We start from the raw sequence: 124,146 nt of genomic DNA, 5'->3' as shown, positions 1-124,146 counted from the left end.
TTGCTAAAAATTAAGAAAGAGCGGGGGCGCCTGGCCGACTCCTTCGGCAGAGCGCGCAACTCTTGGTCTTGGGCTCGTGAGTTCGAGCCCCCCGTTGGGGGTAGGGATGGCTTAAGGAAGTAGGTAAACTTTGGAAACGTTAAGAAAGATGGAAAACCAGTGAAACGAGCTCTCAGCGGGGAGGCTAAAAGAGCAGTAAAAGGGGGAAGGGAGAGACGTGTGTCAGAAGTGGACACCGCCGAAAGGGAAGACGACGCAGGAGAGCCGGCCGGTGACAGCACGGCAGCGTGCCGGAACGCGAGGAGAAGCCCGAGAACAGGGAGCTGCGGTCGGCTTGTCCCTGCTCAGTGCACGTGCCGCAGGCCAGCTGAAGCCGAGAAGCGAGGCCGGCGGCGGCGCGGGACGGTAAGCACCGTGCCCGGTGGGGTCAGGAGTGCACACGCGCCCCCGTCCTGGGGCGACTCACGCTACGCGTAAGAGACGCTACGGGCAAGCACTTGGCGGCCATCGGCACATGTTCACGACACGTTTTGCAGTTGGAACTCGTGCCATTTGGCAACACCTGCCGAGACCTCCGGCAAACCCCACGCTTAGCAGTTGGGACGCGGGAAGGATCCCCGTCTGGGTCGGGTCGGGGGGAGGCCAGGTGGCCTTGGGCCCCAGGGACCAGCCAAGGGCTCACCGCACACCCGAGCCGTGGCAACAGTGGAAGGACCGAGGAGGTGTGACGCGTGGGGACCGGAAGCGCGTCACCAGCGGCATCCAGAAGGAGGAGCCCATGCACCAGCAGTCGCCTTCAGCCCGGAAGGAGGGAGGGAGCCCGCGGGAGGGAGGAGAAACAGCCCCTGGCGGCCGCCTCTCCCCTGCTCTGCACTCTGGACCTCCGGGGCTTGCCGTAGGTTGCTTGTTCTGAGTTGCACGCGTCCTCCGTTCCCAAATAAAGTCATCTTGCGGGTGAATTTTAAGAGGTCAGTAAAAGGTAAAAACCCAAATGACCGTCATCTGCAGAAATGAGAAAGTCCTCCCAGAAGCGCAGGGAGGAGCGGATGGCAGGTCCTGGAGCCCGGAGAGGGGGCTGGAGGACAAGCCGGATCGGGAAGTGTTTTGAGCGGAAGGGCTGGGGGTGGGGGGGTAGAGGGAGGCACGCGGCCGCGGGGCGTGGCCAGGACGTAGCCGCGGAGACCCCAGGTCACCCCGGTGGGTTCCGGGCCAGCCGAGTCCACGGGCGGAGCACAGCCCCGGGCGCAAGTCTCTGGAGACGGTGTGCGGCTCCTTCAGCCGACTCCTGGGTTTGGGTTTGGGGCCAAGGACAAAGGTGCCTGTGCTGTCGTGCTGTCTTTCAGGCTTGGAGAGGGGCTTTGAGACGCCCGGTGCCTCCCGTGCATCTCAGCACCAGCTCTCGAGGAGGCACCAGGGGAAGGGGTTCCCCTCGGAAGGCCCCCCCCTCCCCGCCCCAGGCCACCTCAGAGCCCCAGGTGGGTGACGAGCGTCCCAGGACCCCCTCTGTCCTGAAGGTCCGGGACCCTGAGATAGGACAGAAGGGGGCTGCGGCAGATGCCCAGTTGCGGGCTCTGGACGTGGGACGGGGCCACAGGGAGGTGGCCTGGGCGAGCAGTCCTCCCGGCACAGCCCCGGACGGACCCCAGAAGCACGGGGCCAGTGGCTGCGAGGACCCGGGAGCCAGGCACTCTGCGGACCTCCCGGGAAGCCCCTCTGAGGAGCCCCTCCGAGAAGGGGTCCACTTGTGGAGCCGGGGGACCCCAGGAGCCTGCCCGTGTGGCCGAGAGGCCGTGCCCACCGCCCCCTGGAGGCAGGGGCCCCTGTAGAGCGCCCTGGGCGGGGGTGGCCCCTCCCCCGAAGACCCCGGGCCCTGGGCCAGGCTGGACGGTCAGGCCACACCTGATGGTGGCATCCACCGCCAGCTCAGTGCTCCGCAGCCAGGGCAAGGCAGAGGGTCCAGAGACACCGTGGGTGCCCGTGGGAGACGCCCGCAGGGCCCGGCCTGGCCCGGCTCCGTCGGTGGACGGTCCTGGGCTAGCGGCCCCGCTCTGGGTATCCCCGGGCTCCTGCTGACCTCACTGGGGGGTGAAGGTGGTCCTGGCCGGCCGGCTGCCCCTGGGGGCCGGGAATGCGGGGGCTGCCCAGTCCCAGCCCCAGGCCGGCGGGCTGCCATCCCGGACTTGGAGCGCCCCCCGCGGGCAGTTGTGTTGGCTCAGGAAGAAGACCGGAGGCGCGCCCGCTGGTGTCTGAGGACCCCTACTGGGAAGCCTGCCCCCAGTGTCTTGGTGCCGTCCCCGCCACCTGGGCCGGTGACCCCAGACTTGCAGGCCCCGAGCCCCTCCCGGTCCTGGTGGCGGGGAGCGTCCTTTCCCCCTCCGCTCCCTCAGGGAGCCGGGCAGTGGGTTCCGGGAGGGGGGGCTGGGTCCCCTGCGGCCGGATGCTGGTATGGGAGGGGATGCCAGCCGGCAGGGCCCCGTGAGCCGCCGACACCCGCTGGCACGGATCCGGGGCCCACGGTGTGCCGGCCCGGACTGTCCAGGGCCCCGGGCGACCCCCACCCAGTCCACAGCGCCCGCCCTCCCGGCCCTGCCGCACACCGAGGGCTTGGGGGCCACCGGGCCGGCGCGTCCCAGGCAAGCGGGGCGCCGGGGGAGGAACTGGTGCGGGGTCACAGCCCTCCCTCGGGCAGGCCCCTCTGCCCACTGCCGCCATCCGGAGGCCGTGCTGACCCCTCCCCTTCACCCAGCTTCGTGGGGTGCTCTCCGTGAACAGGAAGGACGCAAACCTGGACGCCCCTGGGCTGGCGCACACCCCCTGGGGCGGCCGTGCCCTCTGAAGGGGGACCCCAACACCCGCCGGGCCGCTTGCCAGGGAGCCCTCGCCCCAGCCGTGCTTTCCCAGCGGCCAGTACCCACGGGCCGGCCCGACGCCTCCTGCTCTTGGCTCAGGCCAGCGGCCCTTCCTCGGGGTGGGGGCTTCCCCGTGGGGTCCGGGTGGGGTGGGGTGGGGTGCGACCGGGTGGGTGGCACCACGGAGGAAATGGCTTATACACGACCCCTCACGTTTGCAGAAAGCATCCATTTAATAGAAGGTTCCAGCACTGACCGTGCAACACCTGTCACAGTCACAAAGGAACCTGGGCGGCTTGTCCCCAACGGCCACCACCCAGGCTCCTTCCCTTGCTGAGGAGAAAACCGGGGCCAGCATCCCGCGGTGAATTGTGCTTCCATCGGGCGCTAAGGGGCGTGGAACCCTGTGCCAACGCACCGCCCCTGCCCAACGCCCAGCGCCCAGGGGCCGGGGTGCGACGGGTCACGTAAAACCAAGAGGGGAAGGACGTCTTCTTCTTCTTCGTCACCAAGGCCTTGGTTGCAGGAACTCTCAGGTGTCCCCGGGCCCCTGCGGGGGTCTCGCCCGGCCCCTCCACGTCCCCCGAGCACGCCCGGCCTCCGGAGGGGCTCCCGGCCAAGCTGGACGCTTGCAACTTTCTTGTGTTTACGGCTTCCCTCTCGCGCCCAGCGCACGGGGCTGGAGAGCTCACCGGCCGGGAGCCCCCCGGGGCCAGACCCTCATCTCCGTGTGGCCGAGGCCAGCTGGGACCCACAGAACACGCGAGCCGCGGGCAAGCCCGTGAGCGGGCCTTCGGTACGTGGCCGTGAAAACACGGCTCCCGCGTGAGCCGTGTGCGCGAGTGAGTGTGCGCGAGTGTCGGGCTCAGCTTCTTCCCCTCCCCACGCACCCCGGGCCTCAGCCCGCGGCGCGGCCAGGGCGGCGGGACCCCTCCCCACGCAGCCGGGCCCCGTCACGAGTTGCGGTACAGGTGGGGACACGGATCGGATGGGTCTGTAAAAACAGGTTAAAAAAAGGCCTCGCCGCCAAGCTCCTCCCGGCACGCGGAGGCACGGTCCGTCCTCACGGCCGTGGGAGGACTCCTCGAGGGCCGGGCCGGCGTGGCAGGGGCCCCGCGCTCCATGCAGCGGGAGGCATGCCGACGTGGGGACGGGGCGCGGGCCGGCTCAGAGCTGCGTCTCGTCCCGCGTCTCCGGGTGCCACGAGGCCAGCTTGTTGCCGACGCTGCTCTCCCGGCTCTGGGGGCTGCTGGCCACGTGGGCCAGGGGGTCGGAGCGGATGAGATACCTGCCGGGGAGGGGGAGAGCCCTGGGTGCCGGCCTCTGCCCCCGCCCCCCGCCGGGCGCCCGTGGGGGGACGCGGGACCTACACGATGTCGTTGGGCTCCAGCCGGGTGTCGGGCGGGGGGTTGATGAGCACGTAGGACAGCGTGTTCTGCTGGTCGTTCATCTGGTCTGCAAAGACACAGGCCCCGTGCGGGTCACCGCCGGCCACCGCCCCGGTCCGCTCCGCCGGGCCCGGCCACGGAGTCTTCCCGGCCCGTCCAGGCTTGCTGCCGGGGTCAGCCGCGAGGGGCCGGCGGCGACCCGCGCGGGGCCGGTCACGGAGGTGGCGGCCCTGAGCAGAGGCACGGAGCACACCTGCGGGCCCCCTGCACGAACGCGCACGCGCCTTGACGCCTGACCCCGCCCCCCCCCCCCCCCCCCCCCCCGCGCCAGGCAGGCCGCCCACACGCCCGGCTCAGTTCTGCGCTTTGGACGCGCGTCCTTTTCCCCACAACCTGCTCCTGCCGCGTCAGCCCGCGGGGCCCCGGGGGCGCAGGGACGGCCCGGTCTCCGGCTCACGCGTGGCCGTGGGGACGCAGCCCGCGGTGGGGAGAGTGGGCTCTGGAGAAACAGCGGTCCCGCCACAGATGGCGCCTGGCCGCATGCAGGGCTGGGGGCGGGCACGTCCTGGCAGAGGCCCCGTGTCCCCGGACGGGGAAACGAATGGTTCTTGGCCTCCGTTTAGCCCTGTGGTGAGGTCTAAAGGCACCTCCCAACCCAGAGCAGGCGTTAAGGGGGGCCCCTTAGCTGGGGCGGGGGGGCCGCGTCTCCGCCCTGGACCCAGAAGTTCTGAGCGGAGCGGAGTCTGACCCCTGCAGCCAGAGGTCGAGCGCGGCAGCTTTGTGGGGGGGCGGGCGGGGCCCCAGGCTGGGACTGGGGGGGCCAATGGACATGCACAGCCAGCCGTGTCCACCCCGGAACGGGACAGCCTGCCCAGCCTGTCCCTCCCACCGCTGGAGAGCGAGTTGCTCTGCCTGGTGACCACGCCCGTGTCGGGGGCCCTCTGGTGGGAGCTGCCAGCCGCGAGCAGCGAGGCTCGGTCGGTGCACCTCGCGGCCCCGGCCCGGCAGGCGCCTCCCTCCCCAGTGGGCCTCACGGGGCGTGCAGGGGAGGCGAGGCGGTGCGGGGGAGACCCTCCGAACCCCGGGCGCCAGCAGGCTGGCCGTGCCGAGGCACACCGGGTCGGGACACGGTAAGGGGAGAGGTCGGCATGGGGGCCGGGCAGCCGGCTGGTTCCACCCCTCGGTGGCCGAGCAGCCAGAGCCGGGCGCCCGTCTTCTCTTGATGGGGGGCCCGTGGGGCCCTCCCCACCCGGCCTGGGCCCCTGCTGCCCCCCCTGGGTGGATGCAATTAGCAGAGCCTGGGACTGGCCCGAGCCAGGCCTGGTGTTGTGCTTCGGCGGGGGGGGGGGGGGGGGGGTGCAGGCTGAGCGGGGGTGGGGGGGTGGGCAGGGGTGCGGCTCCAGCTTCAGTGCCAGGGGCTGGGGGGTGGTCAGTCGCTGACCCTGGTTTCCCCAGGACAGGACAGGTCAGTTCCACCGTGACCACCGTGCTGGGGAGGTGGGGGGGGTGGTGGCTGACGGTGGCTCTTCTGGCAAATGAGCAAAGGCAGAGTCACCTTCTCTACCCCATCCTCGCACCCCATTCCCCCCAGCCCTGCAGGCCAGGTCCTTCCACTCCCGTCCCCAACCTGGGCCTGTGACTCCTGGCCCTGTCCCCTGAGGTCCGCACCTCACCGAGCCTGCACCCACCCTCCAGGGCAGGCGGTGAGCAGGGGTGAGGCATACACTTATACCGGCAGTTAGTGATGGTGCCCTCCCTGGGGGCGGGGACCACCCTGCAGCCCCGGCTAACGTGGTTCCCTCTCCTCCGGTGTTACGTACGTCCTGCCGCGGGCACCTCTCAGCGACCACACGCAGGGGCCTCTGTAAACACCACCAAGTTCTGGGGACCCTGCAGGTGAGCCCACCCCTGCCTGGGAGCCTCGGGGGGAAGCAAGACTGCAGCCGGGCACCGTTCGTGGAAGCTGCTGGACTGGGATCCCTGCCGACCCCATGGGCCCTCCGTGACCACCATCACAGGTGTCAGGTTCGGGAAAAGGGCGGGAAACCAGGAGATGCCAGTGACTCGCCAGCACGGGCCCAGCTGGGCCAGCCCCCGACGGGGCTGTGAACCACGAGGTTTTCTCTCCTGGGCCTGGGTGTGTCCCCTCCGGGGTGAGCCCTGTATGGAGGGGCCACCCCAAGGCGCCTGGGCACACGGGCTCTGAGGCTTCCCTAGGGCTGCGCGGAGCCCCCGGGGAGGGAAGGGGTTCTGGCAGCGGGGCCAGTGGCCCAGACTCTGCTCTGACTTCTGTTGGGGTCCCAGGGCTGATCTGGGGGCTGCGGGGTGACCTCTTGGAGGAAACCAGAGCCCCTGGATGAGAAATGGAGCATGCACAGGCTTTGTCCCAACTGGAAAGGGAGCTCCCTCCTGAAGCCCCTGCTGGGGTGTGGGCGTCACCTGTCCACCTGGCCCGGGGCGGCCCAGCCGCTGGCCCGGGGCTCAGCAGGCCCCGCCACGTTTGGAGGTGGGACCCAGGCTTGGAACTGTCTGTCCAGATGCTTCCCTCGAGCAGGGTGGGCTCAGGGCCGCGGGGCATCTGGGGCCAGCTGAGGGCCGGCAGCCACCAGTGTGCGAGGACAGACGTGGACAGCAGACCTCACTGAACTGGCGGTCAGTAGGGGGGAGCTCAAGGGCTGCTCAGTGACTGCCAGGGGCCACGCAAACCACGAGCCTTCCTGGGGTCAGTCCGTCCTCCGCAGACAGAGGAGGAGGGGGCTGTCAAGGTCCCCGCCACGGGCTGCTCTGGGAGCACGTGAGCCCCCGCCTGCAGGGACCCTGTCCTATCTCCTGTCCTGTCCACCTGCCTGGCTGGGGCGGACACTAGGCTGCCCCCTGGTGCGGCAGCCGGAGCAGAATTACCTTGCAAATATCCCAGGTTTACCCGATTCATGACATCACTGGCTGTTAAATTTGCTACATCCTCTACGGAACACACAGGAAGAGGGACAGACAGAAACAGAGAGAGAGAAAGGTCAGCAAGCAGCGGGCAGCGGCCGCACAGCGGGGGAGGGCAGGCAGCAGCACCTGGTGGAGGGGGGGGGGGTCCACACGGGCACCGGCCAGCCCGCCGCCCGGGAAGCGAGGTGGGTCCCTTCTCTGCCAGGCTCTGGGAGTCAGCGGGCTGGAATCTGCGAGTGTGGGTACTGGCCTTGGGGCCCGACGCACACGGAGTGCCCTGCCCGGAGCCTTGGCATCAGGGCCCCGGAAAAGGGGTGGCAGCACCCGACCAGGCAGGGACCCCGGGAGAGACGAGGGTGACTGGTGCAGGTTCGGTGTAGCGGGGACGGGGCTGGTGGGGCTGGCGGGGGTTGCCAGACTCTGGCCTCTGATCCCTCTTGGAGGGGGCTCTAGGGTCCCGTCCCAGGCAACATGGCACGAAGCAGGGTGGGGAGAGCGGGCGCCCGCTGGGGCGCAGAGTCCCCAGGGCAGAACGGGCGCAGGCCGTGGGCGCAGACAGGCAGCGGCGGGAGTGGCGCCCCCTCAGCCCCACCGCCAGGCAGCCGCTCCAGAGAGAGGGTGAGCAAGGTCTGCTCTCCTCCGGGCCCGCCCGTGGTCAAGGTCGTGAGCTTTTCCCCAAGAGAAGCTCCAGAGAGAAGAGGGCTGCCGGCAAAGACTTAACGCCTGGGGCGGCGTTGCCAGCGGGGCGGGCAGGCGGTTGTGGCGTCCGCTGTGGTCGACGGAGGGCGTCCCGGCACCGGGCCATCCGTCCAGCTGCCCCCTGACGCACCCCCTACGTTCTGGCTGCTGGGAAGGCGCCGGAGGGGCGGCCCGGGGTCCCCCCGTTCTCCACGAGAGCACAGCGCACCCCCGTGTGTCTGATCCCGGAGGCGCTGGTCCGCCGGCCAGCGAGGACCCTGCCCTTGGCGTTGGGGAGCCCCGCCCCGCCCCACCGCTTCCGGTCCTGCGTGCCGGGGCCGTCCGCTCCGGTCCCTTGTTTACCCCTGGGGGGTGCCCCTCCCCCCCCCCCCCCCCCCCCCCCCCGCCCCGAGGCCCCAGAGCCGCAAGGGGGCGCCCTCCTCGCGCCAGAGGGGCTCCTCCGACGGGCCCCGCGGTCCACCCCGTGCTGCCCCGGGCCCGGTGGCGGGTGGGTGGCCGGGCCCTTACCGTAGCCGGTGGTGGGCAGTCCCAGGTGCTTCATGCGGTTCTTGACCAGCTCGGAGAGCTCCTGCCGCTCGGAGCGCCGGTACAGGCTGAGCCGCTGCTGGCTGGCCCACTCGGCGGCCGCCGCCTTCCCCGCGGGCTTGGGGCCCTTGCGGCTCAGCCTCCGGGCCCAGGGCAGGCTCTTGCGCCGCAGCAGGGGGTGCTCCGCGGGGTCCCCGCCGACCGAGTGCCGGCCGTGGGTGCCGCCGCCGCCGCCTCCCGCCCGCGCGCCCCAGGGCCCCCGCGCGTCCTGCGTGTCCGGGCCGTCCTCCACACTCACCGAGATCTGGGACTGGCCGAGGCAGGAGGGTGAGGGCCGGGACGGGGACGGGGAGGTGCGCCCCCCCTTCCCCGCCCCGCGCCGGGGGACCCCAGGGCCCAGGCCCTCCTCCTGAACCCCCAGACCGCCAGCCTCCGGGTCTGCCCGAGTTTGCCAGGTGGAAGAGGGCAACGCCCTCGAGCTCTCCGGGCCCTTGTGTCCGTGGCTCCCCACCGGGCCCTGCGCTATCCCTCTTGTACCTCCGTCTCCCCCATCTTGGAGGGCGGGGGAGAGCAGGGACGCCGGAGGGGTGCGGGGCGCGGGCGGCACCCGGGAAGGGGCTGGGGGTGTGGAGGTTGGGCCAGACCGTCAGGGAAGGGGCCACAGCAGGACACGGAGATGGCACACGGGGCTGGAGGAGCCTGGGCTTCCCACCCCGGGCCTCAGTTTCCCCTCGTGTAAGGGAGGGGTGATCCCATGCGCCCTGAGCTGTGCCATGGCCCACGCATCCCGGGGACTCACTCCCTGACCGTGCCCTTGCCCAGAGCCCAGGGCCCTGTGCCCCTCCGGACTCGGGGCGGTGGAGGGGGGGGGGTTCAGGCGGGACGGTGCACACGTCAGCACGCCTTGACGTGAAGTCTGAGGGGCCACTCACCTGGGCTCTGAGGTCATGTGGCTGCAAAGGAAACGGGGGGCAGCCTGGGTGCCCGTGGGCGCTTCTGCCCCTGCCCCCTGCCCCAGCACTGCCTGAGCCCCCTGTGGGCTGGGACCAGCACGCCAGGCCGCCCTCCTTCTACGGCCTCCCCTGCCCCACTCGGGGGCCACCGCCACCCGACCACGCGCAGGGCCGCGTGCCCTGGACCCCGGAAGGGCCTGACAGCAGAGGCCCGGATCCCCAGAATTGAACGTGGGAGGGGCACGCATCCACAGCCCGGGGGCTGCTGTGTGGGAGCCCCCCGCATCGGGAGCACCCCCGGCCCCGAACCTCCGAGCTGGAGAAGACGTGGCACTCGGTCCTGTAGATGCCGATGGGGATCTCGGCGCTGGAGGAGCACAGCTTCTGGAAGAGGCGGCCGTACGTGCGGATCCACAGGTCCTCCTCCGTGATTTTCATCTAGAGCGAGCGGTGGTCTGAGCGGGGAGCCCGCCGGGGGCCCCCAAGAATGGCGCGCCCGCCCGCCCAGCCCGTGACGCACGGCGCAGAGGTAGCCGGAGCCTGGCGTGGTGTCGAGGCCCAGCAGCAGCCTGGTGATGGAGATCATGTAGTCCTTCACGAAGGACTGGCCGGACAGGGAGGCCGCAGTGAGGCCGGGCACCCCGGGGGCCGCCGGGCGCCCTCAGCCTCCCGCGGGGAAGCCCCTCCTGGCCGCCGTGGTCCAGCTGGTCAAAAGGGATTAGAAGCCCAGAGGCTGCCCGGAGCGGAGCCCAGGGCGGCGCCCTTCCGGGAGGAGAGGACTCGGACGGGACCCAGGGAGGGACGCCCGGGACGGGGACGCTGGCGGGAGGTGGAGAGAAGGCTCCCGGCCGGGCGTCCCGGGGCCTCCCTGCCTCCCGGCCCCGCTGACCTGATACAGCAGCGTGTCCAACATGCTGATGCTGAAGACACGGCCCGCGGCGAAGGGCAGGCGGAACATGAAGGCCAGGTTGGAGCCGTTTTCCCGTTCCCTCTGCAGGAAAGGGGCACTCAGGGGCGCAGGGCAGGTGGCCGGGCGCACGCGAGCGCAGCCGCGCGTGCCGCAGCGGACGGCCGACCTCAGGCCTCCGCGCCAGCTACGCGTCCCCCCTCCCCGCCGGCGCACTCGAGGCCAGAGCCCGGGAGCAGGGATGCGGGTGTCGCTTGGGTCTCGCTGCCCAGAGTTCCAACTAATGTGAGTCACTTTGTCACCGAGCTGGTGGTTTTAAGTGAAGTCGGACGGGCCGGTGGAGCGTGGGCTCCACACGCGGAAACCACGGAGACGCCTGCCTCCCGTTCTCTGTGGCGTCCGCGGGGACTTTCCTGTGGCTGCGAGGCCCGTCTCGTCTCTAGAAGCTGACCGCCTCCCTCAGCTTGCGCTCCTCCCTTCGCCCCCACAGCCAGCAGCGCGTCCGCCAACCCCTGACCCGCCCCTCCCTCCCGTAAGGTCCCCGGTGAGGACCCTAGGCCCACTCGGCCCACACGGGACCATCTCCCGTCTAGAAGGCCCCTCGGTCTCCCCTGCACCCTGGCCAGGCCCTGGCAGGTAGGATGTGGGCGCGTTCGGGGCCATTATCCCCGGCGGCCGAGCTCCGTCCGCGACCGACGGCCGGAGAGGACCCCCTCCTTCCCACGGGGACAGACTTGCTTCGAAGGCAGAAGGCAGGCAAGGGACCCAGAGGGCGAGGGCGTCGGGTGCGGGCCGCCAGGAAGCCGGTTCTGGCAGTGGCGCCCTGTCCGGTGGAGTGAGCCGCGTCTGCGTTCGGGCTCTCGGGGCGCGTCACAAGGGTGAGCGGCCGTTACAGACGTCATGTCCCTTCACCCCGAGTTGCACCGGTGAGCCTCGGAGAGCGCGGAGGGCGCAGGGGAGGCACGGCGCTACGGCGCCTTTAACGGGACTCGGAGAGGCAGCCGCCCGTCAGGTGCCCGCCTGGGTCCCCTTTATAAACACCTTCAACCGTCCTTGAAGCGGAAGACACGCCCACTTTCGTAAAAGTAAGTCGCCGTCAGCACTTCAAGGGAATGCTCGGCTGCTCCTGTGGGGGGACGTCGCCGCCGGACCGTCTGTCTGAGCCGTCAGGAGCCTGCGTGCCTGGAGTCCAGACGAGGCCTCCGTGGCCTCCAGGCCCGGCGCTCGTGGGGGCGGGCGGGGGGCGTGGGCTCCGCCGTCTCTGAGGGCGGGTGGGGGGTGGGTGGGGTCCCAGAGCTCTGCCAGTGCCGCGGGACCTCAGGCCACATTGGCCAGGAACAGCGGATCCGCTTTTCAAGGCACCTCCCAGGGTCACACGCCCGGGCGTGCTCACTCCAGGCCCGGACCGCGGAGCCACGCGACGGGCTCGCCATCCTGGGCTGGGCAGGCCGGCCCTGCCCCCGGAGGCCACGCCGCACAGCAAGGAGGGTCGGCTGCTGGGGTCACCACGGGAGGAGAGGGGGGGCAGGGGCGCCGGGTGCACGTCTGCCGGAGCCCGATCCCGTGCCGGTCAGTCACCCCGGCCGTGCTCGGTCAGACTGCCATTCCCGGAGCTGGGAAGGCCGCCCCAGCCTTTGGACACGGATTCCCGGCACGCTGGGCCTGCTGAGACCAGCGTCCGCCTTCCGGTCGTTCCGGGGGATGGAGACTCGGCCCACAGGCCGCTGCGAGGGCTCCGAGCGGCCCCGGGCGCCGGGCAGGGCGCGGTCCAGGGAGGGCCCGGGCAGGACCTCCGCTGCCGCCTCCTCCTGCCCGCCTCGCGCTCGCCCCTCTGACACGTGGGTTGGCCTCGCGGTCCACGATCCGCGTGGGTTCGGGGGGAAGCTCCTCCCTTGTCTGGTGTGGACGGCGGCTCCGGGCCCGCAGGGAGGGCCCACTGCTCCTGGCCTCGTCCACGGCGGTGCCGTCCCCGGGCTCCCTGGTCTTGCCTGTGTGGTGCCCTCAGCCTACAGTGGTGCCTCCAGCGGCCGGGGCGGGGGCCACAGCACCCGGGCCGAGCCGCCTGTGCCCTAGCCAGGGCCCGCGTCCCCGGTGGCTGGTCCCTGGGCCCAGAGCGTCACGCCGACGCCGGCTGACGCCCTTCCTGGAGCCCCGAGGAGCGAAAGGCGGAGTGCGCTGGCCACCGCCGTGCTGTGTGACCCGAGACGGGGTCCTCCCCTCTCCGAGACCGGCCACGTTTCCGGTTTGAGCACAGCGTCGGGGGCGCAGGAAACGGGCAGTCTGCGCCCCCCGTGTCGGTATTTACGGACACGACGGGCAGCCTCGGCCCCAGCCCCGGACCCTGCCTGCAGAGGTACGACTGTCCGCTTCTGGCCGATGACCCTGAAGGCTCCCGACGACACGGTCAGGAGGCTCGAGGCCCCTCACCCCCTCTCTCTGGGCTCCGGACCCTGACAGCAGGTCGAGCGGGGGGCGGGGGGGGGGGGCGGCGGGTCAGGTCGGGGCCCGTTACCTTCTCCAACTTGGAAAGAGCCAGAGAGTAGCTGTCCTTCGCGCGGAACTGCATGAACCGCATGTTGGAAGGGTGGGTGAGCTCCGTGGTGATGCTTAGGCTGGGGAAGAGCCTGGGGGGAGGAGGGGGCTCAGGGAGGGGTCCCCCGGTCACAGAGGCAGCCACGGGACGGGCTCCCCGACGGCTGGGGGGCTGGCTCGGGACCCGGCTCGGCGCCGCCGCACCCGCCCGGGGTGTGAGCCCCTGCCCCTCACCGGAACATGGTCTGCACGTTGACGATGGTCTTGGCGTCGGCCATGTAGTCCTCCTCCGCGCTCATGGTGCTCTCCTTGTCCACCACCACCAGGTTGTCCGCGTAGATGATGCCGCACTGCAGCAGGCTGTCCAGGCTGCAGGGGGAGGTGGGGAGAGGCCACGTGGGGGGGGGGGGTCCCTCAGGGCCAGGTCGGGGATCCCGGGAGCTCCCTTCGGGTGCCCTCCTTCCCCCTCCACGGGCGGTGGTCTTCAACCGCCTGGGCCCCCCACCACCGGGTAGGAGGAGACTCTGGAGGAGGGAGGGGGAGGGGCTTCTGCTAAGAAATGGGCGCCCCCCACCCCCACCCCTCGGGCTCTGGGCTCCGCAGGGAGGCGGCGCCTTACTTGTCCACGGAGCCCTCCATGTAGTAGACCATGGGGAAGCAGCATATGGCCTCCAGGAAGTGGTGGTCGGGCCTGTTGGTGGGGGGGGGGGGGGCAGGTCCTGGGGCTGCCGTCCTGCTGGGCCGTGTGCCCCCCGTGCCCTGCCTGGGGGTCCCCCAGGGCCGCAGCACATCAGACAACGGGGCTGCTCTTTATTTCACCCAAGGGGAAACCGCGGGCCGAGGGCGGGACCCGCCCAGGTCAGACCCCGAGCTCTGCGGGCACAGGGGCCGGGGCCGGGGCGAGGCCTCCCGGGGACTCCACGAGGGAGGGAGGTCAGGTGCCACCAAGGACTGGAGGGCCTGGGGACGGGGCAGGGGAGGAGCGGGGCATCTGCGGGTGGGGGGGGGGCGGGAGCGGGCCGGGCCCCACTTGTTGTCCAGCAGCAGCACGATGGGGTTGAGCTCCTTGCGCGACCGGTAGTAGGCGCGCAGCGGCACGATGAAGTTGTACAGCCCGTTGCCCGCCGTCTCCGCAGAGACGATGATCAGCTTGTTCTTGAAGCCGTAGGCCTTGGCGTCCTCATAGCTGTTGTGCTTGCAGCCCTGCGGGGCGGGGGGGGAGGGGGGGGGCGGGGGCGGGCCCAGCGTTAGCCCCGCAGATAGAGCCGCCGGCCCCCCCGGTCACCGTGCCCGTGAGCACCGGTTCACCCGGAACCAGAGGGCCAGCTGCGGGGACACGGGGAGGGTCCTCAGGATGGAGGACCGTGGCCTGGGGGCTTCTCTTCGGCTGCCCCCCCCATGGGTGAGCAGACCACGGGGCCTGCGGTTGGCGGCAAGTGTGGGAGCCCCCTAGCCCCGCCACCCCTTGACCCCGCATCTGCACACAGGGGCCGTTGCGGTGACGCCGGGCTCCCCCGGGGACCCCCTCACCGGATGGCCCACAGCCACCGGCCCCATCCTGTCACGGCCCGTCAAGCCCGTCTGCCCCACGCGGCTGCCGTGAGACTGTCCCCTCGGCAGAGTGCGAGCTGGAGCCAGGGAGGGCGGCGGTCACGTCAGGGAAGGGAGGGAGGTGTTGTGGGGACCCGCCCCTTAGCAGAAACGAGATCTGTGCTGTGTGCGCGTACGTGTGTGAGTGTGCACATACGTGTAGTGTGCGTGCACGGGGGTATGTGTGTGCAGGAGTGTGTGTAGTGTAGGGAGAGGGAGCTGAGATTACCTGAGGGATCCCCCTGCCCTCAGGGAACACGCAGGGGTGTGGTGAGGGGGCCCCACCTGCCCTTGGTGGGGAGGGGTCTCCACCTGCCCTCGGGGACACACAGGGGTGAGGGGAGGGGGCTCCACCCGCCCTCGGGGACACACAGGGGTGAGGGGAGGGGGCTCCACCCCCCTTGGGGACACAGGGGTGTGGCGAGGGGGCTCCACCCGCCCTCGGGGACACACAGGTGTGGGGAGGGGGTTCCACCTGCCCTTGGTGGGGAGGGGTCTCCACCTGCCCTCGGGGACACACAGGGGTGAGGGGAGGGGGCTCCACCCCCCTTGGGGACACAGGGGTGTGGCGAGGGGGCTCCACCCGCCCTCGGGGACACACAGGTGTGGTGAGGGGGCCCCACCTGCCCTTGGTGGGGAGGGGTCTCCACCTGCCCTCGGGGACACACAGGGGTGAGGGGAGGGGGCTCCACCCCCCTTGGGGACACAGGGGTGTGGCGAGGGGGCTCCACCCGCCCTCGGGGACACACAGGTGTGGGGAGGGGGTTCCACCCGCCCTCGGGGACACGCAGGGGTGAGGGGATGGGGCTCCACCCGCCCTCGGGGACACACAGGGGTGAGGGGAGGGGGCTCCACCCCCTTGGGGACACACAGGGGTGAGGGGAGGAGGCTCCACCCCCTTGGAGACACAGGGGTGTGGCAGTGGGGCTCCACCCACCCTTGGGGACACACAGGTGTGGGGAGGGGGTTCCACCCGCCCTCGGGGACACGCAGGGGTGTGGAAAGGGGGCTCCACCTGCCCTCAGGTGGCGGGGAAAATCACTCCTCCAAAGCGGAAGCACGTTTACCGAGGGCAAGACACGGGGAGTCTGGGCAAAGGGCCAGGAGTCCCCTCTTGCATTGGCAGTTTTTCCGTAGGTTTGTGATTACGTCACACAGTGTGGCGGGAGGTGACCCACCTTGTCCAGCCGCAGGCAGCAGAAAGGGGCCTTCACAGGCAGAAGGTGGCACAGGGTGGGCGAGCTGCCGATGTAGGGCGAGTTGGGGGGGTAGCCCTTCACGTACCTGGGGGAGGACAGGAGCCCTCAGCATGCCCCCCCCCGGCCACCGGCCACCCGCAAGAGGTGGTCCTGAGCCCGCCCCCCACGGGACCTCCCAGCCCTCTGCCGGGGGCCCGGAGCACAGCAGGGCCTCGTCCCAGGCGGCCACATGGAGGCGCCAAACCCCGCGGACCCGTCCGTGCCCCTGGCCTGCGTGTGGGAGGATAGCTGTGACAGGGCACGGTCCTTTCCCTGGGGTCCGAGGCCAGGAGCCGCTCAACACGCACACGGACACACGTACGAGTTACACCAGGCCCCGAAACCACGGGTAAAGCCCTGAGGGGCTCTGATGGCCGGTCCTCCCTCCCCGAAGCCCCCAGCACCCTAGCGAGCGAGCGGGCAGACGCCGGCCCCCGGCCCCTCTCCGCTGGCTGCGCAGCGCTGGACCAGTCTCCCCAGCAGCGCCCGGCTCACACCAACCCGGGGGCGGCCACCCGGCCACGGCCGGCCCGGGCCGGCCCCCAGCAGTGCCGGGGAGGGAGGGCCTCAGAGGCCAGCCCCACCCCTGCCCCCCAGTGTCCAGCAGCCCTGGGCACTCCCCTGGATCTCAGAGCCGGTCCCTCCCCAGGGCGCGTCTGCTCCCTCTGTGGTCACAGGCTCGCTGCAGGAGCGCAGGCACCCGGCCATGGCAACAGTCAGCGCGCCGCCCCGAGGCCAAATGGCTGAGGAGCCCCGAGGACACGCTGGGGCAGCGGGAAGACCTGGGCCCCAACCCAGGGCAGGCGGAGGGCTCAGGAAGGGCCAGGGGCGTCCAGGCCTGGCCGGTGCCGCACCCGGGGGGGGGGGGGGGGGGGGGGTCCCTACCCGCGACTTCCACAGGCCACGCCCATTCCCCCTCCCCCTCCCGTCGAGAGCGGCTGTGCGGGTGCACGGCACTCACTCCGCGACGGACAGCCCCTCGTCCTCCGATGGCGTCATCTCGTCCTCCGATGGGTCACTCAGCAGCTCGCAGGGCAGCAGGGCCGAGCTGTCGGCCAGCTCCAGGACGGGCGCGATGCTGGGCCGCCGGCTGCCCGAGCCGTTCTCCGCGGGCAGCGTCAGCTTGCCGCCCCCGCCGCCCTGCGCCGGCCGGCACTCCGTGTTCTGGAGGTCCATGGCCACGGTCCCTGGAACAGAGCGGCTGAGCTTGGCCGGCGGGCCCCTCCCCAGGCCCTCCTGGGGGCGGCTGGTTCCCGGCTCAGAGGCGGACAGAGGCTCCCGGGGGCCCCGGGCCCGGAGTCGGTCGGGCCCCGCGCGCGAGCGAGCCCGCCCGCCCACGCCCGGCCTCACCCATGGAGGCGACGATGCTGTGCACGGGCAGGCGGCCGGACCCTTCGTACAGGCCCTGCCCCGAGAAGCCCTTCTTCTTCTGCTTCTCCTCCTGCTTGAAGATGAAGGCCGAGTTCTCCTCCTTGGTGATGTTGATGTAGAAGCAGGTGTCGGAGGCGGCCAGCGTGTGCCGGGGCCCCGGGTTGAGCAGGATGCTCTTGTCCTCGCGCTTCAGCCCGATGAGGCACACGCCGTACCTGGGTGGGGGCGCGGGCGGCTGGAGGGGGCAGCGCCCGCGCCCCCAGCGGCCTCAGAGAGGAGAGCCCAGGGGGACGGTCCCCGGCCCAGGGCCCCCCGCCCGCCCGCCTGCCCGGCCGTACTTCTTGTGCGCGTGGAAGGCGGCGTAGGTGAAGCTCTTGCCCTCGTACTCCCGGAAGAACTTGCTCTCCGCCATGCACACGTGGTATACCTCGTTGCCCGAGCACCGTCCGTACATTCGCTGCCACTGCTCTGGGGACTCCTGGCCTTCCCTGGGGCGGGCAGCCGGAGTCACCGCTTTGACCCCTGACCCCCTCCCCCCCGCCCCCCGCATGGCCGAGCCTCCAGGGAGGACCCGCCCTGGGGGCCCCCAGCCTGGCTTCTGTCCCCGGGCGGCCCCCGGCCCCCGATGCTGCCCGCCCCCCACCCCCCCGGCCCAGCGGTGGGGAACCAAATGTACTTTCTCCCCCAAACCAAGCCCCACCTGCCCTTGTCACTGTGCCCTCGACCCAGGGCTCTCTGGGCACCCCCACCCTGGTCCCTGCCTGCAACTCCCAGCAGACCCCTGGTGGCTCCCCACTCCGGCCCCCCCCTCTTGGCTGCTCTGACCCTCCCTGGGCGCCCCTCCCGCGTCTCCCCTTCCCCAGCACTCACTGGCCGCGGGACGTGTGCACCAGCAGGGTGATGAGTGTGGACGTGGCCGGACAGATGCAGTTGAGGGCCAGCATGGCGTACTTACACTCTTCCTCACACACCACGTGGTCTGCGGCAGGAGGGGCCGGGTCACCGCCCAGGCCCCACTGGGCCCACAGCAGGCGGCCCACCGCCCAGCGCCCCCCCTGGAGCTCCCGCCTCCCCGACCTCGTCTGCCCCAGCACCTCCGTGCTCGACTCCCAGCGTGGTGAGAACTCCGGGGCTGGTGGCACCCGCTCACCTGTGCTCCGGAGCCCAGCTCGGGGGCCCGCCCACCTGCCCCCTGGCACCCCTGGCTGGAGCACGCCCCAGAGATGCTTATCAGATGCACCAGCCCTGGGCTCCTGCCCACGCTGATCCCGGGCCCCGGGTGCAGGACTGTCCCCTCAAACGGCTAGACTTACATGGGCTCCACTGCCCCCCACGCCGGGGCGAGGACACTCAGCTGTGCCTCCTGCCACGCCTCCGCACGCTCCAGCCCCCGCTTACGGCCCCGGCCCTCAAGGTGCACACTCAGCTGGGTGCACACCCGCGGCCCCCAACGTACCTGCAAATTTGACGTGAAACTTGTTCTCGGGCTTGAGGATCTGGACGTAGAGGGGGCAGTTGGGTGCGAAGTCCTTCACGGCCCAGGCGCGCAGGATGGTCTGGTGGTCCTGGGGCGGGGAGGGGGGGGGGGGTGCGGGGTCAGTGCTGACGGGCGGGAGGAGAGGAGGGTCTCTGGCGGCGGGGGGGGGGGGGGGGGTCAGTGCTGACGGGCGGGAGGAGGGGAGGGTCTCTGGCGGGGGGGGCGGGGTCAGTGCTGACGGGCGGGAGGAGGGAAGGGTCTCTGGCGGGGGGGGGGGGTGTGCGGGGTCAGTGCTGACGGGCAGGAGGAGGGGAGGGTCTCTGGCGGGGGGGGTCAGTGCTGACGGGCGGGGGGAGGGGAGGGTCTCTGGCGGGGGGGGGGTCAGTGCTGATGGGCGGGGGGAGGGGAGGGTCTCTGGCGGGGGGGAGGGGGGTCTCTGGCGGGGGGGAGGGGGGTCTCTGGCGGGGGGGAGGGGTCTCTGGCGGGGGGGGAGGGGAGGGTCTCTGGCGGGGGGGAGGGGAGGGTCTCTGGCAGGGGGGGAGGGGGGTCTCGCGGGGGGAGGGGGGTCTCTGGCGGGCGGGGGAGGGGAGGGTCTCTGGCGGCGGGGGGGAGGGGGGTCTCTGGCGGGGGGGAGGGGAGGGTCTCTGGCGGGGGGGGAGGGGGGTCTCTGGCGGGGGGGAGGGGGGTCTCTGGCGGGGGGGAGGGGAGGGTCTCTGGCGGGGGGAGGGGAGGGTCTCTGGCGGGGGGGAGGGGAGGGTCTCTGGCGGGGGGGGAGGGGGGTCTCTGGCGGGGGGGGAGGGGGGTCTCTGGCCGGGGGGGAGGGGGTGTCTCTGGCGGGGGGGGGGGGGAAGGGGGACCCCCTGCAGCGCTCACCGCTGCTGTGCGATCCACCTCGTTGCGGCTACTGAGGATGAAACAGGCCTCCCCGTTGTCCATCCTGCAAAGCACCGGGTCTGAGCGCTGCCCGGACCCGTCCACGCTCCCATCTCGGCCGTCGGGGGCTCAGGGCGCAAGCTGGAAGGGGGGGGGCCCCGTCGAGACCCCACCTCACTCTGTGCTTCCGAGCCGGTGTCGGGGCACTGACCAGCCGCGGTGACCCCGTCACGCCAGGGCGGGGCTGGGGCGGTCGCTGGTGACGACGTGCCCACCTGCTGGCCTGTCCCTCCCACGGTCTGGGCACCCGGCTGACCTGTTCTGGTCCCCCTCTCACCTGGAGAGCCTCTGGCTGCAGCTCGGTCCCCCCAGGGTGGGGAGGCCTGCACCCTCACCCCCCCTCCACCCTGCACCCCACCCGCCCCGGCTTGTCCTCTGCCTCTCCCAGCCCCTCGGCCTGCAGCTGGGTCCCGGGCCACAGGCCGGGCCCCTGGCCACTGCCGCCTCCATGCTGGATTCCCTTCTGAAATTTTATAGGTGAGATAGTGGGGCCCAGGGCTCGGGAGGTGGGCACTCCTGCTTCCCCTCGGGCTACCACCCACATTCCATCACAAAGGAGGAGGAGAGGCTTCTGGAATGACAATGTGGTGGCGGTGGGGGGGGGGGGTTTCCCGGGGTGCGCGCCGGCACATTCTAGAAAGTTCCACGTAAGGACATCGGCTCCTTAACTCAGTCAGCTTGTCTTTCAAAGAAAACTGGCCCCCAGCCCGTCTTCCCACCCCAGCTCCACGTGGAGCCACGCTGGAACCTGAGAGCATCCCCGGGGCGGGGGTGGGGTGGGGGTGGGGGGGGGGGAGACTGACAGGTGAGGTGGGTGTGGCCAGGTGCCCGAGGTGAGGTCAGCAAGGGGCCCGTCTGGCCGGGTGAGTGGCGGGCAGGGGGCCGGGGCCGCTGCCCGCCCTGACGCCCCACGGCGGCATCCGTGCCCTCCCACCCTCAGCGCCACACCCTCACCCCCCGTCGGCGCTCACTTGGCTCGCATGAGGTCCTGGTCCTTGAGGGCGGAGCCCTGGAGGTAGATGACCCGCTGGGACCACAGGGGGATCTGCAGGACCCTGCGGACCTGGATGTCCATCTCGGTCGGGCACAGGATGACCACGTAATAGTCCTGCAGGCCGGGCCGCGTCAGTCCCCGTGCGGACTCACCTCTGCCGCCGCTCGGCACCCCCCGACCTGCCCGTGCCGGCCTGTGTGACGCGGGGGCCGACGGGGGGAGCCGAGGCGCACGGCACCCGGGGGGGCTCACCTGGAGCCGGGGGTGCGCGTAGAACTCGTTCAGGAAGTCCATGAGCAGGTCGATCTTGAGGGAGCTGACGCACAGAATCACGTGCTTCTCCGTCCGGGCCCGGTGGCGGCTGTAGTTGCCCCCCGACTTCTGCCGCTCCATCCACAGGTACACCAGCTCCTCGAACTGCGGGGGACAGCGGGGGACAGCGGGGCGCCTGGGGCTCAGGGGGCCCGGGGGCACACACGTGGACCTCCCCCGGCCGCCAGCGCCCCGGGCCACGTGGGGGGGGCCACGCGGGGGCGAAACGGACACCCCGGCGCCCGGCCCAGGAGGCCGAGCGACTGTTATCCGGTGCCGAAGTCCGCACCCCGGACACGGAGCTGACGACGAGCTCCCTCTCAGAGAAACGCGAGGGCGCCCTGGGGAAGTGGCAGCCGGAGCCGGAAGCGGGCACATGGAAAGGGTACCTTCAGGACGAGTGGTTACGAGCCCGTGTCAGGGCTGAGCGCAGGTCTGGGGATGCCACCCGCCCAGCCCACGCTTCCCGGATGTTTGCCTGGAGCGTCGGGAGTCCTTTTAAATTAGGAAAAGGACAGATAAAAGCGTCACGGCGACGGGACGGGATCCCCGCGGAGCCCCCGGGGTGCTGGCCTGCCCGGGGCGCCCCCTGCAGCCTGACTCAGGTGCAGGTGACGGCCAGACCCTGAGGGTCCCCGGCCGTTTCCACCCCAGCATCGAGGCCATTCGTGTATTTAACAGAGCAGAGGACCCCGTCTGGTGCTCGCCTGTGCCGGGCCACGTGCCAGCAGCTCACCGCATTTAGGGAGCACCTGCTAGGTTGCGGCGACCAGGCCCCGTGACCCTGAAGCACAGGCCTGGCTCCGCAGCTGGAGGCGCCGGGCCCGGGGTGGGGGGGCCCCCTGCGCAGGACGGGGACTCTGACACAGGCGCTCGGCTCCAACCTCACCAACCACAGCTGTGCTACGGGCTCTGGGCCTGGGCATCTGTAAGGAGGCCCGGCGACGTGCCCCCCAGCTGAGGTGGGGGCTCCGTGGCCTCACCGTAGCCGATCCCATTGCGTCCCTGAGACTCTGTCCCCTCGGAACCTCCCACTGGGACCTCATCTGGAAACGGTCTTTGCAGATGTGCTTAGTTGAGACAAGGTCAGACAGGATCAGGGTGGGCCCTTGTCCACTGTCCGGTGTCCTCAAAAGAGGACACGGAGGGACCCACGGGGAGAAGGCACGTGAAGACGGGGCACAGACGGGAGGGACGCAGCCAAAAGCCAGGGGGGCCCAGGGCCAGCAGCCCCGGAAGCTGGGAGGGTGCAGGGGGCCGCCCCCGGGGCCTCCAGGATGGGCTGGCCCCGCGGACGCCTCGGACTCAGGCTCCGGACCGGGAGAGAGCACATTTCTGTCGTTCCAAGGCCCAGTCTGTGGCACCGTCAGGGACCCCGCTGCTGCCTCCTGGGAGGGAGGCTTAGCGGGCGTGTGGCCATCTCCACGCTTCTCCCACGGTGCTAACTAGCGAGCGGGCTTAAAGGGAAGCACGCGGGGAGGGAACGGGCGCTCCGTCTCTTCCCGAATAACCAGGGGGCATCCGGGGTCCTGAGCATCTGTCCCCGGCCCCGGAGGAGCGGCCGAGGGGGCAGGCGTGGCACCAGCGGCCTGTGGTTCCCTGGCGAGAACGCCACCCCTGGCTCCTCGCCCTGCCGTGAGGCCTCGGGTCTCGGGCCTCCGGCTCTGCCCGCTTCCGGGCTGGGCGGAGGCGGCCTGTGTGGGGGCTGGGGGCTCACCTGCAGCGGGAGCACCACGAGGGCCACACAGATCATGATGACCACCAGCAGCTGGGACGGCCAGATCTTGGGCGTCACGTCACCGTAGCCCACGGTGGAGAAGGTGACGATGCAGAAGTAGAAAGCCGTGAGGAGGGACAGGTTGTCCCCTGCGCGCTCCAGGTGCTGGATGCCGCAGGTCCTGGAAGTCCGGGCATCGCTGGGCTGTGGGAGGGGCCTGGGACACCTGGGGCGGGCGACGGCTCCGGGGACTTCCCATCCCGGTCTGCCAGAGTGGGCACAGCCCAGCCCCTCGGATCTCCCCCTGGATATTCCCTTTCCAACCCGTGGCTGTTTCGAGGCCCCTGGGCAACATGCCCTGAGCGGATGTGGACCCACACTGGTGGAGCGTGGGCCTGGGGGTCGGCGGGGTGGGCCTGCGCCCCGCCTGGAGCCTCATCCTCACCCAGGGGGTCGGGCAGGAGGCCGGACAGCCCCCTACGGGGCACAGAGCCCGACGGCCCCGCTTCCCGCACCTGCGACCCCAAGTCCTCGCCCCACGCCCGGAGCTGCTGACGGCAGGGCCTAGGGGGCCCATGGCACACAGCGTGGGGAGACCCTCCCCCAGGGGGATGGGAGGACACACTGGCTGCCGGGAGGAAAGCAGGCTGAGCTTTGGACCCCGTGGCTGCCTGTCCCCCTCTGCTGAGGTCTGCGTGGTGCGGGCAGGCGTGCGGGAGGGGAGGCAGGAAGCACGTGGCTCCTCCTCGCTCCTTCCCCGGCCTTGGTGCCCGCCCCACATCCCTGCCGGGGCAACGGGACGTGGTGGCCGCCTTCACCAGCAGCGGGCAGGGCCGGTACCCCAGGACCCCCGGCGGGAGCCGGGCACGAAAGGGGACACCCCCTCCCCCCCACTCTTCACCCTGGCCGTTCCCAGACCTCGTTCTCAGCTGGACCTTGTGCCAAAGGGTCCCCACGGGGCTCGGGCCGGTGCCCAGCCTTCCGAGGTGCAGACCCGGAAGCCAGACCTAGGTCTCCCTGGGTCCCAGAGGAGCGGGACCCGAGCCCACCCGGGGCTGTGGGCTCCGGGCCGTCCCCCCACCCCCCCCACCCCCCCACCCCCGTCCTTGGGCCCCTTGCCACCGCGGGGCCCTCCTGAGCTGCGGCCCGATGGGGGAGAGGGCGGCGGGGCTCCTGGGGGCACACTCACCCCGTGAAGACCAAACACAGCAGGGTGCAGAACAGGATGAGGACCTGGTTGAACATGGCCGACTGGGTCCGCAGGATGGCGCGGTGGAAGTCGTTCTGCGGGACAAGGGCTGTCAGGGGCGGCGCCCGGCCCTTCCGGCGGCACGGGTGCAGGCGGGTGAGCGGGTCCCATCCCCCGGCCCCGCGCCCCCTCCCGCCTCCGCGTCAGGCTCCCCACGGACAGCCCCGGAAAGGGACGTGGGCCTGACGCTCAGCGGAGGGTCCGTCCAGGGGCCCGGGTCACGCGGGCCTGGTCTCTCGCCCCGCGCGCACGTTCACCCCTCCTCCCTCCGGCCGGGGACTTCCCGGGGGGGACGCGGCACCGGGGGACGGGAGCTCACGATCATGTTCTCCAGAGCGTGCTTGGCCAGCCAACAGTTCAGAAACACGGGGATGAACAGGTTCCGCAGGGGTGCCCAGAATATCTGTGAAGGAGCCGGGTCAGGGGGCCGGGGCCGGGGCGTCCCCCTCCTCGGCCGGCCGCTCACCCACCGTGACGATGAAGGGCAGCGTGTTGATCATCTCCAGGACGAACGAGACTCGGAAGATCTGCTCCCAGATGTTGCCCTGGGGGCCGTGGGGGGGCGGGGAGGGGGGGAGAAAGGCAAGCCAGGAGGTCAGGGGACGGGCTGGGGGGTCAGAGGGGAGGGTCAGGCCAGGCGGGGGTGGGGGGGACTCACTTTGTAGCTGAGGTAAATGAGGAGCATCGTCTCCAGGAAGCTTATTATGGCCACGATGACCTAGGAGGGGCGCAGTCTGAGTGGGACGGGGGGAGAGCAGGGCCCACCCGGAGCCATGCCCCCCACTCACCTGAATCGCCCACAGAGTCATCTTTCTTTCCACCCAGAGGATGGGCGCCCTGGGGAGGGAGGGAGGTGAGCCTCGGGCTGGTGTCCCCCAGCCCCACCCCCAGGCCTCCCCTGACCCGAGCCGTTCCTCAGGCGGGTGGAGGGCACCTGCCTTCCCCCTCGTGGGGACAAGGACATGAAGGGAGGGAGAGGTCCCCCAGGAAAGGAGGCCTCTTGGGAGGTCAGGGTGAGGCCAGGCCCAAAGCTGCGGGACGTGGGGCAGGGCTGCAGGCTCGGGAGGCCCCTCCCCGCCCTGGACAGGCTCCCTGGGCAAGTGCGATGAGCCGCGGGGCCTCCCTTCCTCCCCGGTCCAGCCGGGGGTGGGGGGCTCCCGGGAGGTGAAGCAAATGGGGGCGGGGGCAGGGTCTGTTCAAACGCCGGTGCTCCTTCGGGTAACGGAAGGACCGGGGCCGTCTGTACAGACAAGCCGAGTGAGGCAGGAGGTGGCTGGGCCCCTGGGGACGCGTCCTAAATGCGGGGCCAGACATCACGGTCATCCTGGGGTCACTTGCGCTGCTTGATGGGGGCACCGCTCTCCTTGGTGCAAGTGCGGACAGGAGCGGTGACCCACTGGAGGGCCCTCCCTGCGGGCCCCTCCCCACCCGCCGTCAGTCCGCGGGCCCCCTCCCCACCCTCGGTCTGAGGGCTGAGCCAGGAGTTGGAGGGATGCCGAGTCAAGCCACTTGGGGCGACACCCGTAATTCTGAAAGGGTCCGCTGCTTCAGGTGCTCTTCGGGGACTGCCTAGCGATGCCCACGGCACGGGCCAAAGCCGGGCATCCGGCCGGAGGGGCCGGGCCGGGAACTCACCAATTGATCTCGGAGGACGAGGCATTGAAGGTGTAGTTCTGCTTCGGGCAGCCCCAGCTGTGGAGAGACAGAGCTGGCCCCGCCCGGCCCCGGAAGAGACCCCGCCCATGGCTGCCGAGGGCTCAGGAGCCCGGTGGGCGGGCACCCACTCCCCCACCCAGGGCCAACTCCCGGCATCTCAGACAGGCGTCTGCGCTCCTACGGCCTGCCCCCACCCTGCACACCGCCGGGCAGGGTCCCAGGTGGGGAGGGGCAGACAGGCTGGGCGGGAGACCACAGCACTCTGGGATGGGAAAGGCAGAGGGGGGGGGGGAGAGCTGGGGATCCCGCCCCGTCTGACGGCAGGTTGCCGGGGAGGGCCGTGCGAGGTCAGAGCGGACCCCGGGGCAATCGGTGCCTCCCGGAGGCCGGAGCCGCCGCAGACGAGGTTGGACGATGCTCTCGAGCCAGGGAGAGAGAGAGCTGGGCTCCCACCCCGAGGTGCCGACTCCCAGGTGCACCCCAAGTCACCCCAAGAACGAGCCTCTCTCAGCCCGCCGGATGCCCAGCCTCCGGGAAGGTGGTAGGGGCAGACCTGTTCGTTCGGCCCCAGCTGTAATGCCAGGGTCACGGACCGAGAGGATCCCACTGTCACGGAGCCCCAACGTGACAGGCAGCTCCTTCCCACTCTTCTTCCAACTGACCCGCTTCCCCGAGCCTTACTGGGGCTATTATTGCAAACCCGCTGCCCACAGAAGTGGCCGGCTGTCCTCCCATCCACCTACCACCGTCCTCCAACCATCAACCCGTTACCCACCCAGCCACCGGCCCCCCATTCGTAGCTCATCCAGCCACCGACCTGCCCATCCGTTCTACCCAGCCACTCCCTAGTCTCATCCGGCCACTCGCCCTCCCACCCGCCCATCCACGTGCTAGGGACCGGCAACGACTCTTAGCCCTGGTCCCTGTAGGGATGTGCAACCAGATGTCCCAGGAGCCTCTGGAGAGAGAAGGTGGGACGAAAGCGGTTTGAGAGTCAGTTAGGACCCCCAGTCTTCCTTCTCAAACCACCGCGGCTGGGTCTGCACAGCCCACCTGGGATGAAGACACGAGGGGCCCCAAGGGAGGGTCAAAGGGTGTCTGGCTTGGGGACGACCCCCCCCCCCCCCCCCCCCCCCCGCTGCTCTGCAGATTGCACTGTCCTTCGGCCCCAGGAGTCAAGCGGCCACACTTCGCCCTCAGGGAAGAGGCGGGACGGATCCGCTCTGAGGACTGAGCCTGTCCCAGGTGACAGTGGTGACCAGGCTTTGCCTGTCCTGACTGATGGGACTTCAGCCTCTGAGTGCCCCACTCTTAGTGTGAGCAGAGCCCAAGCTGCTGGACGTTTGAAGAAACCCACCCAGCATGAGCTCGGGAGAAGCAGAGACTGAGCCCAAGAGAAACACGTAAGAAAGGCAGGGTTAGAGACATCACCTCCGGAGAGGCGGAAAGCCAGAAGGAAGTCTCCGAAATTAAAGCGTGATGCAGAAGGACTGAGCCAGGGCCGGATGCAGCGCTAAGGAAGTCACCCAGAGGGGGCACGAGAGGAGAGACGGGGCAGACGGGACTGTCCAGAACCACACAGCCGGGCACCGGAAGCCCAGAGACAGCGGAGGGGAGAAGTCTGGTCTCCAGCATGGGAGGGAAGGGGTCGTGCCGAGGCGTCGCGGAGGCTGCCGGACATGGGCACGGACAAGAGACTGCAACGGCCTCCAGGGGAAGAGTGTGCTTCCCGCACGGGCGACCGGCAGGACCGGTGGCAGGAAGGCCAGGCAGCAAGAGGGACCGACTCCACCGCGGTCAAGTCAGACCCGGAGGAGGCGGGCGGCGCGAGCTCTGTGCCAGCGAGGGGACCCAGGAGGTGCGGGTGGCCCTGCCCGGCTTGCACCCCGCCCCTCCCCTGCTGAAGGCAGCGGAATGCCGCTCCCGCCCCGCTGGACACGCACAGCCGCAGCGCGCGGCCTGGGCACCTTTCTCCCCGAGCCAAGCCTGTCCGTCAGCAGGACCCTGAGTGGCATCCAGGGCCCGCTCTGCGGGGGCGGACACTGGGAAGGAAAGAGTCCCCGGGGGCTGGGCACACACCCCCCCCCCCACTGACCCCACCGGCCTCTGTCCCGGCAAGCTGCCCCCAGACCCGCAGTCGCCCACCATCCGATCCCCAGGGCCGGGTCATCCAGCAGGACGCGGACGATGTACAGCAGGCAGGTAAGCAGCTTCAGGGAGAAGTTGAAAAGCCGAATCCTCAGGCCTGCGGGCGGGGGATGCAGGTCAGGGCTCCTGGGCACCCGGGACACCCTGCGCTGCCCCCAAGGACTGAGGGGTGCTCCGCACCGCGGGGGGAGACCCTCCACCCCGTCCTGCCTTCCAGATGGGGTGCCGACCGCTCCCCACGCCTCGCACTCCTTGGGACGGAAGGGTGGGGGCCTGGGGAGCACGCTGATGGACTAGGGCCCGTGCCCCATCCTGCACCCCAGATGGGGTCCCAGGGAGCCAAGCTCCTGCTGGGAAGGCGGGGGAGCGGCGAAGGGTGGCAGGTGGCCAGAGGACCCTCCAGGGTGCAGGTAGGAGGGCTGGGCCCGCCTGGGAGGAGGCTGTGCCGGTGCCCTGGACGGCCACGGCCCAGCCCGGGGTCCAGCAGGGGAGCAGGGTCCCCGCACGTCCCGGGTCCCCCCTCCCACTGGGGGTAGGTGGCCTGAAGCCGAGGGGCCTCCCCCCGCCCCCCGTACCCACCAGCCTGTGCCCCCGCTCCCCCCGCAGGCCCCCACTCACTGGATCTCTGGTTTTTGATGAAAAACAGCTTGAGCCGCTCCTTGAAGGTGTTCTCGTTGACGTAGAACTCCACCTGGACCCTGGGGGCAGGGGGGAGGGGCATGGGAGCTCCGGCCAGTGGGGGCTCGAGCAGGGAGACAAGCCCGAAGCCCAGGGCGGGACCGGCTTCCCCCACGCCGCAGGAGCCGAGAGAGACCCGCGGGGACAGCAGGACCGGGAGGGTGCCCCGGTGTCCGGCCTGCCCGCGTGGTCCCGGCAGACCCGCCCGCCAGCCCTTCCAAAGCCACGGGGCACAGCTGGGGCCAGTCGGCTGCTATCTTCTGGGCACCAGAGGTGGACAGCCATGGGTCCTCAGTCGTGACTGTCACCGGCAGCCCGCTACCAGCGTTAAACAAACCCTGATGGCCCTCAGCACAGGGCTCAAACACCAGTGTCCCCTAAGTAGGAGCGGAAGCCGATGGTCGGCTGCTCTGCCTGCTGGCCCCGGGGCTGTCCCCTGAGGCCCGCTGCAGCCTGCAAGAGGGTCGGGCACGTAGGCACCGGCCGTCAGGCCCGCCGTGGCCCCTCCAGCCCAGGCCGCTCTCCTTCCCTCAGGCTCGCCTGTGCCCCTGGCCAATCTCCAGGCACCCTGAGTCCTGCCCGGGCTCCCAGCCTCCCGGGGACCGGCCACGGCACACCCAGCGTGTCAGGGAAGGAGGCGGAGTCGGGAAGGGCCGTCGGGTCCCTGGGGGTAACACGGGGTCTGGGGCAATGGGCCACCGCCCAGCACCGCCCCAGCCTTGGACACAGGCCCGCGGTGGCCGCTGTGCCCTGCGCGCTGGCCCGGCGGGGGCCCGGTGTCCCCCTAGGACGGAAACCCTGGCGTTGACGGTAGTAGGACAGGCGGAGCGCGGTCCTGGGGGTCCCACCTCCCGGCCATCGTCCCCCGGGGCAGGGGGCTCCGGCCCGCGGGCGGGCGGACTGTGAATGGTCTCCGCCTGGCCGGGCTCCCCTGGGGGCAGAAACGAGCACCGCTCTGCCCCCGACAGCTGAATGGGGCGCTCTGCCTGGGGCTGGCTGCGCCGTCTCCAAGCTGCGCGAGACGGCCCTCCTCCCCGCAGCCTGCCGTGGGCACAGGACGGTGTGAGAGGGCGATGCCTCGGCGGGCCCTCGGCCGGGGCGCCGGCACCTTCCTGACCTGCTCCGGGGGGGACCTCCACCTGGGCCCCAATGGGCTCTGCTGGCCACGGCTCCCAGAGGAGGCCTGGCGCCGTGGGCTCTTCCCCTCCCTCGGGTTCTGGTGCAGGGAGGGGTCACACGGCCACAGCCTGGACCCCCGGAGCCAGAGAGGCAGGACGGGCCTCCCACAGACCACAGCCAGTGTGCCCACGGCACCCCAGCACATCCCAGCACACCCCCAGTGCCCCACGGCACCCCACTGTACCCCTAGCAGACCCCCACACTCCCTGTACCTCATGGCACCCCCCCACTCCCCCAGCACACCCCTGTACCCCACTGCACCCCAGCGCAGACCCCTTTCCTCTCTCTCCTCGGAGCCCTCTCCCTGCCTTCCCGGCTTACTCCTCAAGCCCCGAATCCCACCCTTCTCTGTAGGCGCCGCCTGGAGCTGTGTCGGGGGCTCCTGAGGGCCTCTTTGGGGAGTTGGTCCAACAAGCCTGGCTGAGCCCGGGCCCGGGGCCCGGTGAGGTCAGCTCAGGGGGGCAGATGGACGCAAGTCAGTGAGCCTGAGGGAAGAGCACCCAGCCCGGGAACAGCCCTCCCCGACACCCTCCGGCCCCATCGAAGCAAAGCCTCCACAGAGGGGTCTCCCCACCCCACGCGGGCCACCCGCTCAGGCCGCTTCCCTGACGGGGCCCTTATCTGGCCAGCGAGGCCCCGCCCTGCTCCTTCCTCCTGAGCCTCCCAGGGCACCGACCATGCGGCCTCCCTGCCCCCACCCCCCTCTGGTCGACCCCCACCCCCCAGACTCCTCAGCTGCCCCCATCTCAACTCTGAATGCGGGACGCCCTAGGGCTGATCACGGGCCCCCCTCAACACCCGCCTGGCCCGCTTGCGCGAGGTGACCTCTAAACCCCAGCCCTGCTCTGAGCCCCCGGCTGCCCTCCGACGTTGCCCTTTGGGGTACCCTCCCCAGACCAAGCAGGAGCCGGAGGCGCTCCCTCTCCCCACGTTGGACCTCACGCTCTATGCGGCTGAGAACCCCGCTCCACTCCCCCCGGGTCCCCTGCCTATCCTTGCTGGACAGCTAGATGCCAGCAGGTGAGACGAAGCAGGAAGCCGGAGTCCCTGGCTCCTTCCTGTGCTCTCTGTTGGCAAAAGAGAGCGACCCCCAGCTCCTTCCCCCGACCTGACCCAACCTCGCCCCCGCTTGCCAACGGCCCCTTGCCGCACGTAGAGCAGCCTGACGCCCCTGCCCAGGCCCAAGGGGTCAGGCCTGCTGACCTGGGACTGGTCGGGCCTGGACACTTTTGCTTCCGGGTCACCCGGCCCCTTCCCAGCTCCCCAGAAACGGAACCCCGGTCACTTCTCGGCCAGCCCTTGTCCCCCGGGGTCAGCTGCAGACACCCATCGGGACAGCCCCCCAAGGCAGTCAGCAGCGGGGGGCCCGCGGAGGGAGAGGGCTGGTGAAGGAGAAGCCGTGGGCTGGCGGACGTGGCCGCGTGAATCGAGCCTCGTGAAGCCTCTCTCACTCTTAATTTTTCACGAGCTGCGGCTGCCCACTTCTGACACCACCACAGACAGCAGGTTACGAGCTGTCCATTTAGCCTGAAGTACAGTCGAGGCGACAAGCGTAATTAGACCCCCACGGGGCGCTGGGCCGACGCGGGAGGAAACCTTGGAGGGCTTCCGGACCCCCGCGGCCCCGAGGTTCACAGCACAGCCTGGGCCCGGTTGAAGGACACTCTTGGCTCAGCAAGCTCACGGGAAGACGAGGTGGCCCCGGGGTCACGGACGGGTCTGGCCAGACAGACAGAAGCCCTGTGCCTCCCCTGCCCGGCTGCTCCGTGGCCCCTGCACCCGTCCGAGCCCCGGCCTCCTCACCTGGGGGGGCGGGCAGTGACAGGAAAGGTCCACCACAGGTGTCTGGAGGGTGGCAGATGGGGGGGCTTTGGCTCTGGGGAGAGTTAGCCTGTCCCTCTGCATCTGACCCTCAACCTCTCAAGTCTCCTAAGTGCCTGCGCCCGAAGGAGGATTAAGTGAGAGGCCGCCGCAATGCGTGGCCCGGGGCCTGGCACCCATCAGCTCAGCTGGTGCCCGTGGTCTCCTTCTAGGTCCCGACGGTGGCCGGCTCCGTCGCTCCCATCACCCAGAAAGGACGGGCCCCTGGGCCACAAATCCACCGCTGATGCCCTCCACGGGCAGGGGGCAGGGTGGGATCCCGGTCCAGCCGTGGCTTGAGGCCCTGCCTGGGGTGCATGACCAAGCTCACGGAAGCCACTCTGGGGAGTGAAGGAAGGGCTGAGCGGGAAGCCCCGCGAGCCGGGGGAGGGGTCCTGAGAACACACGGTGCCGTGGCCCCGGAGCTCGGCCTCAACATCGAGCTGCCCCAGACCCCACGGTGGAGCCCAAGGGTCTACTCCCCTCCCCCCGTCGGTGTCTGTGCTCCTTCGTGCACTCGGTCCGAGGCCCCCTGCCACCAGGGGCCCAGGAAGAAGGTCTAAAGCCAGGGTGCCCCAAGGGCGTGGTCTCGGGGCCCAGAGCCTGAGGGGAGCCTGGGACTCAGAAAGCCCTGGGTGTAACGCCTGGGGTCAGGCCGTGGGCCCCGGGGACTGGACAGGCCCCACCTGGGCCCCACCCCAGGCTCCTCTGTCCTCGGAGGTTGCCAGCTCTCAGGCTGGTGAGGACAGGGGTCCAGACGGAACAGACAAAAGGGCCGTCTTGCCGAGCCCTGCCCTGGAGCCCCTCGGAGGGCTCCAGCCAGACTCATCCCGACACGCATGGAAAATAAGGCCCGCCAAGGCCCAAGGCTGGCCCAGGGGGCCAGAGGCATCGGGGGCTTGGGGCTCTGCATGGGACCAGGGCCTCTCGAATGTCTGGGGTGGAAGGGTCAGCCCCCGGCTGCCTCTGCCCCATCCCCACGAGGCTTGTGTTTGAGTGGGCCCAGGCCGACCGCCTGCCTGTGCCAGGGCCTTGTCCACGCTGGAGGGGACCCACAGAGTCCCCCTTGTGCCGGCAAAGCAGCTCCAACCTCCCCAACCTGAAACCGGGACAGGACGTGCCAGGCGAGGGTGGCCGCCCTGGGGCGAGCCGGGCAGGCGGACTCTGGGCTGCACGTCTGCCTTCTGACCGGCAGGCTGACCCGGAGGCCAACGGGCGGGCAGGCCCGGGGAGCAGGCCTTCCAGGGAATCCTGGCAGGTGGTCCCGGCACAGATGGCCTGTGCCAATAAGCTCCGTAGGCAGAGTCAGGAGAGCGGCGGCGGGGAGGGTGGCCGGACGCTAAGCACACAGCACGGCAGGCCGGCCCGCCGGGCCACGACAGCCGTGCACTCACATGGGGCCGGGGTCCTACTGTCTGCTTCCCTCCGTGTGTCGCCGTGTGGCTCACTCCCTCCACACAGGAACCCGCAGACTGACGCGCGAGAGAAAGGGCAGGGCCCTGGCCTAACTGCCAACCCCGAGGCCGGCTATTCTGAGCAAGGGCAGAGCTATGACCAGCCCAGGGACCCAGCCCAGGACAGACATGTGGCCTGCTCCACCCCCCACACACTGGCACTTCCTGTAGGTGTGCGGGCAAAGGGCCGGGCTTGGGGGCAGAGGACGGGCAGGGGTGTCTGCTGAGTAGTGAGGCACCGGGGGTGGGGGGTGGGGTAGGGCTGAAGGCTGCGCTGTCCCCACCACTCCCAGCCCCAGGCTCGCAGACTCGCCCATGGGGGGCTGGTGGCCGTGTGGGCAAAGATCGCTGTGGGGGACACCCCTCCAGGCACCACGACCCTCCTGCGGGGTGGCGGGGCTCTGGATCCACCAGGGCTGAAAGGCTTTCCTCTAGCTCCTGCCCAGTGCCACAGGCCAGCTCCTGCAGGCCACCTGCTGCCCCAGGGTGGCCCGCTGCCAGGGACATCCCGTGTCGGGAACCCGGAGGGGCAGAGCAGCCTGGGGGACCGAGGAAAGGCACGGTGGCCAGTGGCTTCTCCAACGGACAGGTGACCCCAGCCCGCATGTCCCCCGTGAGGCGGCCCCACCTGGGACCTCCTGCACACGTGTTGGAGAGAACCCCTGTCCTGGCACCCTCGGCTGGGCCGGGGGCCTGGGAGAGCCTCTTGGGGCCTTGGTGGGCACGGAGAGTCTGCTCTACCAGTGACAACGCTGGGGTGGCCGCAAATCGTCCGTTTCCCCCTGGGAAGCCCGAGGTGCCCCCGAGAGCCCTGCGGGTGCTGGAGGGGCCCTCCGCCCCACCACCACCGCAGCGCAGGGGGCTGGGCTGGGGAGCCGGAGGCCCGGGACCGTGGCCCAGCCCCCCCCGGCTCCCACACACCTGCCGGGGTAATCACAGGCCCGGGTCACAGGCTGCGGCGGGGCGAGTGTCAGCAGCAGCTGGAAGCTGAGAGAGCGGCGGCTGTCGCCGCTGACGATGGTAATTAATGACATCGGGTCCCACTTAGTGGCCACGCTGAACGCCCAGGGCTTGGACAGGATGTGGCCGCTCCGAGGAGGATGTTGGTCTCCCCGGCCTCAAAGCCACCGTCCACTTGACCTGGATCTTAACGGAAGCCAGGATGCGCCTGGGGGCTAGGCTGAGGGGGGAGGGTCCCAGCAGTCATCTGCACGCCTGTCCCCACACACGCAAATGGTGGGGGTCCCCGTTCCCGCTGGGCTCTCCTGAGGGCTGTGGGTGTCCGCCTCTGGATGGCCCTGTTTGCTACTCCAGGGCTCCTCCCCAGAGGACCGCCCACTGTCCCATCCCCGGCCTCAGCTCCACCCCCAGCAGCAGCACCTGATGGCACGGGGCGGCGGTGGCCAGGGCTGGCTCGTGCCCGGTCCCGCCTGGCTGCAGGGCAGACTGGACTCCGAGCCCCCTCCTCCCAGGGTCTGCTGGGGGTGGGAGGCCACTCGTCTTTCCCTGCTGCGGCCCCCTCCCTGCAAGCACTTACTGAGACAGAGAGGAGTCCAGGCTGAAATCTTCCACATGAGGCCTGGGGACAGACACAGGTGGTCACATCAACATGGAAGACGGATGGACGGAGGGCTTGGGCTCCTGGACCAGGTGGGGGCACAGACACTCAAGGAAGCTCCGGGCAGGGTCCGAGGGAAGCGGCGGGGTCGGGGGCGGGGGGGCACCCCTGGGCACACCCCCAGACCCGCGGAGCCCCCAGGCAGGCGGAGGTGCCCAGGTGCCCACGGGAGGCAGCCTGTGGTGAGGCGCTTACTGGGCCTGGCCCCCTCGGCGCCCAAGAAAGCAGCACAGCGGCCGTAGCACATGCACCCCCTGCCCAGGCCAGACGGCACACGAGGCCAAGGCCACAGACACCCGCCTTCAGCACGAGGACTAAGCAAGAATCAGTCTATCCGGCGCGCGGTCACTGTCCCTGCTCCTGCCAAGCCCGCCTCAGGCACCGCGACCCCAGCTCCAGGGGAGGGCCACATCAGCCCCGCTTTATACCCAGGAAGCTGATGTGGCGAGAGGCGGTTCCCACACAAGGCCACGGGGCGGACGCAACAGCCACGGCTCCCTCGTCATCAAGTCTGTCTGCCTCCTCTCTGCTCCCCTGCCTTCTACGGGCCCGGCCACAGAGCCCACCAGCCCCGTACCCTGGCTTCCCAGGGAGAGGACAGGCCGAGGCAGGGAGCTGAGGCTTCCCGGGGGGCGCCCGGTGCACCCCTCCACTGGGTCAGCAATCGCACACCTGCTACCCTTTGGGCAGCCTGCCCTGGGATTCTCCCAGATTGGCCACAAGAGCTGACACCATGATGGCCGGGCCTGGGCTGGTGGCAGCTTTGGGCCTGGGCTGGAGGGGAGGCCGGCAGGGCCTGGTGCTGGTGGCAGCTGGGGCTCTGAGGACTGGCCCCTGGGGGCTCTGGAGGGGTGTGCGTATGCGTGTATATGCAGAAAGTCTATTTGCTGATGACGTACCCATCTGGTGCACAGAGGACTTCAGGGACCCTCTCTTAACCCTCGATGCTGCCATGTTCCAGAAGAGGATGCGAACGTTCAGGGAAGACCACTGCCTTCCGGAGGCCATGGCAGGGAGGAAGGAGCTGGCCTGCAGGGCTGGGCCAGCCCCTCACACGGGCCGGGTCATCCGCGCACGGCCGCCCGCCGCCTGTGCAGGGCCCTCCGGGCGGGCAGGCCCCCCTCCGAGTGCCCCGGTCTACAGCTCCTCGTGCCTGGGACGGCACAGTGGGGCTGCGGGGAGGTCCGGGACGATGAGGGACTGGAGGGGGCGTGCTCAGGGGCCGGGCTCCGCAAGGAGCAAAGGAGGCCAGGGCTCTGCCGGGAGCTTCTGGCAGATTCTACATGTTTGTCCACCTCAGGTTTCCTGTCCTGGCCCCGGCGCCGCCCCAAGCTCTGAGTTGGGGCGACAGCTGCACGGAGAGGGGTGGGGAGGAGGGGGCTGGGCAGGAGCCTGGCAAGGCCCAGGCTGTTGCAGTGGGGCTGTGGCGGTGGAGCTCAAGGAGGGTGGGTGAGGAGAGTGGCCGGGTTCCTGGAGGACCACGGGGGCCACCTAAAGGGGAGGGGGGTGAGCGGGCCTGTGGGGAAGGGGTTCCGCCTACTGCCTTTGGCTGTGGCAAGCCTGGGGTCACGGCAGACGCGCGGGACTCTGGGAAGGACAGCAGGAGAGCAGGACCACACTGGAGCCCCAAGAACCCCGAGGTGTGGAGCTGCACGCTGGGCTCGGAGCACCTGGCGGGGGGGGGGGGGGGGGCGGGCGTGGGTGCGCAGGGGGGCCAGCGGAGCAAAGTGGCCGCCGCTGAAAGGTGTTTCCTGCCGTCCTGGCTCCCTTTCCTGCCTCGGCTCCGAGTTCACAGAAGCTCCCGGGACCCTGCACGCAGAGGTGCGCCCTGCCCCTCCACACCCGTCGTCAGGGGACAGGGCCACTGGCAGGAGGGACACGCTGCCCCCAGGGGCCCCTCGACGCAGCCCCAAACTGGGGCTCACCGGGGTTCCAATCCCCCCGCCAGGCACTGCCTCCAGCTGTTCCGGCCCCGCCTCCCCAGGCCCCGCCCCAGGCCCCGCCCCTCCCGGGGCTTCCCGCGGAGCCCCTCAGCGGGAGTTTCCCCTTCTACTCCCCAAACCCCGCCTGTCAGCCCACCTCTGAGTGAGGCCCCTCCGCGGATGTCCCCTGCCCTGAAGCTACCAATGGCGGGGCACCGGCCTCATCTGGTTGCAGCGACTCCTCCCCCGCCCAGGCCCTCCTCCTGGCCCCCCTCTTCCCCAGGACTCTCTGTCTGTCCCGGGGACACAGTGGCCTCTGCCCACAGCCTCAAGCAGGACCTCAGAGTTCCATCCTGGCCTCTGGCCTGCTGCCCCTCTCCTCCCCTCCGGGCATCCACACCGACGGGAGCGTCCCACTGGCCAGCCTGGCTGTGCCTCCAGGTACCCCAAGCGGCCGTCCACAGTGCTCCCCACACCCCACCACCACTCCCCACCACTCCCGGACCCCTGGGTTCTGCCTCCTAGATCTTTCTGCGGTCTTCCCGTGCCCTCCAGGCCACCCACTCAGACGTCCCTTCCGAGGATACACCGGTGAGCCCCTCACCTGGTGCAGAACCCAAGCCTGGTGGGGGGCGGAGAAGGGGCGGGAGGGAGGTGCCCAGCAACCAGCCCCTTCCTCTCCAGCCCTGTCCGTCCGTCCAGGGTGGCACACCAAACATGCGGCAGCACCTGGGAAGGCCAAAGGCCCCCCAGCCCCGGGCTTCTTGGGGTCAGGAAGGGGCCCCAGCGCAGCCCCGACCCACGGGGAGAGTCCACTGGACCCCTTGCTCAAAGGCTCTTGAACGACGGTCTTCAACACTCCCGCTCCAGGTCGTGATTTCTAGGCCTTGCCCCTCCCCTTCCTGGCCCCACGAGGCATGGGGGAGGGGAAGGAGGAGACCCATGAGCTCAGAGCCCAGGGCGCTCGCTCGGGCTGGCTGGCGTGGGGGAGGGACCCGTGCTGGCCCACCCAGCATCCACGCCACTGGAGTGCACTGTGTTGGGTGGGGGGGCTTGAGCCCTGGCACTGGGAGCAGGCACCTCCCGGTGCCTTGCTGCCTCCCCGGCTGTAGTGGGCCACCCTGGGGAAGGCCAGTGCCTCGTGGTCCAGGAGCACTGATCCTGGCTGGCCCCAGAAGGGGGCCCGGCATGCAGATGGGGCCAGCTTCAGGAGCTCTGGCCACTGGCTCCCTCTGACAGAAGGTCCCCATCACCCCGCCCTGGTTGTGCAGGACCCTCCGTCAGATCTGAGTTTCCGAGGAGCAAAAACCCTGTATGCCTTCCTCTGCTCAGGAACCTGCTGTGGCTCTCGACTGCTCCTGTCCAGAATAAACTCCATGGTGTGCATCTAGCATTTGAGGATACGGGGCTGCAGGGCTCCAGGCCCTAACACCACGGGCCAGCTACGCAGCTATAGACAGTTCCCCCCTTCTCTGCTCTGCACAAGGAGGCTGATACCTGTACCTCAGGGGCTGCTGGGGATAGAGCGAGGCCACCCGTATAAGGGTCAGCACAGAACTGGGGGCAGAAGAGTGCGGGGAGGGGAGAGGACTTCCTGGAGGAGGTGGCCTTGCCATCTCAGCTCCCATTCTGCACTGCAGACTCAGATGCAGGCTGGGCAGGACCTGCCTCTGCACCCCTGCAGGAACAGGGACAGCAAGGGGAACCGATCTCTTGCAGGGGCTGGACTGGCTGTAACCAGAGCTTCCGGAGCCACTGCCCCCCGCGGCGCAGGAGGAGTTTGGAAAGGAGAGGACTCTGTCCTCAGGGCCTTGGCCGGCACTTGCTGCCTTCCCGCCCGGGCTGCCCATTAGCTGCTCCGGCGCCTCTCAGAGGCACTTAATCTCCAGCCTTAGCAGTCCGCTCTGGCAAATGGGAATAACCACCGGGCATCAGCTTCCCACCAGGGGTGCTCGGAGGAGCCAGAAACAGGGTGTGAGGGCAGGAGGGGCCTGGGTAGCCTGTGGCCAGAGGGGAGGGGCAGGGGAGAGGCTCCCGAGGCACCCCTCATCCTACCATCTGCCGGGCCGAGAGTCCCTGCCAACCTCGGGCCCAACTCTGACGAGGCATCGCACCCTCCCCGGGCTTTGGCCCTGGCTGTCGCCTCTGCCTGGAGGGCCCCTGCCCATCTTCCTGTGCCCCTCCCCGTAGGGCCAGCGGCCCTGGAAGCTCCCACTCGCCTCACCCCGGCCCAGCCTGCACCTCTCTGCCAGGCACAGGTTTCTGTGCCCACGACGTGTGCCCACACCCAGGGCGGATCTGATTCATCTCCGTTTCCCCCGCAGCATCTAGAAGGGTTCCCTGCACAGAGAAGGTGCTGGCTAAATACTGCTGCTGGCTGAGGACTAGTGCCGCAGACGGAGCCTCAGTGTCCTCATCCGTGAAATGGGGGTGCTGCGTCCAGCCCTGCGCTCAGCGGAGCTGGAGAAGGGCCGGTGAGGCCCCCTTCCCCAGGCGGGCCCCTCCCCAGGAAATTGGACTGCTGCACCCTGGTTGCCACCAGCTTCAGGCACTAGCTCCCCAGGGAGCCTCAGACCTGCGTCCCAGCTCCAATCTGCTATGCAGCCTTCAGCCAGCACCCCACCCCCCAGCCTCATGCTGCCCACTTCTGAAGTGGGGACTCGGATATTGGCCTCACCTCCCCACAAGCCGCGGCTGGAACCCCCTGGAGTGTGGGCTCAGTGGGAGAGGGCCGGGCAGGGGTCCCCGAGCCACCTGGCCGGGTGCCTCGGTCGGCTTCCCTGCTTCCCTCCGGTCTTACCTGCAGGCCCACCGTGCCAGCCTCTAAGAGCAGGAGGGAGGGGGAGAGCACAGGCTCCCCGAGGCCGGCTGATAGCACAGCGGGTGGTCCTTGCGCCCGGGTGAGGGTCCGGAGGGGGAGAACCCGGCCCTCCCCGCCCCCTTCCCGGGGCTGCGGGCGACGCGGCAGGTGCAGCCGAGCGGAGCCGGTGCCGGAGGCGAGCGGCAGAGAAGCAGAGCCCCTCCCGGCGGTACGCGGGGTCCCCCGGGCGCGCGCCCCTACCTCTGGCCCACATCGCTGCCCACGGAGCCCCCGCCGCGGGCCGGCAGCAGCGGGCTGAGCCCGTGCGGCTCCTCGGGCGCCGAGGCGCCGGCCGGGGCGCCCCCCGGGCCCGCCTTGCCCTCGGACGGCGAGCGCGGCAGCTTGGCCCGCGCCATCCTGCGGGAGCGCACGGGCGGGAGGCGGCGGGGGCGGCGCTCCCATCTCCGCGCCCCGCCCCGCGCTCCCCGCGCCGCCGCCGCAGTGGATCGGGCCCGGGCGGGCGGGGGGCGCCGGGAGGCGGGGTGGGGGGGGGTGGGGGGGGGCGGCGGGGGGCGGGCGGACGCGCACGGAGCCCCGGCAGGAGGGGTCTCGGTGCCGGCTGCCGGGCCGCCTTATAACGGAAGTAGTAGTAAGAATCACGACAGTCACGGCGGCGCTGGGGGAGGGGAGCAGTAGTGGCGCGGTGACAGCTGGTGGTTCTCGGCCACTCACCTCCGCAGGCAGGCGCTGCCGGAGCCCAAGGAGCCTCGGTGCGCAGCCTCGCGCCCAAGTCACAGCCGGCCTCCGGGTCCAGGGGACCCAGGTGGGGCTCCGATGGCCTGCGCAGAGCGGCGCCCGCCTTCCAGGCCCCGTTCTTGGTGCCTGCTCAGGCTGGGTGGGTCCACCCCCCGCACCCCCATTCCCTACCTCCCAGGGCTATCCGGAAGTCCGTGGGGGGACTCACCCAGCAAGCAGTGCTCATCTGCCAAGCTCGGCTCCATGTTGGACAAAGCGGCCGCTTTGTGGAGCCCTGTCTGCACCCCATGCCCGGCTGGGGACGGCTCTGATCACCTCACTGAACACGAGCAACTCAAGGAGACAGTGAAGATTTCGTTTTCGCAGAGTGGGGAGACTGAGGCACCGAAGTAGGAGGTGGCTTCCCCCGGAGACCGAGGCAGGGAGAAATGGATCGAGGACCCGGGAGGTGAGGTGGCTCACCCAGGTAACAGCCAGCGGGTGCTGGTGCTGGGGGTACCGAGGCTCTGGCTCTGGGTGCCCTGGGCGCAGGGGTGCGGAGATGCGTGGCTATAACCCGCAGCGGCCAGCGGCTCCAGGCCCTCCTGACCTGCCCGAACCCTGACATCTAGACCAGAGGCTCCAGCTTGCCTGGCCTGCCCGTTTCTTCACCCCACCTGCGTGACCCAGTAAACCACCAGGGCCTGAGCTTACGGAAGGTCTGTGGGAGGCAGGTGGGCCCAGGGCACCCAGCCCCTGCCTGGCCCTTCCCCAGATCGCGAGGCAGGGACAGCTGGCGCGGAGCCGTTCGGTGGCCTCAGCGAACCCCCACAGCAGCATCCCCTCGACCGCGTTTCCATTAGGAATCTGCCCTGGAGACATGAGGGCTCTGTGTGGGCAAAGCCCCCTGCCTGCCTGCATGAGGAGGGGACGAGGAGATGGCGGCCGCTTGTCCCCCTTCCTGTGGAGGGACGCGGAGCGGCTGGAAGAGCTCCGGGGCCCGCAGGCGAGCGAGCCACACGTGGTGGGGCCCGCGGCACGCGGCGAGCGGGGCCGCGGGCACAGGTGGCGTCCCCACAGCTGTGGCTCTGGGGTCCGGGCACCGTCCCCGGGCAGGGCCAGGCTCCCCGGGGCCGGTCAGTAGCGGAGAAGGGCCGGACGTCCGGGCTGCTCGCTGGGCTCCCCAGGAGGTGCCGGGAGCCGCAGGGCCCTCGGGATGCACTTCTGCCCAGACAGACACGAGCTCATGCTCCTCGAAGGCTGCTGCGGCCCACCCGAGGCTCCAGGTGGCGGCGCCCGCCTCTCGGGCCAGCCCGTCTGCCGAGTCCGCCGTGGCTGCTGCAGTCCTGGACTCTGAGAGTAGTGATGGCTTCTGGGGTCCAGGATAAGTGTCAGGTGACAAGGCAAGGCTTCTCCAACATTTTGTATGACGCGCCCTAACGACAGAAACCGGCTGACGTGCGTGGAAGGACCACCAGACAGCCGTCAGTGCTGCGTGGCGGAGGCCTTTCCAGCTGGCCGCCGTGTCACTTACATAAGGACTGGTTCGTTTGGAAAACGGTCGTCCACTTTAGCCTCCGGCCGGTGCCGCATCCGCTGGCCGTGGAGGAGAGCCGGCCCTGGGCACGGGCAGCGGCCCGAGGCGCCTCGTTCCCCGGCTGTGGTGCGCCGTGAGGAGAGTCGCAGACTGCCCACTCCCACTGGGGTCGGGCGACCTCCGGCCCACGGCCGTGGTGGGAGGGCGGACAAGAGCGAGCGCCCTGGCCTGGAGCGCTATAAGCGCCGCTCGGCTTCTGCTGCAGGACGGCTGTCCTGGGGGGTTGGGGTGGGGGGCGTCACCTCACATCCCTGTGACGATAGGGACGAGGCCAGGCCGAGTCCAGGGTGTCTGAGGTGGAGGCAGCCAGGCTTTCTGGAGGACTGGATGGGGGGCGTCAATCAAGGCTGAGGGGATGGGTGGGCGGTGACACCCGAGACGGGGAGGAGCAGACGGGGTGGTCACCGATCCGTCCTTCACGCACCGACCAGACGCCGTCTCGTGGCGGGGGGGTGGGGTGGGGGTGGGGGTGGGGGGCAGACGCCCATGCCTGGCACTCCGCGGGCGGCTGGGCCGGAGGGGCGCCCCGGGGCAGGTACGGCCCACGGGGTCCGGGTATGATGTCTGGAGGTGTGAGGGCAGGTGGGCAGGCTGGCCCAGGAGCCTCCGGAACCCAGGAAGATGTGGAAACGGCAGAAGGCAGCAAGGGGCGACCCTGAAGCAGCAGGCCTAGGGCGCAGGCCCGGCATCGCGGACTTTCTGAAGCGGTGCCCGGGGGAACCAGGGGAGGCCCCTGCCTCCACCCTCCCGAGCCACACCGCTGTGTGCCCACGGGGTCCTGGGAGTCCTCACCCGCAGCCCCACTCCGCGAGAGGCGAACCAGAGGGTGTACTGATCGCCCGGCTGGGGTGGCGCCCGGGCTGTCCCCGGGACCACAGCTAGACCTCCCAGGCTCCGGCCTGGGGCCTATGAGCCCGTGAAGAGATGCTCAACGCCACCGATCACTGGGGAAACTCCTCAAGACGACCACGAGATACCAGCACACACTCACCAGGACGGCTGCTCTGGAACCAACGGAAAATAAATGTGCCAGCACGGGTGTGGGGGATGGGAGCCTCGTGTGCTGTTTTCGGGAGCGTGCGACGCGGCAGGCATCGTGGGAGGGTCTGGGGCTTCCCGAGAAGCGGGGTTACCGTGTGACCCAGCAGCTCTGCTTTGGGGTGTATGCCCGCAGAACTGAAAATAGGGTCTCGAACGGATATTTGCACACCCGTGTTCATGGCAGCGTCACTCACGACAGCTAAACACGGAAGCAACCCAAGGGTCCATCAGATGGAGCACAGAAGGATGGGTACGTAAGACGTGGTCCGCCCACACCAGGGAACGTCAGCCTCAAAAAGGAGGGGAATCGCGGCACCTGCTGCCACGTGGGCGAACCTGGAGGGCACCGCGCTGAGTCACGTCAGCCCGTCACAGGGGGACACGTCCTGTAGGAGCGGACGCTCACCGGAGGCCCTGGAGGAGTCGGAGCCACGGACACCGAGAGCAGGAGGGTGGGGCTGGGGGAGGGGAGGGTCCGTGTGTAACGGGACAGAGTCCAGTCTGGGAAGATGAACACGTTCTGGGGACGGAGCGGGGACGGCTGCTCAACAGTGTGAATGCACTTGACGCCCCTGGACTGCGCCCTTGAGACGATTAATTTTAGGGGTGCCTGGGTGGCTCAGTCGGTTAAGTGTCAGACTTCGGCTCAGGCCACGAACTCGCGGTTTGTGAGTTCGAGCCCCGTGCCGGGCTCTGTGCTGACAGCTGGGAGCCTGGAGCCTGCTTCGGATTCTGTGTCTCCCTCTCTCTCTGCCCCTCCCCTGCTCACGCTCTGTTTTTCTCTCCTTCAAAAATAAAATAAACCTTAAAAAAATTTTTTTAAAAAGGTGGTAAATTTCGTTATGTGTTTTTTTCACAAAAAAAAAGTTGGGGAGGAAAGGTACAGAACCCAGCTGGCAGGGCTCTCCGCGGACACAGCAGGGGCAGCTGAGCATCAGGATGGGCAATGATTACGACAGGGTGGATGGGTTTCCTGCTGCTGCTGTAACAAATCACCCCAAATTTAGTGGCTTAAAACAACACACATTTACCGTCTCGTAGTCCAGAGCTCAGAGGGCTAAAATCTAAGTGTGGGCAGGGCTGGTTCCTTCTGGAGGCTCTGGGGGAGGACACCCCCCCACCTCTGCCAGCTTCTCGGGGTCCCTTCCTCACGCCGCTGTGACTTCTGCTTCAGCCCCTCCCCCTCCCTCTTCCGAGAACCCTGTGACAGCACTGGGCCAAAGCGACCATCCAGGAGCGTCCCCTGCCCCCCATGAAGAGCCTTACCTGCATCGCATCTGCAAAGTCCCTCTTGCCAGCAGGGGTGATGTGCAGGGCTGTGCTGCTGTCCCTAACCCAGCTATCATCGCAGTGGAGGGAAAACCAGGAGACGTGTGACCACATGTCACCTAAAATGTCCCTTCACCTAAATCGTTTGCCCAGCCCTTGGACCCGACAGCCAGCCCGTGAGGAGCACCGGAGGCAGAGGGGCAGACTGAGCTGCTCTGGAAGAGGCACCCAGACCACACACAGACGGCGACTGTTCTGCGGGAAAGAGGCGTCTCGGCTGCCGTTGCCGTGTAACAAGTCATCGCCAACGTCGCCACTTAAAGCAACTCCTTTATCATCTCACGGTGCTGTTGGCGCCACGTCGAAGCAGGGTTTAGCTTGGCTCTTCTCAGCTCGGCTTTTCCGTGGGGCCTCGCGAGGCTGGCGAGGCCGACGCGTGTCAGGCAGGGCCGGACTCTCTGGGCAAGACTCCGCCCGCCAGCTCATCCAGCCACCGGCAGGACTCAGTTCCTGGAGGCTGCAGGACGCGCCCCTGCTCCCGCCGGCTGTCACCGGCTCGCTTGTGAAGGGCCGTCGCACGCCTTGGCGCGTGGCTCACCCGTCCTCAGAGCCAGGAACGGTGCGCCAAATTCCCCCGGGCCCCAAAGCTCTGCCTCTTGGGCTCCAGCCAGAGAAAACGTTCTCCTTCCACGGGGCTCGTGTGGTTGGACGGGGCCCGCTCAGATGACCGGTAACCTGAATTACCACGCACAGTCCCTTGCTACGCCACACAGGCGCACGGCTCAAACAACAGAAACGCGTTCCCTCGCGGTCCTGGAGCCCGGACGCCCAAGACCACGACGCCGGCAGGGCTGTGCTCCCGAGGCCGCCTCCTCGTCCCGCACACGGCTGTCTTCTCTCTGCGCCTGTCTCCAGATCCCCCTTGGCGAAAGGGCTCCAGTCGTACAGGATCAGGGCCCACGCTGACGACCTCGTGCTCACTTGATTACCTGCGATGACCCTGTTTCCAGACGAGGTCACTTCTGAGGCACTGGTGGGCGGGGAGGCTCAGGCGGTCAAAAGTCCACCACATGACTTTAGGAGAGATGAAGCTCAGCCCCCGACACTGCGCGACGCATCCTGATCCTGGCCGTGGCCGGGACGTCTCATCGTATTCACGGTCCTGGGCAGCCTGGAGATCCCGAGGGGCCGCACCTGGCGGGAGCCGTTCTGGATCAAGAGCAGTTTGAGCCCTAATAACCAGAAGGACACAACACTCCTGGGCTGAGCAGACCAGCTGCGAGGGGCTGGGGGCCACCGGGTGGGGTCTCCCCGGGCCAGGTTGCTGCTACTCTCCCCCCACCCCGCCGGCCCCTCACTCACCTCCACGCCCCTTAACCGATTCCTGGGCACCACCAGAATCTCCTCCGTTCTCCCCCTGCCCCCTCCCCAGCACAGGGCGTGAGTCACAGATGCCCCACAAACGCCACTCGGAATCTGCTTCCGTGACACGCTCACTTCCCAATGGGGGCCTGGCCTGGGCGCCTGGGCGGCTGGACAGCTGGCACTTTCCTGCCGCCCGGCGGGAGTGAGAGGGTCTCTCCGGACGTTTCCGCTCCCCCAACAGCTGGGAGAGCTTGGGCGAGGGTCCCGCTGCTGCCCTGATGGGGACCACACGCCGGGTGGTTCAGCGGCAGAAACGGTCCCGCCAGTTCTGAGCCCAGAAGTCCCCGGTCGGTACGGCTGGGCTGCCGTCCCCTGGACGCTCCAGGGGACCCCTCCCACCTCTGGTGGCTCCAGTGTCCCCTGGCTTGTGGCCTCGTCCCTCGGATCTCTGCCCCTGTCCTGAAGCAGGCTCCTCGGTCTGTGTTAAATCTCCCTTCGCCTCTCTGTCTCTTTTTCAACTTGGGGTAAAATATACATAACACAGCTTAGCATTTTAACCATTTTTTGCCTCCTTCTTTTGAGGGCACTTCGATGGCACCTGGGGTTACCAGGGTACTCTCCCCATCTTAAAATCCTTTGGGCCCCCGCAAAGAGTCACAGTCTGGCTGTCTTTCTGGGGCAGCTCCAGACAGCCCATCTGTGTCCACTCCTGCCCAGAGGATGCAGAGGGATGTGAGAGGGCCGGCCTGGGGGGGCCGACCCTGCCCTGGTGCCACATCTCCCCACACACGGGCATTACAGCCACGGCCAGACTCAGCTGGAGTCCCTGCCCACCCTCCCCTCCAGAAGGGGACACAGGGTCAGGGCCATTCTCCCTGCTCCTGGGCCCTGGTTAAGTGCTCTGAAAGGGGGCCCAAAACACAGGAAAACCTGCCAGAGAGGCAGAGAAAGACAAAGACACAGAGAGAATGAGCTGCTGATTAGCGAGATGTGGGCAAGGGCAGGGCCTGGGCTCCAGGGGCTGGACGGGAGGGGCTTTCCCAAGATGACCTCGCTTCTTTAGCCCCTCTGGACCCCGGACCCCCGAAGCGGGCACGTGGTGAGGAGCCCACAAAGGCTCAGAATGCGGGCAGGGAGGAGGGAAGGAGCCAGGACCCGGCCCCCCTACCCCGTGGGCCTGGGGAGGAGGGTGCTGCCAGCTCAGCCCCCAGAGGGGCCTCCTGTCCCCGGACCCAGGGACAGAGATGCGGTGGGGTTGGCCAGGGCCTTGCCATGCTTGGGGAGCTGCCCTTGCCCACCACACAGCTGTGAAGAGAGGCTGGGGGCACCCACGTCTGCTCCCTCAGACTCCCCCCCCCCCACACACACACACACACCTGCACCAGAACCCGAGCCCCCGCCCAGTCCAGGCACCTTCCTGGCTCCGCCCGTCCCCTCCCCACGACCCGACCCCCAGGCCTTTTCCCTGCTCCTGCTGCCCCATAGGAGCAGCCTCCTCCCTGGGCTATCGTGGGGGTCAAGGTCACGAAGGATGCAGTGCCCCCACAGCCCCTCCTCTGGAGTCCTCAGGGCCAGGAGCCATTGTTCCTGCTGTCCCGGGGGGGGGGGGGGGGAGGTGTCTGTCTGCTCCTGGCTCCCGCGGCCCAGTGGGAGGGGGCCTCTTTTCCGGCATTTCCGCTTGTGAGTGTATTTTCAATATCACTTCAGGCCCTGCCCCGGAAAACACCCCAGCAGAAGGAGAGGCCAAGTTATTCACAGACTCCGTCCAACCTCAGCAGACCAGGGGTTCCACCCCACACGGGCAGTGACCACCCTGCGGGCCCAGCACGCGCTCCACAACCCCACACTGGAAACTTCCTTAGAGACCGGAGAAGGGGGCAGGTGCCGGGCCCCTGGGTCCCTAGCTTCTCGGGGCCGCCTGCCCCCACTACACTCGTACCCTGTGATGGGGACGTCAGGGTCCTGGGGTGCCGTAACAAAGTGCCACAAACCGGGAGGCCCGAAACAACAGGAATTTATTTTCTGCCAGTTCTGAGGCCAGAAGTCTGAAATCAAGTGTGGGCAGAACCTCATTCCCTCCGGAAGCTCCAGGGAGGGTCCTTCTTGCCTCTCCCAGCTCCTGGGGGCCCCAGTGCTCCCGGCCTGTGGCCGCGTCCCTGCAGCCTCTGCCCTTGCCTTCACGCGGGTTTGCCTGTGTGTCTTTTCTTGTAGGACACCTTCTTCACAGAGGGTAGCACCTGCCCTCACCCGGAACGAGCTCCCCTTGAGACCTTCACCTTAACCACAGCTACAAAGACTCCATTTCCAAGTAAGATCACACGCACGGGCTCCAGGTAGACCCGCTCCCCGGGTGGAGGCTCAGTCAAAACACCACAGGGGTCTGGGGCACTTCCTGAAGCCCCCCTTAAGCAGCGCTGTGACCCTGGACAGGTCCCTCTGCTGCAGGAACTGCCTCCATTCAGCCGGCGCACACGCCCAGCCCGGAGGGGAGAGGAGGCTCCAAGCGGGCTCTCTCTCCAGGCTCTCCTGGGTCGCCCTCAAAGCTTAAGGAGTTTAAGTCAAAGCACAGCTCAGTCCCAGGAAGGATGAACTGCCGTTCCTTCTGTGGCGTCAACTCAACCTTCCAAGCCTGCCGTGGACTCATGTGTTGAGGCCCTGACCCCCGGTGTGATGCTGTGAGTGGGGGGTCTTGGGGGTGATTAGGGTTAGCTGAGGTCATGAGGGTGGCTCCGGGGATGGGGCTGGTGCCCTTATGAGAAGACACTGGGGAGCTCCCTCCAGCCCGACACCACCCCTGCACCCGGGAAGAGGGCCGTCACTGGGACCGGCTGTGCGGACACCCTGCTCCCGGACCCACGGTCTCCAGAGCCGCGGGAAATAAATGTGTTGTTTAAGCTGTGGTGTTTTGTTACACAGCTCAGCTGACTGAAGCACAACCTGAACACTGCCGCCCCCTAGCTTCGCTTCAGATGGAGGCGGCGGGATGGTCCCTGCACGACACCGTCACGGCAGTAAGTGGCACATCAAGGGACCAACGGGAATTAGAACTTGAAACCAAAACTGATTGTGGTCTTTGTGACCCCGGAGGATGCCGGCTGCCCCCTCACTGGGCATCTGTGCCGTGCTCTGCACCAGCTGAGGAGGAACTGAATTCTGAGTCACGCGTACAAGTCTCCGGAGACGTATGCTGACCTGCACAGTCCCGGGGCAGGATGGGGAACGGGGCTCCCGGGGGGCACCTGATTCCCCACCATGCAGACTCCCAGATGCCCCCGGGGCACGGGCAGGGGGAGCCAGGAATGCTGATGCACCCTTGGCCCCCAGAAGACTGAGCAGCTCGCCCGTTTCACAAGTGCAGACACAGGTCCCCGAGCCCGGCTGACCCATCTCAGCACACGCGTGCCTGTGCCCCTCCACCCCCAGCCCCTCTCCTGTCCGTCTGCGGTGTCCCTTTATTGTCCATCCACTCGCAGCTCCCCCTGTCCCCTCTTGGCCTCCCAGGCTTGGGGGAGAGGTGACTCAAGTCCCCAGAACCCCCACTTGGAGGGAGGGACTCCAGCAGGAGGAAGGCCTGACCTGTCCCCAGGATCCCAGCCTCCACAGGGAGTCGTCCGCCCTTGTCTCTGCCCTGTGCCAGCCACCCCCCAGGCCCTTGTTCCCTGTGGGGGGCCCCAGGTGACCGGGGAACAGGATCAGGGAACGGACGGCCCAAGCCGGCCCACAGTGGAGCGAGGGAGACGCAGGCAGAGGAACCCCGGGCCCAGAAAGTGACTGGAAAAATCAAGACACAAATCTTACTCCCTAAGGACACCTTAAAGCTCATGGAATTGCCCAGAACCTGGCACCACCAGAGGCTTTTCCTTGACTCAGTCACGTAGCCCCAAGCAGAATCCTGGAGAAGCAGCCTTCTCCAGGCGTCCAGCATCGGCTCCTGGAGCCCACGCGCCCGCGCCCTGGCCCTGCTCCGCGGGAAGCCAGAAAGCACCCAGCCGCCGTGCAGGGGCTTGACAGGCAGGACAACGCTGCGGTCAGCACACACAGGGATGCCATGCCTGAGCGAGGAGGGTGGGGGCTCATCCAACAGGCTGGTGTGACAGCAGGCGGGACACCTGGGTGGCTGTTCCGGGCCCAGCGGGGTCTTGGGGAGCGGGGAGAGGAGGGGCTTGGCTTTCGTTCCACGTCCCATCCAATGCTATTCGTGGAGCTGAAGGTGGTGGGATACCCCCCAACCTGATCGGGGCCACGCCAGCTTGGCCCTCCACCATCTCCCTGACCGGCTGTGTCCTCTGAGGCCTGTGGGTTGGCGGTGGACACAGGCGCCCAGCCAGGGCTGGGCAAGGAGCAGGTGCCGGGGCAGAGCTGGGGCCTCACCCTGTCCCACCCTGTGGGTCGGCCCCGTCCAGGAGTCGGGCCGCAGGGAGAAGGCAGGCCCCCAGGAGGCCTGGGCCCAGCAGCCCCACGCAGGAGGGACCCAGCGGACGGGGCCGAGCAGTGGGGCTCCTCTGGCGTCACGCCGCCCCTGCTTCAGCCGGACTGCCACGGGTTGGGGCGCGTCCATGGCCACCCTCCACCGTGAAGCACCCTCCGTATTCATCGGTACGCACGGAACCCACGTGCGCGAGGCTTGGGCCAGCCTGCGGCCCCCATGGCCCTGGCTTCCCTCACAGCCCCCGAGCTGTCCCGGACGCCCCTCCAGACGAGAGATCCCTGCCAACGCTTGCCCTCTGCGGCTCTCAGGCGGGTCCTGGGTCCTGTACCAGTGAGCAAGAACAGTGTCCCGCCCTCTGCACCGTGCTGCCCTCCCAGGCTACCCCTGCCTCATCTGCAGGAGCCCTGGGTGGCGGGAGGGAGGAGGCAAGAGGGAGGCCGAGGGCTGGGGGAGGGGCAGGAGCACAGCGGAGGGAGCACCCTGAGGGGTTAGAACCCACTCGGAGCCGTGCACGGGCTTGGTGGCATCTCCAGTGTGGCTCAGTGACGTCCATTTATTAACAGTTACAGCTGAATGGCCCTGAGGGCAGAGCCGTTCCATGTGACCCCCACTCCTGGGGGGGGCTTCACTGCGCACGCTCCAGGGGCCTGATCCCCTTCTGCTCGGCTGAGGGGAGGGGCAGGGAAGGGGCACGCCTCCCGCAGAGACCCCAGCCCTGCCTGCACCCAGTCCAGGTTGGAGGGGCCCCATGGACCGAGGTCGAGGAGGAGCCCCTGCCCCGGGGGCCGTGGCTGTCCCCTGTCCCCGCCGCAGGCCGGCAGGGGTCTGAGGCCCCCCTGCCCCTGCAACGCAGGACTGGCCTTGTCCCCACTTCCCAGCTTGTTGTGTGAAATACTATCCGGTGCTGCTCAACTGCAGAGACACATCAGCTCCACACTCTGTTGTCAGAGGGGCCAAGGCAAACAGCCGCGGGGGTGGCGTTCTGACCCCTGGAGGCCTGGCCTCCTCATCCTTCCTGCAGCAGGCCAATGTCCCCCCCACCCCCAGCCCCCGGAGCCCCCGAGAGCCTCGGCCCTAGATGCTTCTCCGTGTGCACGTGTCCTGCACTCAGAGGCCTGGGAGAGGGGAGGGCACAGACCCTGACACTGCCTCCAGCTGTGGCTTCGGCCACCCCGCCGGGCCAGTCCTGGCTGGCGGACAGCTGCGGAGAGCAGGCGGTCCGGGTCCTGCAGTCTGGGAGATGGCCACATGCCAGGCCCTTTGTCCTCACCGGTGGCTTCCCCACCCCAGCCTTTTGACAGCTGTGCCCCGTGTGGGGGACAAGGCTGCAGTGTGACAGCCCCCGTGTCCCCTTGTACCTCAGTGCACAGAGCCCACCTGCATCATCCTGAGCCCGGGGGTGGGGAGTGGGGCTGAGAGCCTCCTGTCCGGGATGCAGGCGAGGAGGGGGAGAAACACTCTTAACGGCAAAGCGCCCAGTGGCAGAGCCCCTTCCCCCTCGTGTCACTCGAGGCGAGGTCCCATCACAGTGCTCTTCAAGGTGACTGGGGCTGTCATCACCTTTTCAGGAGAAGGGCTCACAGTGGGGGGGGCCTGCAGCCTCCAGCTGTGACTCAGACCCCGGGAGCACAGGAGGGTCAGCCCTGGACAGGGCTGGGAGGGGACAGGAGGGGCCTCCTCAGCGGCTCCTTGGGCCCTGGGCACACGGGCAGTGGGCTGTCCCAGGGTGGGGCAGGGAGTCCTGAGCTCCAGGCTTTGGAGGGTCCAGGTGCGCTTCTGCCGAGAGCCCTGCCCCCTGGGACCCCAAGACCTGGTCCCGCAGGCAGCGGTGAACGTCGTCCTAAGACCTCAGCTGCTCCCTGGAAGGTCTGTGAGCTCTGGCTCCGCCCTCCTCCCCCGCCTGCCCCCCTCCCCCCTCTCCCCAGAGGGCGCTGCAGCCTGGCCCACGGCCCACGTGGGCTGAGTCTCTCCCTCCCTCCAAGGCCACAGTGTGAGGCTGCAGTGACTCACTGCTCGTGGCTTTATTTCTCTGGAGAGCAGGAAGCCCACAGCCCCGGCCGCCCACTCACAGCCTGCCGAACGCCAGGGCATCAGTACCCACCCTCCCCCCCCCCCCCCCCCCCCCGCCAGAGCCTGCCCTGGGGCCCGTGAGCTGGAGGTGGAAAACAGGGGGACGGAAAGGGTTCCGGGAGAATGTTGCTGATGGGGGGGGGGGCAGGGGGCCAACCCTGTGCTGGTGGCAGGGTCTTCCTGAGCTCCCAACCTCATGGCACAGAGGGACAGCCCGCAGGCCCAGGCCCCCTGCCGGCCCCGTGTCCCCGGAAACATCCTTACAGGCTCCCCATACGTGCAGAAGGGGTCCTGACGGGCCGGGGAGAAGCCTGCTTCCACCCTCCACTTTGGGAATCAGTGATGAGGGAGGGGCACAGACATCAAGGATGAGACAGGCACAGAGGGAGAGGCTCGAGGGGCCACAAATATCAAGGAGGGGGCCTCCCATAGCCAGGCTTTCACTGTCTCCTCCCTGAGCTTGGATGCCAGCTCAAAGCCCAGCACGTGCCTCCTTGTGTATGTGTCCTTATGGAAGGGGGTGTCCGGTGATCTCAGTACCCTACCCCACCCTTCGTACACCATGCTGGTTTCCTGCACTGCCTGCCCCGATGTCCATGGGCACGAGAGGGTTCATGAGAGGGACCGACCAAACTTGAGCCAGAGAAGCTTGAAAACAGAGAGACTTCTCCAACTGGGCTCCTGATACAGTGGCTGGCAGGGGATACGGGACAGGTCCCCAACCCCGCCCCAGGTGGCTGCTCCTGGAACCCTGGGCAGCCAGCACTGTGCCTCACAGGCTCCCCTCCAGCCCCGAAGCCAGCGGGGGTAACATCACCAGGAACCTGTCTTGACGCACAAACCAGCAGCCCCCTCCCCACCTGTGAGGCCCCTGGACGCTCCAAGGGCCAGGCATGTCCACCCAGGCCCGGTGCCTCCTCTCTGGGGTGAGCAGGGGAATACCTATGCCATCCACTCCCGAAAACTGAGGGGAGGGGTGCGTCACTCTAATCGTATCAACCACAGACACTGGCATTTATCGATGCGTCCGGAGGGCCTGGGCCTGCCCAGGGAGACAGACGCCATTCCTTCCCACATTGGAAAAATCTCCAGAGCTGCTGTTTTCAAGAATTAAGCAGGTCCTAGGGGACTAGGCGCTGAGGGGCTGGTGCTGCCGTAGGAGGACGCTCAGCACACAGGTTTGACTCGGGAAAGCCCCTGGCCTCCTGCGTTCCAGGAGGGCAGGCGAGCCCCCAGCCGCATACACCACACCAGGACCCTCCTGACCCCGCTGCCTCTCCAGAGAGTGAAGCTCAGCTCTTTCCCGGGTGTGAGCCCTTGGGTGAGCTTACTTATGACCACAGCACTCAGTCTGACACGAGAGAACACAGAATGCAGAAGGTCCCTCTGCTGAACCCACAAACTTGGCCATGAGCGGGTGAACACGGTGGTTTATGTCTCCTGTCCCCTGCTCGGAGGACGCAACCAGACGTGGCGTGGGCAGGTAGGAAGCTCTGTGTTCAGGGGTCGGCACAGCGAGCTTCGGCAGCTCCTCACGGGCACTGTCCTTACACACCGACCTCAGTCACTAATGTCATTTTCCCAGCTGCGGCTCCAGCAACTGATCCTCTGGAGGCTCAGTCTGCGTCCTGACCATTTCAACCTGGACACCTCACGTGCCACCTGGAATAATTGCACTGCTGGGGGGAGGGGGCATGCACATTCGCTCTGCCGGGTCTGGGGCTGGGAGGGGGCGGGGAGGGGGGAGGCACCAGCAGGTACCAAAGGCCCCTCAACACACAAGGCAAGGAAAACGGGCTCATTCCCAAGCCCCGCAGGCTCCAGCCCCGCGTGAGTCCCTGCACTTGCCTTCACTGGCAGGCCCGAAAGCGTCTCTCCTGAGGCTGACAGCGCTAAAGGGCCGCTGTTTACCCAAGACAGCTATTTGGGGAAAAGGCAGAGAAAAGCAACATTGCTTGCAGCTTCCTGCCAGCTCCCTCGGCGCATGAATTATTCCCAAGGTTCTGCTGGTCTCTTACCGAAAGACTCCAGTTCATTCTGCTTTTGTCCACCCAGGAGAATTTGAGGTGAGGGAATGCTGTCCCCCTCCATAAGAACCCACGACATAAGCTCGAAAGGCACTCGCTCAGTTAGTGACAAATGGCCACAGCCAGAGTCTGGAGGACACCAGCCTTCAGCCAGGCTGTGGGGCTCCACCACCGGCTTGCTTCCGGCGCTGGCTTGTCCCCCAAATCGGCAGGGCTGCGAGTGGGGCGGGGGGCTGGGCGCAGACGCGGGGACGCCTGGCCCCGGGACCGGTGTTTGGGAAGACTCCCCAGCACGCAGCTCTCCGTCACCCCCTCCGGGAGCCCCTCCCGGAAGGTGCTTCCCACGTCGCCCAGCCCCCACCCGAAACTTCTCCCGTCCGGAAGCCCGGGAAAGTTGAAGGGCAGCGGAGCGGACCGGCCTTCAGCACCGCGGACAGCTCCGAGCGCGCCGCGGCGCGACCCCCTCCCTACCATACCTGTCGTCGTTCTGGAAGGACGGGTCTCCCAGCAGCAGGTCCCGGAAGCGGTACCGCGGCGGCAAGGGCAGCACCTCCGTGTCCAGGTCGCTCATCTTGAGGCTGGCGGTGTCCAGGCACGCGCCGTCCCCGCGGACGCCGTCCCCGGCGCCGGGCTGCCTGCGGGCACACGCCAGGGCCCCTTCAGCCCGCGCCCGCGCCCGCGCTGTGCCCGCGCCCCCCCTCCCGGCCCCCCTCGCGGCCCCGCCTCCTGCAGCCATCGCCGCCCCCCCCCCCCCCGCGTCAGCCCCGCGCTGTACCCACCCCCCTGGCAGCACCACCCCCTCCCGCCTGCACCCCCCACTCCACCCCAGCCGGACTCTTCCGCCCCCCACCCACCTGCCACCTGCCTGGTCAGCCCCACACAGCCCCTGGCCAGCACCACCCCCCCTCCCGCCTGCACCCCCAAACCACTCTGCCCGGCCCAGCTTCCTGCAGTGCCCCCCCCACCCAGGGCCTGCCTGCACGAACCCCCCCCCCCCCCCACGCACACACTGTAAGCCCCACAGCCCTTGGCCTGCCCCCAGCAGCCCCACCCAGACCGCCAGGCCTGTGGCCACTGAGATGCACTCACTGCCCCTGCCTGGGGCTCACTCCGACGCACCTCCAGGGCATGGCGGGAGGCTTGTCAAGGCCAATTCAGGGCCCTGTAAGCCTTCCTGCTTTCTCCTCCACAGTTCTTGCTAAGGCTGGCTGCTTGGGGTTCCTCAGGGTCCAGGACACCCATCTTTGACCCAAAGGCCTCCTCCCAGACCCTCAGGCTCTTGGGGGACGGGTGGGGGTGAATGACCAGGAGCCTTCAGAAGAGGCCCTTGTCCTTGGCCTGCCTGGGGCCAAGCGGCTTGGGTCAGATCAGAACCTGGGAGGGGGCAGGTGTCAGGATCTCTTTGAACTCTGGCTGAGTGCCCTTACCTGTTGTCACCAGGATTCTGAGACCACAGAGACCCCTGCCCCTATCACATGAGTTAAAGACACCGGCAGTGGTGGAACCAGGGGTGGGGGCCGGCCCCAGGAGAGACCCTGGTGGTCTACCGCTTTTTGAGGGGCAAGGATTTGTCTTCCAGGGCTCCTGCACCTTCCCCGCCCCCATCTCCACATGGAAGTGAACTTTGGCTAGTTACCCATGCACAAGTGTGGGGCAGGGGCCAGCAGCCCTCAAAGCCCTCAGCACATCAGCACCTCTCTGCTCCCCATATCATAGGGCCACTAGCCACCCCGTGAGCCCCACAGCAGCGTGGCAGCACCTGACCCAGCAAGGCAACCGCACATCTGTTAATGGAATGCCTTGGGAACACACACCCCCATGTCACAGATGCGTAGAGACCACCCATGTCACAGGTGTGCAGAGACTGCCAATGTCACCGGTGTGCAGACAGAGACCCAGGCTCCTGACTTCAACCAGCACCCTGGACTCCTGGTCCTCTGGTATCACTTAACCTTCTAGGTGCGTCCAGCCCCAGGCCATCCCTCAGTGTTGCTTCCCAGACAGCCCTCGGGGCATGCTTGTGAGAAGGCAGGAATTCTCCACCTGTTGGGCTCACGCTCACCAGGCTCCTCTGAGAGCCAAGACCCCGAGGAGAACAGCACATCCGCATTGATACTTGAGAGTGGGGGGGCCCTGCGCGGGGCCCCCCTGGCCCCTCCGAAGCTGCTGCAGGGAGAGCAGTGTGCACTGAGGGAGGGTGTTCTCCACCTTAGCAGGTCCGTTCCCCAGGCTGAGCCTGACTGACAGGAGAGCAGCAGGGGGACAGAGGAGCTGGGCTTGGCCTTCGGGCAGGTCCAGGAGTCTGCTGACCACACTCAGCTCCTGGAGCTGGAAAATTGAGGGCAGGCTGTGCCTGGAGGCTGGGAGCACGAGGCGGGGGCGGGGGTCAGGCACTCACCTGGAGCTCGAGGTTCACGCAGGTGGGGGGGGTAGGTGCTATGAAACCCTCCTCTCCTTTCTCACACTGGGAAGGGCAGGAGCCCTCCCTGAGCCCCCATGCTCCCCGGCCCCTGCAACAGACAGGTCCCGCACCGCGAGCCTACAGCCTCCGGAGCTGAGCTGCGTAAGGACCGTCCCTGCAGACGCAGGCCTGACACGCCCGTGCAGTCTCTTCCCAGGTTACAGGGTCAACCCTGAGGATCTGGCAGCATTTGAAAAATAACATTTTCCTAATTGCATCAGCGTGCCCTCATGTTTTTCCTTAGTCACAAGCTGGCGGGACTGCGGGGAGGCGCACGCAGGGGAAACCACGTGGCCAGAGATTGGGGCCATGTCGCCCCTCTCTTGCTAAAAGCCTCCTTCCACGGCAGAACCCCAAGACCATGGCTGCCTCTGTTCCCTCCCAGTTTGAGCTGCTTTGGGTTTTCTCTGGCGGTCTGAAGGCTCAGACCTGGCAGCGTCCGCGGATGACCTCCAGCTTCAGGGGACGCCGGGGGCGGGAAGAGCACCAGGGGGTGGGAGGCCGACGCCCCAGCCCCCGGGGTGAATGGTAAGGCTGTGCTGCCCCCCGTCCCTCGTGGTGCTGCTGTGACACTGGACACTCGAGCGAGCACAGGGTGGTAAACAGAAACCCCGCAGGCCTCCTGGCGTCCTGCCACGCTCCCCCAGCACCGTGGAAGGCCCAGGGACGCTGTTTGTTGTGCTAGCTGAGGGCAGGGGCCCCAGGGTCTCTGGGTCCACCGTAGGAGACACATGGCTCAGCAACGCCCCCTGAGGCGTCGGGATCTGGCCGAGACCTCTCCCTAACCCAAGGCGTGTCTCACTGAGAGCTTCAGGGCATGAGTCCCTGCCCAAGGGGGGGGCAAGAACGTGACCGTGGCTCAACCGCCCAGACACAGTCTACATGCCCCTTCCCACGCCTTCTCCCTGCCTACCTGAGGGGCTGGGGAGGAAATCTGGGGCCCCTGAGACCATACCCATTGTCTTTCACATCTCCTGTGACGGGCGCACCAGAGAACTGATTTCTACGCGAACTAAGTGCTTCGGCAGCTTAAAGAAGGCGTCCCTCCCCCCCAGCCCTCACACCCTCGGGACGAGACGTGGAGCCTCATCTGTGGGACCCGCCAACCTCCGGGGCCAGGGTAGGGCGGCCCCCTGCCTCCGGGCAGGGTGGGGGAGGCCCTGCTCCTCTTGGGTACTTGTAGGCCCTGTCGGCACAAACACACGAGGCTCAGGCAGCACCCGAGGGTCCCGGTGACTCGAGTGTGGCCTGCTCCCGTCCCATCAGTCCACACCGGAGGCCCAGGGAAGTCACTTCCCATCTCTGAGCCACAGTTTCCTCCTCTGCAAGCAAGGACGCCTTCCGTCCTCATGAGCAGGCCGGATGCAGGTGAAGGAAGGGAAAATGCAAGACGTTCGGCATAATACCTGGCCCAAGAGGGCTCAGTCAGCATCGGCTTTTAACGCTGGGCCGTTGAACAACATTTGGCCACGTTCCACTGGATGAAGGCTCTGACCCTAAGTGTCAAGTTCCTGGGATGGCCAAGTCCCCATCCAGCCCTCTCCAGGTCAGCCGGAGGCCCCTCTGGGGAGTTCCAACTTGTGCCGCTGACCTACGGGATCCAGCGGGAGAGGCCAAGGATGACAGGAAGCGCACAGCCTGGCGCGCATGAAGGGAAGTCCCCTGGGCAGTCTGGTGCACACGCAGTCACGTGCCCCAACCCCGTGGGAGGGAGAGCCACGGCTGAGTGCCAGCGGCACGCCTGGCACTGTGGCCACAGGACAGTGGCACGGGATCCCGGGAACGAGCTGGGTGAAGCCAGGACGCACGATTCCTGTACTTGAGTTGAGCACTTGTGGGCTCACGGAGCCTAAGCAGCCACACGAGGTCCTGAAGCTTAGGAGAGGCCCAGGGCGCTGGGAAGCCAGGCCGGGCTGATGCTGCAGCCGTCCCGAGTACGAGATGTGCCGGTGCCGGCTGCCTTCGGGTGGTGAGAGCCAGGACTTTGTGCCTCTCTGTCCCTCTCACTACCACCCCCTTGGTGCTCAAGGGGTCAGTCAGCAAGACCTCAGGAAGGCAAACAGGCAAGGACACGCTCCTCCCACCAAAGGCACTGGGAGCTTTCACACTCACGTTCTGCCCCCTCGGTCAACCCGATGCCCAAGCACAGAAGGGTCGCTCTCCCTGGTCCCCAAGGCCGGCCCGAACGCGTCACTGAAATCACATGCGCACAGAACCAACACTGACGTCGGGCGACGTCCCTTGTGGCTCTAAGTACAAACAGCCCAAAGAAACTGTCGGCGGGTGGGACCCACTGGTGTATTAACACTGCGGTGCCGAAATACAACGTGGAATAAAACTTATCTTAAAGAAGGGCGATATGCTTCATCATACTAAGAAATTTGAGGGGGAAATCCAGCGGGATCATACCGGTAGACGCAAATAAAGCACTTGCTACTGTTCAAGATCCGTTGATAAATTAAATGCAAGAAAACACCTTCTTAATAACCAACAACATAAGGAATCTTCCAGAAACCTAGGCCAACATCTTATCTGCGAAATAGGGTTGCCATTCCCTGGGACGTGAGTCTGCCCACCACGATGGGCATCACGGCCGCCACATGAGACAGAGAGAGGAAGGAGAGCCATGAACAACGACAACTCAGTTCTGATTGCGGCCGGCGTGACCGCTCACCTAGAAGACCCGAGGGAACCGACTGAAAGCTGTTAGAAGGGATGAGAGAGCTTCAGTGAGCGAGCCCCACCTGAGCGCACCCTAGGAGCCAGGGCAGAAGCAGGAGCACAGCACAAGCACCTCGGGAAGACCTGCAGCCATGCAAACCCCACGCCCCGAGCCGCCCTTGCCACGAAGCTCACAGGGCCACCGGGGAGACCGCATGGTGCCCAGACACTGGCTGGAAGCTGTCACTACCGGCACGAGGAGGTCATGGCGCCCACAGCTCAGCAGTCCATTCTCCAGACAAAAGGGCAGAGGCGATCGGCTCCCGTCAGCACACACCGTCGTTTTCTCAGAACGCGACACATTGTTTTCAAAACTCAAACTGAAAAACACACACGCGACGATAGCCAAGACGTGCCTGCTGCCGTCACCACCAAGCGCCACGGCCACGGGACGCGTAGGCTTTGGCACAAGGACGGACACACGGCAGGGACCTGAGGGCGCGGGGGGGTGGTGGGCACCACGTGCCCCCCACCGCGCTGACGGGACGGGAGGCGCGTGCCTGGCCTGGGCGGGGCTGACACCCACCTACTCAGAGGCTACGCTGCGGCTAGCGCCGGCCCCCACCTCGCGGCCCCCACCGAGGAAAAGGCTGGGAGAGAAACAGGGGGAAGCCATCTGGCATCAGGAAGGCATCTGATGTGCAGAGACCCGAGCATGGAAAGGAACAGAGCCAAGGACAAGGACAGAACAGCGCTCAACAGGGAGAAGGCGCCTGCGGGGATGACCACGGTCAGGCCCCCCCCAAGAATGTCTGCAGGTCTCGTAGAAAAGACACAGCGGCAAAGGATGGGCGAGTGGCAGGTCCAAGAACACGCACGCCAGCCGGCGCGGACGAGGAAAAGCTTCCCGCCTCGCCGGTCACCGGGGAGCAGCGGGGGAGCGCGCTGGTGGCCACGTGTGGTCTGGGAAGGCCCAGAGCAGGGAGGGCGTGGATCCGGCCTCAGGGTCCGTGTCTGTCGGACAGACACGAGAGGAGCTGTGGGGAGCCTCGCGTGGTCTGAGAAGTAACAGCAGGGCTGGCCCACCCACAGCCAACACCCGCACACCCTCACCTGCGCCAAAGCCCGCCCGGGCCCAGGTTTCCACCCCCCCAGCCTCAGGACGCTGCCACCAACAGTCCAAACACCAGTGACTCAGGACAGTTCTGTGCTATGAACGGGCCAATCTGTGTGACCCAGCACGGAACCACACTTTGTGGGGTCCCGTGTCAAAATCCAAGCACGGCACCACTCCAAAGGACCCTTCTGGAGAGGAAGTTTCCTCTGGGCACCCAGCCTGCATGCCACTCATGGACTGTCCCCACTGCACAGTGACCTCAGTTTGGGGGTGACGGCAGGGGAGAAAGGCCATGTGTCGCCCATGGTGCCACGTGAGAAGACCATCGGCCTCGTCATTGGGGGCCAGGAGGCCAGGGGACCACGCCCACCACCGGCATCCCCAGGCCAGAACCACAGTCTCCCAGTCCTCTCGTCCTGGGCCCACCTCTGGGCAGGCCACTGGGGAGGGGCCCCCGTCTCCTCAGGCCGGGCGTGTGGCATCCTGGGAAAACAGTGCGTCTCCCCACCTGCTGGCAGTGCTGAAACTGGCCGTCCCGTGGCCTGAGGTCACTGAGGGGACCCGGTCCCTCTCCTAAGAGGTGTCCCTCAAGGTTCACACTCAGTCCTAAATTCCCAAGGAGCCTGGAGAGCCACGTTTGCAGAGGAATTGGGGACGGGGGGCGCGTGTGTGCACGCGTGCGCACGGATGTACATACGCACGCGTGTGCGAGCATGTCTGTGCATGTGGGCACGTAGGCGAGCACATGCGTGCGCACGCCCTCGCGCGTCCCCGCTCGGCATGCAGGCGAGTCCGGAAGACAGTGCAGCGTCACCGGGGTGGGGGGCCGCGGAGAGCGGGCCTGGCGCCCAGTGGAAGCGGAAAGCAGCCTGTCTGCTGACCACGACAGAAACGCTAAGTGCTTCCTTTGCACAATAATTAAAAAGCCAGAGCCATTCGAGCTGCTCAGCAGCCCTCGCTCAGGCGTCTCCGGGGAGCGTCCTCCCGCCCCTCAGAGGAAGGGGCTCTGAGTCCACACTGTGGAAGCCACTGGCCACCGTCTCCCAGATGCATCAGGTTCCAAGGCGACAGCTGAGAACCTGTCGTTGAGCTGGATTCAAACTGGAGAGTCATCAGAACCGACGCTTTGGAGTGGGGTTCTCGTGCACCCATCAAACCCGTGTTCCAGGAAGGGGATGCTAGCGGTGTGGACGCAGGGCTGGCCCCCCCCCCCCACCTTCCCGGAGCCCCACCGCGACGACGTAGGGGAGGCAGAAGCCACAGGGATCTGCAGTTCTCGCCCCGCCCACCTGGGCTGGGACCTAGGGCTCAGGAAAACCCCCCCATTGCACACCCCAAGGACGCGGCATGTCTGGGTCACCCACCGCCGGGCGGTGGGTCTGTGTCCCCACTGCAAGGCCCAGGGCTCAGTCCCCGGGTGCCCACGACCCTTGGCTGGTCCTGCTGACGAGCTGCACCCCATCCTATGGCTGAAGACGCCCAAGTCCCTCCCCTTCCGGCTGGACACACGGTGGCTGCTTAGAGGTGCAGCTGGGGGCAGCCGGAGCCAGCACGGAGGTGGGGGGCCCTCGGAAGCCTGCCAGGACAGACGGCGACCCCTCCGTCACGGCAGGGCACGGGGGCTCCACCGGGAGGAGACTGCCCTGTCCGGCCTGCCACGCCCCTACTCAGCCCTCCGAGAACCGCACCAGCTCCCCATGCTGGCCGCACCAAATGGCTCTGAAGGCTGGCGTGGCCTGCGGAGGTGCTGCGGGCCTTATGTGGAAACGGAAGCCCAGGTGGGATGTCATCTGCCCACACGTGACACCTTCTACCTGGCAGATCTTGGCCTTAGAGCCTCGTGCTCCCGGTGTCCAAACAGCTCAACTTGGTGGCTTCCCCGTCCTCTGACTCCCGGCACCTGGCAACACGTCCGGGGTCACATCCCTACCAGCACCCTGAGGCCTCCCACGAGGGCTCCACACCAGGCTATCGGCCTCTCCAGGACGCTAGGCCCCTGCACGCCCAGAGCCGGTGCAAACCCCCAGCTGTGACCAAGGTCTCCACAGGGGCGGTCAGGAGAGCGGTAGAGAAGTTGTTCAACTTCCCCGAGCCTTGCTGCCCCCACAATCCACAGGGTCAGGGAGGACCTCTTCGGGCCACTGGGTCCCCCTGGGTCCCCAGCCGCTGGCCCCGAGACCACGGGTGCCCGCGGCCACAGCGCAGTGGCCGGCCTCCCTGCCTCGCCCAGCACAGTGATTACAGATGCCCCACGAGGGGGCTGAGCTCGACCTGCCCTCCGACCCCAGCTTCCTGTGGTGGCCACGACGGCAGAAACGTGGTTCCATGTTCTGTCTCGGCATGGTGGCTCCAGCTGCTTGGCAGGGGTGACGCTGACAAGAGGAACATACCAGAGCCACTGGGACTTGTTTCTGCCACGGGGCGGGCAGCTGGCCCACTGTCGCACACTGGTTGGGTCCCGGCCACAGCCCCTTCCCTCGCTGCCCAGCAGCCCAGAGCTGGGTCCCCAGGGGCTCCCGGACCCCCTCCGCTAGCCAGGAGACGGTGGCTGCCCTTCCTGACGAGCGCCAGCCGAGGTCCCCGGCAGGGAGTCTCTGATTAAGTCACCATAAATACGTGGGGCAACGTCACAGGCCGACAAGAACTGGCACCGGGGGTGGCTGGCGTGTCCAAAGCTCCAGACCTCACTGCCCCGCACAGAACAGGCCAGAGCGACCGCACAGTGGATCCCTGAGCACGCCTGTGGAAGGTCCAACCAAACCGCACGGCGGACTTCTCTGGAAGGCCTCTCCAGAGGTCCTGGCCCAGGGACCAGGCCGGGTCCTGCCTCCACCCCTTGCAAACATTTTAAGCTCTCCAGTAGCTAGTACGGGCCTCACGCCCCAAGGCAAGGCCCCTGGCTCATCTCCATGCTCCAGAGGAGAAAAAGATTTTGGGTCAGTGTGGGTGGCCTCATCTACACACACACACACACACACACACACACACACACACACACACGTGCGCGCACACTAAAGAATTCCCAAGACGACTTTAAAAATACCTGTGTGATCAGAGGCTGCTCCTGGGCCAACACCCATCTTGGGGCTCCACCCAGAGACTCGCACACACACCATCGCCCCCCTCTCCAGCCCCAGGCAGGGGCAGGGCCTTCCTGCACACTCCGGGTGCCCCCACTCCGTCCAGCACAGCGCTCCTACGTGGAATGCAGGGGTGTGCACAGGGGCATGTCACAGTCAGGTACACACCCTTCCCACCTGTGGTCTGGACACGCTCAGGCAGGACCCCCCCCCCCCCCATTTCAGAAAACCGGGGGCTTGTCTGGGAGGAGAACACAGGCACCGCCGCCCCCTGGAGGCAGGAGTCACTTGGGAACAGCCCACAAAACCCTGCGTCCTCGGGGAGCCCAAAGAGAAGCCTCAGGAAAGAATCTGCACTCGGTCACTGACCCTCCGTAGGGAGGGGAAGTCAAGTGACAGAGTCTGGCGTCGGCCACACCGTGACTATCCCGAGTAACTTCACGGGCTGCTGAGACCCGGGCAGGTGGACAAGCTGGCTGGGGGACTCAGAGGCTGTGGTCCAGCTGGACGTGTGGACACACGGCCACACCCATGGACCTGCACTCTGACACAGAGCCCCAGGTGGGTCCCCCCACCTCTGCTCCCCTTTCCACTCACCCCTGTCTTTCCGAGCTGCTGCTATAGACTCTCCCGGCCAAAAACAGAGCTCTGAGTTCCTCCCAGTCCCCGGACCGGGAAGCCACCCCTGTGCCGGCCAGGCCTGGGCTGTGCCTCGGGCCCTGAGAACCTTTCCCACAGGGCCTGGGTCACTTCCTGCTGCCCTGCATGCACTGCTCCCTAATATGGGCCTAGAGGGCGGGCCGAGACCTCCGGCCAGGCATGCACCCTGGCAGGGCGTCATCCCCAGCTCTCTGTGCCCTCTGCTGTCGGGGCTTGCAGGGTGCCAAACCAGTCCCGGGGGTCAGTGGGGGGGGGGGGGAGGGGCAGGGCTGTGGGGAACCGGCAGTTTGGGGAAAGGCCAGAGGGCTCTGACCAGAAGGCCAGCACCGGCCTGCTCTGGGGCAAGCCCGGCCCTCCCTAGGCCCCTGCCCCTTCCATAACAACTGTCACCTGCATGGCAGCAACATCTGCACCCAGGGAAGGAACAGGGTAAGAAAGGCAGTGCCCAGGGATCTTCGGGGGCGGCTAGGACCTGGGGCCCCACCCCCCGGGGACAGGCACAGGGCCCAGGCACCAAGGTAGAGGTTCCTGCAGCCCAGAGAGCCAGGAACCCTTCCCAGGTCCCCAAGTGCTTGACCCGCCGGCCTGGGGGCTGCCCCCGCCAGCAGCAGGCAGAGGTGTCCCGCCACCCTCACCTCTGCAGGAAACCCCAGCATCATTATTAGGATCACCCAGCACCTTTCAGGACAGAGCCCGCCCAAGCTCCAGGGAAGGAGGAAACCCGGGCCACCAGACTCCAGAGCTGCCCCTGCGGTCAAACCTAGTGTAGGAACCGGCGCCGCAGAAGTCCCCCCCACCCCCACCAGACCCTCATTTGCCCGGAGAAAGGTCTCCCCTCTCCCAGCCGAGGGCAGCCTCCCTAACCTAACGGTCTTGGCCTTAGACGCTCCTGCTCCAGCCCAGGCGAATTACACTCCCTCGCCCAGCCTGACCTTCCTTGGGTGGCGTGGGGGGGGGGGGGGGTGTCCTCACATGGCCTCCTTTTCCCTGGTGGGGGTGAGTCTTCACCCTTCCCTGTGGGGGCTTCCCATCCAGCCTGACCTTCCCCCCACCCCCCCGGCATGCCTGCCCCTGGTTTGGGACACAAGCGGGTCAGGTCTGTTTTCCTTCCTGGGCTCTGCCAGAGCTCCAGTCACCTGGATGGACAGGACATGTGGCATCCCGGGACACTGCTCAGGGAAAGGTGGCCCAGCACGACTGACTCCCAGGTCACCTAGAAGCCAGGTCAGCTGGCCCTCTTCTCACAGGGGTGAGCAAATGGAAATGCCCAAAAGGGAAACGACAAGCCAAAAATACCAAGCCATTAAAAGCCAAAATCCCTGCCCTTTGTGCGACACAGCCCACCTGCCTCCCACATGCAGTCAGGGCCCTGGAACACCCGCTTCCACGTGGAGTGCCCTTGCCCCTGTGCCCGCCGCCACCCCCTCGCGGGAGCACCCCAGTGGGCCCTTCCTGCAGGCTGGGTGGAGGGGGGCTGGGAGGCTGGCGCAGCCCGGCTCCCGGCACCCCGGAGCTGCTCGGAGCCCCACACCCAAAAATGGCCGCACTGGGGGCACCTGCGCGCCAAGGGGGCAGACAGACAGACGCCGGCCCCAGGCACCTGCCGCGGAGGCTGGTCCTGTGGGGCGCTCCTGTTCCCTGTGGTGCGGGGGAGGGCGCTCATGGGCACCTGGGGTGTGGGGCTCTGGGAGATGAGGGGCCCCGGGGCACGCGGTTGTGGGGTGCGAGGGGCCTGGGAGGGGGCGCTAGCGGGGACTGGGTTCCCTCCGCCTGGGGAGAGGCGCATCGGCCCTACCTGGGGGCGCATCGGCCGTCGTCGAACACGAAGGTCCGGTTGGTGTGGCCCCCGCCGCGCGCCGCTGGCCGCGCCCCCCTGTACGAGCCCCCCGGGCTGCGCGCTCCGTCGGGGAACGGCATGCGGGGCGGCGGCGGCTCGGATGCGGAGCCCAGGGAGAAGCTTCTTTGCTTTATCCCGAAACACAACACTTTTCTCTCTCCGAGCAGAGAAAAAAAAGCCTGTTCCAGGGTCGGGGTTCGGGCGCCAGGCCGGGTGCGCCCCCTGCCGGCTGCGCCGGGAACCGCGGCGGCTGAGGGCCAGGCGGGGACGCAGCTGGCTGGGCGCCTCCCCACCCCGGGACCCGCCCCCATCGCGGCGCTCGGAGCCGTCCTAACCGCGGGAGACAGGAGGGGGCACTTCGGTGGCCAGAGAACCCCAAGCGCGCCGCAGCGTCGCTCGGTCCTGGGAGGAGGGCTCCGTCCTACCAACAGACCCGCGTTCAGCGACTTCCGCCACCTCACCCCTGGAGGTCCAGCAAGAGGAGCAGGCGGACCGAGCCCTCCAGAGACCCGCAGGCCCCTGGGGAATGAGCTGAGGCGTGGGGAGAATCCAGGGCCCAGGGCAGGCAGAAGGCACAGGCGTGGCAAGGGGCTGGGATGGGGCAGGCGCTGGGGTGCCGGGGAAGGCGCAGCGGGGGAAGGTGACGTCGGGGTGGGCTCGGAGCTGTCAGGATGCCCCCTGGCTCCTGGGTGGGTGATGACACTTCATTTAGGTGGAGCGCCCTGCAAGAGGGGGCAGGCACACGTGGACTGTAGACCGGCTGGCCCCCAGCAGCAGGTGGGGGCCCTCCAACCTGTCCCTAACCGACCCCTGAGCCCCGCACATCTTGGTGAGCAGTTCTCAGACCAGCCTCCCCCCCCCCCCCCCCCCCCGTCCTCTGGGAACCCCCCTACCTGGGCCTCACGGTCTCCCCTGGGTCCCCGGGCCGCACAACGTTCCAGAAACTCTCATCTCCTCCTCCCCCCACACCTGTGCCTGTCCCTGCCTCAGGTAACACCCACTGCTCTGTAGGGGAGTCCAACCTGCCACCTCTGGCCTCCTGACACCGGGCCCACGTCCAGCCTGGGCTCCTGCCGGTTCCTGCTTGGGGCGCCAGCCGCCCAGCCCTGTCCCGAAAATCACCGCTTCTGCCCTCCTGCCCCTCCCTTCCCACAGTGGCCATTTACCCGCGCCTTCCTCCACGGTCAGGCTCCTCCAGGGCATCACGCCTCCCTGTAGACAGAGCCCAGCTGGAGGCTGGCACCCAGGGAGGCCACACCCGAGTGGGAGGTGGGCCGACCCCCCGGAAGAGGAGGGAGGACCACTCAGCCCGGGCCACACGTCGGCCCTGGAGCGGGCAGATCCAGGCCACCACTTTCTGGCAGCTTCCGGCGGGAGAAACTTGAGGGTCCGGGGCGAGTGGGGGGTGGGGCAGAGCACGCGTCTGGGCGGGGCCGGCGGGCACACGTGAGTGGGCGGGGCTGGCGGGACGCACACGTGGGGCGGCGCGTGGGGGGGTCCCGGGGCGGCGGCGCGAGGCAGCTTCGGTGCAGCCGCGGTCATGGCGTCCCGGGGAGCTGAGCCAGGCGCTGGGGGGTGCGGGTGAGGAACTGGGGGGCTGGAGGGGGTCAAGGGTGCTGGGCGGGGGGGACCCAATGCGAGTGGACTGCGCTGCAGGTCCCCCCACCCGGCGAGGCCCGTGGGGCAGGCCCTACGGGGGGGAAGGCGGGGCTCCCGGAGGACGTCCACCACGGCGTTCTGGGGTTCACGGAGCTCGGCGCCCCGGCCTCTCCCGGGCAGCGGCTCTTCCCCATCCAGTGCCCAGGGCTGCCGCGAAGACAAGGCGCCCGAGCGTGCGGGCTCCGGCCTCCCGCGGAACGTGCTCAGCGAGCGGGAGCGCAGGTGAGCCGCGCTGGGGGAGGAGGGGCCGGGCTGCTGGGGGGGGGTGGGGGTGGATGGGGGAGGGGAGTGGGCGTCGGGCGTCTGACCAGCGGCCCGGTGGGGGTTATAGGCCGCTGGGACAGGGTTTGCGGGGTCTGTGCAGTAAGGGGACCGTGACTGGTGCTCGCGGTGAACAAGAAGCCCCAAGGGAGGGGGGGTTCCCGGGGCCACCAATGCAGCCCCCCCCCCCCCCCCCCCCCCCCCCCCGCTTTGACCTGAGCTGTGGGCGTCTGGAGGTTGTGCACTTGGGATCTCTGGCGCTGGTGGTCTAGGGCACAAGCACAGCCTGTTTTTTGGAGAGCTAACGAGGGGGGGGGGTCTTGTTCTTCAACCTGACGAGACCCCGAGGTGCCCGGAGGTGCCCCGGGTGACCTGGCCGCCGAGGCCGGGTGGGCTGACGGTCGTTGTTGCTTGTCTGCAAGCAGGAAGCGGATCTCTGTGAGCTGCGAGCGCCTGCGGGCCCTGCTGCCCCGCTTTGATGGCCGGCGGGAGGACATGGCCTCGGTCCTGGAGATGTCGGTGCAGTTCCTGCGGCTGGCCGGCGACCTGGTGCCCAGCCAGGAGCCGCCCGCCGCCGTGAGTGTGGGTCCCCCGTCCGCGCCCACGGCTGCCGGTCGCCTCGGCCCGGGAGGCGGCTCTGACCTGCTGGCCTCCCCCGTGCCCTGCGCCGCGCACCCTGGGCGGCCGTGATCTCGGCAGGCGTCGCCCTGTCTGCCGGTTCCACCTCCACGAGTGAGGCGGGCGTCCCAGGGCACGAGCTCCGTCGTCACTTAAGTCCCTTATGCGCGCCTCCACCTGCTCTGTTTTTCCGGTCCGGCGTCTGCTCTCGGGCTGACCCCCTTGACCCCAGCGGGGCAGCGGGTGACAGGGAACGGCGGGCTGTTCCCTCCCGTTTGTTGCCTGACCGTTGTCGGGTGTCACGTCTGTGCCAATTCTAGGCTCTCGCTCCGTCCAAGGAGACGTGGCACAAGTGGCAGAGGGACGTTTTGCAGCTGGCCCTGTCAAGTCCGACCTCAGCCGGGGCACCAGACTCCGGGATGGCGGCGCCTGGCGTGACCGTGTGAGTGTCCCCCGTGTGGCTGGGTAGCCCGTCGGGGCAGCAGACACAGCCCGTTCAGGGCTCTCTCTTTGTGTTTTTGTCCTTTAGGCCCCAGGCTGCGACCGCAGGCGTGGCCGAGGGCGAGGCCCCGCCGGGGGCGGCCGAGGTGCTGGACGGGCCGCCAGCCCTCCCCGGTGAGCGGGAGTGCAGGGCAGGGTCTGTTCCTGAGCGGGATGCGGGCGCTTAATGTTGCTTCTCTCGGGACCCTCTTGTCGGGGGGAAGCCTCGGAGACCCCACGCTGCCTTCGGCCGCGGTACAGACCTCAGGACAAGGGTTGCCGGGAGGGGCGTGTGTGAGGGCTCAGGTGCCCCAGACGGGTCAGCCATGAGCGGTGGTGGTTCTCTGTCAGCTTGTCTGCTGGGGAGCAGGGCCCAAGCTAGCGGGTCTCTGAACTTGTTTCTGCTCCCAAGGATGGTCCCCCCGCCCCTCCTCCGCCCTGGGCCTCTAGCGGTCCCTGGGTCCCCCAGGAAACTTGTTGGCCTCTGTCATGGCCAGCTCTCTGGAGCGGCCCCCACACTGCCCTGCTCTCCTCGGTGCCTTTTCTTTTTTTTTCTTTTTTTTTTTTTAATTGTTTTTTTTTCAACGTTTTTTATTTTTATTTTTGGGACAGAGAGAGACAGAGCATGAACGGGGGAGGGGCAGAGAGAGAGGGAGACACAGAATCGGAAGCAGGCTCCAGGCTCCGAGCCATCGGCCCAGAGCCCGACGCGGGGCTCGAACTCACGGACCGCGAGATCGTGACCCGGCTGAAGTCGGACGCTTAACCGACTGCGCCACCCAGGCGCCCCTCTTTTTTTTTTATTTTTTAAAAACCTTTATTCATTTTGAGAGAGAGACAGAGTACAAGCAGGGGAGGAGCAGAGAGGGGGGACACCGGATCTGAGGCAGGCTCCAGGTCCTGAGCCGTCAGCACATAGCCCGACGTGGGGCTTGAACTCACAAACTGAGATCGTGACCTGAGCCGAAGTCAGACGCTTAACTGACTGAGCCACCTAGGGGCGACCCCCAATTCCATCCTGCCCCGCTCTTTGCCCCCCTCAGTGCCTTTTCGATGGTTTTTTTCTGTATGGAGTGAGAGTCATCGGCCTTGCACGGGGCCTTTGTTCTCTGGTGCTGTGCCGGCCAAGCCTGCAGGCCCCTCTGATGATGTCTCTCTCGTGCTGGACCCCGCACCCCAGCTATTTGTCGCTTCTCGGACACGGGTGCTGGTGATTGCCCCGTGCCAGAGTCCCCGAGTGCCGCAGGAGGCGAGGCTATGTCTTCCGGTTCCCGGAATGTGCCTGTCGAGGAGGGGAGGGGGCTTGCCGTGAACAGGGCTGGCGGCAGAGCCGGGGCCACAGGCAGGGCGTGAGGGTGCAGAGGTGACGCGGCAAGGGGGCTAGAGGTCTGAGGGTGGAGGCCGGGGTCAAGGTTTGCGGGCAGGTGGGGGTAGGGTCCCAGATCTGAGCTCCAAGGGCCTGGCCTGAGGTCAGCGGTGTCTCCTCCTAGAAGCTCCCCTGGCCCCAGGTGCATAGCCCTGCGGCCCCGGGTGTGTGTCCTTGGGGGTCTGTCTGCCTCTTGCTCCCGAGCTCCTTGTGTCCCCGTGCAGGGTGCAGTGGGTGGGGGCTGGGGCCTTTAGGGGAGGGCTGCGCCCACGTGGGGAAGGCCGACATACACCTGCCTTCTCTTGTAGAGCCTTGCAGCCTGGTGACCCGGCCCCCAGACCCAAGTCCCTCCAAGGCCCTGAGGTCGCCTCCACCCTGGCCTCCCCGCTCCTGGCAGCCACCCTCCCCTCTGGTGAGCAAAGAGGTTCAGAGCTGCCGGGGCCAGGCTGGGCCCCTGATGGAGGGGGCCGACTCGGCCATGACACTGGACACCAGGTGGGTGCCCTGGTGGGCGTGCGCACCAGCCCCACACGCCGCCTCCTAGCCCTGCCCGCGCTCTGCCCGCCCCTGCCCCTGCGAAGTTCGCACCCCTCCCCCTCTGTCTGCCGGGGCCACGGCTGCCAGCCCAGGCCTGTTTGAGCCAGACGCTGCCGTGCGGCTCTCTGACGCATTTCCGAAAACGTTGTCGTGTTCCCAGTCCGTCTGTGTCTCGGCTGATAGTAAACGAGTTTGTGTTTTGTGAGCGTGTACCAGCTGGGGCGTGGGAAGGGAGTGTGGCAGAGGCTGGAGAGAAACCAGCAGAGGCAGCGGGGTGGGCCAGTCTGTCCCCAGCGTGCAGGCTCGGGGTCTGGCGGGGAAGGGGGGGCACCTGGTTCATCTTAAACCTGAAGCCACCTTTGAGGGCACACACCTCTGTCTCGAGGCTGGAGGACCGGGTCCACCTGGGACCGTTCGGTCAGGGTGCGTTCTCCCGGCCTCGTTCAGGTCTGCGTCCGGATGTGATGTGGAAGATGGGGCGTCCTTCCTGCTGAGCGCCAGTCCCGACTGGTGGCTGGGTGAGTGGGGGCGCGCCACCTGGGCCACCACTTGCCCTGATCAGGGACAGGCCCCGAGGTCTCAGGTGGTCTGGACGACGAGGGGCTGGGCAGGTGGCTGGGGTTAAGAGGAGACGTGCTCGAGCTCGGTGTGCGGGGCAGTCTCGGGGTCCCGGTGTTTGTCTCTTGCTCCTTGCTGGTGGTTGTCGGGGTCGCTGGGGGGGGGGGGGCGTGAGGGGGCGAGCACGCATGTGGACCGTGTGCGTGAGCGTGGCACGTGGGGCTGGTTGTGTGCTACCCGCGATTCGGGATCTGTGCCTTTTGTGCACGTGACGTCCCCACAGAGGTGTCTGGACGTGGAATGAGTCTGTAAGATTAAGCGTCGTGGGAGACGCCTTCCTTGTTCTGGGCTGGTGGGTTCTCCCGGGTCTCGGGGGGACCCGCATGTGTGGGCCCACTCACCCCGCACGGCCCTCGGGCGCCAAGGGCTTCCAAGTCGGGCAGGACAGACGGGCAGAGCTGGGCCTCTCCGCATCTTGACCTTGCCACGTGCACCCCAGGTACCCAGGCTGACGTGTCCCGTCTCTGACGTTTCCAGGGTCTCTGGAGGGCAGAGGCGCCAGTGTCCCTTCTCGGAGCATGGCCAGGAGCGGCCTGCTGGACAGGGCAGAGCCCAGCTTCCTGACAGACGTCGGGCCCGGCTCCCAGGAGCTCCCAGACGGCCCCCTGGAACCCTGGGGCTCGGACGCCGGCTGCCCCAGCCTGGCCCTGCGGGATGAGGTGGACAGCATCTTCCCCGACTTCTTTCCCTGCTAGGCAGTGGGGAGGGGGTCAGTGCCACACGTGCCCGTGTCGCGTGGCTCATCCCGGGTTCGGGGGGCGGCAGGGGCCGGCTGCGTATTAAAGGCGGTGCTTCTCCGGAAACCAGACCTCCTGGAGCTTCGCCTCTCTGTAATCGGTGCGGTTCGCTGGGCAGATGGCACCACTTCCACTCAGAGCGCGGGCACCTGCCTGGGGCTTTGCTCCTGCGACGGTCTTGGCCTTGAGAAGTCCCTGAATAGCCCTGCAGTCTGAGGAGGGCTCCCGAGGACTGGGACTTCTGTGCTCCGGGCCTGCTCCCCGGAGAGGTGGGCGGGGACCCCACTTGTCACGCCTGTGAGTGCCCTCTGCCCTGGCCAGGGCGCCCTGAGGAAAGGGCCGGCTTCCGTCTTCGAGGTGGGGACCTCTGCACTCCTCACACGGGGCGGGGCGTTGGGGGGCCCGGTGCAGAGGTCACCTGGCAGGTCCCAGCGCCGTCCCAGCTGCCCCTGACCTCTGGGGCCCGGGGAACGGCTGGGTTACTGGGAGGGGCGCTGGGTGCGGCGGACCCTACCCGGCGTGACCGCGAGCCACGGCAAAGGCAGGTGCCGGTCTGTGAGCCAAGCTGGCTGGGGTCTCACCGCACTGCTCCTGCTCACGTCCTTCCGGAGACGCTGGGCTCCAGGCCCCCCATGGAGAGTGCTCAGGGGCCTCAGGGCCATCTACCGCCGGGAGGGTGGGTTCTCCCGTGGTCTCGAGCCCTCTGTCCAGCCCGTTTGCCTCACCCCTGCGTGTGTCTTTGTCTCTGCGGCTGGAAAGTTCCATTCGTTCTGTCCTTGAGTGGCCGCAGACAACGGTGATGAGCGCTGGCGTGGGATGGAGGCGAGCTGGAGGGGACCACGGCCGGGAGCCGTTGCCCCAGGGCATGGTCCTCAGGACCTCCCTGGTTGTCGCGTGCGTGCTTACGTGCGTGTTTGTATGCGTGCAGCACGGGGTGGGGCACCGCGGGTGCCCTGTCCTCACCCCCTGCACCCCGAGCACAGCCCCGGTGACTCTGCCGGCTGCCTGCGGAGTCAGGGCCGAAGCAAGCACCCGGGCCCTGCCCCTGTGTCTCCCGTTCCCTGAGCCCAGAGGGGGACCCCGGGGTAGAATTGTTGAGCCCCGCCCCTCCCACCTGGGAGCAGGTCGGTCTCCGCGGGGGCCAGGTGCAGGCTCCGTGGAAAACCCCAGGTGATGCTGGGCAGGCTGATCTAGAACAGTCCTGCCCGGAGCCCTGGGCGGCCCACCCGTGCCCTGTGCTGACCTCAGGTCGGCACCAACAAGGGAAATCGGGAGTTTGAGGTGCCGGGAACAGAGATGATACCCTGCCCCACCGCCAGGCGTTGCCTGGGAGGACGGGGCCCTGTCTCGGGTGCGAGCCTCCCCATCTTGGGCCTGGGGGGGTGGGGGGGGGCCCTGGAGCCACTGTCGAGAATGATCCTGAGGCCCAGTCGGGCTCGTGGACTTGCTCCCAGCGCCCCCAGTGGGACCAGAGGGGTCTGGAACCAGCAGTCAACTCTGCCCTGGCCGTGTGATCCCACGGCCTCTGCCCTGCAGGCCCCGGCAGTGTGGGCATAGAGCCCCATCCCTGAGCTGGTTGGGGCCCGGCCTCCCTCCGATGGACGGTGACACCCGGGGGAGTGGCAGGTGGGGCCCCGCTGGCACGGACCCCCGGTGAGCTGGAGGAGAGCAGGGCTGCCGCACGGCCTGGTGGGGGCTTGGTTGGGGCTGGAAGGAGCCTCAGGTTTCAGGGAACAGCTTTTGTCCCCACCCTCCTCCTCTCCAGCCCTTGGTGGTGGTGATTGCCGTTGCACGTGTTCAAGAGGAGGATCGGAAAACTGTTAGGCTGGTGATTCCGGGCTTTTTTTCTGGATTTGGGGGGGGGGCAGTGCTCGGCACAACCTCCCCTCTAGCTCTCAAGGTGACCTGCTTCCCTCCTCACCACCCCTGCTGGGAGGACCTGTGTGCCTGCAAGTAGGGCACACAGAAGGGACACGGCTCAGCAGGACCCCAGCCACCCTCAGGCCGAGCACTTTGGATGGGGACGGGGACGTTTTGGAGGGACTGTGCCCACAGCTGGGGTTTGGTGCCCATCAGCCTTTGGGCTGAGAGCTGACTGTTCGTTACTGTCGTCCCACCCTCCCTGAGCCCTGCCCCTCTGGCAGCCCTCTCTCCTCTCTGTCCTCCTGCCCTCCCCACCGCCCCTCCCCTGCTTGAATCTTCTGGTCACCGGGGGTCACTGTGAACGGGGGGGGGGGGGGGGGAGGCGGTCACTGTGAGCTGGCGTCTTGGTCAGGGTGCTCGGTGCTGCTTGGTGGTTGTGTGTAACCCACAGCAGTGTAACCCTGAGGATACGCAGATCCTGCCCCAGAGCCCCGGGGCGGGGGGGGGGGGGGGCTGGGCCAGGGGCTCTGCTGCTGGGGAGGGGTCACAGTCCCGGGGCTCCCCGTTGCCCCCAGGCTCCCATCCAATCTTGGCAGGAGGGCCATGTTCTCTGTCCCCCACCCCAGGTGCTCAGTGGAGGCAGAGGAGGTCCTCCCGAGGCCCCTGCTTGACTGGCCCGGCCTCACTGTCCCCCATGTCACACACCTCAGGGAGCTGGAAACCAGCTCAGTGCCGTTCCGTGCCTGCCATCGGTCCCTTGATAGCCAGGACACCTTGTCATCCCCCAGCAGGCCCGGCTGTCCCCCAGCCCATCCCCTGAGCACAGCGGGGTGCTCACGGCAGGAAAGGGGCCCCCAGGCCTGCTCACAGCCAGGGCAGCGGTCCTGAGGTCCACGCCTCCTGCTCAGAGGGTAATGGGACAGGTCCCTTTGCCCACACCTCCCCCCCCCCCCCCCCCCCCCAGTGTGCTGGCAGGGCTTTTGAGCTGGCGATGGGGGCGAGACGCCCTGGGCCTGTCCTAGAGAAAAGCAGGAGGCAGGGCTGGGGGCTTCAGGGTGAGAGACTTTGCTAGAGCAAGGAGGAACAGGGAGACGGGGCACTCCCACCCAGACTGTGATCTGCACAGGCGTCGCAGGGTGGGCCTGGCCTCGGCCCCAGGCTGAGGGCTAGCGGCAGAAAGGACGCAGAGGCGGGACACGGGAACAGCCGGGGGCCCGGGGGGCCGCTGAGAGGGCAGCCGCCTGATGGCAGGGGTGGGGTGGGAGTGAGGGGGTGACTCCACTGTTGGCTCTTGCTGGAAGAATGAGCTGGAAGGAAGCGGCCCTGGGCGGATGCAGGTGGGAGCGTGGCCTTCTGATGGAGGAGGCTAGGGTGGGCCCCCGAGGGGTGGGGAGGCCCCCTGGGTGCTGGGGTGTGGCCTGGAGGCCTCATTCCAGCAGCAGGGGTGGGGGCCCCCTCTTCTGATGGGACGAAGGTCCCCTCCGTCCAGGCTGGTGCAGGTGCGGCACAGCAAGCCTGTCCCTGAGACCCCTCCTCCGGGGACCCCTGGCCTGGGACACGGTGGGCTTGATGTGTGGCTCTGGCGGTGGCCCTGGGGAGGACGGGGGCTTGGCCACTGTGGGGCAGGGCGCTCCCCACAGCTGGGATCCAGGGCAGGGGAACCTGGGACACCTAGGTGAGCATCCCAGGGGCTGCGGGTGGGCACCTGCCAGGCTTTGACGACTCCGGGAGGAGTGAGGTGCGGTTAGTGACTGTCCATGCTGCGCCCGGGGTCTCGGCTACCGTCATTTAACAGAGACACAAGCATGTGGCCAGAAGGAGTCTCTAAGCTGTGTCCCGCTTGGAAGCAAGGGACCGACCTAGGTTGTGTCTACTGGCTGCCTCTGCCCCCGTGAGACTTGCTCCTGACCCTACGACGTGGCCGTGGAGTCTGGCCCCGTCGCCTCCCGGCATCCTGTGCCGTCATCCTGGCACCCTGGGGAACCCCTAGCGGCCTCCCCCCACTGTGTGGACGTGAGGGTCCCCACCTCTCTGCCCCCAGCAGCCCTGGCCCCCTGTGGCCACCAGCCAGAGCACCCCCACAGAGCACACTCAGTCAGGGGGCAGGTGTTTATTGGGCACGCCAGGAAAGGTCTCCAGGAACGGGGGCCTGGGGGAGGGGAGTGGTTGAAGGGCTCCTCCGGTGGACTGTGAACTTCTAGTCCTTCGACGGGACGGTACCGGTGTGGGAGACGCTCCTGTGAGCGAGAGGAGCAGCGTGGGTTTGGGGAGTGGGGGACCGATGGGGCAGATCCCGTCCCCCAGTCTCCTTCTGCAGACTGGCCCCCAGCCTCGCAGCAGGCCCCCCAGCGCCCCAGGCCCCCACAGCCTTTGGGGGAGTCTGTGGGCATCCCCAGGCCGGCACTGCCCCCACAGTCTTCAGGGGACCCTGTGGGCGTCCCCGCTCCAGGTCCTGGCCGTGGCACTGGCGGTCGGAGTCTCCCCGAGCTGCCAGCCCTCAGCCACACCCCACCGCGGGCATGGTAGGAGGTCAGTGCACGTGGAACAGCACTTGCCCTGTCGCCTGGCCTCGAGGGGCCCCCACGCCGCAGCCCCTGCAGGGTCAGAGCTCACTCACCCGGGCCCAGCAGCCTCTCTACGGTCGGGCGTGCAGGCAGCGGTCTGCGGCAGGAGGGGCACGGGGTGCTGAGTGGTGGTCCACGCTGTGCCCCTCCGGCCTCCCGAGGCTGGGCTGGGGGTGGGGGCTTACCAGTCTGGGTCGGGCCGATGGTGTCGGTCGGCCGATCCCGTGGCTCTCGCAGTAACCCTTGAACGTGTGCAGGATGTCCCAGCCCGCGGTGGGGGTCCTGCCTGCAGACAGAGCGTCGGGCTGTTCCTCCCCAAGGTCGTTCGGGATAACGGGCCTCGGGTTCTGGGAGCTTGGAGGCGGCCTGGGATTTTCAGGGTGCGGGTGGGGCCGTGGGGACAGGAGCTGCCGTGACCGGGGTGGCCGGGCTGCCCGGCGGCTCCGTGTCAGGCCGGAGCGGAGGTGAGGGCCCCACAGAGCCACCCCCGACCCTCGGGTGGGGTCCGGCCCGTCATCTGTGCCCCAGCCCTTGCCGTCCCCACGCAGTGATTCCTTTGTGTTCGTCACGTTGGGACGGAGGCCGGTGTCTGACGAACATCTGCGGGTGTCGGGGTCCCTAGGCTTGTTTAAAGGCGAGTGAGTCAACGTAGCCGTGTTTGGAAGGTACCGTGGAACACCCGCGGACGTGCACCCAAGCCACGTGCTCCGCGACCACAGCCCCAAAACTGACCCCCACGAAGCTGAAGCAAACAGCCCTGGGCCCCGGGCTGCTGGCTGCTGGCTGCTGGGGGCAGCTGCGGTGCTGAGGCCGCGGGGGCTGGCCACTGCCGCTCGCCCTCCCTGAACGGTCTCTGCCCCGGGGAGAACCGGTCTGTGCCCCCATGGCAGCTCCCACGTGCTGAGTGCTGAGCCAGAAGTCGGCCTGGGTGCGGCCCGGGGCTCCTGGACGCTTGTACCTCGTGGGCCAGCACAAGAGGCCTGGGGGCCCAAGGCAGGACCGTCAGCCTGCACGTTTACTAAATACGGTCATCTCAGCGCTCCCTGCAACGGGCTGGACTGGGTCCCCTGAAAGGTGCGGTCGGGTCTTTGGCCCCGGGACTTGGGAACGGGATCTGGTTTAGAAGCAGGTGTGGTTAAGGGTTGGGATGAGGAGACGCTGGGCGCAGGATGTGCCCGAAAGCCAACGACCAGTGTCCTTAAGGGAAAGGGAAGGGAGGTCTGAGAACGGAGAAGCCTCGTGGAGGCTCAGGGTGACGAGACCACAGGTCAGGACGTTCTGATGTTCGCCTCCGGAACCCCCGTGACCAGTGAAGTCCAACGCACGGCCCTTAACCGTGGGCCCGTGGGAGGTCACCTGTCTCCTAAACACGCTTTCCCGAGCCACGTGTCCCAACCCTCCCGCGTCGCAGAGAAGACGCGCTCCACACCCAGACCCCGAGGCCTCTGATGACAGCAGGGAGGCGTCACAGCACACGGGCCGCCGTCTGTTAACCTGCTCTCGTGGGACACCGTGTCCCCGGTGGTACAGGCAGTGGCCCTGGTGGCCTCAGGTACAGCGTGGGGGCCGCCGGCCACTGCAGGGTCTCTCTGCTTGTGGGCAGGAGTGGATGCAAGGATGGGGTCGCTCAAGACTTTCCTTTCCGTTCTTGATGCTAAAAGTCAAGGGGACTTGCGTGAACCGCTGACGTGTGTGTGGGTCTCCCCCGTTTGTCTAACACCCGATCGCCGTCCTGTTCCCCCGTGGCCTCACGGCAGCCGACCCCCACCCCCCGGCTCCTGCCGGCTGGGGCAGGAGTTCGCCCCGCCCTGGCGGGGGGCGGTTTCTGGGTGGCGGCCACTCACTGAGGAGGTCCACCATCACCGTCTTCTTCCTGTGCCTCCTGTTGTGGATGCAGAAGACAACAGAGCGGTGGGGATCCGCCTTCTCCACGAAGATCGTGTTGTGGCCGGCATCTGTGAATCGGGGGCGGGTGGGAGGCAGGGGGTGCAGAGTTCTCCACCAGGCGGGAACCGGACCCTGGGAGCCCTCCTGTCCCTTTACGGCCGTTGACAACTTGGTGCCGCTGACCAGTCAGGCCCCGGGAAGGGGCAGGGCCGGGTGCAGGCTTCCCGCCCTTCCCGGACACCCCTGCCGGCTCACCCCACCCGCCCGCTGCCGAGAGGGCCCACGGGGTGCCGCAGCCCGTGGGTCCCTCCTGTGAGGCGGCGTCCTGGCCAGAGAGCTCCTGGCCGTTCTCTGCCCGGGAGTCCCCGGGGCCCCCCACTCCCGGGCTGGACGAGGCCGCCGGTCCGTACTTACGTTTCAGCACGTACTGAAACTTCCTTCTCGTCTCACTTGCCGTCAGTACAATTGGGATACACCTACCCTTTACCCTGGGAGAGGATGACAAGGCCCCCTGGAACCCGGCATCTGGAAGGCGTGGTGTCCGTGGAGCCCCTCGGTGGCGCTGGGTGGGGCTTGGCCACTCTGGCCACTGGACACGTGTGTCCCGTCCCAGGGCAGTGAGCCCCAGCCCTGCCTTGTGCGACCGCTGACCTTGGTGTCCCTGCACCCCACGGGGCCCGGCACGGGACCCTGGACCTCGGCCCCGTCTGGCACCCTCTTCCCAGACTTCTTACCTTCTGTGGACGTGGAACTGCATGGTCTTGAAGGTCACGTGGATCTTATGGATGAAGAGCATTGTGTCTGAGTCTGTCCTTAGGAGTTTCGGTTCATTGGATGCTCGTGCTGTCGAGAACCAATTGCCATCGACCTGCCGAGGAGAGCAGAGGGGGCCGTGCTGGTGCGGGGTGGCGGGGCGGGGGGCGACCCTCCCTCCGGAGGGAGCCCTGAACGGGCCCCTTTCCCGCTGCCCCCAGCCGCACCCCCCGACTCCTGATGCCTGCACTGGCTACCAGATTCTCAGTGAAGTTGGGGTCCTGGGGGCCCATGTGCAGGGCCTGGGGGCCACCGAGCAGGGTGAGCACGAGTGCCAGCCTCAGGACGTTCATGGTGAGGCGGGAGTAGCCGACGGACGAAAGGTGTCCGGAGCCTGTGGCCGTGGCCCTTTTGTCCCCTCCTGGGAGAGGGTTCCGGGCCACGTGGTGGGCCGTCACGGGCTCCCTCCCGCTCCCCACAATGACCCTCTATTTGTCACGGCCACCGCCAACAATGCCACTTGGCCGTCAGGCTCTGCCCCCTCGGTGCTGGCAGTCCTACCGTTTCCAGAACAACGGGGCCCGCCTGGGCCGCTTCCAGGATCCGTGCGTTCCCGCTGAGCACCGGACCTCTGGCCATCGAGGCTGACGCACGGCCCCGGGTGGCCGGGAGGTCTCCTCCGACAGCCTCCCATGCATCGGAGCGGCTTGCTCAAGGTGTCCGGGCACTTGGCAGGGGGTCTGAGGAAGCTCGCGCCTGGGGCCGGACCTCGCCGCGCTGTGAGACGGCCTGGGCTGCCGGTACCTCTCCTGGATCTGCCCATTTGGGCAGAGCAAGGGGAGGCCTAAGTCCCGGGGTAATGGGAGTGGGGTAGGGGCAGCGGGCGGGAGTCAGAGGAGCCCCGTCTCCACCGCAGTCCTGTCCCGAGCCTCCCCCTGCGGGGTGACCTGAGCTCGGCTGAATTCTGAATTCGTCCTCAGGGACCCCCAGGGCCCGCGGGAGCAGAGCAGGCCCAGTGCACGAGCGGGTGGCCGTGTCCCCGTGGGCTGGGGACACTCAGGTTCTCTGAGCCCCGGTGTCCGCCCACTTCTTGGCCGCAGGACTCCTTGCGCGTGCTCCCATGAACGCCCTCGCCCCCCCTCCCTCCTGCCAGGCGCCCACACCCCCAGCAAGGCCCGGACCCTGTGCTCTCTCCCCACACCCATCCTCACATCCCCGTGGCCTACTCCCCTCACAGTGTGACACCTCGATGTCAAAGCCTGATGAGGACAATGACGAGAAAGGAAAAATCACAGGTCACACGCATAAGAGTTCAGGGGCCCCAAATACATGTAAAATGAACCCAGCAGTATAGGAAAGGTGTGGTGTATTGAGGCCTAGTGGCTTTAACCCCGCTAGCTTGGTTCAGCCATCGGGAATCCACGCATTTCACATTGAGAGCGGAGGGAAAAATCGAACGATCATCGTATTTGCTGCAGAAAACACATCTGGTGAAATTCAACAACTATTCGTGTTAGTAACTCCTACTGCCCTAGACACAAAAGGGAACTAATCTGTTTAAAGGGAGATCGTTAAACCCTCTTAAGAGACTCTCAAATACAGAGAACACGCTGGGGGCTGCTGGCAGGGTGGGGGGATGGGCTAGACGGGTGAGGGGCATTGAGGAGGGCGCCTGTGGGATGAGCACCGGGTGTTGTATGTAGGGGTGAATCACCGGGTTCTCCTGAAACCACTGTTATGCCGTATGTTAACTAACGTGGACTTAGGTAAAATTGAAAAATTAAAACCCAAACAGGCAGACTGCCCCCGTCCTGCCTCAGGGAAGGTGGAAAGCTTCCTTCTGGGACTGAGGACGGTAGGCGCCAGCCGTCCCCACCGCCACCGAGCAGGTGCCGGCCCTTCCAGTAAAGGTGGGGACGAAGCCGTGCGGAGAGACTGGTGTCAGGTGTGAGCGAGGCCGTGGGCGGGTGTGCAGTTATGCGAAGAGCGTCACCCGTAGGTGAGTCTGTCGTGCTGCTGAATTTGGAAAGGCGTGTGTGAGCGACCGCGGGACCGGCACAGAAGGAGCTGTTTCTGTGCCCGAGAGGGCACGGTTCTTCTAACGCTTGTTACTTGTTTTGGAGGGGGGGAGGGGCAGAGAGAGGGAGACAGAGTCCCAAGCCGGCTCCACACGGTCAGCACAGAGCCCTGAGGTCACGACCTGAGCCAAAGTCAAGAGTCGGCAGCTCACCCGACTGACCCCCCCGCCCCCAGACACCCCTGTGAACGAGGCGAGATGAGGAGGGTGAAGAGAGTTTGCGACCCAGTAAAAAACAAGTCGAGTAACCGGAAATGAATCCAACAGGAAAAGCGTGCAGACGTTCTGCTCAGAAAACTATAAACTGGTATCGAGATGCTCAGACCGAATAAACGCTGTCCCTCGCACGCGGGTCCGAGGTCCCGATGCGTAGACGTGCGCGCTCCCTCCCGACCGGCAGACGGATCCTGGTCAGAATTCCAGCCAGATGTGTGTCACGTGCAGCTTTAGCAGCCGGCCCCAAGTTTCCCGGACGCTCCCTAGGTTCAGTTGGGGGGATCTGTCCCAGGAGACTTGTGTTCTCACTGCGAAGTCTGCCATTAGGCCCGCTGTGCTGATGGGAGTGTCTGCGCACAGACCGTCCGGTGCGGGCCTTTCTGTAGCGGGTGGCCCTGCAGAGAAGCGCGGTTAAGAGACGGTCTCTCCAGCACGCGGCGCCGGGGCAGCTGGCCGGCCGTAAGGACCAGAAGGACCGCGAGCCCGCCCTCCGCCCACGCAGACAAAATCCCGCAGTGCGCCGAGCGGCACCCCGCCCCAGAGCTGGGTTCGGGTTCTGTGTCCAGGACCTCAGAGTCACCTCGTGTAGGTTGGGGCTTTTCGAGTTTAATCAAGTTAGGAGGACGGCACCGGGGGCTGCACCCAGCGTGGACGAGGCCTTTATAAAGCGGGGAGGTTTGGACACACTCGGAGGAAGGTGTGAGGACCGCCGGGGACTGAGGACGGAACAGAGGTCGGGGCTGTGGCCAGCATCCAGGCCGCGTAGGCAGCCCCAGAGCCGGGAGGGGCCGGAAGGTCCAGTCTTCCCTTGGAGCCTCCAGAGTGAGTGTGGCCCTGTGACCGCTGATGGGATCTTGCGGCTATGGGACACCCGTGCAGCAGGATGGGGTCAAGTGACAGCGGGAATAGGTGGAACCCCCAAAGGGGCAACGGCGGAGAGCTCAGGGAAGGGACCGTCGCCCGGCTGTGGAGGGTGAGGCCAGGCCACCCCGGGGAGCTGGTCCCACCCTGGGCCCGGGGGAGCCTCGGGGAGGACGCAGCACCCCAGAGGACGGAGCAGGGCGGGGGGCCGATGGCCCAAACCTTGAAGAAGTGTTCAACCCCACCGGCACCCCAAGAAATGAAAATTATACTGAGACTCCAGACACCCCTCCCCCCCCCCCCCGCCCCCTAACGCCCCAGAGTGGCTAGAAATAAAATGACTGCACTGGTCATGACGAGGAAGGATTTTCTAGGGGAGATGTCAATTGGTCCCAAGACCTTGGAGAGCCAGGTGCACCGCGCGCAAAGCCCCTGGACGTGGCGGGAGGTCTGCCAGCTACGTCCCCACGGAGCTTGCTGCATCCACACGACTCCTGAAACAGAATGCGACGGGCACCAGCGACAGTCACAGCAAAGTTTGTGACGATGAGAGGCAAGGCCGACCGATCGGGACCAACGCTCTTGACAAGAGTGTGGCTCCGAACAGCCGGGGTACAGAGTTTGTAAAGCCGATCGCATCGTTTTATCATTATCTGGGAACAGAACAGAGAAACAGTTTCTAGATGAGTTAGAAACAGTTGTCGGATGAGGTGATTATTTTCGACTTTCTGCCGCTAAGTTGCAACCCGTGGATCTCCTTGACCTTGCCTCTGATGCTGTTTTTTTGAGCTTTTGTTTCCTTCATTGGTAAAGCCTGATTCACAAGAGTATGAAGTATGATTTACAAGAGTAAAAGCAAGGCTGTATCTGACCTTCAGTGTCAGAACAAAGTTGTTATTTTTCAAGCTAAGCGTTAGCCCTACACTACAATTTAACCCTTATAAGCTGTGTCCCCGCAGGCCCCCAGTGTCACAGCCGCCACTGCCAGAGGCCCGCAGCCGGGCACGTCTCCATCCGTGCTGCCATGAGAGGGGCCCCGCGCCATGCCTGTGAGAACACGGGGCGTCCTGGAGTCCCTCACACCGTGGGCCCGGTCTTACCTTTATTCTGAGTGAAGAAGTGGGGTGGGGGTGGGGGGGCGGAAGATCCTGCAAGTTTGGATGCTCAGATGGCCCAGGCCCCTGGATGGGGTGAGGGACGTGGTCCCCTTCTGGCCCAGGGCGAGGCCCCTGCCTCCTGGGTGGGGTAGGAGCAGGGCTGTGGGCTGAGGTGGGGCTTTGGAGACACCCCCCAGAATGAGAGTCTGGAAGGCTGGAGTCTGGTTCTGTATTTCAACATGGAAAGCATTTTGGGGAGCTGTTCTTGCAAGATACTGGCTGCTGTTGTCAGGACCCCTCGCTTCTTGGGGTCTTGACACACCAGCTTTGGAGCGGCCGCCCAGGTGTCTGTCTGCAGTCTGTGGTTGCCCACCTCCTTCCCCTGAGATCCTGGAGGAGGTGGGTGCCCCCCACCCCGGCACCTTCCCCACCTGGCCCAGGTTGGGTCTCAAGACGCCTGCAACTCCAAGAGCGAAGAGTGGGGTCCATGTCGCGAGACGAGGTGCTGCTTGTGGCCACGGGCAAAGGCCTTCACCGGACGATCCCCTGGGCTGGGGTCCTTCCTGCTCGCCAGTGGCCGTGTTCTGACAGCTGGGCACCGAGGACCCTCAGCCGTGCCCCACATTCAGGTGAGCCTTGGCCTTCCTGGCATGCTCAGCATTTCCCGAGTGGAAATTCAGGGGCTGAATAGGGTCTCCCCGAAATTCATGTCCATCCAGAACCTCAGAATGTGACTTTATTTGGGATAAGAGTCTTTGCAGATGTGATGAAGGTAAGAATTGCCATGAGGTCATCCTGGACTAGGGTGGGCCCTGAATCCAATGCCTGGTGTCCTCGTGGGGGACAGAGGGAGAGACACGTGAGGACAGAGGCGGAGATAGGAGGGACGCTGCTGCCACCAAGGCTGGGACAGGCAAGGGACAGGTTCTCCCCCGAGCCTCCGAAGGGATCAGTGCTGCTGACCCCTCGGGTTTAGCTCTCTGGCCTCCCGCCTGGGAGAGAGGACATTTCTCTGTTTTAAGCCCGGTGTGTGGTGCTGTGTGACGGTGGCCCGGGGAGGCTAACCCGCCTGGCAGCTGTTACCTTGTCCCAGGTCGTGCTAACGTGCCCCACACGTGGGCTCGCTGAGTCCTTTCTTGTTTTTATAGACGTGGAAATGAGGTGGGTCGGCCACTCAAAGTCACGCCATGAATGACGGTGACAAGTCAGGCCCCCACCGCTGTCCCTGCCTTGCTCCGGGGCTCAGCTGGCGGCCTCTGTCCTCGTTCTCAATCCCAGGCAGGCCTCCTGACCAGGCTGAGGTGCTTCTGAGACGCCCCAGGCCACCCTCGGCTCAGAGGCCCCTTGGGGAGGTCCCGGGCATCTCGCCCCTTCTCAGAAGAGGGCACAGGTGCATTCCAGACGTGGAGCCTTTATATGCAATTGCCCCGGTCTCTGGGCGCCTCGCTGGGGCCCCCACAGTGAGTGCCCCCCCCCCCCCCCCCCGGAAGCGTCCTTCCCGTCCAGGCTCTGGGCGGGGGGGCCCCCCCGAGGCGGCCAACAAAGAGGCTCCCGAGATGCTAATCTTCTAAAACAAAAGCTGGTGTGGTGGTGGCTTCTAACTGGAAGACCGGTTCTGGCGCCTCTGCCTCTGGCCTGGGACCAGAGGGTCACACGCTTGTGTTCTTTGCCCTCGAGGCAGGCGTGGGGTGGGTGTCTTCATCCTTGTCCCAGGGCCCAGGTGACCGCAGCCGACCGTGGCCGCTGGCCGTGCCCTTCCTGTGTGCGGTTTCCGTCATGTGCCTCCCGGCCTCCGCGGAGGTCACGGGTGCAGAAAGGCCGGCGCCTGGGGCAGGTGGTCAGCCGGGGGCTGGCAGGGCTCTCCCGCAGGTGGTCCCGGGGGTTCTCCCGGCCCCCCGTGTCCGGGGTGAGCAGAATCCAGAGACCTCAGACGCCCCTCTCTCACCCCGCCCTGCAGTGCTGGAGACCAGCTGCCGAGGGTCACCTGCCGTCTGTCTGCGGGTGCGTTTTCCCCGCCCAGAGACGCATATCGGGATGGGGGTTCCCACCCTCCACCTGCTGGCCATCCTCCCAGAAGTGTTTGGCCTCGGGCATCGCTCTGGCCTTGCTGGGGGCGGAGGGGGGGGGGAAGGGTGTAGAGGCGCGTCAGGCGAAGAAAATGACCCTTCGTTTCTCGCCGAGATGTGAAATGGTTCGCCCAGCGGCTGAAACGGCTATCTGATGTGACGCTGGTGCCACCCCCACCCCCCACACCGGGCACCCGACAGGGGCGGCCCCGACCCTGAACCCTGGAAGTGTATGTTTTCCACCCACTCTGCGTCCCTTAGCACTGTAATTTCATTTTGTCTCTTTTTGAAATTTATAAGAGTGGTACCATACAGGGTGCACTTTTTGGGTCTAGCTTTTTTTGTTTGTTTGTTTTTGTGTGTGTGAAAAAGCACATTTTTAAGATTTGTCCACATTACTTTTTAAATGAATTTATTTTTTATTGTGATACGGTCTACATAATGTAACATTTACCACCATGATGATTACAATTTTTTTTAATGTTTATTTTCTATTTTTGAGAGAGAGACAGAGTGTGAGCAGGGGAGGAACAGAGAGAGACGGAGACACAGAATCCGAAGCAGGCTCTAGGCTCAGCTGTCAGCACAGAGCCGGACGTGGGGCTTGAACTCATGAACTGTGAGATCATGACCTGAGCTGAAGTCAGACACTCAACCGACTGAGCCACCCAGGTGCCCCAGTCTGGGTTTTGTTTTTTTTTTAATTTATTTATTTATTTTGAGAGAGAAAAGCTCACACTTGAGTGGGGAAGGAGCAGAGAGAGAGAATCCCGGGCACAGAGCCCCACGTGGGGCTCGATCCCGCGAACCGCGAGATCATGACCTGAGCCAAAGTCAGACACTTAACCAACTGAGCCCCCACCACCCTAACCATTTAAAATGCGCGGTTCGGTGGTGTTAAATGTACTCACAGGGTTGTGCGTACCACCGTCCGTCCCCAGAACTTCTTCCTCTTCCCAAACCAGAACTGTCCCCAGTAAACACGGACCCTCCCCTCCCCGGCCCCTGGAGCCCACCCGCCCTCACTGTGTCCCCGTGAAGATAACCTCTCTGGGCCCCTGTATGCACGGAGTCCACAGGACTGGGCCTGTCGTGCAAGGCTTACTTCACCGAGCACGATGGACGTAAAGCTCACGTATGTCGTGGCATGTGCCAGGCTTTCCTTCCCTGTCGTGGCTGAGTAACACTCCATGCCCTGTGACGCTTATGCGGTCATCGGCCCGTGGGTGTTTGTGCTGTCTCTACCTTCTGGCCGCGCTGACTAGTGCTGCCGTGGGGACACCGCTGTGCAAGGACCTGCGTCCCGGCTTCCAGTCCGTCCCGGGTTGGCCTGAGGGGGGGTTGCTGGACCACGTCGGAATTCTGCTTCATTTGGTGGGAGACTGCCACATTGTCTGCCACAGCAGCCCCGCCCTTAGACATTCCTCCAGCAACAGGCGTCTGTGTGTCTGTCTGTATGTGTCTGTGTGTCTCAGTGTGTGTGTCTGTGTGTGGTGTGTGTGATGTAACAGCCACCTGCAGGCGTGTGAGGTCCTGGCTCGCGGCTGTGGTTTGCATCCACCTCGTGGTCAGTGGTGGTGGCCGTCCGTGTGTCTTCAGAGACATGTCTATTCAGGTTCCTCGTTTTGCGTGAATAGTGTTTTTGTCCTTGAGTTGTAAAAGCCCTTTGTAATTTCTGAATATTAATCCCTGAGCAGATACAGGATTGAAAATACCTGCCCCCATTCTGCAGTTTGCCTTTGCACGTTTCACAGTGTCCTTTGATGTACCAAAGTTTTTAATGTCGATGTTGCCCAATTTATCTGTTTTCCCTTCCTTGCCCATGCTTTCGGTGTCTGGTCCAAGAAGTCATGGCCAGACCCGAAGTTTGGAAGCTCTTCTGTGTCTTTTCTAAGGGATCCCTGGTTCTAGCTGTTAGGTTTGATCCACGCCAAGCTAGCTTCTGTATATGGTGTGAGGTAAGGGTCCACCTGTTCTGTTGCCGGCAGAGGTCATTGCCCCAGCACCGTCTGTGGAGAAGACTGTCCCTTCCCGCTGAGTGGTCCTGGCACCCTTGTCAAAGCTGTGCGGCCACATGTGAGAGGGCTCGCCTCGTTTCCAGGCCATTCTCTCCCCTGGTCTGTACGTCTGTAGCTTTGTAGTAAGGTTTGAAATGAGGAAATGCAAGCCGTCGGCTTTGTTCTTCTTTTCCAAGATTGCTTTGGCATTGAGGTGCCCTTGAGAGCCCATATGCGTTTTACAACGGGCTTTCTTGTTTCTGTAAACAAACAAACAAGCAAAAAAAGGGCACTGGGATTTTGAAAGAGGTTGCATTGAATCTGTAGATTGCTTTGGATAGTACTGATATTTGAGCGATATCGAGCCTCCCAATCCATGAACATGGGATGTGTTCCCATCTGTTTGTGTCTCTTTTCATCTTTTTCATGTTTGGTGGTTTTCAGTGGATCAGTCTTTTGCCTCCGTGGTTTAGTGTGTTCCTAAATATTTTGCTCTTTGTGATGCTGTTGTAGTGAAATTGTTGTCATGACTTCTTTTCAAGTTGTTCGCTGTTCGTGTACGGAAACACAACTGAGGCTTGCATGTTGATTTTCTATCCTGTAACTGCCAGACGCGTTTTTTATTCTGTTTTATGTACAGTCTTTAAGGCTTTCTGTATATAAATTCATGTCATCTGCAGACAGATACTTTTCCTCTCTGCATAGAGTTGTGCTGGCTCAGTCCCTGCCGTAGAGCGTCCTCTGTGGGGCCGTCCGTCCGTCCTATCAGCGGACATTCGGGTTCCCTCTGGCTTTTCGTGACTACCTGTGCAAGTCCTTTGGTACCTCATAATTCCACTTATTTAGGGGCTAAATACGGAATCGTACTAAATGGTGAACAAACATTTAGTTTGTTCAGTACTAAACACTGAATGAAAAGCTGAATATGTGATGAAATATTTAGGAGCAGAATCGCTGGGTCACGAGCAGATGTCCTTCCAGTGTTACTAAAAACCCCGCAAAGCCCCCGAAGGAGCTGTGCCGCTTTGCACGCCCCCCGACCACACTGGTTTCACGTTGTCGCCGGCGTTGCACGAGTCAGCCCTTAATTTAGCTGTTCCAGTGGGTGTGAAGCCACGGGCCACGTCGGCGGCCTGACGCATCTCTGGCGACTGACAATGTGCGCGCCTTTCCGTGGACCTGTCGGCCACTCACACGCGTGTGTCTTTTCTTGTGAAGTGTCTGTTCCCATTTGCTGCCGGTTTTTAATTGGGTTGTTGGCTTCTTGCCGTTGGTTCGTTGTCCTTCATGATCCTGCACGCGAGCCCCTTGGCGGGTATACGTAATGTGAAGGTTTTTTTCCTTAAAGTGCAGTCTAACTGATCATCTGGTGGAAAAACGGTAACACAGAATTTATTAGCAACGAAAGAGAAAAGGAGCTCCTACCCCATGGTTCAGATGCTCTGCAACGTCCTGAGGCTGCTGCGTTACGGCCCAAACGTGGGGCGTCCGCGTGGATGCTCCAGGCCCCTGAGGGGCAGGGGTTGTGCGTGGAGTGTGGAGGGCAGCACGTCGTGGACACACGCTGGCTCATTTCTCTTCAAACCTGCATCTGCACTGGCTCAGGGTCCCATCGGCTGCCGTGCGAGGCCCGCGGAGAGGCTAGGCCCCCGTGTGCCCGTGACCTTGTGCACAGCAGTTGTATATCGAACATCCCTGGGGGGCGGGGTGTTCCTGGATCACCCGGCAGGCTCCAAACATAACTACAAGGGTCTTTGTGGTGGGGAGGCAGCAGGATATCTGCCACAAAAGGAAGACTGTGTGTGGAGAGATCAGAACATGCTTCGAAGCCAGGAAGGCGGCCCTAGAGGCAGGTTAGGGAGCAGGTCCTCCCGAGGGGGACTGTGGTCCTGCTGGTGCCTTGCTTGTGGCCCAGGGAGACTGATCTCAGACTTCTGAGTCCCAGAGCCGGAAGAGGCCCATTTGTGCTGGGCAGAGATGCCCTGAGTCAGAGAGGCCGGGGGTCACCAGGTGAACTCAGAGCCCGTGGCCTCCACTGCCCAGAACCCTCCAGCCAGAGGTGGAAACGTCTGCCCAGGCCCGGCCCGTGCCCGCCCCAGCCCCTCTGAGGCTCCTGGTCCCCACCCCTGCCTCCTTGCCTGCTGGTCCCGGTCCCCACCCCCACCCCTCACTTGCCCGGGGCCCAAGCCATCCCCTGGGTGTCTGCAGCCGGCAGACGGCACTCAGCCTGCACACCCTTATTTCAGGGAGAAATCTTCCTCTTCTGGGTCACGGAGCCCTTTGTGGGCAGAGAGGAGGCAGATGGCCCCTCACCGAGAGGCGCGCCGGGTTGTGAAATGCAGCTCTTGCTGGCGGTCTCAGGGGCTCCCCGAAGCCTGCCGGGGACCGCGGGTGCCCGGCTTCAGGCCAGCCGGTGCGGCAGACCCGTCCGAGGGCACTTCCTCCGCCCGGAGCTCCCCCGAGGGAGTTCGGCGTCCGTTCTGAGCTTGTCCGCACCAGTGGGGAGGGCAGCGATGTTTTCATGTCGAGGAGCAGCGGCCGCGCCCTGTCCCCTGCGCGGCACCACTGGGCAGAGCTCTGCTGGGGACCTGGGTGTCTTTGCTTGTGTTCCAAGCAGGTGGTGTTCCCCGCTCCGGGCGGCTGGCGGCCACGCAGGGAAACAGAGGCAGGGAGCTCTCAGACCTGTGGTGTGGGCGGGGCTGTGGGGGTGGGGCAGGGGCTGGGGACACAGGCACGGGGAGGGGGGCTGACACTGCCGGGCTGGCATTGGGGTGGGGCGGGCCGGGCGTGTGCCCGGCCGCAGATCACGGACCAGCCCCCCTTTCACTCTCCTCTGACCACGTCCACAGAAGCGGGCTGGTGTTTGCCGGGGAGCAGGTGAGTCTCACACCCACCCACCCTGGATAACTGCCACGGTTTGGGGGCTGGGTCCCGCCTGCTTTTCCACTGTGGTCCACGCGGCACCTGGCCTGGCGTCCTTGCGAGACAGCAAAGTGATTGCGTCGAGGGAGGGGAGTTGGCAGACGGCCCCGGGGGGTCCAGCGTCCCCCACGCCTGGTGATGTTCCTGGGCGTGCGAGCCCACCTGACCTCCTCTGTCCTCGGCCTCTGCCTGCCATCGGAAGGAGACCCGGAGGACAGCCCCCGGCGTGTCCTGTTTCTCAAGCTCTGCTCACAGCTCGTGGTGCCGAGGAGTCGTGACAAAGGATAAAGACGATCATCAATACAAAGTGACCGGCTGCGTCTCAGTTTCGCTTTGGTTTCACGTTTGTCCAGTGACCCCTTCCTCCCACGGGTGTCCTTGTGCCCTTGTGTGTTGGTGCGGCCGCTGGCCCTCCTCCCGCCCCGTCCTTCCTTGCCCTGGGCGTCGCGTCTCCCTGACCGCCGGCGTGGGCCGCCTGGGGCTCTGGCGCACCTCAGAGGGTTCTGGGCATGGCCTTTCGCGCCTCGCTGCGGACTGTCCTGTCTTCCCTGGCTTCCGCTCGCCCGTGCCTTCTCAGGCGATGGTGCGCGTGTTGGGATCGCCTCGGCTTCTCTGAGAGGAGGCGATTCTGGAGGAGCGGCTCCCCTCTCGGGTGGGGCTTCTGGTTCTGAGAACGTGTGCGTCTGACGCAACGGCTGTTGTCACGTGGTCCTGAGTTCCGAATGTTGTAAATAGCTGTTGCGTTTTCCTTAATTTTCGCCCCTCTGGTGGCTGGCTGAAAAGTGGCCTGCCTTATTGTTCCAATTCCCGCGTCTCTGCTGCCCAGCTTGAGCATAGCTGCGTATCTTTATTGGCCATTTGAAGTTTTTCTTTGGCGGATCGCTTCTTCGTAGTCTTTGTGCCTCGCTAGCTCTGGGAGCTGGCCCGGGGGGTGGACCCAGAGCAGCGCCCTTAGGGAGGACTTCGTCTTGCCCGGGAAGCCCCTCTTCAGAGCTGTGGGGCAGAGGGACCGCCCGGATCACTCAACCTGCCAGCGCGTCCCCCGGCGCCCCCTCAGGAGGGGGGGCCGGGCGGCCTGTGCCATGGGCTCCCGGAGGTTGCCCCAGGGTCCCAGCACAGGAGAAAGTCCTAGCCTTCTACCGGGCACCGCTCCCTCCTTGTGCAGCTTCGGGCAGGACCCCCAGGTGGCCTGTTGGCCCCACTCCTACCCGCGGGTTGGACTTGGGAGCTTGCCCTCGTCCTCGCTCATGCGGGGGGTCCTGGGAGTGCTGGGCCGTTAACTTTCTGACCTGCTCCAGATTTCTCCTCTCCCCTGAGGAGAAGAGCCCCCAGCCCCCACCCCTGGCACCTGCACTGTGACGGGGGCCCCAGTTGCACCCTGGGGTATCTCAGGGTGTTTGGGGGGTTGGGGTGCAGTCACATCACTGGGAGGAGGCACAGGACAGAGGTTGCGGCCGGTGGTGTGGACCCAGGTGGGGCCTGTGTCCCTACCCCCCACCCACTAAACCACTTTCTCATAAAGACCACCCTCTCTTTTTAGACACCGGGCTTTGGGTGAAGCTGCCTCCATCCCTGACTCTCGAGGACGCACAGCTCCGGCCTGGCCACTGGCAAGAAGCAAGAGCGTCACCTGTCTCCACTTGGAGGTGAACACAGGAGGGGCTGGGACCCGGGCAGGCCCTCAGGCCGCAGTGCAGAGGCCTCTGCAGGGCTTTCCAGAGGCGTGAGGTCACTTCACTGCATCTCGAGGAAGGAGGAGGTGGTCTGCCGGCAGCCATGGTGGAGCCCAAGGATGGAGAAAACAAGGAGAGAAAGGAGAGGCAAGAGGCGGCGGAAGATGGCCTTTCTGCCCCTGGATACAGCCATGCCTGCAAGCAGCCCATCCAAGCGCCTTTCACGTGTAAGAGCCGACACATCCCATTTACTGCTAGAGCTATACGTGCGTGCCTAAGATTTTCTGTCATTTCAAGCCGAGAGAGTCCTCATGGACGTGCGTCTGCGCATTTGAAAGAGTGAAAACGTCATGACCGTGTGCCTCGTCCCTTGGCGATATGGCTGAGTTCTGTGGTCACTCAGCTTTGGGGAGGGCTCTGACCCCTTCTGCTCAAGTGCTCCGATTGGGGGTGGCGTTTTCATCTTTTCCTTTGCTCGTTTCTGCAGCCCCAGAAGAAATTTTGACCCACCAGACACTCATCTCTAGAAGGAATATCCTTTATTGTGCAAGGAAGGAGGGGCCACAGTGCGGGGGTGGGGCGAAGCGTGTAGCAGGGGGGCCTGCGCGGTGGGGACAGGCTGCGCAGGGCCGCACACGGACGCGCAGGTGGGTGTTCTCGGCAGAATCCCTGGAGGGTTTGCAGACGGGGAGGGGGGCTGAGCACCCTGAACCTCCAAGTCTAAGTCCCTGTGTACCCGAGACCCCACTTCTTGGCTCTCTGCCCATGGGGGCAGAGATCAGGGAAGGGACAGCACAGGAGGTGGGGGCAGGTCTGGGCTCTGAGAGGCGGCCCAGGGGTCAGGGGAGGGGCTCCGTCCACCTCTCAGGCCCCTCTGTGTAACTCAGGCCCTGGAGAAGCCCGGCGGGGCCCAGCTGCAGGGAGGCGCCACCCACCTGTTTGGGGCCGATGGCCCTAGTCTCTGAAATTCTCGCGGCGATCTGAGGGAACACAGTGACCTGGAATGAGCCCCTGCCCGCCCCCGGCCCACCTGTGGCCACTGGGCGGCCACTGAACCAAGGGGTCCTGAGGGCGTGGGAGAGGAACAGGCCTTACTGTGAGGGCCCAGAACCACCCTCTGCTTCTCGGGCGGGCCGAGGCCTTCACAGACGGACTCGAATTCCCGCAGGAACTTGGGGTGTGTGATGGGGTCCCAGACTGTGGGGGAACGGGCATAGGGTCTGCCTGGTGCCTCATTTACTTACTTACTTGATGTTTATTTATTTATTTTGAGAGAGAGAGAGAGAGAGAGAGAGAGAGAGAGAGAGAGAGAGGGCATGCAGAGGAGGGGCAGAGAGAGGGGGCGGGGGAGAGAGAGAATCCCAAGCAGTCTCCGCGCTGTCAGCACAGAGCCAGATGTGGGGCTTGAACTCAGGAACCGTGAGATCACGACCTGAGCCAAAATCAAGAGTCGGGCACCTAACTGACTGAGCCCCATCATGTTTTAAATGGAAGTATGATTTTCCCACAGTGGCAGTCACTGTTTTCCGTGTGGGGTTCTAGGAATTTGACAAACGCATCAATCGATCCCCTTGAGGGTGGCCTCGGTCCTCCTTGCTCCTGGACTGCATTTCCAGGACTGGCTCCCTCCGATGCCTGGACGCTGAGTCAACGGCGGCAGCTAAGGGGGCGCCCCAGTGACAGCAGCCCTGTTGGGGACCCCGTGCCGAGAGGGGGCAGGATGGTGGCCGAGGCCACGCAGCAGTGATGGGGTCTGCAGTCAGACCCCTGAGGCTTGTCCCGAGGAGCAAAACATGGGAGAGGGAGAGGGGGAGGAAGAGAGGGGGAGGGGGAGAGGGGAGGAAGAGGGGGAGAGGGGGAAGGAAAGGAGGAGGTAGGGAGGGAAGGGGAGGGGGAGGGGGAGGGGAGGGAGAGGGGGGAGGGAAAGGGAGAGAGGGAGGAGGAGGGAGGAGGGGGAGGGGGGAGGGAAAGGGAGAGAGGGAGAGGGAGAAGGAGGGAGGGAGAGTGAGGGAGGGAGAGGGGGGAAGAGAGGGGGAGAGGGAGAGGGGGAGGAGGAGAGGGGGAGGGAAAGGAGGAGGGAGAGAGGGAAGGGGAGGGAGGGAGAGGGGGAGGGGGAGAGGGGGAGGGAAAGGAGGAGGGAGAGTGGGAAGGGGAGGGGGAGGGAGGGGGAGGAGGGACAATGGCAGCTCACCCGGGGCTGCTTCTTCCGGTGTCAGCTGTGTCCCGTTCTGCCGTCTCGTGGTCCCTCTCCTGTCCCCTGTCCTGTCCCTTCAGATGGCCGTTCGTCTCTTCCCTGGCTCGTCGGCTCGTTTCCCTCTCCACGTGCCCCGTTGCCGCCGCTCCGCGTCGCTGGAAGCAGAACGCAGACCCACGATTTAGGGGGACGTGGTAGCGGGCGGGTGCGGAGGACACACGGGGTGGCCCGCTGGGGGGTCGGCTGGGGGCTCTGGGCGCGGGACCCGGGGGTGATTCGGAGCCATCGGCCCGAGCACCTGGACGGTAGGAGGTCGGCCGCAGCCAGGAGTCCGTCCCGGACGCCCCGCGCGGAAGGGGCGCTGCGCATGGAGAAGGCTCCAGCAGCCTGGGCCTGGGTCCCAGCACCAGGCCGCGCAGGAGGCCCCGGAGAAGCCAGCGCGGGGCTCTGGGTCTCAGGGCGCCCCCGGGAGGAGAGTGGAGCGCCACAGCCCCCTCGTGGGGCTGTCGGAGAGAGAGGGGGGGAGCCAGGCCCCTCCGCCTCCCCGCGGCTCAGGTGGCCCCCTCCCCCCCCCCCCCACAGTGACCAGGGTTGGGAGGAGTCACGGGCAGGCCCCGCCCAGCCTGGCCCTGCTCTGGAGCCCCGGGAACCTGCTGCTGGCCCGCCCCCCTCCTCCCTCCTCCTGCCGGAAGGCGGAAGGCGGGCGCCCCTGAGTTCGGGCCCTCTGGGGGCAGTCGCGAGAGACAGACCTGCGGTGGCCTGTGTCAGGGAAGGCTGTGCCGCGAGAAGCGTCCTGGGTTCACGCCCTGGCGCACCCAGCAGCCCCTGGCCTCATTTCGGGCCGGGGGCGGGGGGAGGGGGGATTCTGAGCGGTGCAGCCAGGAGCCGTTGTTCCGGGGCCCCCCCAGGGTCTCTCTAGATGGTAGTGCTGATTGGACCTGCCACCGCGCTGCCTTGGATCGATGACCAAGTGCCACGAGCCTGGCTGCGGGGGGCGGGGGCCACCCAGAAGGACCTGGAGCCTCTTGTCTGAGGACAGAAGGGAGCGGGGAGCGTCCCCAGGCCCGTGCCGCCGGCCGTGGGTCTGCTCGCCGGACGCCGAGCTCGGTTTCCTCCCCGAGGCTGGAGCCAAGTGTGCCCAGGGCAGCTCCAGTCGCGCGCGTGTCCCCGGCCGGGTGCAGAGGGGCCCCTCGCCGGGGCCTCCCTGCCCGAGGCCTCGCAGCGCCCGGGTTAAACCCCAGCGTCAGGCAGAGCAGGACTTGGAGCACGCACGGCCCGCTGCCAGGGCGTCCGTGCTGTCCCCTGCGAATCTGCCGTCCGTCCCAGGGGCCTGAGCCCTGAACTCCTTCCCGTCCGTCATCCCCATGTGCCCCGAGGGGCCCTCCCACACAAGGGTCCCGAGTCTGTCGTCTTTCTCTTCTGGGCCCAGCTTGGCTGCACCTGTCAGCCGGCCCTCAGTGCCTCTGGGGACTTGGGTCCGTGGGTGAGGTGGACGGACCAGGGTTAACGCCTCTGCCCACCCTTCTCCCTGTGTCACGGCCTTGACCGCTGACCCTGCCATGCAGGATCTCTGCGGCAGGGCTCCTCTCTGGCCCCCTCACACCTGGCCCCTGCTTGCCACGTTCACTCTGGAAGGCTGAGCTAGACCCTGCTTACAAAACTCAATTCAGTGGTTGGAGGTCGACCTCGGGGAGCAAGTTATCGGGAGGCTGTGGCCGGGCCTGTGGCTTGGGGGCTGTGGGTCCTGCGTTCGGCTGACAGGGATCCTGACAACGTGGCCTCTGCTGGTGGGCGTTGCCGGGGGACTGTGAATACTGGGGGCCAGGGGACAAAGGTGTCGTCCTTGACCAGACTCTAGGCGGCTGCTCTGAGCCGTTTCCCAGCTGGGCCTCAACCTTGGCCTCTATAGACGTGAACAAGCACCGAGAGGCCCCACCCCTGGGGGACCCTGGCCCCCAAGCGCCTGTCTGGCCGTGTGTCCCGGCCAGCACCCCAGATGTCCCCCAAGGGCCGGGTGAGAGGGAGGGAGAGGTCCCAGCGCCACCCCCCCCCCCCCACTCCGGGGAGGTACGTGTCCGTGTGTCGGAGCTACGGGGACCTGCCTGGGACTCTGCCTCCAACGTGGCCGTGAGAGGTTTGCCACGGGGGAAGGCGGTGCTCACAGACATCTGGGCTCTAACCCGAGGCGGCCCTGCCCATCCCAATGCTCTTTATAGGATGTCCATCTGGAAACTTCCCTATGGCCTCTGGGCGCAGTAGACCGCTTTGCCGACTCCACCCGTGGGTTTGCCGCATGTTTGCACAGCCCAGGGGGGCTCGGCCGTCCGCACTGCAGCCCCCCGGGTCCATCTTCCGTGTCTGCCGTCCGCCCGGCCTGGCCCTGGTCCCCACAGCCCGGCGTTTGCCGGGAGCGCTGAGCGGGGGCCAGTGCCATCCGCCACCGCCTCCAGCTCCCGCCCCACGTGCTCAGCGGCGCCCTGACCTCTCTGGACGGCCCCACGTGGCAGCCGTGGCTCACTGAGGGAGGGGGTGATTCCAGGCACCTTCCTTGGGAACACCTGAAAAACTCCAGGCTTGGGAGGGCTTCAAAAGCAGGATATCAGGCCGCTGGAGGTGCATGAGGTCACGGGCCAGTGTCCCCCCCCCCCCCCCCCCCCCCCCGTGGCAGGGGCTCAGGGAGGCGTGGCCTGAGCTGCAGGTCCCAGCAGGGACTCCTACTCGAGGCATCCCAGCCCTGCAGCCAGCGGAGGGTCTGGCTGCTGCATGAGGGAGCGGTGCCAGGCCTGGGGGTGGCACTGATTGGTACAGGATGGGGACCTTTGCTCCGGTGAGCTGTCCCCCGTCCGCCCTCTCCCATCCCCCAGACAAGCACCTGATTTAGTTGGACAGAACCGGCCGTCTCTTCGCCTAGCGTGGGAGGTTACCTGTTTGCCGGATGTTACTTGTTCCAAAACCCCCTTTGTCCTGGACGTGCACGTGTTGACCTGTCAAGTCCGTGGCTGGCTCTCCTCCTTGGCCCTCTTTCCAGCAGAAGTGTCCCCAGTCCAGACCCAGCAGCCCACACGAGGCTCTGTTCCTGGAAAGGAAAGAGTGAGCGTTCGATGGGCTGCCCGCCTGGCTCGGGGTCTCCTCTGCTCTCAGCCTCACCCGAGCAGGGACCGGGGTCCCCGTGCCCAGCGTCCCCTCTGCCGGGGCCTCCACCCCTCCCGGGTCTCTGGGGAAGCAGGAATGAGGCGTTGGGTCCTCATTATGCACATCAGTGCTCTGGATAAAACCCACCAGGAGACCGACCTCCTGCCTTCTCTCCTCCGAAGCCGAGAGAGGAGGATGCAGCCTTCCGGAAAACCGTGGGGGCAATCAAAGTTGAAAGAAGACCGCTCCGTGCCTGCAAGCTCTGCCCACCCCGTGCACCACTGTGGGGCGGGGGGGGGGGGGGGGCAGCCCTTCCTTCCTGTCCTCCCCCGGCAGGGCCGTGCGGTCTGACCCCTCTGTCCTTAGGGCGCAGGACCGTGGAGCTGTCCTGGGGCTTCCCATGCACACGCTGGGCTGGCACAGGCTGCTCCAGTGGGGATCCGTGCCGCCGTGGGGAGCGGTGTCCCGGGGCACCCCGCTGGGGTCCTGACCGATGCCACTGGGTGCCCCGCCCCGCCTTGGTTCTGCAGCCAGCCACTAGAAGCGCGACGGGACCGGTGCGGTCGGCGGGCAGGTGTCGTCAGGGTTATGGACGGCCTTTCCCCTGGAAGTAAAGTCGTTTTGGGTCAAGCACGTTCCCCTTAGCATCACACTGGCATTCTGGGGGTGACGGGGCGACTTTTCTACTTACTCTCCTGGAACAAGCCTGCTTAATTTTGATCATGCCAGACTCACCCCTCAGGTCCCACTCACTCACTGCAGGTGGACCTCAGCTGCCCCAAAGCCTGTGGCAATGACGGTCTCTTGGTGGTTCCTTCAGGTCCCGCCGAGTCCTGCTTTCCTCCGACCCCGAGACCATGGGCCCGGCTTCCCTGCCCACTGCGCCTGGGCTCTGTGCTCCTCTGGACCTTCTTCTGGGGTGGGTGGTGGCCCTGGGGTCTCTTCAAGCCCTATTATCTGTCACGTCCTAGCATCCATCCCGGGAAGCCCCCGTTCTGATCCCCAAATGCGACTTCCCACGTGAGCGGGCAGCTTCCTCCTCCTCCAGGCCCCGCAGGCCGGACTGAGTTTCTGGGCAAAGAGCCAGAAGGCCGGGTGGGCCGTGGGAGTGCTGGGTGCGTCTGGCGCCTTTGGAAGGGGCACAAAGCTCTCCATCAGCCGCCCGGAGCGCCTGAGCCCTGGTCCTAAAGCAGCCGACTCGGCTGTTATGAACAGACACTGCTCCCCCGGGGACCCCGGAGGACGGGCCCCCTGAGGGTGGCCGCTGGCTTTCGACCTGTCCTGCTGACCCCAGCCAGGGCCATCCAGCCCGTGTCTCCATCCTGGAGATTTCTGGATCAGTGGGCTGTGGGGAGATGTCAGGCTGTGCTCACCTGTGGACACTTGGGGTGCTGAGGGGCCAGGAGAGCCCCCTCCTTGCCCTGTCCGGCTGCCCTCCCTGGGGCTGTGTGGCAGCCGGCTAAGCGTCTGCAGAGCACGCGTGGGGAGCTTGGTCTCTGCTCTGAGGGGCAGCAGGGGAGGTGGGGGAAGCCCGGTGGGCAGCGAGGGGGCAAGCGAGGGTGGTGGGGCCTGGGGCTGGGCCCCAGGGTGGGGACAGTGCAGAAGGAGCCCGTTAGCATTTTCTAGGCTGACTTGGAAAGAAAGGCAGACACTTTCTCTTTTTCACCTTCTATTTGGAGTTAACTGTAGCTCACAGGCACCTGTGAGAACAGATTCGAGAGACCCCTGGCACCCCGTCACCTGTCCTCCCGATGCTACTGTCCTGCACTCCGTCCCCTCCACGCCCTGCCCCCGCAGACTTGCTCCTGCGCGTGGAGTGTGGGTTGTGCGCTCAGTTCTGTGCTTTTCCCTGGCAGGGAAAGCCACACGCCCCACCGCAGTCCGGATTCGGGGGGACCCGCTCCTATGGCCCCTTTAAGCCACACCTGCTGCCTTCTCGGCCCTCCGCACCCCTAACCCCTGGAGGTCACGGAGGGTTCCCTGTTGATGTGGTTTTGACATTTTGAGACTGTTCTACACACGGATTCCTTCTGGGGCTGCCTGCCTTCCCCGACCCCATGGCCTTGAGGCCGTCCAGCTTGCGCCTGTTTACACGGAGCTGTGGCCCGTGGCACGTTCAGTCACCCTTCTCCCGAGGGCGGCTGCTGGGCCGATTCCAGGCGGGAGACGTGGACAGGGCTGCCACGGACGTCTGTGTCCAGGTCTCGTGTGTGAGCCTCCCTAGCTCTGAGGTGAATACCCGCTGGGCCATCGCTTGAAATCCACAGAATAACCACGGAATAGTGGGGACTCTCCACGGATCCGCCATACACGGGATGCGTGTCCCAGCTGCGCAACTAATGATCTCTGAGGGACGACGGTCACCACGTGTCCCTCTCTGCTGGGGAACCGCCTTCCATCCGACTCCCCTACCAGAGGTGCCCCCCAGGCCCTCGCTCCCCAGATGAGGCACTCTGGGGGGACCAGTCCCTGGGAAGGTAGGGGGCGATCTGCAGTGGGACACGGCTGGCCCTTGAAAAGGACAGTTCAGAGAAGGAAACTGTGGGCCGAGTGGGGTCCCCCACGTATGTCCGTGTTCCAATCCTAGTGTCCAGAACCTGTGAGTGTGACCTTATTTGGAAAAAGGGTCTTTGCGGCTGTGATTACAGTAAGAATCTTGAAATGAGATCATCCAGGATTGTCCAGTGGGCTCTAAATGCAATGAGGGGTGCCTGGGGGGCTCAGTCGGTCGAGCGTCCGACTTCGGCTCGGGTCATGATCTCGCGGTCCGTGAGTTCGAGCCCCGTGTCGGGCTCTGTGCCGACGGCTCAGAGCCTGGAGCCTGTTTCGGATTCTGTGTCTCCCTCTCTCTCTGACCCTCCCCCATTCATGCTCTGTCTCTCTCTGTCTCAAAAATAAATAAACGTTAAAAAAAATTAAAAAAAAAGAAGTCACAGCTACTGTTAAAAAAAAAAGAAAAAAAAAGAAGTTCAATGACAAATGACCTTATCAGAGACAGAAGAAGAGAGACACAGACACAGAGGAGAAGCCCTGTGAATATGGAGGCACGGGGTGCCTGGGGGGCTCAGTTGGGTGTCTGACTCATGATTTTGGCTCCGGTCATGATCCCAGGGTCGTGAGATCAAGCCTTGTGTCAGGCTCTGCCATAGACAGCTCGAAGCCTGCTTGGGATTTTCTCTCCTTCTCTCTCTGTCCCTCCCCTGCTCTCTCTGTCTCTGTCAAAATAAATAAATAAATAAACATTAAAACAATTTTTTAATGTTTATTTATTTTTGAGAGAGACAGAATGCGAGTGGGTTAGGGGCAGAGAGAGAGGGAGGCACGGAATCTGAAGCAGGCTCCAGGCTCCGAGCTGTCAGCACAGAGCCCGACGTGGGGCTCAAACCCACGAACCGTGAGATCATGATCTGAGCCAAAGTTGGATGCTCAACCGACTGAGCCACCACCCAGGTGCCCCTTAAATTTTTTTTATTAAAAAAAATTTTTTTTAACATTTATTTATTGTTGAGAGATAGAGACAGAGTATGAGCAGGGAAGGGGCAGAGAGAGGGGGAGACATAGCATCCGAAGCAAGTTCCAGGCTCTGGGACGTCAGCACAGAGCCTGGTGTGGGGCTCAAACTCACAAACTGTGAGATCATAACCTGAGCTGAAGTCAGACACTCAACCGACTGAGCCACCCAGGTGCCCCATATGTATTTTTTTAATGTTTATTTGTTTTTGAGAGAGAGAGAGACAAAGCGTGAACAGGGAGGGGCAGAGAGAGGGGGAGACACAGAATCCAGAGCAGGCTCCAGGCTCCGAGCTGTCAGCGCAGAGCCCAACGCGGGGCTTGAACTCACGAACCGCGAGATCATGACCTGAGCAAAGTCGGACGGTCAACCACCTGAGCCACCCAGGCGCCCCTCAAAATAAATAAATAAACTTTAAAAAAATGAACATGGAGACAGAGGTCTGAGGGACGCCTGGAGCCCCAGAGGCTGGAAGAGGCAGGAAGGACCCCCCACGATGGAGCCTCTGCAGGAGCGTGGCCTGGCCTGGACCTCGGACCTCTGGCCTCCACGCTGGGAAGAATGAGTTCTGTGGCTCTACGCCCCCAGTCCGTGGTCGCCGGCTAGAGCGGCCTCGGGACACTGACACAGGGTGGGCTCCTCCCCAGAAGGCTCCCCGCCACTCGGCGGGGAAACCCCGCAGACAGGGTGAAGGGTGGATTTGGGAAAGCGGGCCCCTCCTGCCCCCGGCCTCCTCCACAGCGCCCAGTGCTGCCTCAGCCCCCACTCCTGCCCTGAGGCCAAGCTCACGCACCGTCAGGCCTGGGTGGGCATCTCTACCTCCTGTATTTGAAACAGGCATCTGGGGAGACAGAGCCAGGGGTGGGGGGGTCTCAGATGGAGCCTCTCTGGGGCCTCCACCCCCAGCCCTGAGGCCCCGGGACTCTCCGGAACTCTCCTGGCCCAGGGCTGCTGGCGCAGGAGGCGGGAGGCTCGCCTTGGTTGCCGAGGCTGATGATGTTCTGCGGACCCAGCCCGTACTTTCTGCAGACTTTTTCAAATCTGTCCAGGAAGCTGGGACCCAGTTCCGGCACCCGTCCTGAGGACACAGCAGCAGGGGCCGGGGTCCCTCACTGCTCCCCTGGGACGGTGTGTGGAGAAGGTCTCGGGAGGGGGGGGAGGGGGACTCAGGCGGTGCTGAGGCTGAAGGGGGGGTGGGTGCCCTGAGAGACGGGCGGTGCAAGGTGGGGGCCCAGACGCAGCTCGGAAGCCTGGACCCGGGAGCCCCAACCCCACCCTATGATGTGATTGACTGTGGGTGCTCTGGAGGTGGGGACCTCGGGACGTGGCCAGACCGCCACCGGCCTAGGGCCTGTCTTCAGAGGAGGGGGACCCTGAGGCCCGACGGGAGGGGTCAGGAGGCGGTACCATAGAGCGCCAGCACGGTGGTCTGTGTCCCGTTCCTGACGTTCCAGAGGTGGAAGGTGATGTACTGTCTGTAGTCGGTCTCCAAGAGCAGCACCGTATTGTCCCCCTCATCTGTGTGGACACTCGGCTCAGAGCGGCCCCTGCCCGCCGCCGGCACCCGGCACCCACGGCTCGTGGGCCGGGCGTGCTGAGAGGCGGTGGGTGCGGACGGTGGGCCGGTGGGCTTCGGCGGGGGGAGCGGTGTCACTCCGGGCGGGGGTCCCTGGGCAGCGTGGGTGGCAGCGGCGTGCGCCCCCTCCCCCAGCCCCGGGCTGGCGCACCTGCCCCCCTAGGGCCCCGGGCGGGGGCCAAGGGCCCGAGGAGACGCAGCGCTTTGCCACCAGACAGACGGGGCAGCGCCCGCCTCCGCTTACGGCTGACGCCGTACTCCCCGTCCCTCTCCGCCTTCTCGCAGACCATGGCCACGTGCTTGCACTCCCCGTGCACCCTGCGAACCAGTGGGGCGTGAGCTGGGCGGCCTCCCTCGGCCCCACCCGGCCCCGGGCGCGGCCTTCCCTCCCGCGATATGGGTGCAGCCGGTCCGGTCGGCACACACATGGTGCGGAAATGGAATCTCAGACGCCCGTCCTCCAAGCTCTCGACGTTCCGGATGAAGACCCTCAGGTCCCCGTTTTCCTCGATCCGCTTTATGTCGTCGGAGGCCATGGACACCGGATACCAGATCCCTGAAACCTGCAGGCGAGGCCCCGCAGACGCACGAGGAGCCCGTGTGGTATGGCCCTGGGGCTTCTTGGTAACTCCTTCCTGCAGGCCCTGGGTGTGTGGCCCCCTACCAGGGTCCCCCCTGCCCTCCCAGAGACCCCCCCCCCATCCTCTCAGGGACTCCCTCTGCCCTCTCAGGGACGCCCTTGTCCTCCCAGGAACTCCCCCATCCTCCCAAGGACCCCTCTGCCCTCCTGGGCACCCCCTGCCCTCCCAGGGATACCCCCATCCTCCCAAAGATCACTCTGCCCTCCTGGGGACAGCCCCTGTCCTCCGAGGTCCCCCTCTGCCTATCCAGGGACACGTCCGTCCTCCCAGAGACCTTCCCGTCCTCCCCACCCCTGCCGTCTCAGCTGGGGGAGGAGAAGCAGGCCCCCAGGAGCAGCGGCCTGGTCACAGGTCAAAGACCCTGGATGGAGGGAGGACAGATGCCCCGTAGCCCAGCCCTCGGGGGAGGCCCAGACTCAGACCGCAGACCCACCTTGGCCATGTTATAGTTCTTCTGCACAACGGCCTGGGGGTTGAGCTCCTGGGCAGAGACCAGGCTCAGCCCCAGGGTCAGCAGGAAGAGAGCCATGGCCTCTGGTGGGGGCCTCACCTGCGGCCCACTGCCTTTATACCCCTTTCTGCTCCACGGTTGCCACCCCTCTGTGCCCAGCACAGCCTGTCCTCCCCACCCTTCCTCCGAGGGCCGGGAACACAGCCAAAGGCCGCCACCGCTGCCACCCACCCCTGCCCCTCATGGATGTCCTCGAGCCTATGACGGGAGCGCCCTGGAGTCCACCTGGACGGAGTGTCCAGCCAGGTCAGAGGCCGCAAAGGGAGGTCGGGTCGGGCAGGCTGGGCGATAGGCACCCTGGGCCGGAGCCCCCGCGGGCTGCAGAGGCCCCGGTGATGCTGGGGCCTCGCTGGCCTCTCTGCGCCCCGGGGGGCTGGGCAGCAGACGGCCCTGCAGTTCCCATCCCCGCCTGGCCTACGTGTCTGGGCCTGAGAGCACCGTCGTGCCCACGCAGCTAAGCACGCAGGACACTGTGCGGCCGTCCTGGCCGTGACGATGCGACCGTGGACTCGGAGTGAAGGTCCACGGAGCCCAGGAAGTGCCGAATCCCAGGAGAGGGGCCGGAACGAGACAGAGGTTTTGAGGTTTGGGGTCTGGAGAACAGAGAGGGGGGTTCGGACAGATGTGGGCCTGACCCCTACCCTGCCCCCTCCTGGCCAGGGTCCAGAGCAGTGGCGGAAGGATCCCCGTCTCCCTGTGCTGCGTGCGGGCACGAGGCTGGCTGGTGGCCGGGGGCCGGGACTGAGCAGGACGTGGGACCCCCAATCCTGTGTAAGACACCAGATCTCAGCGTTTGCACTGATGGAATACTTTCTGTTTCACTGAGCACCTGCCGGGTCCCAGGGCTTCTCCTGGCAGAGGGGGAGGCAGACCAGGCAGGTGGTAGTGGTGGTGACCGGGGCCTGCCTGCCGCGCTCGCTGCCCTCCAGCCTGCTGGCCGGCCCTCGTGGGGAAGGGCCCCCTCCCTGGCCGTCCCCCGTTACGGCCGGTTCTGTCTCCACACCTCTGTCCTGTTCAGGTGTATGGCTTCTGGAACACGGCACCCGAAGTAACGGGTCCCTGCCCCGCCCCCCATTCCGCTTCGTCGTTCGTTATCGGGCTCCGGTTCCCAGGGGTCCCCTTCCCTGTCTGATTCACCCCCGAGGCAACGACTTCTCCCTCTGACCAAACCCGGCCTCCCCCGGTCCCTCGGCAGGTACAAAGTGATCTAAAGGATGTTAAGTCCGGCTGTCCTTGGAGGAGGGGCTTAGTCGGGATTCCCTAAACTGGGTGAGTCCCGCAGCCACAGTCTCAGGGACTCCTCTGAGAAGGTGCTGCCCCCACGGCGTGGTCTCAGGTACGAGTCTTTCCATCACTGAGCAAAGGCCAGGCGGGGACACGAGGCAGTGCGAGGGCGGGGCGGGTGCGTTCGGTTCATGCCGGCGACTCCCTCTGACACTTGGCACAGGCACCTGTAGCCCCCTTGAAGATGGGGGGGACGCTGGCTGGTGGAATGTGCTGGATTCCCCTCTATGAGAGAAGCCTCCCCTCACTTAGACCCGGCCCCCCGCGGCCTCAGCCTCTGCCCACTGCCCTTGTCTTCCCGGGCCGCCTCCGCCTCTCGACACGGCCATCGACATTCCGCTCCGTAGACACTGGACGGTCACAGGCACAGACGTGCTCACACACACACACACACGCACGCACACACCATCACGCACGTGCACACCCACATACCCGCGCTCACACACGAGCGCACGCCCTCCAGTGCAGCTCGGTCTCCCGCTTTTCTCCACAGTCAAATTTCTCTTAGCACAGAACTCAACACCTGCTCGAAGGGAAAAATCGGGAGAAAACGTAAAGTGAGTCAAAGCTGGTCTTGACTTTCGGGTAAAGGCGGTGTCACAGGGGCCGGTGGAGGGAGAGGGGAGATCCGTGTTCCAGGCCAGCCGTGGCTGCTGGGAGAAGCAGGCCCACCCAGGTCAGGCTCTCCGGGGCCGGGCGCCGGACGGCGCCTCTCCTGGGGGATGGGCAGGCCCCTGCCCCGGGTCTTCTGAGAACGCCGGGCCGGCCGCCCAGAGGCAGAGTGCGCAGAGACAGGTGTGAGCAGTCGGGGGCGCCACGGGGAAGCTCGGGCACACGGGAGAAGCTTCCACGGGAGGGCGGAGTCAGGAGCCTGTGAGTGGCGGCGGGGGGGGCGCCGGGGACCCCCACCTGCACCGAGGCCGGAGAGCACGCCGTGCCCACACCTGCTTCCCGCACTTCGGGCCCCCTCTGCTGTGCGGGCACACGACTCTGCGGTGACAAGTTGTTACACAGCCCCGGGGGGTGGAGACGCCACACATACGTGTTACTTTCCCGGTAATAACAACGCCTTTATTTCCAAAGGGGAGGGTAAAGGAAGACGCGTGTGACGACCACGGATCAGGACGCAGGGGTCACGCGTGACTGTGATTTCGTTGTTCGCTAGTGGACCTGACAGGCCGCACGGCACAGAAACGTGTCACCTCTGTGGTCGGAGAGGGGAGTCCTGCATAGGCTTGCCGGGGAGCACAAGGGACACGCTCCTGGGCTGGGGTGGACGGCACCTGCAGGACGAAGAAAGAGAAGCAGGCGCGCTCTTTCTGCCGTGTGGGTGAGCACACGCACCATTCAAGACACCCCGCGGTGGGTAAGGGTCGGTCCCTAGAGAATGAGGAGGGAAAACGGAGGAAGCGAAAGGCAAAGGAGCGCTTAGAAATACCCTCTGCCTTTCGGATGGGACAAGGTCCCGTCGTCTGGCAACCGTGAGAAGCCCCCGCTGGCAGGTGCATCATTATGACTGTGACTTTCTGACGTCCGCATCATCAAAGGGTCTGCCGGTGTCACCATCCACGGCAGGCTCACCATCCCCGAGAGCAGGGCACAGGGTCCGGCCTGCGATTTCACAAAGACCCGGAGACAGGATGCTTGGGAAACACCCGCCCGGGCTTTTCCATCCTCCTGGCCGAGGTACAGGGACCCTTTTGGGGGGGGTGTGGAAAAATTCGAGGGGTTGTGGTAACAGTGGCACCTGCTTGGAGCGGTGTCACCGGGGCACATGCTAGAGAGACCCCTCCGTCCCCCTCTACCTGGCACCTCTGATGCCCTTGAATTTGAGCGGTGGCCCGTTGCCCGTCACGGGCGTGAAAGCCGTGTCCAGGGCGGTGCCGTCCAAGCGGACCGTCTGGTGGAAGAACGGCATTTGCAGCGTCCGCTTTTCTAGTGGCCACGTTGTAAAAGCTAAAAGGAACGCGTGGATTAATTTTCACAGCATGTCGGCATTTAGTTCGGTAGATCCAGCCTATTATAATTTCAAGATCTTACCAACGTGACGTTATTAAGGAGATCCCTTACTTCTTTTCGTTCCCCCTGCGTCTGCCTTCAGTGTGTTTTGTGCACTCGGGGGACAGCTGAGGTCAGAGCAGCCGCACGTGGCTGGTGGCGACTGCGCTGCTCAGCGCAGATCGAAAGCCTCTTGCCCGTTAACTGAGGGCTCGGAAGTGAGGCATCAGAGGCCTCCGCTCTGCTTTGGCCTCATAACCCTCCAGACGTGTGAACAGAAACCCCGCGTAAACCTTCCAGCGTGAGCTCGGGGGGCTGGCTGGAGCCGAGCTCCACGTCTCAATGTAGGGCCTACGCTTTGGGCTTTAATCCCTGTCCAGAAGCACCGACCTTCGCGGGAGCTCGTAGTTTCTGTTTAAACCCCCATTGAGTCTTGGGACAAAGGAGCCATCCTACTATCTGTGCGAGAAAAAAAGAACAAGAGATCTACTCCGGGGACATACCACGCCTCCTAGTTCAGGAAGACTTCCTCTCGTGACCTCGCTTTACTTTCCCAGCCGTGCGGTGGGGGAGATTTCGTGCGTCTCTTTTCTGCCACGCGGGTGGCATTCGCTGAGCAATCGAGGAGGACCACGGCCGCTGCACTCGGTCCCGGGGGGGGGCACCCGGCGCCCCGAGGAGCTGCGGGAGGACAGAGCCCCCCACCCCCACCCCAGCCGGCCTGGTGCTGCTGGCCGAGCGCTCTGGAAGCAGGGGCTGTGGTTGGTGTCCCCATGTCTGCAGATTAGACGTTGTAAACCATGGTTGCAAGTGGCAAAGGCATGTGAATGTTGACTATCTGACATCTTCTCTTCTTTTTCGTCCAGGAGACAATGAATTTGAAGAGAAAGATTCTGGTGCTGGTTTCATGTGTGTTTTCCTTCCTGCTGCTGGAGCATCGTCTCAGGCAAATAGATGCCAGGGAATCACAACCCGTAGTGACTGGCACAGATGGGGTGGGGTGCTGGGTTTTGGCCAGACGTTGACAACACTCTGGAAAGTTCCCTTCCCTCCGTGGGACGAAGCACCGTGCGATGGCTAAGGGTTGTTTCTGAGGGAGCAGCGCTGACCCCAAGCACCTGCTCCCGGGAGCTTTTCCATTCTTGACGGAGGGGAGGCAGACGGTCCAGAGGCTTGAGGGACACGCCCATCGGGAGTTTGCACAATAAAAGTGGTGACGGAAAAGGGAAGCAAGGCCGGCAATAGCACGGGGCTGCTCTTCCAGACAAACAGTCCCAGCCTGTGTCCACAATGACCGGCGTCCGGGCCACAGCGGCAGGCGTGGCCCAGGGGGCGCCTCTCTCCCGATCCTCGACCCCTCCCCACTCCTCACGACGGCCTCAGGAGCAGGGCTCTCTCCCCACGAGCTATTGGAAAGGCATCATATTGTGAGAAAGAACACGTTTAAACATGAAGCCCTCACAAAACGCACATCTGATAAAAGGCTTGTGTCCAAAATATGCAAAGAACTCTTACAGCTCAACAACCAGGAAACAACTAATTAAAACGGCAAATCCGAAAGGACAGCTCACCCAAGAAGCTACGCAGGGAGCAGACGGGCACATCGTGTGTCACGACACAATTGCAGCTCGAACAAGGAGCCCCCGCCACACGCCCGTGAGAACGACCCGAATCCCGAACCCGACAGCACACACACCGGGGAGGACGCGGGGCAGCGGGATTCTCGTTCGCGGCAGGGGCCACGCAACACGGGGCAGCCACGCTGAGGACCGTCTGGCGGCTCCTTCCAGACCTAAACACAGTCTCTCCAATTACCTAGCAATCATGCTCCTGAGAATTTATCCAAGCGGTCTCAAAACTGTGTCCACAAACAACCGACACAAGGTGTTTATAGCGGCTTTATTCGCAGTTACTGAGAATTAAAGCGACTGAGATGCCCTGCAGGGGTAAGCGGATAAAGTGCGGTGCATCCAGACCAGGCGATGTTATGCGGCACTAAAAAGAGATGAGCCACGGAGCCATGGAGCCACGAACACACGGGTGAGCCTTAAATGTGGGTCACAAAGAACAGGAAGCCCATCTGAAAAGGCCACGCAGTGTATGTTAAACTCACATGGCGGGGGCAGGGGGGTCCTGTATCTTGTCTGGAAAACCTCCCTCCAGAAGGGGCATCTCGTGGCCAGAAGCTTTGTTGTATAAAGACCCACAGGCGCCTGGGGGCTCAGTCGGTGAAGCGTCCGACTCTTGATTTAGGCTCAGGTCATGATCTCATGGTTCGTGGGTTCGAGCCCTACGTTGGGCTCTGCGCTGACCGTGTGGATCCTGCTTGGGATTCTGTCTCGCTCGCTCGCTCTCTGCCCCTCCCCCGCGCACAGTCACTCTTTCTCACCAAAAAAAGAAAAAGACCCTGCAGATTGATAACAAAGCCAGCAGGAGCCAGGCGGTTCCAGTGGTGATCAAGCCAGAAGGGATGGAAAACCAGAGACAGAAGGTCCCAGAGGCATCCAGAAAGTCAGCTTTCTTGCCTACCAGCTCGGGAATATTCTGCACACGGTGCGTCTCCGTTAGGCAAGTGTGTGTGTGTGTGTGTGCGCGCGTGTGGTGGGGGCAGGTCCAAGGAGAGGGGTGTTCAGGGAGCAGGACAGAGATGACAGTCCCGCATCGGAAGCTTTGTTGTCCCTGGAGCCCGCGGGGAAGCCAGGAGGACCACACGTCCGTGTGACGGTTTGCTGCTTGGTGATTAGAAGACCACAAACCAGTGCAGGTTTGTGGGCTCCGTGAAGTCGGCCGCATTGCAAGCAGCTGGGTGTGTGGGCACACAGCGTGGGTGGTCGGGCCGGACCGGGCGGGGACGGGGGGCGGCAGGGAGCCAGGCGCCCTTCCCTGCGTCCCGTGGGCTCAGCCCCTCCCCCGCCCGCCCGGGACGAGGCCGGCTCCGCCGTGCGGTGGGCCCCTCTCTCCGGGGGGGTGGTGTCTTTAGGTCAGGACCCCCTCCTCAACCAACCGCGTCTTCCACGCCTCCAACGCTCGGTACAACCCCAGGAGCCCGTGACACCGACATTCTAAAAGAAAGGCCACTTTGTAGTGAGTTGGCCGTTTGTCACTTCGTGGTTTTAGTGCAGCTCGGCACTGGCTGGATTTTGACAGTCTGATCCTGGAGAGTCCGATAATGAAATTGGGGTGCCCTCTCGAGCTTCTTCCCTTACGGACAGCACGTCCCAGCACTATGGGAGCAAGCCACCTCATGCGCTCGTTAAAGCACCACAGAACTCGAGGTGCATCACGTACTTAGATGAAAACCAAAGACGACGACTGACGCCTTCTCCAGCCCGTTCACACTAACACGGCACAGCCACTCCGCGGGGGACGAGGGCGCCGAATCCGCACAAGTCAGGAACACGCGGACAAGCCCTTTCTTGCCTTCCCACTGTGGCCATCGCCTCCTCGCCCTGCCCCTCTTCCTGACCACGTGTCCCCTTCCGGACGCACGGAGATAACTCCTCTCCGCGTGGCACGGCTGACCCCCAAATCGGGTCGGATGGACCACTTACATACCCAGAGCCTGTCCCCACCGGCAGCCCCTAAGCCTGGGGGCCACTGGTCGCCTCCTCAGCTCCCCCAGGGCAGTGTGAAGGCTGTAGGGCCACAGCCGTGGAACCAGTGCCTGACGGCACCCGCCACGCCGCGGGAGCTCCGTAAATATTTGCTGAACACATGGGTGACTTATAATAACTTGGTTTTCCCTTCGCTCGCAGGCCTCCCGCAGAAGAACTCAGGCTCTCAGACTGGTTTCATCCTGGGTAAGAATGAACACGCCCACCCCGCGAGAGGATAATAGTGCCCAGTTTGGAGCCATAGGCCTCTCCCGGTCACCCAATCATAGCTGCCCCGGGAGGCTTCCTGCGGCCGGAGTTGCAATTTTTAAGGCCGTCGATGTGGGCACGCGGTACTTGGTTTAACCATCTTGGCGTAGTGAGTGACAGACTGTCTTTGGGGGTGGCTTGAAGATGCCGTGATGGCCCCTCCATATTTTGGCACCCGCGCTGGGGGGCCCCGTCCCCGTCTGTAACGGCCGAGGAGTACTGGACTTCAGGGCCATGCACCACCAGCCACTCACCCTACTCCCTACTGGTTTTAGATTGTCTACGGTTTGGGGCTTTTGCAATGATGTTTCAGCGACACACGTTGGACGTCGATCTTTTCGACTGTCGCGCGAGTTGATCTGTGGGACAGATCCCCAAGACAGAGCCATTAGGTCAAAGAAGACAGGCGTAGGGGCGTCTGGGGGGCTCAATTGGCTAAGGGTCCAACTCAAATTAAAAAAAAAAAAAAAAAGAGGTGACCCTCAGTAAGAAAAGTAAGCGTTCCGGCATTATAACTCGCCCTGGACTGGGTGCTCTCTCTGGCTCTGCAACAGTCTTGAGCCAGACCTCCCTCCCCCCACCCTGGGTATGTTTCCTGTTAATGACTTTTATAAAGTCTGTATTTTTTTTTTTTTTAATTTTAGGGAGAGAGAGAGCGCAAATGGGGGAGAGGGGCAGAGGGAGACAGAAAGAGAGAATCTTAAGCAGTCTCCGTGCTCAGCGTGGAGCCCGACTCGGGGCTCAGTCTCACGACCCCAGGATCATGACCTGAGCCGGACGCTCAGAGTCGGACGCTTAACGCGCTGAGCCACCCGGGAGCCCCCTAAAGTCTGTTTTCTTTGTTATTTATGGTCTCGCTGAAATCCCTGGTCAGTTAGAAAGAGTCAGGTTTCCAGACTGCCACATTCTTGAAACGATCCGTTTCTCAACCCGAAATTACCAGACCGGCAGAGAAAGAAGACTGTATGGCCTGTACACGGGGGACATTGCCCCCGGAGAAGACAGTAGAAGTGCCCACCCCCCCCACCCTCCGTGTGGCCCCAACCGTCACCTTGCAGACTCAGTGCAGTGTCGTGGGCCGTGTTCCCTGTGCCGTACTTCTCGTCCCGTGACTTGCTTTTCCTATTACCAGAGGTCTGTACCTCACTCCCCGTCCCCTGTTTTGTCAACGCCCCCCCCCCCCCCCACGGGCAACCACGGGTTTGTTCTCTGCATTTAAGGAGTCTGGTTTTTTGTTTCTTTGTTCATTTGTTTTGTAAGACTCCATGTATAAGAGAAATCACATGGTGCTTGTCTGTCTCTGACTGACTTGTTCACAATACCTTGTTCACTCCTTCCGTGCCGTCACGAATGGTGAGATCTCATTCTTTTCTGTGGCTGATCAGTACCCCGTTGTGTGAACACACCACGTCTTATCTGTTCATCCACTGACGGACGCCCGGGCTGCTTCCATACCCTGGCTGTCGTAAACAACGCTGCTATAAATATGACGGACCATGGAGCTTTCGGAATTAGTGTTTTCATTGCCTTCGGGTAAATACCCAGAAGGGGAATTACTTCTGTTTTGAAATTTCTGTCTTAGACTTTTTTGAGGAACCTCCGTACTGTTTTCCACAGCGGCTGCACCAACTCACGTCCCCACCGACAGGTTCCGAGGGTCCCTTGGGTCCACATCCTCGCCAACACGTGTCGTTTCTTGTCTTTTCGCTACTGGCCACTCTGACAGGCGTGAGGTGATGATGCCCCGTTTTGGTTTTGATTTGCATTTCGCTGGTGATGAGTGATGTCGAGCATCTTTTCACGTGTCCGTTGGCCGTCTGGATGTCTTCTTTGGAGAAATGTCTGTTCAGGTCATCTGTCCATTTTTAATTTTTAAAAATTATGTTATTATTATTATTTTTAACGATTTTATTGTTAAGTAGCCTCCACGCCCAACTCCAGCTCACAACCCTGGGATCGAGAGTCACATGCTGTACTGATGAAACCAGCCAGGTGCCCCCATCTGTCCATTTTTTTTTTTTTTTTTGGCAGATAGAGTGTGTGCGCAAGTGAGGCAGAGGGGCAGAGGGAGAGGCAGAGGGAATCGTAAGCAGGCGCCGTGCCCAGCACAGAACCTGATCCCATGACCCTGGGATCATGATCTGAACCAAAATCGAGTTGGACGCTTAACGAACTGAACCACCCAGGCACCCCTCTATTTTTCTTGCTGGATTGTTTTTTGGTGTTGAGTTGTATGGGTTTTTAAAACTATTTTGGATATTAATCCTTTATCGGGCATGTCATTTGCAAATATCTTCTCCCATTCAGTAGGTCGCATTTTCATTCTGTGGATGGTTTCCTTTTTTGTGCCAAAGCTTTTTAGTTTGATGTCGTCCCAGCTGTTTGCTTTTGCTTTTGTTGCCCCAAGACTTAATTCAGCTGTTTCGACTATGTGGCTAACAAGCCCACAAAGGATCCTCGACATCATTAGTTATCTGGGAAATGCAGATCCAGATCACGGTGACATACCGCTTCACACCCTACGATGTGTAAAGACTGCACGATGACTAGATTCCGAAAGTTAGACCACAGGAGATGTTGGTGAGAAAGCAGCGAGTTTGGAACTCTTGCGAACTACTGGTGGGAACGTAAAATGATGCAGCTGCTTGGAAACGTTGGGCAGTTCTTAAAAAAGTTAGGCGTGAAATTACAATATGACCCAGAAATTTCCCCTCTAGGTACACACCCAAGAGAATTAAAAAAAAAAAAAATGTACGTTTACAGAAAGTCTTGCATAGAAATGTTCATAGCGGTACCATTGATAGTCGCCGAAAAATGCAAACCACTAAAACGTCCATCGACTGACAAGTGAATAAACAAAATCCATGCCACAGAATATTGTTTAGCCACAAAAGAAAGGAACTACTGATCCATGCTACGATTCAGAACCTCCCCACGAGCAGGCTAAGCGAAAGAAGCCAGGCACCAAAGACCACGTGCGGCATGATTCTATTTGTATGAAATTCCCAGTATAAGCAAATCTACACAGACCGACGGTGGATTAGTTGTTGCCGTGGGTTACAGGAAGGGGGGGGAATGGGCAGGGACTTCTGGTGGGTACAGTGGTGTATCGAAATACTTCATTTTTTTTTTGGAGGCAACTGCAAATAGCATTGTGTTTTTAATTTTAGTTCCTGCGTGTTCCTTGTTAGTATATGGAAATGGGTTCATTCTGTGTGTGTGCTGATCTTGTGTCCCGTAACCTTGCTGACTTCACTTGTTAGTTCTAGGAGATTTGGGTAGATTTTGTAGGATTTTATATGTAAACAAATCATCTGCATATAGGGATGTTATTATCTTCTCCTTTCTAGTCTGGTGCTTTTATTTCCTTTTCCTACCTTATTGCAATGGCTAGAATTCACATAACTCTGCTGACTATGAGCTGGTGAGAGTGAACATCCCTGCCTCATTCCCAGGTTTAGTGAGAAAGCATTCAGTCTTGCACCGTCGAGTATGATGTTAGCCACAGGATTTTTGCAGATGCTCCTGATCAAGTTAATTCCCCTCTATTTCTATTTTTTCTGGGAGTTTTTCATTTCTTTCTTTTCTTTCTTTTTTTTTTCATCATGAATGGGTGTTGGACTTTGTATAATGTTTTTTTTCTGTGTCAACTGCTACGGGCATCCGACTGTTCTTTAACTTCCTGCTATGGCAGGTGCATCAAACGATTTTCACATGTTGAACCAGCTTTGCGTGCTTTAAGTGCTGTTATTGAAAGCACATCTAACGTCTCTCTCCTTTTTAGACTTTTTATTTCTGCCAGATGGCACTAATGGACCTAATGCAAGAGGGGGAAGTTTAGAGAAAGCACCTTCTGGATCTTCTAGGGAAAGGGGAGGGAGAGAAAAAGAGGAGGAAGGGAAAATAAAGCATAGGGACGCAGAGGTAGTGTGCGTGCAGCCCTGGCTTCAGGCAATACCAGAGGGCGTTCTGACTCTGAGCTGCCTCAGTTCAGCTGAGCCGGAGCTCAGAGGAGGCCGTCCCTGGGCCCAGAGGCAGGTGGCGTGGTGACAAAAGCAGCAGGTGCTGGGTCTCGCGTGCTGACCCACATGCGTCAGCCCTGCGGTATTAGGCAGCTCGCTCAACCGATCTGCGCCTCTGTTTCTGTACACCAAGAACAAGGACCACAATTGTGCCTCCCGCACAGACCGCTGCAAGGACCGAATGAACACCAACACAGTGCCCGGCACGTGGTAAGGGCTCCGTAGGCGTCAGCTGGTGTCGCTTGGACGGCCTCCGCTGGGGCACCGGCTTCACCGGCTTCTCTTCTGTTAACAGGAAACGCCTGATGTTGTAACAATCACAGACTGGCTGGCCCCAGTCATATGGGAAGGCACCTTCAATAGACAGGTCCTGGGGAGATACTTCAGGAGACAGAACCTCACCATAGGCTTGGCTGTCCTTGCTACTGGCAGGTAGGGGCCATCGGTTTGCCCCGTTTTATTCTGGAAAAAAAAAAAAAAAAAGTGCCCGGGGACCTTCTACCTCCAAAAGGCTGCCCGTAGCTGCCCACAACCACCGTATGTGGCTGTCCTGAACAAAAACAAAGACTCCTTCCTTAGCTGGGTCGTTAAAGCCACTTGGCTGCCTTTTTACAGATACCATGGAGTTCACAGTTTCTTTCTCCCCAACAGTCGTTCCAAAACTTTAAAGGCTTTTTTCCCAGACCCTCCAGGTCAATATGTCCTTTCTCACTGACCAGTGCAGTCGAAACTATAGACCGGGCCTGTCTCCCCTTTCCTGTCGGGGGTCCTGGAGCGTCGGTGACTCATAAGTCAGACGTTTGGGGACGTGCGTTCCTCTCTCGCGAGCGTTCGGGGAGCGGCTTCCTCCGTGCGTGTGTGTGTTTTGCAGGACTGCGGACCAGTACCCGGAGCTGTTCATGCGATCAGCGAATAAGCACTTCATGACCGGCTACAGAGTCGTCTTTTACATCATGGTGGACGCCTTGTCCAGGCTGCCGGACCTGGAGCCAGATCCTCTCCGAACTTTCAAGGTCCTCCCCATCAAAGGAGACCGGTGGGGTGACTTTCACCTCACACGCATGAGTTCCCTGGCTGAACACATACTAGGGCACATTGAGGACGAAGTCGACTTTCTGTTCAGCATGACCGTCAACAGGGTCTTCCAGAACGACTTTGGGGTGGAGACCCTGGGCACGTCCGTGGCTCAGCTCCATGCCTGGTGGTACTTTAAAAACAAGGACATCCCTTACGAGAGGAGGCCCAAATCGGCAGTGTGCATCCCGTTTGGGCAGGGGGACTTCTACTACGACGGCTCCGTCATCGGTGGCCGGCCCCTGGAGGTTTTAACCGTCATCGAAGGTTACCTGCAAGGGGTCACTCACGACCACAAGAATGGGCTGAACAGCACCTACGAAAGGCACCTGAACAAGTATTTTTTCACGCACAAGCCCACCAAGCTGCTGTCTCCCGAATACAGCTGGAACGCGGCACTCCGGCCCCCCGCGCAGGTCTGGTCGGTCAAGGCCACGCGGCTCTCCCGCCGGTACTTCTGACCCGCCGGCTCCTGCAAATGCCCAGCGGCAGGTTCCCGGGGTCACGGGCGTCCTGACGCTTTCCTGGCTTCCGGGGCTGGCGCGTGCACACCACCCAAGGGAAATGTTTCTCCTTGCCGTTTGGAACTGTCCAGTCCCAATCATTAAAAATGATTATTTAATGTCTACTCACAGTGACGTTGGGACCCATGTACTGTAGAGAGCCGGGACGTCATTTCTGAGGCGTACAATGATTTATTTTTTTAAGTGTATTCATTTTGAGAGAGAGAGAGAGAGAGAGAGAGAGAGAGACAAGTCAGGGGAGGGGCAGAGAGCGAAGGAGAGACAGAATCCCAAGCAGGGTCCTCAGTGTCAGCACAGAGCCTGATGTGGGGCTCAAACTGACAGAGTGCAAGTTCATGACCTGAAGCGAATCAAGAGTCGGGTGCTTAGCCGACTGAGCCACCCAGGCGCCCCAAAATGATTTTTTAAATGGAGAAAGATTATAGCCCAGAAAAAGACATACACACCCAAAAGGGCAAAGGGTTAAAATACAGAGGAGACGTTCATCAGCTCACAGAATACGCATGTGCCTCAGTAGCCAGGAGTGCTAAAAGCGAGGAGGGGGACGTGGGCGGCTCTGGAGGGGGACGTGGGCGGCTGCATGCCATCGTGGAAGAGACCACTGTATGTTTAGGGCAGGGAGGGCTTAGAGAGTCCCTACGAGGGCTGGAGGGCCCAAAGCTTTTCTTTATGGGACAACAAAGAGGGTTAGATAGCGTCAGGCCTGAATTGTGTCCCCCAGTTTGCACGTGGAGGCCCTGACCCCAGCACCCCAGCACATGACTACCTGGAGACGAGGTCTTCACAGAGGTGATGAAGTTACGGTGAAGTCACGAGGTGGGCCCTGACCTTTTGAGACAGGAGATCGGGACACACACACACACACACAGGGGCGACCGTGTGAGGACACAGGAGAAGACGGCCGTCTGCACGCCAGGAGGGACGCCTCGGGAGGTAGCAGCCCTGCCCCGCCTGGATCTCCGACTCCAGCCTCCAGGACGCGCGGGATACGCGTCTGAGGTTTGAGCCGCCGGAATGTGGGTCCCTGTGACGGCCGGTGAGCCATACAGTGAGCGTTCCCCCAACGGCAAATAAAACACTGAAATCCTGAGGATCGGTCCCCGGAGTAGAAGCGGGGGGCCGGGAAGGCAGGCACGAGGCTGCCGGCTCGTCCCCGAGTCCACCTGGGGCCGAGCCCCGTGCCCCTTCGACCGCATCCTGCCACCCCCGCTATTTGCATGCCATGTGACACGAAGGTTTCCTTAAAGGACGTATTTGTCCAGGGTTAGCCGATTCCACTTTTTCTGGCAGCTGGCTCCTTTGACAAAAGAATGATGCCATGTCACGTTCGGGGACGCCTACTCCTGGGTTTCGCCGAGTGGCTCTCACACACAACTCTGTGAATGTCTCCAAACGGAGAAAAGAGATGTTCTGTGAACCACAAGCCCCGCATGTGCGACGCTTAGCGTTAGCCATCTCAGGTCAGGCCTGAGAGGGGGCCGTGCGGTTCAGTACCTGACTCGAGCAAACAGAAGCGTTTCCCCGACCGGTGGGCAAGGCCGGGGGTCTTACTGGAGGGACTCTAACCTTCTACCTCTGATGAAATCACGGCATTGGAGACACCGTGAGTTCCCTGGCTTCTCTGGGACAAGGGCAGGTGAACGTGTTCATGCCTAAAAGTTTCAGGCCCAAGAGCAGGTCTGTCCACAGGACACAAAAGCCAGGGCCATCTCTCCGAGCAAGCGCGAGCACCCCCACACAGTGGGCGCTGACTCAGCCGTGGAAAGAATGGAATCTTGCCGATTTGGTAAGTAAAAATAGCGTATCTTTCTCTGGGATCCTTATGATGTCAAAGCTCCTTTTACGCCGTAGGGACGGGCTGTCTGTGTGTGTGTGCATCTGTGTGTGTGTGCCACTTTTCTCACGTAGGGGCCCCGGTCATAGGCTTGGATACATATCTTCACAGATGTGACGTGAACCCTTTATCGAGCTCGTCGACGACATTGAGTTCAGGTTTATACATAATTTTGGCGAGGATGGTTTTGATGCGCCGAAAACATAATCACCATCTTTTCCCTTACTATGTGTGGGGTAGGATCTCATCCCATCCCATCCGTGGGGTAGGATCCATGGGGTGGGATTCCATCCCATTCGTCCACACAGTGTAGAACTCTCAAGGTTTCTTGCTTATTTGGAATCAGTCAGGAATTATTTTGAGATAATGCAAAGAGTTAGATATCAAAACTTATTTTTTTCTCTAAATATCTTGGCCATTTCCCCCAGCAGTGTTTATTGAATAAATAATGCCCCTTAAGACAGGCCCTTTGTACACGACATTGAGTTATTATACTTGTTAGGGTTCGTTTCTTGATCTTTCTTTCTGTCCCTGAGCTAACTCCCCACGATTGTAACCGCTGTACGTTCATATTTTGTTAGAATAACACAGTATTTGCATGACTTCTCTGACAAACATTTCAAAACTTTTGTTCCTTTTAGATTCTGGTTTGCAGTTTGGGGTAAGGATCCCACTGGAACGTTGACTGGATTGCTCGGATAGATAGGTTAATTTGAAGATTATTAAATATTTATGATATTGAAGGACTCTGCAGGAACATCCCATATCCATTTACTCAAGTCGTTTTTCAGCGTCCCAGAGTAAGGATTTAAAAAATTTTTTCTCCCCGTACGTTCTGCAGATTTCTTGACGAATGAGCAGGAAAGCATCGTGTTTGAGTACCTGTTCGTCTCCAGGGGCTGAGGGAGCCACAGCCAGACATCTGCACCGGCGGCCAGCTCGCCGTCGTGCTGGCCTCACGTGGCCGTGGATGTTGCCTTGCTGAGAGGCGTGGGTCTGGGAGGCCCTGTCTTTGCCCAGGGCGTATCTGGGGCGGGATCCGGTCATACCTGTCTCTGGCATTTCCAGACGGTAAGTATGGAGGCCCCTGACCCAGTTTCCTGAGAGCCCGCCCTGCAGCGGGTGGTCCCCGGCTCACCTGGGCAGAGGGGGACGCCTTCCGTCCGGGCACTGCCCTCGTAGTGACCTTGACTTCCAGGGCACGGCGCTGGCATGTCTCATCTGTGGTGCAGGTGCACGGGCCTGTGTTGACCTGGCTCCTCTGGGGAGCACGGGCTGGTGCTGTGCTCACTCGGCGCCCTCTGACCTGGGCGGGGACTCGTTGCATTGGCTCACGGGACCCAGGGCACCTCTCTGGAGTCATCCTAGCAGGACCCAGGTGGCGGGAGCAGGTCAGAGGGTACAGTCCAGCCCCTCGCAGGGTCGTGTCCCTGAAGGGACTCCACGGGTGGCCCCATCCGCCAGACTTCAGTGCTGTGTTTGCTGTGGCCCAGACTTCTGGGGGCCACCTGTCCCCTCCTAGAGCGTTCTCACGCCCCTGGGCCCGGCCGGGAGAGGCTGGGAGGCGGACAAGGTTGGGGCCAGGCCCAGGCTGGAGGGGCTGCCTCAGGGGTTTGGGAGGCACCGGGGCAAGCAAGGTGGGGGAAGCGGGGAGAGGCGAGGGCAGGGGGCAGGAGGGCCGGGCAGGAAGCCTCGGGCGGCCCTGACCTAGGCTTCAGCTGGGGGACACCGGGCTGTGGAGGGAAGAGAACAGGATGGGGATATGCCGAGGCTTTGTCCGTCCACTTAGAAATCACGCAAACACAGCTTGCAGCCCGTCCCTCTCTGGGATCACCTTGCCTTCTGCCATCCAGCACCCAAGGCAGCCACATCCTGCCATGGTCCCGGGGCCCTCACTTTGACCCCCAGACTCCACGACCCCACCTGCCCCTCAGCTAGCCCCCTCGTGGGTCACCCACAGCACGGCCGTGCTCCCCTGCTCTGGGCTCTCTTTTCCCAAGAGATCAGTGAACTGCCCTGTCCCCGCTGACCTGTCCCCACTGCCCTGTCCCTGTGAAACCGCACAAGGGCTGGACAACGTGTCTGTCTCATTCCATCTACATGCATCGTGCCCCCCAAACAGCCTGGCCTGTGTTTGTTGATGGACTGAATGACGCACAGGGAAGGGAGGGTGAGGGGCCCTGCTGTGTGGCCTTGGCCTTATTTCTAAGCCTCTCTGAGCCTCAGTGTCTGAACCCACGGAATGGAGACGGATATTGTGCCCGGGTCACCACGTTACAGGGCGCCCAGCGCAGGCCCGCCCACATGGGCCCCGGAGAGGCTGGCCGTGGTTTTCTGTGCCCTGGTCTTATGCTCCCAGCGCGGCCTGGTGTTGGGGAAGCGTCCACGCACTCACCATCGAGATTGAAGACCGGGGCTTTGTGCAGCTGGAGCTCCCTAATGTACTCCAGGTACTTCCCCAGCCACATGGGGTCCCCGGGCATCGTTCTGGCTGGAATCACAGGGTCGGGTGGGGGGGACGCCGAGAGCCCACGGGCCCGACCTTTCTCAGGGCCCCTCCTCCTACCGTCTGGCTGGTTGCCGCAGTCTAGCCTTGGGCCGCCTCCCCCCTCGGAAAGCAGGTCCACCCTGGGCAGCCCAGGTGCAGCCCTAGCCCCTCGGGGGAGGGTCCCCGGGGGTCCTCCCTTCGCCCCACAGCCTGCTGCCTGCAGGACCTGGCCGCCCCCTCCCCGCTGCCCACCCCCTGGGCTCTGGCTCTGGTGGGGCCCATCCCCGGGACAGCCCCTCCCCTCCGTCTGGTCTGGAGGACAAGGTGCGCCCCCCTCCCCATGAAGCCCACCCTCCACACCCTCCCCCCGTGACCCCCGGTCTTCTGCACGTGGCACTTCCACTTTCTGGAGCCTGATGTGACTCAGTGGCTTTTAGGCTCATAGGCTATCTCCCCGGCGAAGACAGGGGAGGGTTTCTGCTCTGGCGCAGTGTCCCAGCTCCCAGGACACAGGCGAAGCAGGCGGGAGATGGGCTGGATGAATTCCTGAGGGATTGAGCGGTGCGGGCAGGGATGCCCACAGGGGTGCAGCTCTGAGCGGCCCGGGAGCCGCTGGCAGTAAGCACAGGGCTCGGCAGACGCCCCGGGGTCGGGGAGAGCCACCACCTACCCAGCAGCGCCCACAGGCTGGTGACCTCGCCGGCGTCCTCGAGGCGGACGTAAAGAACGAGGTTACTGTAGTCCGTGCCGACGAAGCAGACGTGCATGCTATTGCCTCCCTCCCCTGTGGGAGACCCCGGGCGGTGACAGGTGAGCCCTCTCTCCTCCGCCCCCAGACCCACCCCCGGGGCAGCGCTGGGCACCGGGAGGGCGTCTCCCTCCGGCACGGCGCTTCCCCCGTGACCCTGGTGCAGGGCATCGGGCGTCCCCTGCCCTCCCCTCGCCCAGCACGGCACCCGGGCCGGGGGCCTGGGCCACTCACAGGAGCCTTGGAACTGGCCTTGGAGCCCAGTCGGGTGGACGGTGACGTTGACTCCTTGGCACACGCCCTCTCCTCTGGGGAAAGAGGAGGGAGCGTTCCCGGGTCACGGCCTCTCCCTGTCTACTGGCACCGGACGGTGCCGGCTTGAGCTCTGCCCCAGGGGGCATCGGAGGCGCCCTGGCTGAGGTCCCAGGTGTCCACCTGAATCCCTCGGCTACCTGGGTTCCCGAGGGTCACCCAGCAGGGAGGAAGAGGGTGGGCCCCTGAGGTGCCTGGACGGGGCTAGAGGGTAGGAGTGAGGAACCAGGGGCTTCCTGGTTTCTGGAACGGAACCAAAGCCCCCGGGACGACTTGCACCTGTCTGTCCTTGGCTCGGAGCCTCCGGTCTCTGGGTGGGTGGCCTGGTCCTGGCCGTCCCCGGTCACCTGGGCTCCACACGAAGACCAAGCCTTTTTGGCCCCCTGCCCCACGGTCTTCCTTTCTCACCTGGGGTGGGCGGGCGGGGGTGGGCTGGGTACCAGCAGGCCCTGGGGCTGCACAGGCCAGCGCCGTGGTGTCTGTGGCCCAGCGCAGGCAAGGACGTGGCTCTCACTGTCCTCAAGGCCACCGGTGCAGAGTGTTGTAAGTGTCTCTGGGTTCAACATGGCTCGTCACCACCGTAGATGTTCCTGACCAACTGACCGCGGTGCTGCCCCAGCCCCTCCAACTCACAAGGCGGGAAGGGACGCCGGCGGCCGAGGACCGGGCCCCGTGTGTCTCCCCACGGCCCCTGTCGTAAAGCTTTGGGGGCTTCTGAAATGAAACCTCCTACCTCTCAGGACGGTCTCGAGCCTGCAGCTCGGTGCCCCGGGTCCCTCCGGGTCTAACCCCTGGTCCTTGTCCCCTGGGAAGCCCCTGGGAAGACCACCCCGTGAGGAGCTGCAGGGGCCACGCTTACGTCCAGAACAAGACGAACGTCACATCCTCGTCCCGGGTCCAGATGGAATGGAGGCCGAGCCTCAGGGGGTCGGCTGGGGAGACCAGGTGTGCACGGCTAGAGGCCAACTGGATGGTCAGCCAGCGCCCCTCCACCTGTGGGTGTGCGGGGGCGGGGGTCAGGGTGGGGGACAAGTGGCCTGTCCCTGTTGCAAATGCCCTTCCCTGTCAGGCCGCCCTCTGGGTCCCCTGGGCCCCTTCCTACTGCCTCTCCCTTCCCTGCCCCCTTCAGCTCCTCCCGTGTCTGGTCCAGGCTCCGTCCTCTGTTGGCCTGGACCTGGGGAGGGGGGTACTGTCCTGGGGCCACCACCAAGGCCCGGGGTTGCTCCTGCCAGCCAGCACCAGCCACGACCCCTGCGGTGGTGGGCAATGGGCAGGTCCCTTCCCGTCCCAAGGGTAACAGTGCTCAGCTGGGTGCCTGGTGGCCTGGGCAGATGCGGGCCTGGGCTGGGGACGCCCCTGCCCCTCACGTGGCCTCTCTCCTCGGCTCCTGCTGGCAGAGTGCCACCACGAGACACGAGGACCCTCATCCCTGTCCCAGGGCCGAGCTGGGACCCAACCCGGCTCGGTTACCTTCTGGGCATTAAAGCCTGGCTGTACGGGCACCTCTTCTAGTGTCTGCTGGGCACAAGCCAGGCCCAGGCTGAGGGCCAGCAGCAGGAGTGGCCCTCTCTGGGGGACCATGACCGCGGGGCCCAGAGTGGGGAGAGGCCGGGCAGCTCCCATCCCTTCCTTGTATGTGTCCTCCAGAGGCCGCTCGCCTGGACAGCTGCCCTGGCCAGTCCTGCCGTCTGGCCCAGGCCCCTGAGCACCCAGAATGCCTCCCACAGGAGGAAGTGGCCTCCCGACACCCACCTGTGTCTGAAGGGCGTGAAGGGTGTCATCTGACCTGGGGGGCGGGTGCTGTCAGAGCAGTTTACCTACATTGCTGGCTTCCTGGAGGCGTCGGCTCACCCCGGGGCTCGGCTCCCTCCTCCCGGCCTGTGCTCCCCTGGGGGCTCCCACCTCCCATTCCTCCCTCCTCCCGGCCTGTGCTCCCCCTGGGGCTCCCACCCCCCAGTCCTCCCTCCTCCCGGCCTGTGCTCCCACTGGGGGCTCCCACCTCCCATTCCTCCCTCCTCCTGGTCTGTGCTTCCACTGGGGGCTCCCACCCCCCAGTCCTCCCTCCTCCCGGCCTGTGCTCCCCCTGGAGGCTTCCATCCCCCAGTCGTCCTTCCTCCCGGCCTGTGCTCCCCCTGGGGGCTCCCACCTCCCATTCCTCCCTCCTCCCGGCCTGTGCTCCCCCTGGGGGCTCCCACCCCTCAGTCCTCCCTCCTCACCTCCCACTGTCCCAGGGGGTGTGGTGGGGAGTGATAGCTGGAGGGCACATAATCCCTGAGGACAGCGCTCAGCACGCCTGCCAGAAACCAGTTCCGGGCGACGTTTGTTCCTATTCATGACAAGCATGTCTCGTGCCCAGCACCCCGTCTCCAACCCCATGGCCACTCGGACCAGGCCGCCCACCCCCCTCTCCCGGGACCCTCTGAGCTGCACGACCCAGCTGGCTGGACGCTGTCCGATGGCCACCCCCCTCAGTCCAGTCCACAATGTGGGGTTCTTTCATGCCCTCCCCGCTTTTTCTAAGAAGAAAGCAGCCTTTCAGTGAGCTGTGCCTGCTGGAGTCAGGCCCTATGTGGGTCACGGCCGGTGCGAGAACCGGTCGGCCTGGGTTTCCCAGTGGGGCTGCGGGATCCCCTCCCACCCGCCCTCTGGGAGCAGAGGCCACGCAGACGGGCACCCCCATCCCAGGGCTGTGAGGGGACGCCCCAGGAGCGGCAGGAAAGCCGGGGGACCCGTCAACCCTGGGCTTTCTGGGGACACGGCCGGGCTGAGCCAGGTGGCTGGTGGGGCAGGGGATGTGATGTTTCGGCTGTAGTTTTCCAGGGGTTTGATATCAGATACAGCACG

At 65.0% G+C, this 124,146-nt stretch overlaps 7 protein-coding genes across 18 annotated transcripts; 2 read left to right on the top strand and 5 right to left on the bottom strand.

Annotated features, from left to right (window-relative positions):
* Positions 1–3,891: 3,891 nt before the first annotated feature.
* KCNT1 (potassium sodium-activated channel subfamily T member 1) lies at positions 3,892–54,133 on the bottom strand. Of its 10 annotated transcripts, none has more exons than XM_058693531.1 (32): positions 53,999–54,131; positions 34,187–34,228; positions 28,097–28,176; positions 27,476–27,575; positions 25,310–25,366; positions 24,463–24,511; positions 24,333–24,392; positions 24,145–24,219; positions 23,994–24,077; positions 23,615–23,709; positions 22,426–22,606; positions 20,649–20,813; positions 20,374–20,510; positions 19,343–19,406; positions 18,449–18,557; positions 17,863–17,971; positions 17,331–17,480; positions 16,972–17,207; positions 16,583–16,808; positions 15,562–15,667; positions 13,824–13,996; positions 13,413–13,484; positions 13,028–13,162; positions 12,774–12,885; positions 10,244–10,345; positions 9,875–9,958; positions 9,664–9,792; positions 9,334–9,354; positions 8,384–8,711; positions 7,139–7,201; positions 4,220–4,304; positions 3,892–4,137 (listed from the first exon to the last, which is right to left on the bottom strand). In XM_058693531.1, the coding sequence occupies exons 1-32, from the start codon at positions 54,091–54,093 to the stop codon at positions 4,017–4,019; spliced, it is 3,645 nt and encodes a 1,214-aa protein (XP_058549514.1). In that variant the 5' UTR covers positions 54,094–54,131; the 3' UTR covers positions 3,892–4,016. The 10 variants fall into 10 exon arrangements, with proteins under 10 accessions (XP_058549514.1, XP_058549505.1, XP_058549506.1 ...); XM_058693522.1 differs by lacking the exon at positions 53,999–54,131 and adding an exon at positions 39,251–39,428 and having other exon boundaries at positions 22,426–22,651; XM_058693523.1 differs by lacking the exon at positions 53,999–54,131 and adding an exon at positions 39,251–39,427.
* Positions 54,134–66,842: 12,709 nt separating this feature from the next.
* SOHLH1 (spermatogenesis and oogenesis specific basic helix-loop-helix 1) lies at positions 66,843–71,685 on the top strand. The gene is made up of 8 exons (XM_058693557.1): positions 66,843–66,919; positions 67,118–67,219; positions 67,684–67,834; positions 68,197–68,318; positions 68,406–68,491; positions 70,031–70,217; positions 70,707–70,777; positions 71,355–71,685. Exons 1-8 carry the CDS (start codon positions 66,879–66,881, stop codon positions 71,570–71,572), a joined length of 978 nt encoding a protein of 325 aa, XP_058549540.1. The 5' UTR covers positions 66,843–66,878; the 3' UTR covers positions 71,573–71,685.
* A 3,219-nt stretch (positions 71,686–74,904) lies between these two features.
* LOC131490937 (uncharacterized) lies at positions 74,905–79,320 on the bottom strand. The gene is made up of 8 exons (XM_058693338.1): positions 79,243–79,320; positions 78,939–79,169; positions 78,663–78,796; positions 78,184–78,416; positions 77,886–77,996; positions 77,536–77,695; positions 76,095–76,327; positions 74,905–75,068 (listed from the first exon to the last, which is right to left on the bottom strand). The coding sequence occupies exons 1-8, from the start codon at positions 79,318–79,320 to the stop codon at positions 74,905–74,907; spliced, it is 1,344 nt and encodes a 447-aa protein (XP_058549321.1).
* A 12,792-nt stretch (positions 79,321–92,112) lies between these two features.
* LOC131490936 (atrophin-1-like) lies at positions 92,113–99,167 on the bottom strand. Its single transcript, XM_058693337.1, has 7 exons — positions 99,041–99,167; positions 97,937–97,987; positions 97,674–97,701; positions 96,932–96,998; positions 93,782–94,287; positions 92,526–92,570; positions 92,113–92,259 (listed from the first exon to the last, which is right to left on the bottom strand). Exons 1-7 carry the CDS (start codon positions 99,165–99,167, stop codon positions 92,130–92,132), a joined length of 954 nt encoding a protein of 317 aa, XP_058549320.1. The 3' UTR covers positions 92,113–92,129.
* Positions 99,168–101,058: 1,891 nt separating this feature from the next.
* LCN9 (lipocalin 9) lies at positions 101,059–103,262 on the bottom strand. The gene is made up of 5 exons (XM_058693278.1): positions 103,078–103,262; positions 102,430–102,566; positions 102,248–102,321; positions 101,835–101,945; positions 101,059–101,505 (listed from the first exon to the last, which is right to left on the bottom strand). Exons 1-5 carry the CDS (start codon positions 103,171–103,173, stop codon positions 101,300–101,302), a joined length of 624 nt encoding a protein of 207 aa, XP_058549261.1. The 5' UTR covers positions 103,174–103,262; the 3' UTR covers positions 101,059–101,299.
* A 2,459-nt stretch (positions 103,263–105,721) lies between these two features.
* GLT6D1 (glycosyltransferase 6 domain containing 1) lies at positions 105,722–116,071 on the top strand. Of its 2 annotated transcripts, XM_058693498.1 has the most exons (4): positions 105,722–106,125; positions 107,304–107,383; positions 110,193–110,237; positions 115,194–116,071. In XM_058693498.1, exons 2-4 carry the CDS (start codon positions 107,310–107,312, stop codon positions 115,855–115,857), a joined length of 783 nt encoding a protein of 260 aa, XP_058549481.1. In that variant the 5' UTR covers positions 105,722–106,125; positions 107,304–107,309; the 3' UTR covers positions 115,858–116,071. The 2 variants fall into 2 exon arrangements, with proteins under 2 accessions (XP_058549481.1, XP_058549482.1); XM_058693499.1 differs by lacking the exons at positions 105,722–106,125; positions 107,304–107,383 and adding an exon at positions 107,438–108,477.
* LOC131491040 (beta-lactoglobulin) lies at positions 114,075–123,003 on the bottom strand. Of its 2 annotated transcripts, XM_058693501.1 has the most exons (7): positions 122,773–123,003; positions 122,162–122,295; positions 121,225–121,298; positions 120,913–121,026; positions 120,150–120,245; positions 118,893–119,487; positions 114,075–114,784 (listed from the first exon to the last, which is right to left on the bottom strand). In XM_058693501.1, exons 1-6 carry the CDS (start codon positions 122,923–122,925, stop codon positions 119,462–119,464), a joined length of 597 nt encoding a protein of 198 aa, XP_058549484.1. In that variant the 5' UTR covers positions 122,926–123,003; the 3' UTR covers positions 114,075–114,784; positions 118,893–119,461. The 2 variants fall into 2 exon arrangements, with proteins under 2 accessions (XP_058549484.1, XP_058549483.1); XM_058693500.1 differs by lacking the exons at positions 114,075–114,784; positions 118,893–119,487; positions 120,150–120,245 and having other exon boundaries at positions 120,624–121,026.
* Between the last annotated feature and the right edge of the window lie 1,143 nt (positions 123,004–124,146).

The sequence above is a fragment of the Neofelis nebulosa genome, chromosome 12 (genome assembly GCF_028018385.1).
Source record: "Neofelis nebulosa isolate mNeoNeb1 chromosome 12, mNeoNeb1.pri, whole genome shotgun sequence".
NCBI lineage: Eukaryota > Metazoa > Chordata > Mammalia > Carnivora > Felidae > Neofelis > Neofelis nebulosa.
This window is presented reverse-complemented; position numbering and strand designations above follow the sequence as displayed.

Excerpts from the sequence above, each read along its gene's own strand:
- KCNT1 (XM_058693522.1), bottom strand. The coding sequence starts at position 39,405 with ATGGCGCGGGCCAAGCTGCCGCGCTCGCCGTCCGAGGGCAAGGCGGGC. Across the intron at positions 23,710-23,993 it reads ACGCTCTGGAGAACATGATC|AACGACTTCCACCGCGCCAT; the intron begins GTGAGCTCCCGT and ends CTTGTCCCGCAG. Across the intron at positions 17,208-17,330 it reads GCCTTCCACGCGCACAAGAA|GTACGGCGTGTGCCTCATCG; the intron begins GTACGGCCGGGC and ends GCCCCCACCCAG.
- SOHLH1 (XM_058693557.1), top strand. The coding sequence starts at position 66,879 with ATGGCGTCCCGGGGAGCTGAGCCAGGCGCTGGGGGGTGCGG. Across the intron at positions 66,920-67,117 it reads CCAGGCGCTGGGGGGTGCGG|CGGCTCTTCCCCATCCAGTG; the intron begins GTGAGGAACTGG and ends TCTCCCGGGCAG. Across the intron at positions 70,218-70,706 it reads GCCATGACACTGGACACCAG|GTCTGCGTCCGGATGTGATG; the intron begins GTGGGTGCCCTG and ends GGCCTCGTTCAG.
- LOC131490937 (XM_058693338.1), bottom strand. The coding sequence starts at position 79,320 with ATGGCCAGAGGTCCGGTGCTCAGCGGGAACGCACGGATCCTGGAAGCG. Across the intron at positions 78,797-78,938 it reads CCAACTTCACTGAGAATCTG|GTCGATGGCAATTGGTTCTC; the intron begins GTAGCCAGTGCA and ends TCTCCTCGGCAG. Across the intron at positions 77,696-77,885 it reads GGTGATGGTGGACCTCCTCA|CATCAAGAACGGAAAGGAAA; the intron begins GTGAGTGGCCGC and ends CTTGACTTTTAG.
- LOC131490936 (XM_058693337.1), bottom strand. The coding sequence starts at position 99,167 with ATGGCCCAGCGGGTATTCACCTCAGAGCTAGGGAGGCTCACACACGAG. Across the intron at positions 97,988-99,040 it reads CAGCCGCCCTCGGGAGAAGG|AAACTCAGTCCGGCCTGCGG; the intron begins GTGACTGAACGT and ends CTCTTTGCCCAG. Across the intron at positions 92,571-93,781 it reads ACCGGAAGAAGCAGCCCCGG|ATCGCCGCGAGAATTTCAGA; the intron begins GTGAGCTGCCAT and ends GTGTTCCCTCAG.
- LCN9 (XM_058693278.1), bottom strand. The coding sequence starts at position 103,173 with ATGGCTCTCTTCCTGCTGACCCTGGGGCTGAGCCTGGTCTCTGCCCAG. Across the intron at positions 102,567-103,077 it reads AGAACTATAACATGGCCAAG|GTTTCAGGGATCTGGTATCC; the intron begins GTGGGTCTGCGG and ends CCTCGCCTGCAG. Across the intron at positions 101,506-101,834 it reads CACCGTGCTGGCGCTCTATG|GACGGGTGCCGGAACTGGGT; the intron begins GTACCGCCTCCT and ends CTGTGTCCTCAG.
- GLT6D1 (XM_058693498.1), top strand. The coding sequence starts at position 107,310 with ATGAATTTGAAGAGAAAGATTCTGGTGCTGGTTTCATGTGTGTTTTCC. Across the intron at positions 107,384-110,192 it reads CTGCTGGAGCATCGTCTCAG|GCCTCCCGCAGAAGAACTCA; the intron begins GCAAATAGATGC and ends CTTCGCTCGCAG. Across the intron at positions 110,238-115,193 it reads TCAGACTGGTTTCATCCTGG|GACTGCGGACCAGTACCCGG; the intron begins GTAAGAATGAAC and ends TGTGTTTTGCAG.
- LOC131491040 (XM_058693500.1), bottom strand. The coding sequence starts at position 122,925 with ATGGGAGCTGCCCGGCCTCTCCCCACTCTGGGCCCCGCGGTCATGGTC. Across the intron at positions 122,296-122,772 it reads CAGGCTTTAATGCCCAGAAG|GTGGAGGGGCGCTGGCTGAC; the intron begins GTAACCGAGCCG and ends GCACACCCACAG. Across the intron at positions 121,299-122,161 it reads ACGTTCGTCTTGTTCTGGAC|AGGAGAGGGCGTGTGCCAAG; the intron begins GTAAGCGTGGCC and ends CTCTTTCCCCAG.